The following is a 104,313-nucleotide window of genomic DNA, read 5'->3' as shown; positions in this document are numbered from 1 at the left end:
TGGTGACAGGGGCACAATCGGATGCCATGCGAGGACCAGAGAACGGACGGTCTGCCAGAGCTCCAGAGCAGTGGGTTAGAGCAGGGACTGGATGAGTCTTCCGGGCAGGAAGGAAATCCAGCAATGGGACTGGAGTGGGGGCAAGAAAGGGTGAAAAATCAGGACTCCCCGTGGGCCAGCCAGAGGAATGGAGCGGAGGTGGAGGTGCGAAGGGGTGAGCTCCAAGTGCAAAGGGTCCCTAACACCTGGCTGGGAGCTCAGGCTGTATCCCGTAGGACATGGTTCTTAATAGGGGCTTCTAGAGGGGGGAACTCTAAGTACAGTCCAGGTACTCCAGCCTCAGAATCACAGGGCACCTGTTAAAATGCAGATTCCAGGGCCATTTCAGGCCTGCTGAGTGAGGGGCAGCAGGCTCTCTAGGGGATTCTGATGCTCACTGGTGGCGGAGGCCACTGCCCTGGAAAGCTCGCACATGGCCTTGAGGAACCTGGTCATCTCAGCTTTCAGGGGTGCCCACAGAGCCCCTGACCCAGGCCGGCAGAGCCCCTCTCAAGTGGAGGGTGTTGACGTGAAAAAGGAATGTTGTTGGTGGGGTGGAGGCCACAGTGACCCTGAGGAATGGCCTAGGCCACCTCAGCAAAACCCATCTTTGTCCCCCAGATTATGGGAAGCCCCTTGTCCCGTTATGTCGGTCTACCTGGCTAACTCCTATAGCCCCTCAGACTCCCCACCTCCAGGAGGCCTCCCTGTCCCTGGCAAATGGGCAGTTGTCCTTCCTATGCACCCCAGGCCTCCTGGCCTCACCTCTATTCTAGCACTTTCCTTACTCGGCAGCCACAAATGTCGATCACCGCCTGGCTGTGTGTCAGGCAGTGTGCCAAGAGCGCTTTGGAAATTGCTCATTGAGTCCTCAATCCTAGAGGTACGTGTGGTTATTATCCCAAGGCTCAGAGATGTTAGGTCACTTCCCCAGATCACACAGCTGGAAAGGGCTGTTTCTGCCTCCCGAGCCTGTGGTGTACCTGACTGTTCTGATCCGCTGACTTTAGATGTCTGAAGAAGGGTGGGTGGGTGGATGGATGGATGGACGGACGGACAGATGTTGTGTCGCAAAGCTCAGTGCACAGGAAAGCACTATAAGGCATTTAGAGGCTTCACATTGTCTAAGTGTTGTTTATGTGTGAGACATCACACAAGACTGCATATTTACCTCCTTTAATTCTCTCAACCATGAAGCTGATTCTATTAATTATCCTCATTTTGCAGCTGAGGAAACCAAAGCTCAGAGAGCTTATTGCCCAAAGTCCCAGAGCTGGCAGATGCCAGAGCTGACTGAGGAGCCTGTGCTGATGACCACCGCACCGCACAGGGCGAGCCTGGGCCTTCCCCAGTAGCAAGCGTGCTGGTCCCCAGTGGACGTGGGGCAGATGTGCCCTGGGGCTCAGTGCAGTGACCCCTGGCTAAGGAAGCCGCAGCGATGCTGCCAGGAAGGTGACGAGCAGGGATCCCGGATTGACATCACTCTTTCCTGTGGCAGAGGAACTCTGAGAAAGGTTTGCATGTCAGCCCAGGGATTAGGAAATCCTGACGCGACTGTGTGGGCCATGTCATGCTTTTGCACAGACTGAGGGCCCAACCCTCATCTCCCTGCCTGGCTCCTGGAAACTCAAGACCCCACGGCAGGAACAGCTTAGCCCCACGTCCTGACCCCTCAGCCCCAGCCCCAGCCCATGCCCTGGAGCAGCTCATGCCTGGCAGATGGTGGGAACTGGGTCAGTGCTGGAGACATGAATGAGTAAATGGATGACCAAATGGAGAGAGAGGAGAAGGAATTCTTTGCTCTCAGAAAACACTGGGAGAATGCTCTATGGGTTGGGCCATTTGGAGCCCAGGACGGAGAAGGCTCAGGGCTCTCTCTTGCTGATGGGGCCCTCGCGGTCCTGCTGAGAGGTAAGACCAGCACCTAAATGGTGGGAATATGTTGACGGTAATAACACTGACGTCAATTGATATTGACATGATTTATCATCCAAATGGCGACCTTTGAGACCAGAAGGAATGCTATTAATAATTGCACTAACTCAGGGGCCTAAAGAGGAACCTTTCTCTCACCCTGTCCACTGGGCCCTCTCTTTGCACTGGTCTCCAGACTAAACTCTTTGCACGGATCACCTCCTTCGGTCCTCACAGCCACCTTAGGGGACAGCTGTAACTACCCCATGTTACAGATGAGGAAGGACAGGCTCAAACATGGGAAGTGTCTTGCCCAGAGAGTCACACAGCTGTATTTGAACCCAGGGAGTCAGCCCCAGAGCCCACGTGTTTAACCACCTGCCTTTGGCAATGGCTGTGGCTCTCAAAGGTCAAGGCAGAGGTGGATGGCCTGGGCTTTGGTGCCAGACAGACCCGGAATTGCATTCCCCACTCTTAGCTGCGTGGCGACAGCCAGGTCCCTGGCTTCTCTCAGTTTCTTCATCTGTAAAATGGGAGAGGGGTTATTGACTCGGATCTAGTGAGACAATAATGCAGGTGAAGTGCATGCAACAAATGTTGATGAAGCATTTACTTTGTGCTTGGCCCCAGAAACACAGCAGTAAACGTGGCAGGCATGGTCCCTCCCCTCTGGAGCTCGCAGCCAGGTAGCAGAGCCAGGAGAGGAATCAGGATGCAGGGGGAGTTGCAGGGGGAGTTGCAGGACATCCTGGGAGCACTGAAGAGAAGAATCGAGGAACAGTCTGTCTAAGCTGAGACTGGAGAACGAGGAGCTGCGGGCAGGTGCAGGGAGGAGTGGGGGATACCCCCGGAAGGAGAGACACACAAACCTGGAGGTGAGAGAGTGCACAGGACATCTAGGGATGGAGGCTGTCAAACAAACAAGACGGCCCATCAAAGGCACAAACGTGGACTGGGAAGAGAAATCATTGCCAGCTGAGAGATCAGGAAGCCTTCTTGGAGGAAGTGGCTTTGTGCTGGGCTGCAAGTAAGAGCAAGAGTTTGCCCTTTAGGCACAGGGAGCTGGGCATTCTAAGTGGTAAGGATGGTGCCAAAGGAAGTGACAGGCAGGGCTCCTGAGCAGCCAAAGACATGGTCAACAAAACGAAAAGGCAACCTACAGAATGGGAGAATATATTTGCAAATCATATATCTGACAAGGCATTAATATCCAAAATATATAAGGAAATCATATAACTTAATAGCAAAAGCCAAACAAACAAAAAACCCTTAAGACAGCATGGAGGGACCTGGAGAGGATCATTCTAAGCAAAATAAACCAGTCAGAGAAAGACAAGAATCACATGATCTCACTTATATGTGAAATCTAATGAACAAAATAAACTGATGAACAAAATACATCCGGAGACATGGAAGTAGGGAACAGACTGATGAACCTCAGAGGGAAGGGGGAAGAGGGAGGAAGAGATAAACCATATATGCACAACCAGTGGACATAGACAATAGTGTGGTGGAGGCATGGGCGGGGAGGGGAGAGGGGGTTAATAGGGAGAAAAATGGGGGACATCTGTAATACTTTCAACAATAAAGATAATTTTTTTTAAGTTTTGGAAATAGATAACGATGATGGTTGCACAACAACAACAAAATGGGCAGAGGAATGAATAGACATTTTTCCAAAGAAGCTATACAAATGGCCAACAGGTACATGAAGTGATACACAGCATCCGGGAAATACAAATGAAGACCACAAGGAGCTAGCACCGACACCTGTCAGAATGGCTGTTCTCAGAAAGACAGGATTGGCAATGATGCAGACAAAAGGGAACCCTTGTGCCCTGTTGGAGGGTTGGCAAGCCTGTGGCCCACACAGGGGTAGACTGGCCTCGGAGGGCAATGGGAGAGGCCGCAGGAGAGGTTTGAATCAGCTCAGGGTGGGCCCGAGGCCACACTAGAGAGTCTGGACTTCGTTGGGCCACGGGGAGCTATTGAAGGTGTTTGAGTGAAAGAGAGCCACGCTCATTGATTGCTCCAGGAAGATCAATAATGAAGAGGAACTGTCATGTGTGGAAGCTTCCATCTTGTCCCTTCAGAAAGGGAACAAGCACTCTGAGAATTCTGTGATTTTACAGAAGCTGTTACTTCCCTGTATTTGTAACTTTTTTAGTTCCCTGCAGTGATTACCCATGAAACCCCAAACCAGAGACTGTGGAGCTGCCCCCAAGTCTGTTAGGAGAGGGAGAGGATCCCCAAGGAAAGCCATTTGACAGGGCAGACCAAAGGGGGCCCAGAGAGAAGGGCAGGGGCTGAGCCAGTGGGAGGGGGTCACGGGAGACGTCTGGCTTCTGTGATGCCCCTGAGTCCCTGCTGGATTCTGAGAAGAGACAGTTACCTGCCCTGGGCCGGGCCCCTCATCAGGTCCTGGTCTCTGCCGTGGAAGATTGTATTCTAAGATGTAAGAATCTGTCACAGCCCAAAGAAAGCCCAGAACCCAACTCCAAGGGCAGCTCACTCCGCCTCCAGTGAATTCAGGAGCCACACCCTGAGCGGGCAGCAAGGACCACGAGCTGTCAGAGTCTTCTCCCCATGTGACTGTGGTGGCTCCGCGCCACAGCGTCCCCATCTGAACTGATCTTCCCTTGGCTGGTCTCATAGGTTTATTGTGAGAATCACGTGAGGCCACCGACAGGAACACACTCTGCACGGCGAGGGTCCAGGGCAGAGCCAAGGCAGCTAGGGGATGCTGGGTTTCCCACCAGGTGGGATGCCCTCTGTGGATGAGGGCCGGGAGCCCACCTGTGGGAGCTGATCTCGGGCAAGTTCCCCATCTGACACCTCTGAAGCCCTTCAGGCTCCACCAGGCAGAAAGTCTGCACCTGGTGCCCTTTCGTCTTTAGCTCTGGGGCTTTTTTTTTTTTTCTTTAAACAAACAGAAGAGGCTCCAGACTTTCTCTAGGAGCCAGTGCACCTCGCTGGGATTTCACTGTCATTTTCATCTCTTTTATGTTTGATTTTCTTAGCCTCCCAGAAGCTCTATGATTGTGTGTGTGTGTGTGTGTGTGTGTGTGTGTGTGTGTGTGTTTTAAAGGGAACTTTTTAGGCTCAAGTACCATTTTCAATGTTTATTCTCTTTACTCAGCAACTCTGTGTCCAGGTATTTATCCTATGGAAAAAAATACTTACATAAATGTGCAAATATAAATATATTCCACAAACAGGGGCCACTCCAGCATCATTTATAACTCTGAAACCCTAACTGTCCATTTGTAGGGGGTTGGTTAAATATTTGATGGCTCGGGCATGCTTCCAAATTATGTGCAGCTCTCACAAAGAATGAATGAACGAATATCCGTATGTACCACTGACCTGGGCGTGTGTCCATGATGCATTGTTAAGTGAAAAACAAAAAAAGTTGCAAAAAACAGTTGGTAATTTTGTTTAACATGATAATTCTATCTCTGTATACATAGCTACAAACACAAAATAAAACATTAGTATGGGTGTAAGGGGTGGGAGCACTTAGTAGAATATAACTGAATGATTAACAGTGAGAGGCAGAATTTCTGTAAGATAAATTCCTACACATAGAGATGCTGAATAAAGAAGACAAGCCCTTGCAATGTTACTGGAGTCAAAAATACAAAACACACGAAGACTTTCTCTTTCTATAGTACATATTTTGGTAGTGGATATTTTAAACGCAGGCGAATGTTACACAAGTGTTTTATAAAAGTAATTTTTGATTATTATGGCACTGAATAAAATACTAACATAAAAGAGGGCTTTTAGAGACAGTGCCCCAATTCAAAGGAGGGACATTAATGGGGGGTTGTCAGGCACCTTATGGGCTGAAGGTCAGGGCCCCAGGAGTAATAGTTCCTTTCAGTCTTTCCCTCTTTTTCCGGGAACAAGGACCCTGGCTGTGGATAGGGCGGCGGAATAACAGTGCAGTCCCAGTGGCTCATCTGTCTGGGAGGAAAATTCCAGCTCACCCGTTCCTGGGGCTGCCTGAGTGGCGAGGCTGACCTGTGGTTACCCTCTCCCCACACACCTCCCCCTCTGCACAGGGGTCTGTGAGGTCCAAGCCCTCCACCGAACTCTTTCTGGTTATTTTTACCTAGCACTCAGATAGAGCTCCTTCCCCTTATCAGCACTTTCCCATCCTTTCCCTCGGGGACACCGCGCCGGAGAGGTCTGGAGTTGGAGACAGGGGTTGGGACTCCTCAGCCTCAGAACCTTGGCTGAGTGCTTCACCTCCCTGAGCAATGATGTGGGAGTTGGCCCGGACCAGGCCCCTGTCCCGTCTCTGTCAGACCGACCAGATGACGTTGGGAAGTCGGTTCACAACCTCCCTGAGCTGGTTTCTCCTTTGTCGTAGAGAATAGTAGTGGTGCCCGGCTCACGGGGTTCATGTGAGGGTCCGGCGAGAAAGTGTGTGTCAAGCGGCAGGACAGCCTGGCACCTCGTGACGGCCCCCTAAGCTGCCAGCTGCATTTCATCATCCTCGAGCTCTTCCTAGCATCATTAGCCCCACTCACTGCTGGGGTAATGGAGACCTGCTGTGGTGATCCTGCAGCATCCGACATGGAGCAGGCCCGAGGTGGAGGGGGCCAAGGTCTCCTGCCCTCCAGATGGAGGCTTTTCCCTCGAGTGGGGATTATCCCCGTCTGGAATGTGGTTGTTTACTCTCCTTAGGGGCAGACCCCGGTATTGGCATACCTCTCCTACCACAGCCAGGAGGGAAGGGGTCATGGGGTCTGGGTGTTCTCTGGGGCCAGGACCCCGGGAGGCGGGCTTGGCCGGGCTGGGCCTGGCGTCTGGCGGGGTTTCCCTGCACGGCTCAGCTGCTCCTGAGTCAGAGCCACCCCATGTCTCCCGCCCCAGACTCCTGGTGGCTCCAGGGAGAGGCTCCAGAACAAGGTGCCCCTCCCCCAGCTCCGAGAGAGCAAGGGATGGCCATGGTCACAGTGAGGTGTGACAAACCTGGTTCCACCTCAGGTGACCTCTCCTGAAGGGCCCAGGCAGGAGGCTCAGGAAGGTCCAACCTGGGTCGAGGACCCCTGCCCCTGGCCCCTGGCCCTGGTGGCTCTAGAGTCCCTGGCCCCATGCTACTGCCAGGGCCTTCCAGGCCGGGCCGGGCAGTGGAGCCTATGGCCAGTACCGAGTCGACCAGCAGACCAGGATGCCAGGCTCACACCAGCCCCACACCCCTGAACTGCAGTTGTGAGGGGTGGGGGGCCTGCCCAGTCCGCACCCCTCTGCCCGGCCTGGCAAGACTGCCCGCAGGGCCCAGCCAGGCCCCTTTCCCTCCCCTGGCCTCGCCCTAGCCGCACTCCCCCACCTTTCTTTGTTCCTCTTTTTCCTTCTCCTTCAGACTGTCTCCTCACTTCTTCCTGCTCTCTGTCCCCTTGGGTGCTCTGTCTGCCCCCCTCCGACCTGAGACCCAGCCATTACTCACCGGGCCTGGAATCTGGGCTCAGTGGACACCTCTCGTGGGCCACAGCAGACTCAATCTGGCCCGAGTTGACGGGGAGGGCGGGGTGGGGGGCAGCTTAATAGCCAAAGCCAAAGCACATGGTGGAGGGGGGTGGGGTGGAGGGGGGTGGGGCAGGAGGAGGGGCTCGAGCTCCTGAGCCTGTGAACAGCCCGCCCACCCCAGGGCCAGGCACCTGCAGAGCCAGAGACCCTTCCGGGCTCCCAGCCTGAGAAACCGAAGTCTGGTCCAGGTCACCCAGCTACCAGCAAGGGGTGGGGGTGGGGTGGGATGTGAAAATCCCCATCTTACTGATGGAAACCAGACTTACTGCTGAAGGGACCTGTGTGGGGACCCTGTAGCTGCGGTGAGCCCCATGGGCCCCACTCCACCCCTGCCACCAACCAGGCACAGGGACCCAAACCCGCCAGAGACCACGAAGTCTGTGAGAAGCACCAGGTTTAATATTAAAATCTTTCCCTTAAAAAAAGTACACGGATAGGAAATTTGATGTCATATAAAATAGTATTTCTGTTGTATAAATGTGAGTTAATGTGAGTCCTAAAAATACTTGTAAACCTAGGTGATTACATCTTTGGTACCGTAGTGAAAACCCAGTCCCTCTCTTTAACCCAGTCGGGGCAGGGCGGTGCCAACCAGCATAGGGGCTGATGCCCAGAGAGCTGGTCTCTCCTCACCCCCTCTCCAGCCCTCCCCCTCCGGCAGTCTTGGCCACAGCCTTCCCTCGGTTAGCTCTTCGGTGCCCACTGGGCTGGGTGGCTGGCATTCAGTGAGGTGAGTGGCCCTGGCAGTGACAGAGCCACACCCCATGGCTACTGCCTCAGGGGTGGAGTAGCTGGCAGCTGAGAAGGCCACCTTTAGAGTACCCACCTCTCGCACCCCTTTCTCAGGTGCCCCATCCAAGGCTCCTTGTTGTTCCGGGCCCCCCGGGGCCCTAACTGCCATCGTCTTCGGCACAGACCTGGGCAGCAGGTGTTGGAGAAGGCGGCGCCGGGTGCTCTGATTTGCCTCTTTGCCTCCTTGGCCCAGGATAGCTGCAGAGGTCGCTGCGGGTGCTGACAGGCTCCCGCGGTCTCCCACGCCCCTGGGCGGCTGCTCAGGGCTCTCCAAGATGCTGGCTGCCACTCCGAGGCAAGGCCTGGGCACTGAGGAGGGGGCACAGTTCCTGAGTGCCTGGAGTGTGGTGTGTGGTCTGGCATCTCCCCAGACCCTAGCTGACCCCCAGGATGGAGGTTTGGGGTGTTTGGCTTTGCTTTATCCAGGCAAGTGTGCAACCCCAGGACTAGTCTACAATGTTAGTGTTAGCAGGGCACCAGAAGTCAATGAGTCCAACCTGCTCATTTTTCAACAGGGACAAAGGGCCCAGAGAGGGCAAGGGATTCCGGCAAGGTCTCTGAGGGTCTAGGGTTCACATGGTCCACAGACGGGCCCTCACGTATGGATGCTTCCCACAGGCATGTCCACACGCTCATCACAGATGCGGGTCTGTCTGGCCTGGAGACTCTGGGTGGAATAAGACTGGCAGTGATGAGGAAAAAGGCCCCAGGACTCAGAGCCAGGGAGACATGGACACGGGCGCTTTCTGTGGGGAGGTGCGCCCGGAGTGCCCGGGGCAGGGGCTGCAGGCCAGCCGTCCTGGACTTGGCTCGGCCCCTGCCTTCAGCGAAGCATGGATGGCCCCAGACCAGCTCGGGCCAGGGAGAGCAAAGACTGACGTTGGGGGGAGGAGCCAACGCTGTCCAAGGCCAGGCTCCGGCTCAGCCAGGAGCCAGGGATACCAGGGTCCCTCCCCAGCTTTTAGGTGGATAAAGGACAAGAAGAGAGCTGCAGCTCCTTGAGGGGTAGCTGGCTGAACAGAAAAAAAGTTCATATACCACCTCATGAACCTTGAGAATCTCCCCAGGGATTCCACCTTCCCCACCTGTCAGCCGGGGGAGGGGGGGGGTGGAAAATCCCAGATGGTGGGTCACCAAGTCCAACTTTCCCATCTTACAGATGGGGCAACTGAGTCTTTGGGAGAACCCTGGCTCAGTCCCATGGCCTCCCCTGCAGGTCTCTTGCCTCCTAAGCCAGCCCCAGGGGTTGGGGTGCCACATGTCAGGGGACAGCGGATGGGAGCAGCCCGGCTGATGGAGGCCCGGCAGGACAGGCCAGGAGGCGCAGGGTGCTGGGAGGTAGAGGGGAGCTTCGGGCAGGGCAGGGCGGGGGCCAGCCCCCTACAGGAAGCTGTCTTCCGCCTCAGCCAGAGGCCCGGGGCAGTTTGAATCGGGCAGCCACTCCGGCTCTGCCCCTGGCTCCACCTGGGACTCAGGCTGGGGCTCGGGCTCTGGTTCGTCTTGGGGCTCCAGGGGGCTGTCACAGGAGATGGTCGAGGAGGTGTTGACTTCATTCAGGGTAGAGCTGGAGAGACAAGGCAAGTGAGTGAGAGGCTGGGAGGGAAGCACAGTCAAACAACAACGGCATCGATCAAGAGCTTTTGTGTCCGACCTCGCGCCATGTACCTTACACACACCGGCTCATTCAATCCTTGTAAAGACCATGCGAGGCAGGCACCGCGAGGAGAGCGCAGCCCGGAGAGGTGGTCACTGCCTGCACCCCACAGGGACCTCACAGCCACGGGCTGGCTCCAAAGCCTGTTCCTCACTCCTCAGGGCCTCCATCTCCCGCACTCCTGAAACCACACTCGCTAACCTTCACGACACCCTCCAAACTGAAGTGCGTACCGTTTTCATTTTACAGAGGAGGAAACTGGAGTTCAGAGGGGGAAGCAGCTGGTCTGAGGGCACCGGTCAGGGCAGCATGCACACCCTAAGCATGCACACCCACCTGCTGGTACTTCTGCTCCGAGGGGCAGGGGAACCCCAGAAACAGGGAAGGTCAGATCAGAACAGCCTTTAGGGATCATCCAACAGTTAGATTCTGACCCAGCCCCTCGCCTCTTGTGGAAATCAGGCAACAGGTGCTCAGAAAGGAAGGGCAATTGCCCCAAAGCCATATAGCTGGGCTGCTCTCCCACCTGCATCTCCCGCCAGTCAGGGCAGCATGAACTGAACCCCTCTGCACACTGCCTGCCGGGGGCCTGGGATGTTAGCTGTTACACAGGGTGGGGAGGCCTTCGGGGCGCCTAGTGCACAGAGAGGGGAGTGCCTGGCGGGTTTTGAAGCGGAGCTGGAGTTAGAACCCAGGTGGGGCTCCTGCCCCTTCACCATGGGCTGGGTCTTGTTTTGGGGGGTGGGTCTGGCCTCATGGGGGTACCCTTCCCTCCAGCTGAGCAAGAACCCTATCTGAACATCAAGTCCAGGCAGTATCTGGGACTTCCTCCAAAGCCCTCCCAATATGCTAACTTCGCCACATCCCAAAGCAAAGGAAAGCAGGAATCTCCTTCCCAGTGTGGATTCTGGCCTGAACGCCTGTAGGCAGCTCCCAGGAGCCCCCAAGGCGTGATGCTGAGGGACAGACCACAGGCCTGGGGCTGGGCACACCAGGTGCTGGGTGCTAATTAGGTGTTTTCCTCTTCTCCTTAGGGCCAGGACAGGGCCTGGAGAGGGGAGAGCAGATGGCCTACGAGGGCCCCCTCAAAGGAAACCGCTACCTTGCAGATAAATCCCAGCCCATTCTTTCTCTCACCAACCTGCCCTTTCCCCTTGAGGGCATCAGAGGTCGAATGAGTTCAATTCTCACTTCTAGTCACTGGCAGGAATAAGTGCTCACTCTAGGCAACTTACTTTTAAGGCAAGTCTGATGCCACAGAAACACACGCACACACACACGCACACGCACGCACACCCCTTGTGCACACTGTTGCAGGCTCTGGGCCCCAGTGGCTACCTGGCAAGGCTGGGGGAACCCTCCAGTGGGCCCTCATCAGCGACCTCGGGTTTGGGGTCGGGCAGGGGGATGATATAGTCGTTGTCGCCCTCGTTGGGCTGCACAGCAGTGTAGAGGACCGAGCTGGCGTCCAGCGGCGATCGGAGGCCATGGAAGCCGGGGAAGCGGGCTTGGGACCGAAGGACAGCGGGATGGTCGCTCCTGAGAAACTCCTCATCCACCTGCTGGTACTTCTGCTCCGAGGGGCGGGGGAACCCCAGAAACAGGGAAGGTCAGATCAGAGCAGCCTTCAGGGATCATCCAACAGTTAGATTCTGACCCAGCCCCTCGCCTCTTGTGGAAATCAGGCAACAGGTGCTCAGAAAGGAAGGGCAATTGCACCAAAGCCGTATAGCTGGGCTGCTCTCCCACTGGCAGCTCCCAAGACAAGGTGAGCTTAAGGGCCACCCAGGGAGGGGGCAGTCAGTGGACCAGCACCCGAGACCCTAACACTTCAGACCTGACAGTGGTGGGCGCTCATCCTGCCTAGTGGGGCCTCAGTTTCCCTAAGTACCGAGTGGTGACAACTCCACTCCATCTCACCGGTCCCTGCGCCGTACCCGACCTGGGGTGGAGTGGCGCTAGGGATGGGCCTAGGGAAGGGACAAGTCTGTGCCAAAGGAGCTAGGCATCCCCTCCTCTAGTCCCTGCGGTGGGCAGGGAGGGTGTAAAGGCCCAGTTGCCTCCATTTTATTTTATTGTTTTTCTTTCTTGATTTTTAGAGAGAGAGAGGAAGGGAGAGGGGGAGAGAGATAGAAACATCGACGAGAGAGAATAGTGATTGGCCACCTCCTGAAGGCCTCCCACTGGGGATCTGGCCCACAACCTGGGCGTGTGCCCTGACCAGGAATCGAACCGGTGACCTCTTGGTGCACAGGTGGACACGCAGCCACTGAGCCACACCAGCCAGGCTGCCTCCATTTTCCTTGTCTGAGCCTGGATGGGCCCAAGTGGCCAGGCCCTTGGCAGTCGTCTGGCCTCGGGAAATTCAAACCTCCGAAGGAGACCCAAGATTGGGCGTGGGTGAGAAGGCGTGAGGAGGATACAGGCTCCCTTCCTCTGCTTTAAACCCACTGGCTTCCACGTGGGATTTCATCTCAAACTCTCTGTGCTGCTAAAATAAACTCACAGCTCCAGCCCATACCTTACTAGCACCAGCAGGGAAACTGAGGCCCAGAGAGGGTAAAGGGTGGTCCCCCAAATACCATCATGTCACACAGAGCCTTGCACCTGGTGTCTGACGTCTGGATCAGAACTCTGCGTTTCCCTCCCCACCCTGCCTCAACATACCTTTTTGTAACCCTCTCCCAGCAGCCTCTCGAGAAGCAGCACCAGCTGGGAGAAGGGGGGGCGGATCTCGAACTTCTCCTCCCAGCACTTCTGCATGATCTCGTAGCTGGGGAGAGGTGCAGGGGTCAGGGGTCAGGGTCTCTGACATGGTGCGGGGGAGGGGAGCTGCCCCCCAGAACAGGTGAGCGGTGAAAGGACTTGGGGAAGGAGGCGAACAGGTGTTGTTTGCCCATGATCACACCTGGATATCCCCTTGGGAAGCCCTCCCTCCAGCCCCAGGTCAGTGGTTCCATGGAGTTGACCACACCTGGGTGAGCACATGACCCGGGTCTGGCCAGGAGGAGTTTGCATCCCGCCAGCTCAGGGGCTGGTCCTGGATGGGCATGGGACCCCAGCTGAGCCCATGACAGTCAGCTCTGGGCCTTTTGCAGGAACTGTGGTGGAAGCAGCTAGGATGTAGCCACTGGGTAGTGCCAGCCTGGATATGAGGCCGGCACAGGGAAAGCAGAGCCCAGGGGGTGAAGGAGGATGGCATCCAGCTCTGTCTGGATTTCTCTGTGCATCTGAACAAATACATCTACGGCTGGCTTAAGCTGGTAACGCTGGGTATCAATCGTTTGCACTCAAAAAGTCCTCCCAAATGCCACACTCACATCTCGTCGGAGGCGTGGGCAGGCTGGGCCATGCGGTAACCCCGCTTGATGGCATTGTAAAACTGCTCGTTCATGGGCAGCTCCGGGTACGGGGTGCCCCCTGTCAGGGAGCAGACAAAAGAAGAGAGACACAGGGTGTTGAAAGAGCGGTGAGGAACCCTCACGCCAGGGCTGGGTCGAGGGGCGGTGGCCTCGGAACTGGGAATGTGAGCTTCTTCAAGGCTCTGGACACACTGCAACCCTCTCCAGAAGCAGAGAGCTGAAGAGTAACGGAGCCAAGCAGGCTTTGGGTGCTACGGTCAAAACCCCTGGACGCACAGATGGGGAGGTAAAGAGACCCAGAGAGGGCACGAGACTTGCCCAGGACACACATTAAGAAAGTGGCCAAGCTGGGACTTGGACCAGACCCCGACGCCTGTCGGCCTGTTCACAGCCGGTCCAGGCGGGAAGCGTGAGGGTCGGGGGAGATGCCGGGGCCCGCCTCTGAGGGAGGAGCGGGGAGAAGGAAGCATACCCAGGGTGAAGATCTCCCAGAGCAGGATCCCGAAGGACCACACGTCGCTCAGGGTGGTGTAGAGGCTGTTGAAGATGCTCTCGGGGGCCATCCACTTCAGCGGCAGGAAGGTCTGCGGGAGGGCGGGGCCTGAGTACGAGGAGGGGCTGAGCCCTGCTCTGTACCTGGGTGGGGGGAGGGGGCCTGGCAGTTCCCACCCCCAACTCCTCCTCACTCCCTTGTCCCTGAGGTCCTGACTGCTGGCACGCGGCTCCCATGCCTGTCCAGGGCTGGCCAGAGGGCCGGGAGGCTGAGTTTCTTTCCCCACAAGCTGGGGTCATGGTAACCCCAGGGTCTGAGGCTCCTCACAGAGCAGGCTCCCCTTCCTGACCCCTGACTGGGTTAGCAGAGGGGAGTGGGAGCCAGGGACATGCCAAGGTGCCACCCAGCTCTGATGCCTCAGACCTCTGTGGCCTGGCGTCCCTCCAGCTCTGGGGTCCACTGTCCCAGCGGAGAAAGTGGGGACACGAATGGGAGGCAGGATAGCCATATTTTAACCAAATGTTGCCTGCCACCTGTTCGTCTGTCTTAGCCTGTCACCTGGCTTCGTCCTCTGCTTTCTGCCGGCGTGGGGACAAGACATTTGGCCTGCTCCCCCTCCAAACTCCCCAGGACCCATTATAGCTCGTCCCTTGCCCCCTGTCATGACCAGAAAAATCTGAGCCCCAGCTCCCCCCACCCCACAAGCCTCCGCATCTCCGCCTGCTCCTGCCCCTTGCTCAGCTGGTGGCTCTCCCGGTCCCTGCACCGTGGCTACACAGGCAGAGCCTGTCACTGCTGGGCAGGTCAGACCACGAGGAGCCCAGTGCTGATCTCCCAGAGCCGAAGCCATGCTGGCCAGGAGGGTCAGAGGGCACGGGGTGGGGAGGCACTCACGCTGCCTTTGGAGATGTAGTTAGAGTCTCGCATGATGTCACGAGCAAGGCCAAAGTCACAGATCTTGACCAGCTTGCCCTCACAGATGAGCACATTCCTGGCTGCCAGGTCTCGGTGGACACACTGGAGGTGCGGGGGGAGGATGGGAGCTGAGGCCTTGGTGGCACTCGTGGGGAAAAGCCCTCCATGTCAAGTACTTTGGGGGAAATGCATCATACGAGGTGCCTCACAGGTGAGAGGGCCACGAGGTGAGAGGGCATTCACCATCCTCACCCACCGGAGGGGACAAAGCTACCGTGTGGAGCTACTTGGAGGACCCTGGTGGCTGGGTGCCCCACCTCCCATGACCTCCATCTGCCCACTGTGACCACACGTACATTCTTTGAGGCCAGGAACTCCATGCCATTGGCCACCTGGTAACTGAAGCCCACAAGGTCCGTGTAGCTGAGCACTGGGGACTCATTGATCAAAGTCGCCCGACAGGTCCTGTCAGGAGCTAGAGGAGAACAGAAGCTCACCCACCGCCTTGCGTTTCCCGTGGCCCACAGGACCCTGCTCTTCGGTGCCTGGAAGCTAAATGTCCAAGACAGGGGCTACTGATCCTCCCAGTCTCCCCCAAAGGAACACAATTCCCAACTATCTCATGCAAACCTCTCCTACTTTATCATTGTCCAGAAAAACTGCTAGCCTTTGCTCTGGCCACCTTTGCTCAGCCTGGCGTGCCCAGTCTCAGGGCACCGATCTGCCTGGGGCCCACTCCGAGCAGACCCCCTTCCCCGGGGCCCAGGGGGCCAGGCTCCCCCCACCCTGACTCCGTGTGGGCTGTGTGCACATCTCTAGACCTGGAAATGGGTTCCTATGGGGCTCCACACAGCAGCTTTAGGCAGGTGGCTACTCTCAACTTTTCATCTATGAAATGAGCACAAGGCCAGCGTCCTCCCAGGGTCGTTGGCCGCTGGGTGTGTGACAGGCTTTGAAAAGAATGCATCGCTGCCCAGGTCTGAGGGCCACACAGGTGAGAGGACACTGCACACCCACCGGAGGGGACGTAGTTATCGTACGAAGCCATGTAGTTGGAGGACTCGATGTCAGCGTATTTGATGTCTCCTTTCATGTCCAGCATGGGCACGTAGTCCACTGACTCATCCTTGCTCATGTCCATGTAGCCACCGTCACTCTCCCCAGGCAGGGACATGTGGCTGCGGGTGAGGGGGGCGTCACCGGAGGTCACAGGCTTCTCCTGCTCCTGCCCCTCTGCTCTCCCCCGGGCCTGCGAGACCCTGCCACTCGGGTGTTTCCTCCCTCTCTCAGTCATCCTCCTCCAGGCTGTCACTGCCACGAGCGTGTCCTCGTAGAGAGCCCTTTCAACCAAACTGTGGGGCCCTGAGGGGGGCCCTGGGCCTGCCAACATGACGTAAGACCCAGTGTGTGTCCTCAGAGAGCTCAGGGCAAGGGACAATTACACCACTCCCAGGCAAGGGTCACAAGAAGGGTGTGTACAGAGGTACCGTTCTGTGGCCTCTACAGCACCATCCAGCCACAGTGCCCATGAATGCCCAGCCCCAGCCCCGAGTGGGCAGCGCATTGCCCTAGCGCCCCTCTGCAGCGTCGGCTCCCAGAGAGCTGTGAGACCATGCACACGTCTCTATAGGCAGAAAAAAGACTGGAAGAAAAACGCATCAAAATGTTGGGGAGGGCAGGGATGAGTTACTGTCTTTTAATGCTTTTCTATAGTTACTCTTGTCTCTGCAATAAGCACACATTGCTTTTGTAATCAGAAAGAGAACTAAGACATTCTTTTTGGAAAAGAAGAAGAAAGGGGTGCGTTGACCTCAGGGCACTGGAGAGGCTGGTGTGCAGAGGGCGTGGGAGCTACAGCAAGGAGGACAGCATGAAGTCAGGCTGGGGACAGGAAAGCCCCAAGTGCTCAGTGTGGAAAGCAAGGAAGGTGTCACAACATAGGGCCCGTGTGAGGGATCCAGGGGTCACACCTGCAGAGTGCTTAGTGCCGGGCCTGGCACACTGCAGACAGCCAGTAGGTGGCAGCCGACCCCACCATTATCATCAGCCTTATTGTCATGCTCTCTGGGGTTAGCAAGCCCCAGGTCCACTCTAGCCTCCCTGGCCTCAGCTTCCTGTACTGGACCAGGAGGGAGCAAGCAGATGCTCCTCGGGCCTGCCCAACTCCCTCCGGTACCTGGGCAGGGGCAGCCCGACGGGCAGGGCGTTGCTGTAGAGCCCGTCGCTGGGCCGGCGGCGCTTGTCTGAGCAGTGCTGCAGGAAGGTGTGCTTATTGCGGTGCAGGTAGTCCACCAGGTCACCGTAGCGGCAGTACTCGGTGATGATGTAGATGGGCCCTGCGGAGCGGGGACAAGCTCAGGATCAGTCTCCGGGGAGGCCTCAGGCTTCCCATACAGTCCATGAGGCTAAGGACAGCGGCGGCGTGTGGGAGAGTCAGCTTGATACAACAGAGGCTTTGTCTCCAGGCAAACCTGGGTCATTTCCTGCCTCTGTGACCGTAAACAAGATACTTAGTTTCCCCGAGCCTTACTTTCCCCATCTGTTAAATGGGGCCAGTAATAGCCACCACAAAGGGCGGTGCCTGGTACATTGCAAGCTCACAGTGTTAGCTATTGTTGATAGGTTGTCAAACTAAAGGTTATGTTGGAGCCCAGTTGATAAAGTAAATAGTGGCAATTATTTATTAGCAGGTTACTGCTTAAATTCAAATACATTTTCTTAAAATCAATAGGTAGCAACTTAAACATGTTAATAAAAACAAAAATTATAAAACGGGCTGATGATGGCAGACATAACTCAGCCTGTGCGTGCAATGCACTTCTGTATTTTGTTTTGGTTGCACAATACTGAGAAAAATTCCAACCTCACCATAAGCAGCTATAAATGGCAATAACATTTTTTTTTGCAGCCTAACAGCCTAACTTGCGATCAGAGTTTCAAATTAACACACTTAGCCAGAAAGACCTGATTCTATGATCTGAATGAGGGAGCTCCTGGTTAGCAGGCTGGTAGCCTCCAACAGTGGGGATGTAACTCATTTCAGTGTCACGTGAGCTGTTATTTATTATGGTTAACATGTATTGTATTAAGGAAAACAAAAACAAAAAGCAGACACAGACAACAGTATGGTGACAGACAGAGGGAAGGGGGTGGGGCAGGTGGAAGAGGGGAAGGGGGGCAAGTGGTGGAGGAGAGAGACTCGACTTTGGGGGTCGAGCGCATGATGCAGTACGCAGATGTTTTAATGAGCTGTACACTTGAAACCTGTGTGGTTTTCACTAGTGTCACCCCGATAAATTCAACTAATAATGTATTGCAGAAATTGTTAAATGTCAGAGGATCCCTTGGTTTGGGAACCACTGGGACTCGTGACCTGAACAGGCCTTTGGCCTCGGTGGTGCTGTGATTGTGTGTTTTCTTAATCCCGTATCCATCTGGCTCTGTAAAGTGATGGCGCTGGACAGGATGGGCAGACACTGGACGGAGGGGGTGGAGAGGGGCCAGGCCTTGGCTACTGGCACTTCCCAGAATCCTCTGGGCAAGTGGGTTTCTACCTCCTTTGGTGCAGGCTCCCAGCAGATTGACCACGTTCAGGTGGGGCCCGAGGTGGCTCATGATCTTCAGCTCCGACATGAGGGCTTGCTTCTCGCTGCTGCGGGCCGTGGCTGAGGAAGACAGGGGGCCTCAGGCCTGGCACCGGCGCTGAGGCCCATGGAGGCCCACTGGACCCTATTCTGGCTCTGCCCCCGTCTGTGCTGTAAGACCCACATGCAGAGGGAGGGGAAAGAGAACTGGGGGGGGGTGCCAGAGGAGGGGCGGGGGAGGACGCTTCTTGCCCAGAGCAGATCCAGACGGGGCTGGCTGCAGGTGACCACTCCTTGTGCCCAGCGCTGCTCTGGGGACGCCTGGATGTGTGGCGAGGGGCAGGAGAGAGGTGGGGGTGCACAGGACTCACATTTCAGCATCTTCACCGCCACTTTCATCGTGGCCTGAGAGTGGCTCAGGCCGTGAGCTGTAGCCTCCACCACCTGCCCAAAGGCCCCGGAGCCCAGGGTACGTCCTGGGAAAAGATGATGCCTCAGCTCCTGGCCCACGGGAGAGCTGCATCCCCACCCTCTCTGAGGTCAGCCTAGACATCCTGAACCACCCTGGACTTAAGGTGTTCCTCCAATGAGGATCCTAGAATCACAGCACTTCACAGTGCATCCTGGTGTCTCATCTAAGTCCTATCTGCTTTCCGGCTCATCTTAGTACCTGCAAGCCTTCCTCCCTCCCCAGAGGGGAGTCCAGCTCCTTTGTACCCCTCAGCTTCCCAGCTAGACTAAGCACAGGCTTGGCACTCGGCCTATGCTCAATTAACACTTCCTCTCTTGTCACAAAGGGGCCCAATCTCACACAGTCATGGGATCACAGGACCTTAATGCTGGATGGTCTCTGGGGGACCATCTTGTCCCCACTGTAAAGAGGGGGAGACTGAGGGCCAGAGAAGGCAAGACATCCATTGACCCTAAGTCTCAAAGCTAGTCATGGCAAAGTTGGGACCAGACTTCAGATCATCTTTCCACCCTCCTCAAGTCCACACACTGCCACGTGAGGTCTCCTCGGACTGACCAAGCACAAGCTGGTCCCGTGGCAGCTCCCAGGTGGAGTCATAGGGCAGCTGCATCGGGTCCACGTAGATGTATTCATGGCCATCAGAGCTCACAGATTCAATCACCTTCCATCGGATCTCATAGCGGGGCTTCTGCAGGACCAAGACCAGGGAGGGGTCATCAGAGGGGACCATGAGGCACAGTAGGTCCAGTCCTTTACGGAACAGATGGAGCAGGAGAACCAGAGGTCCAGAGAGGGACAGGGACTTAGCTAAAGTCATACAGCAAGTTATGCACAGAGCCAACACCTTTATCAGTGAAGGGGAACCGATGCCAAGGGGCCCCAGCTAGGGAGTGGCTGAGGAGTAGCTGACAGCCAAGGGCCTGGCTCATCAGAATCTCTTCCCCAGCTCCTCTCAGAGCCTCAGCTGCTCCTCAGATGGGAGTAAAGGAGCAAGTGACCCAGGCAGGGCCCCTCTCCACGCCAGGTCACACACAGCAGGAATCTCAGAAAGGTGTAACCGTAGGATGTTGAGACCATGAGGTGTTGGAATCACTGGGCTGGACTCTTAGGAAGACAGGCTATGGGGCCCTGCAATCCTAATTCAGGAATCTTAAAATGTTAGAAGCATAGAATGGTGAAATCTCAGAACAGAACATGAAAATTACAGAGTGACAGGATTAGAACGCAATTCAGAGGAATCCTGGAGTCTCTGTGGGTAAGAGTTGGAAGAATCCTGCAGCCCAGGTAGTCTACCCAGCAGTCCCACACCTTGTGTCTGGGATGGGCAGGAATGATGTCTGTGCAGGACCCAGACAGGGGAACCCTGGTGGCCTAGGCCAGGCCCATGTTGGCCCAGGCTGCTGGGGATGGAGGCAGCTCAGACATCCAGCATTATTACTCTATATCATTTCACACCTGAACTCCGTGCTGGGCCTGACATGGCCAGACATGGCCAAATCCTGCAGGATTCACGGACAGCAGGGGGCAGCCACACCATACAATGGTGTGCCAGTCTGTATCCATTAGGCAAGGGTGGCGCTTACCTTCTGCCAGAGCATGATGAGGATGATGAGGGAGATGATCGTGAGGACCACCAAGGCCAGGATGGCTGAGATCACCACCACCTTGAAGGGCAGGGCTGGAGGCAGAGACAAGAGCTGGCCGTAAGCCAACAGGGCACTTGGCAGCTGCCTTCCTCATCCCACCTCTGGTACCACAAATCCCTGTCTGCCCACCCATCCCAGAACAGAAGCCCCTTCCCACTCCTCTCCACAGCCTATAATGTCAGACCCTCAGCTTCTCCCTCTGGGTCAAACCTTCAGTCTCTCCCATAAATACCCCATGTCTGTCAATAAGTACCCCCTGCTCAGATCACTATTGACCTCCCTACCCCTTCCGCCCTTGCAGGGGTCAGTGTGGACTGTCTGCCATAGCTTCAGATCAGATGCAGGCTCCTGGTGGCTAGGCTGTGGCTTACCTCTCTTCTCTATGCTTATGGACATGCACTATGCCAGTTTGCACACATGCACAGAAATTGTACATGCACTGTCTTCACACTTGTATGGGGATTGTGCACCCACATGTACAAGCATAGACATATACTCGTGGCTTTACATGTGTATCTGAGTGCATTCTTCATTACGTGGTTTACAAATCTACATTTGAAGGGTTTGCACCCATGTCCAAGGGTCAGGCATGCTCATGCACATGGCTTAGGACATACACATAGTGTACATACACTAGGCATAAGGAGATAGTGCTTGCTATTCATAGCCATGGTTTATAGACATATACTTGTGGATGTACAGGTATGCCAATACTGTGTTGTTGTGTAAGTCTGTAAGAATATACTCTGGTGGGTTTCACAAAGCTCCTGAGTGTCCACGGACACACTTTCTCTGGCTGGCTGTGGGCACACAGGCACAGGCTCGAGGGGAGTGGGGGGCCACTAAGGCAAAACAACTCACACTGTGGCACCAGGATGACCTCCTGCGTGTCATCGCCCAGCAGGTTTCGTAGCGTGCAGCGCACGGACAGTGGCTGATCCACGCGGTGCAGGCGCAACGTGCTCACCACCTCGAACTCCTGCTGCTCCGCCCAGTACGTCACGTTAGTCTCTAGCTGACTCTCCTCCATGGAATTGTTCCCCAGCAGCGTGGGCGGCAGCTCCCGCGGACACCTGCCCAGTGAGCCAGCCATCAGCTTCCAGTCTCTGCCCTCTGCAGGCGGGGAGACTGAGGCCAAAAGCAGGCAGTGCCACCAAGTTGTGGTATAAGGAGAACATGAGCATCTTAGTCTGCTACTTCCCACCTTCTGGTCCTGAGCTGGTTCTCCTGCGGTACCCATAACTGACCAGCAGGGGGCGCGCCTACTCCACAAAATCCATTTCCTTCGTTTGACCCTCAGAGTCAAGGTAAGGAAAAGGGGCAATTCAGGTCACGCAAGCCATCTCCACGAAGCCACATCTTCTAGGATATGACTCTAGCCTGGAACAATGTGCCCAGAGGAAGGGGCTGGACTACATGACCTTCAGTGGGTCCTTCCAGCCAGCTGTGGGTACCTCGAGAGACTGAGGCAGAGGTGCTGCTCACCTTTTGAGGTCACTGCAGGTAGACCAGATGAGGTGAGGCTGAGGCATGCCCCGGCCGCGGCAGCGGACCGTCTGCTCCCCATTGGCAGGATGACTCTCACTCAGCTCCAGCACACGGACAGGCACTGCAAGGAGAAGGCAAGGGGCCAGGAGGACGGAAGGTGAGAGGAGACGGTGAGAAAGACCCTCAGGGAGGAAGGACGTGGCCCAGAGTCTCCTTTGGGGGGAGGGGTGCTGCAGACTGCAGGTGAACATTAAGTACTAGGAATCGCCGTGTGAAAACTGGCGGATTCCCCTTCTGGGTACTTCAAAGGGAAAGCCCAGTAGGGTGCTAGTCTGTCTTTAACACCTCTCTGAGACTTGCTAATCTTCCCTTTTAACAAAGAAAGAGCAGGCTGCGGATCAGAGCCCCGGGAAGGCCAGAGCCTGGAGCTAGAATTAAATAGCATTGTTTTGTTGTCTTGGAGTTTATCTAGTGGTTGCTTTATATTTATGACATGTAACAGTGATTTTCCACCTCCGATCGAGAGGTTAAATTATCTTTCAAAATAAATTTTTAGAAAGTCAATTGACAAAACATGAAGTCACTATCATGTCATTCCTCTGTTCAAAACTCTGCAGTGACTCTTCATTTCAGTCACAGGAAAAGAAGAGCCCATCGTGACCTATACAATCATCACCCCCCCAACACCTTAACTACCTTGCCCCAGCTCTGAGTTCATTTCCCACCTCTCTCCCCATCACACTGTTCCAGCCACTCAGGCCTTCACTCCTGTCTTCACACTGCCTGGTCCACCCTCCCCTTACGTAGCCACTTGGCTAATGCCCTCACCTTCTTCAAGTCTTCACACAACTGTCATCTCGGGGAGGCCAACCCCATCACTGCTGTTTATGTTCTGCTCACCTTTTGAGGTCAGTTTTCACACGGCCATTCCTCGTATTGAATGTTCACCTGCAGTCTGCATCCCTGCCCCCAGAACTCTCAATCCTCCCCCAAGCCCCACCCCACAGCCTTTTCCCTTTCTTTCACGGTACTTGTTACCCTCTAACCTGCCACATGATTTGCTGGGGGTTTGCCCCTACTGTTGAATATTTGTCTTCCCCCACTAGCAGGGCCTCAAGAACCTTGAACAGGCTGCCACACTGCAGTTGCTCAATATCTATGTAATTAGTAGTGTAGCGTCAGTGGTATGTGAGAAGGAAAAGTCTCAGCCTTGGCACATGAATGCCTGAGGTTTTCTAGCCCTACAAATACCATTCTAGCCCAGTGGCCAACTTTTGCAGCTGGGGAAACTGAGGCCCAGAGAAGGGTGTGTACAGAGCCGTGGGTCAGTGTCGGAGCTCAGAGGAGAACCGTGTCTCCTGAGCGCCGGGCTCCCTCTCCTGCCCCTCCTGTGGGTGGGTGGACAGTGCAGGGAGGGAGAGGAGACGGGTGGGAGGTGAGAGGGAGGAAAGAAGGGTGGAGGGCTCCTCACCATTGATTTGCAGCTGGAAGGAGAGCTGGGCCTCAGCGTCCTCGTGGAAGGCCAGCATGGTGTAGTGACCAGCCTCGGCCACCTTCACCCGCACCAGTGTCAACTCTGACACATACCTGGGGAGCAGGCCAGGCCAGGAGACCGAGCGGTCAGAGCTGGAAGAACTCGTACAGCCCTCCCCACCCTCCTTGTACAGACCAGGCCCGGGGAGGCGGAGGGGCTTGCCAAGGTCACACAGGTCCCGTAGCAGAGCCAGGACCCACACCCACAGAATTCGTCTCCTGGATCCCACCCAGAGGCAGCTCCACTGAGCCGAGAGGGAGGGCTAGCAGGGGTGGGGGAGGGGTGAAGGGATAGCACCATTTCCCTCCTCCTCAGCATCTCTTCTTCAGAAGGGCCTGACACTGCTGTATCCTAACATAGGGCACCTCAGGTCAGCCGGCCCCTCTCCAGCCTCGGGGCTGCCCACCCATGCAGAGGTGGAATGGCCTGCCTGACACTCCTCCTCATCATCCTGCTGTTCTCTCCTCAGCTGCCCCATGGCTCCACCCATCACAAGGACAACCACACATCTAGGTGCTCATCCCAACAGTGTCTGTTTCCCCACTGGACAGGAAACTCTAGGCGGCATGGAACTGTGTGCCCTGTGGTCTGCAGCATCCCCAGGCCCTGGCACAGCACCGGGCACGGTGCCTGGCACGTAGTAGCTCTCAGGGACGATGGGCCTCGGAGTGTCGAGTAGCTGAAGACGGTGGGCTGCCTGGCGGCTGGAGGCCGTAACTTCAAGAATGGAGTGGGCAAGCGGCGCTCACCGAGTCTCGGACACGTTGCGAGTGGCTAGGGCGATCTCGCCCGCGTTGGAGTCGCCCAGCGTGCGGTTGTCCTTGAACCACATGACAGTGGGCGGCGGGTAGGCCTCGAACACCACCTGCAACGTCCGGCTCCGGTGCAGCTCCGCGAACTGTACAGCGTCCAGCTCCCGCAGCAAGCGCACGTAGCCACTCTCTGCAAGGGGCGGCGGTCAGGGGCGGGGCCACCGACGCTCGGGCCTGGGGGCGGGGCTTCTGGAGGCAGGGCCTCAGGCTTTAGGAAGTCCCGGAGCTGGGATCGAAGTTGGGGCTGAGGCTGGGGCTGGGGCTTGGCCGAACTTGGGGCTGATGCAGGTTTGCAGGCTGGGTTGAAGGTTGAGACTGGAGGTGTAGCTCTCACTGGGCCAGTATGGCGCAGGATTGGGGCTGAGATGAGTTTCAGTTTGAATTTAGGGCTGGGGCTGCCTGGGTCTGAGATACAGGCGGGGATTAGAAATTGGGTTGGGGCCTGGGTTCTGGCGAGGAGGAACGTTTAGAAGGGATTAGGGTTGGAATTTGGGTTGGCACTGCAGTTTGGTTTGGGTTTCTCCTGGAAATGGAGCTTTGGTTGGCACTGTGGCTAAGCTGGGCTGACATGTGGCTGACGGTATCTCAGGGTTGTGACAGGATGTGGGTCCAGCTCAGAGTGAGGGTTGGGGCTGAGCCCAAGGCACTTACCAACCACGGTGACATTGATGGCTTTTTCATCTTGATTGTCGTACACACTCTCAGATACATTGCAGATGTAGGTGCCTGAGTCGCCGAGCTCGGCACCGGGGATGTGTAGGGTGGAGCGAATGTGGAAGGGAATGTCAAAGTCGGTCACCGGCTCCACTAGTCGTCCACTCTGCAGGGACAGGTGCGGCAAGTCCCCCAAATCAGGAAGCATCCAAGAAGTCAGGCTGCCACTCAAGATATCCATCCCTGCCTGGCCCTTCCTCCAATCCCTTACCCAGCATTACCTCCTCACGGGGGTACGTCCAGTCAAAGTTGACCACCTCGTTCCCAGTCACAATGCACGTGATGGTGATGTTCTCCCCCTGGCGAACCACAGTCTGCACTGCATTCATCGAGACATTGATGGATGATGCTGGTGGAGAGAGACTGGCTTAGGTCTGAGGAAGTCACCACCAGCTACCAGCACTTCAGTTTGGGGATGGGGTCAGAGTCCAGAGAGGGAAGGGATGACTGGTGTGGAGGATTCACTTATTCAACAAATATTTATTTATTTAACATCCATTCTATGCCAAGTCCTATTCTAGGCACTGGGGCTTCAGCAGTAAACACGACAGAATTTCTGTCCAAGTGGAGCTGACATTCCAGAAGGAAAAACAGTCTGGAAATCAAAGTACTCTCCAGGCAATTTATTGAACATAACCATGTACCAGATACATTCCATCTTCTGTTTTATTTAATCTTTACCATAATCCCATTTCGCAGCAGAAGAAGCAGTGTGCCTTGTGCAAAGTCACTGAGGCAGAAGTGGCAGAGCTGGGATGGAAACCCAGCTGGCTCCAAAGCCTTGCCTTTGCCCGCCACTGTATCCCACCCCCTCCCCACTAATGCATCCCACTGACCCTGGGCAATTGCCTTCCTCTTTCTGAGCCTCAGTTTCCTCGTCTGTAAAATGGAGACACATGACCTGCCTTTGAAAGCTGTCATGAGAATCCCGTGGAAAATGGAACAGCACACTTTGTAAACTGGACAGGGCTATACTTCTGTGGATGGTCACACTTGCCTCTGCTGAGCATCAGGCCAGAAAGGGGACTCACCCTGGATGCTGTAGATATAGTAGGGGTCGGAATCCACCTCCTTGTCCCCGATGGTGGTTTTGCAGACATAGGTCTTGTCCTCAAAGGTCCCAAAGAAGCCACGTTGGTGGTCGTAGGGGATGGGCAGTGGATCATCCACTTTCTTCTCATGCAGGGTCACCACCAGTTGTGGATCCGTCACTCGGCATGGGATTGTGGTCTCAGTTACTTCCGTGAGAAAGATGAATAATTCCTCGGGGTAGATAGGAAGGAAGCCCATGGTGGGATCTGCCAGGGTTGGGAGGCAAAAATGAAGGTCAGGGGGAGCTGGGTTTCTGGCTTGCCCCTCAACTGCTGTATGACCTCGAGCGGGCCTCTATCCCTTTCTAGGCCTTGGTGTTCCCATTACAGAATAAGGATGCTCTCAGAAGTCCCTTCTAGCTTTAACTTTTTAAAAAAATATCCTCACCCGATGAGATTTTTCCATTTATCTGCAGATAGAGTGGGAGGAGGAGAGAGAGAGAAACATTCGATGTGAGAGAGACACACCGATCGGTTGCCTCCTGAACGACCCTAACCAGGGCTGGGGACCGAACTGCAACTGAGATACGTGCCCTTGACCAGAATCGAACCCGCGACTCATTGATCCACAGGCCAATGCTCTAACCTCTGGGCCAAACTGGCCAGGACGCCCTTCTAACTTTAACATTTGGTATGGACAGTAGCAGGGCGGGAAAGCCACCAGGTGAAGGGCAGCTAGTACCTGGAGCTTGGAGAATGAGGAAGCATATTGGAACCAGCTAAGAATGCAGAGTTCTTAGGACCCAGGAATGGGGGGGGGGGGCTGGCAGGGAGCAGATAGATATTCAGACCAAGGGGTGGGAGTGCACATACTCCCGGACTGAGCCAGGCTGGATTCCATGATTTGTCTGCATTTCTAAGCTGGCTGTTTTACCGTGTCGCTGAAGCGCTCTCTGAGCCTCCCCAGATGCCTGCAGTTGTGCAAGGGAGTGAGCACAGGGCAGGGCCTTACCTGGCACAAAGATGTAGAGCCGTTTCTGCTCACCAGCCTCCAGCTCATGGGAGTTATTATAGGTACAAAGGTATTCTCCTGTGTCTATCCCAGTGACATTGGTCAGCGTCAGGATGCTGGAGAAATTGCCGTCCTGGGTCTTGGTCATTTCTTGTGGGAGCTTTTTGGACATCCGTTTCCACACCACTGGATCTGGACCCGAGCAGGTCAGAACCACAGTGCTGGAGATATTGAGGACCAATTCTGGCCCTGGAGGTGTGATGACCAGACCTCCGGAGGCCTGTGGTCCCAGCAACAACAGCAGGGGCAGCAGCAGCGCCTGGCCTTGGGGAGAGGAGGCGTCGGATGTCAGAGCACAGGCCCTCCACACCGCTCCCCAGAACTGACACATGCACAGCCCTTGAAAAACACACCTCCCCAATCCAAACATAGACTGGAACCCATGACTCTGAGGCCTGGTGGCTCAGCGCCCGGTCCCCAGGGCCTCCTGGCCTCCTGATGTCAGTGCCTGTCGGCCCCCCGCCTTGGAGCCCTTCAGCCGGCAGCTGAAGGCTGTGGGCATGTTCTCACAAGGGGTCAGGAAATCCTCGGGAAGCAATTCCCGGCCTCCAGTTCCTGCATTAGTTCCCAGGTCGCTCTCTGAGCCTCTTCCCTACAGCTGCCATAGCTGCCCAGGTTCTGCCCAAAGCCCAGGGGTGGCCCTGCTCGGGGAGGGCGGGGCAGGGAGCTCAGAGTTGGGCAGACCGGGGCAGGAGAGACGCTGAGGCCCCTGGGAACTCAAGGGGACAGGAGTTGGGGGTTGTCAAGTGATTGGTTCCACTTGTCCTGCTGACATCCCCTGGGGAAGGATTCTATAAGCCACAGCCCCCAGCCAATCAGCCATCCTCAGGTAAGCTGTCACCTAGTCATCGATTGCCAGTGACCACTGAGTGCCTGGCCAGCTGCGTGTGCCAGGCAGGAGTGAGGGAAGGGTGTGCTGAGAGAAGCCCGGCCAGGACTCGGGAGTTCGCAGCCAGTAAGGGGTCCGGGCAGGATAGCAGTCCCAGACCGGAAGCAGACCGGCCGGACCGATGCTGTGGGCGACTCTGAGTGAGTGGGGTGGGGACAGCTGGGGAGGGGCGTGGGGTATGGAAGGCCAAGCAAAGCGTTCGAGCTGAAGGCTCGGGCAAGCGGGGTGTCCACTGAGGTTTGTGAACTGAGGGGTGGCCCCCACTGAGACCCACTGGAAAGGCGGGAAATTGAGGCTCGAAAGCATAGCAGTGCCCCTGGGATCCCAGGCTCTGGTGCTCGCGTGCGCCACCCCTACCAGCCAGGGTCCTGCTCAGTGACTCCCCGGGCCCACCCCTGCCCCCAGCCTACCTACCTCTGAGCACAGGAGCTGGCATTGCACTCAGGAGCAGCATGGTGTCCTGCAGGGTTAAACAGGGTCAGTCAGGGCCCAGGGCGGGCAGAAGCAATGCCAGGGCCCATCTTCGAATCTGGGCTCTGCAGAGCAAGCCCCGGCCCGAGCCATTCACGTCCATGGGGCCAAAGTCAAAGGCTACCCATAGCCGAGAGGGTCCCCGTGACCACAGATCCCCTCCCGCTGCACTAGGCTCTGCCTTCAGGAGCCTGGCCTTCCTTTGGCTCTGTCTCTACCTCTCTGGTGACCCTGGCTGAGCCCCCACCTCTTTGGGCCTTAGTTTCTCTGTAAGTACAGTGGGGCGGGGACTTGGCTGGATGGTGTCCAGAGGCCCGCCAGCTCTAACAGCCTGTCCTCCGGGTGACAGTTCCAATACCAGGCTCTTATCTGCCAGGACAAATATTTGGGAAAGTGTGATGAAAGGCCTGGAGGAGAAGGAGGGGGTAAGCCAGAGCCCAGAGAACTCCCACAGCTCCGCAAGCACAACAGGAAGTGGAGGTGGCTGTGGGAAGGGAAGCGGGGGAGTCAGGGCTGTGGAATGTGGGGGGAGCACCCCCACGCCTGGCCCCCTTTACTTGGTCCTGAGCAGCACAAGGAGGCCCAGGAGAGAGGGGCCAGGGGCTGGGTCCCTGGGAGGCCCCACTGCACAGCAAGCCTTGGAAGGCCCGGGGAGACCACTGAATCCAAGCCCCCAGCCCTCGTGTCCAGATGGGGAAACTGAGGCTCTGAGAGGAAAAGACGTTTGCCCAAGGTTACCCAGCAGAGCTGGTCCGAGGGAGAGACAGAGAGACCTGGACTGAGAAAGGTAGAGAGAGACAAAGACACAGACGGAGAGAGGGGACACAGTGATGGAGACGAAGAATCAGAAGCAGGGACACTCACTGGAAGACAGAATGAATTGGGCGGGTCTCGGTTCTATAACTGACTGTGGCCGCCCCATCCAAGGATCCCAAGTCACCACCAGTAGCCAGGCTTGCGAGGGTCTGCCTGCAGCCTGGACGGGAAGGAGACCAGAAGTGATGGGGGTCACGAAGCAAGAAATGTGGGCAGTGGCCACGTGACAAGGCAGCGCGGAGCCTCCTGGTGCTGTGGGTCTGCTGACTTCCCTGAGCGGCTGCCCAGCCTGGCCTACTCCTCAGGCCACACCCAGGTCCCCCCTACTGCACCCCAACCTCACCCCTGGTAGTTTCCAGTCCAAGGCCAGGGGACCTGGTCCGAGCCCCAGCAGGGCTACCTTCTGTGCCATCGCTGTATCTGTGGCCTCAGTCTCCAGGTCTCAGAATGGGATGATGCTGAGTGTACCCCTTACAGCGCTGTGTTTGTGGGGCAGAGGTAGGGATCCTGGCTTGTGGACCCTCGGTCTCAGCTCTGCCCAGCACCCCAATGAGCTCTCTGAGTGAAGCTGCTCTTCTCCTTCTCCCTAACCCTTCAGAGCAGCCTGCCTGAGGGTCCCCTCATTCCTCCCCTCTCCCCTCTCCCCTCTCCCAATCGCTCCAGACGGAAAGCCTAGCCCTTCTCCCATCCCTCCTGCCCCGGCCCCTCCAGCTGGATGCCAGGCCTCCCTCAGCGGGAGGGAGCAGCGCCATGGTGGAGCCAGCAGCCCCCACAGAGGCCCATCTGCCCCTCTGTGGGTGCCCCTCTGACTCCCCCCTTCCTGCCAGAGATCTCAGCCAAAGAAAATCATTAGCAGCCCAGGCTGGGGGAGGGGGTCATTTCAGCCTCCCGGCCCCTCCCCTCTCAGCCTCCTTGGCTGGCCACACTGTTTATTATTCTAAAGGAGGAATTTGGTCGGCTGGCCTGGACAAGGGAGGTCACTGCAAGTGGGGCTGGCCTGGCTCCGGAGGCTGGGCCGTGTGGGCTGCCCCCCCCCCCCCGGGCTAGCAGCCCCTGACCCTGGCTCCTCTCCTGCTGGCCTGGGGGTGGCTTAGAGTTTCTGAGACTCTCAGCTGAGAGGGGTCTTCTGGGCAGCAGAGGCCCAGAGACGGACAGAATCATGGCCCAGTCACACAGCAAAAAGGCAGACGAATGAGGCTGTGGGGTAAGGATAAGCTGGCCAAAGGAGCTCGGGGAAAGTGTAGCCATGGTGAGGAGAGTACAGATGTCCCAGGGATCGCAGACTGGCTTCTCTCTTTACGAAACGGGCATTTGACTCTGGTCACAAGGGGCCTCAGACCCACCGTGAGACTGAGCAAGCCCCATGCTGTCCCTGGGACTCTGTGTCTCCGTCCACACAGGGAGAGATCCGGGTGGGTCATCCCAACGAACCATCCCTGTTCTAAGGGGAAGGCTCTAGGCACTATTATTCCTGCTGGGTTGTTTGGGGTGGGGTGGGGGGCCCAGTGAGAAGAAGGGGGCTGCATTTCTGAGGCTGGAGTCATGTGAGAATAACCCATCTCATTTCATGGACTGAATTTCCTGGACCATGTGGTCACAGACTGGCTGTGTGAAGTTTGATGAGTTGTTTCCTTGTCTGGGCTTCAGTTTTTCAGCTGACGTTCCGACAAATGAACTGGTGATAGGGAAACCCAGGAGGGGGCATGGACAACGGGCCACAGGACTGGGAAGGACCAGAGTGCCTCTTGAGGCCCATGGACCTGACTTCCTGGGCCATCTCGGATGAGTCCCTACACCCCCAGCTGTCCACCCAGGGCCTCGTGGGCCTCTCTGGGCTTCCCAGAGGCTTCCAAGGCCCAGAGAGGCCCAGACGGCGGACTGGGGGGTGAGCTTTCCTGTGATGCTCCCCTTCTTCAGGGGGAGGGCTGTGCTCCAGGGAGGAGCCATCGGGGACCAGGTGAGTGTTACAGTCAGGGAACAGACATGCCCCTACCTGTCCTTCTGTCCTGCCTGGGGTGGCCCCTGAAGCAGAGAGAGGAAGGGGACCCTCAGGGAGTCCCCCCTTTGCCCGTGAAGAGAATGGTGAGTGCCAGGAAGCCCTCATGATTCCTCCTATCTTGGCCAGGTTGGGGACAGAGGTCCAAAGATGGGGTCATTACCCAGCTCCTCACAGTGAATCAGAGGGACCCCCTTGGGGGAGCAGAGTGAGGACCTCGAGTCCAGGGGAGCAAGCATGCGTGGGGAACCTTTCTCAGAGCCCCAGCCTTCGCTCCTTCCTGCACACACGAGTCTCCGCTCCTTTCCCACCGCCTTAATCTAAATAAATCCAGCCCATCTTGGCCACATCCGCCGGCAGCAGCCTCTCTCCCTCAGGGTCCTGAGGCTCCCACGACACAGCAAGCGGGGAGGGGGGCCTGCACGGCTGCCAGCGGGGGGGCCTGCACACCGCGAGCACGTGCACACACAGCACAGACTCCTGCCTACGCACTCGTTCACACACTCTCGGAAACACATCCGTGCACAGCGGACCATGTGTGTGCCGGCCCTCACGCAGGCACTCAACATGTGCACGCAACACCCACACAAAACACGCACCGTGCAGTTCCCACGGTGCCCAGCACACGTATTCACAGCACCAGCTGGCGCCTGTGTGCTCTCTCAGTGCCCACCGGAGGTGCACGCGTATGTGGCACATCACATGTGTACCCAGGACAAACAACCTGTGCACATACAACGTGAAGACAGCGCGTGTGCACACAGGACCCCAGGCTCCCCGGAACACATCCATGTGTGTGCACAGACCGGCCACAGAGCCAGCGTGTTCTGCGTTTGCTGCGCCTGGTGCTGTCCTAAGCACTTGACATGCATGGACGCGCTTGCTCCTTGGCCAACTCTGTGAGACAGAGACAATGATCATTCCTGTTTGGGTTGGGGACACTGAGGCAGGGAGCACGCAAGGAACTTGCCTGGGAACAGGGAACAGAGAGCACCGAGGCGGAGAGCTCGGCTCCACTCTGTGCACCAGGTTTGAGCTGGGGGGCGGGGCGATAGAAACAGATGGGCTTGAGGTTTATCTAGCTGAGAACTACAGCCTGTTGCTTAGATGTTGGGGGCTGAAGAGAGAGGTGTCATCGGTGAGCCCACCCCTATTTCTGGCTTGCTGTGGGTAAGTGGGGACAGCGCCGCTTTCCGAGACGAGAGTGGACTGAAGGGGCAGGATTAAGGGCTGCCACCGGCTGGTTGAGGCTGTGGAGGGGCTGTGGGCACCTGAAGGGACAGAGGGACACAGTCTGCCAGCAGGGAGCAGGCTGGGCACAAACAGCCTCAAGACGGGGATGGGAGGGAGCCCTGCTTTGAGGAGGAGGAGGGGGTGCCAGGGATGCTCTGAATAAATAAGATACCAGAAGGAGGAGGAGGCCTGGCCGTGGGGTCGTGGGGTTAGTCTTGGAATGTCAGAGCTCCGCGGTCCGCAGGGATCATTGTCTCCCCACCCCCTTGCTCGGGCCCATTGTGCAGATGAGGAAACGGCCCGAGAGAAGGACAAGAGGGTCCCCGTGCTTTGACTGGGTCAGGTGGCCAGTGGGGAGCTGAAGCTCACCTCACTGGGCAGCCCTCGCCTCATCACTGCCGCGGATGTGGGTCTGGTGGCTCAGGGCCTCGGGGTTCAGACGACAGCTGCTGCCCTCCCCACACACAGGACCCCCACCCTCTGTGCCATACACAGGCCTTTGTGTCAAGGTCACTTCTCCTGCGCTGCACCAGCCAGGAAAGGAATGAAGTGTCACAGGAGCGATCTGTTCAGATGCTGGCAGAACAGGACACACTCCAGTCTCCTGACCAGCAGGCTGGTCCTCTGTCCTCCACACCGGGAGCACTTCACAGCCTCTGGGACAAACTGCAGGGGACAGACAGATCCCCGGCTGGGAGTACGGGGATGTGGGTTCTCGTCTTTGCTCTGTCATCCACCTGTAGTACAGTCCTGCCCCTCTCTGGTCCTCAGTTTCCCCCTCTGTACAGGGGGTGGGCAGGGCTGACATGGTGTGGCTCTCAGGACCCTGCTCTGGAACGCGGCTGTACTGAGCTGGAATGCTGGGGTGGGGGTGGGGTGCTGGGGAGGGGCCCTAGCCAGGATGTCATGACTCAGCTCGGAGACGGCAGCCAGCTCCAGGCCTGGGAGTGTGTGGGGGCAAGAGGCATCTGGAGCCAGAGACTGAGTCCTCCCGCCAGCAGCTGAGAGTATGAGAGCGGCGGCAGAGGCTGGGCGTGGCAGAGAGTGTGGCCCGCGTAGCTTTGCCCTGAGTGGACTGAGAGGTAGTTGTGATGCTGCAGCGTGGGAGCCAGGCAGGAGAGCAGGGTCCATTGGGTGAGGAGACCGTTACAAGTGGGAGTTAGACTCCTGGGGAGGGACTGAGGCTCCCACCTGCGCCCCTCAATCCTATCTGTTGGGGAAGGCTTGGCACTCCACCCCTCCACCGTGAATCTCCCCACAGGCTCAGGACCACACTGAGGCCAGAGAGGGAGAGCAGCTAGGCTCAGATCACACAGGGATGCAGTTGCTCACCAGGCCTGACCCTGCCACACTGCTCCTAGACCCAGAGGACCTTCATGTTTCCACGCACCTGCGGGACGCCCCAAACAAAGTAGCAGAAATCGGTAAGCTGGGGCCTGGCACGGGCTCTAGCTGTTTTGGAAGTCATGTGAGTACAAGAACAGTGCCAGTCTCATGGACCATCATTCTGACCCCCCACTCCTGCCCCCACCAGCACAAGTATGGTAGCCTCTGGCTGCCCCACCACACCTCCTCCTGCCTGTCCCACCTCCAGCCTGTCCCCTCCCACCTCTTCTCACACCTCAACCTTCCTGAACTACCCATCTAACCACGTCCTTCCCTAGCACCTCTGTGGCTCTCCATCACCTCCGAGGCACAGTCCTCTTATTACCTCCTATTCGCACATTTGCTCCCCGTGGCTTGTTACCCACAGTCTGAAAAGATTAAGTGAAAAAATTCCAGAAATAAGCAATTCCTACGTTTTAAGCTGCGCACCGTTCTGAGTACGTGATGACATCTTGCACCGTCCCCTCCATCCCACCCAGGATGTGATCGTCCCTTCGCCCAGCGCCTCCACGCTTGCGTGCTCCCTTAGTCATCAGCAGCCGTCTCGGTTATCATCAGTCAGTTATCAGCGGAAGAGACCGCAGTCACGGAACTCGAATTACAGTACATTATAATCGATCGATTTTATTATTCCTTATTGTTGTCACTCTCTTACTGTGCCTAATTGATAAATTACTTTTCCATAGGTACGTATGTATAGGGAAAAACAGAACATCTAGGGCTCGGTACTATCTGGGGTTTCAGGCATCCACTTGAGGGCTTGGACACGCATGCCCCATGGAGAAGGGGGTACAGCTGTCAGAGGCCAGCTTCTTTGCCCAGCCTCTAAGAACCTTCACATCCTGGCCCTGCAGACAGCTCATCATGATGGAGGGAGAGGGAGGTCGCTGCCCTCCCAGCTCCCCAGGGCCCATGTGAGGCCCCCACACTCGTCACTCACTCTGTGCTCCTCTCCCCAGGAGGCCTCCCCAGAGACACAATGGAAAGAAATGACCTATTTTCTGGAAGTTCAAAATAAAATGAAACATCTGTCTGGATCGGAGCCAGGCTGATAAAGAACGAACTGATCCCCCTCAGCCTGAGCCCCCCTCCCACTGCACACCCCCTCAACCGCCAGAGTGTGAGCACTTGGGGGTAGGGGAGCCATGCAGGCCCCGCTACTTGGAACAGTTCGTGGGAAAACACTCAGTGTGTGCCTCACGGCTGCTGGTGACCCAGAGGAGGGGGCCTGGGAACCGGCCTGAGAAGGAGGTCAGTGAGGGAGGCCAGCTGCATGCCGTCCACCTGCTTGCGGAGCCAACACTTCCTGCCTCCTCAGGCGCCTCGCTGGCCTCCCTGCTCATCCCCACAGCCACCCTCCGGCCACATGGCCTGGTTCTGCCCAGGCCCAGTGGATCCCTGGGTCAGAGTCCTCTAGATCCCATCTGGGCCCCCAACACCTCTTCACAAAAGAACAAGGACGTAGAAGACCTTGACAATAACCACAAGAATAATAATAGCGATCTTCGATTTAGTTCATCTCTCCCACCGCCTAGGCCGAGCCGTTTGTGAACGATCTCAGAGCAATCCGTGAGGTCAGTGTTGCTCCTCCATTTTACAGATGAGGAAAGTGAGGCACAGAGGTTAAATAACTTGCCCAAGGTCGCAGAGCTGGCCAGCGATGAAGCCGGTGCTCAATCCTGGGCAGACTGACCCCAGAGCACACAGGGTCAATGCCCAGCTGACAGCCTCTCTAAGGCAGGAGGCAAAGATGACAAGCTCATGCCTGGCACACAGTGTGAGCTAAATATACAAGTCGGCAGCCTTGTTCTTTCACCCTCTGCTTCCTGATCTCCCCTTTCAGCCTGCGCCCCCCTTTCAGCTGGGCGAAGCTGAAGCTGGCAGACAAGGGCGGAGACAGTCATGCCATCTTTCATAGAGCCCTACAATCTTAGGGTTGGGAGGGGCCATCAATACTCCCTATTCACATCTCCCCAAAGCTCTCTGCAAACAAAGGGGTTGTCCAGCCTACACTTGTATACCTCCCTGTGACAGGGATCTCACCACCTCACCTGAGGCCCATTCCATTCTTGGCCAGTTTAGGATCCTCAGATGTTAGGCTATTTGAAAATTTTCATTACGTTGAGCACAATTTGTCTCACTGTATCCTCTACTCATTGGTCCTGCTTCTTGCCCCCAACCACCCCACCGACCCAGGACATCTTTCTTTTCACCCGTTGTCCTGATGCCCCACAATCTGAAAACAAACAGAAGCCCCTAATTTGGGACTAGGCATTCTGCTAAATGAGATGACCTGGAGTTTCTGTTTTATCTTCACAACACTTCTTTGAGGTGAGTACAATCATTGTTCCCATTTCACAGAGGAGGAAACTGATTCTCAGAGAGGTTTGGTAACTTGCCCAAGGTCACACAGCCAGTAAGTAATGGACCTGGGGTGCAAAGTCAGGCCTGTCTAACTCCAAACCTGTGTTCTTAACCGCCATGCTAGCCTGTTTGTGGCCTGCCCAGTAGCAGGTCTTTCCTAGAGAAACACTCCCACATGGGTTTACCCTAACCAGGGTTCCAGGGACAGAAGCACCCTCAGAGGTCAGAGTCCTGTTCCTCTCCTCACTGAGGTGCAGCTTGGCAAGGGGCCTTACCCTAGCTCACCCAGGAATTTGAAAGTCAAGCTACAGATGGATCTCAGAACCCTTCTGCAAAGTCACCGCAGAGCCTGAGGGCCAGCACATAGGCCTAGGAGAGGAGTCCTTCCTGGGTACGGCCGGGGCTGGCAGCGGCAGTGCCCAAACCGAGGCTCTGAGGTGGAGCGTCCAGGCAGTCGGCCTAGGTGTGTGGCCCGCTCTGCCACAGGCCTTCCATGCTCAGGGTCCAGGCCTGCCCCTGCGTGGGCCCCAGCACCCCCTACCACTGTTCGCAGAGAGCCTGGGCCTCTCTCTGCAGCTACAGTTCCAGGCCTCTGCCATCCCTCAGCCGCCCTGCCTCACACCCAACCCCCCAGAGCCTCATCTCCGGCGGTGCCATGGCAACGGAGAGCGCCAGGCCCTGGCAGCCAAAGGAGCCCCTGAGAGGGGTCCCAGGCTGAGGCTGGGGAGGGGGTGGGGGTGCGGCAGGCGCAGACAAGCAAACCTTCTGTTCCCCGGGCTGCAGCCAGCCCCGGATCAGCCCTGGGCCGGGGTGGGGGCCACAAATAGAATGAGTTCTCAGAGCCAAGTGGGCAGGGGCAGGCAGGCCTCAGGCCATTGGTACTGACCCACCAGCACACGGCTTCTCCCACCAGCCCAGAGCCCGCAATGGGTCCTGGGGAGCTAGCTATTAATTGGTGCCAATTACGGAGCATTGAGATTCCCCTCAGAGCCCTCCCAGGCAGCAGAGCCGGAGGGGAGAGAGCTCCCACATTTCACTTCCCTCTCGCTGTCTCTGTGTCTTCTCCTGCACCCGGGTCTTCCGCCATTCACCCCCAACTCTCCCATTCACTGTGACGCAGCCTCTCTGGGCCTCGGTTTTCTGATCTGTAAGTGGGGGTTCGTGGAGGCCGTGAATGAGTCAATACAATAAAAGGCTTAGAGCAGGGCCTGGCACACAGCCCTCTGCCAAGTCAGTGGTCACGATACCATTATTCTTTATTCACTCACGGGAGAGAAAGTCACTCACTCGCTCACTTGGCCTGGAGTGCAGGCCAAGACCCTGCTGGTGAGCTTGTCGGCAAAGGGGTGGACGTGATAGAGGAGATGGCAGGAAGGGCCCTCCCCAGAAGGCTCCTCAGGAAGGGGTGCTGCTATAGTTATTGGGGTGGTCAGCAGGCTCAGCTGGGGCAGGGGCAGGGATTCTCCATCTAGGGAATCAGGGATTTAGAGGCCCAGCCAGGACCAGAACCCAGGTCTAATGACACCCCACCCCCGCCCTGCTCAATCCACTGTCTGTCAACAGGCTCTTTCCTGTACCTTTGTCTTAGCCCCTTAATTTGATTTCCCACATATGAGGAAACCTACCGAACAATTTTTGGGGATGTCTCCAAGTTCCTAAGAAGGGATTAGGCTTACAGTAGGTACTCAATAGATGCTTACACAGCATGAGAGATCAAATGCCAATGGGGGTCAGCTCTGCCGGTCCTCAGGCCTGGGGCCTCAGCTGCCCCCTAATGACTCCAAACTCACTCGGGTGGGGAAATGGTGTGGGCAGGCGATGGTGACCCTTCTCCTCCACGGAGGTGATGGGACAGGCTGGTGAGGGGCAGAGCAAACAAATGGAACCCCGATGCCAGTGTGCTGTGCCTGATGCCGCCCAGGACATGGAGAGGGCACGGGGCCCAGCCAGGTCAGGGCAGCCATCCCAGCTCGAAGCCACTTAATCCAGTGCCAAGTGCCAGTCTTATTCCGTCATAACTGTGTGACCTCTGAGTTTAACTTCCCTGGGTCCCGATTTCCGGGGAAATGGCATGAGATTCCTTTTCCACTGCGGTCAGGGTGAAAGGTGACGTGAAAGGCACCGCCACGCCACGGTGGCAGGAGATGCTAACTGTCACGATGATGATCACTCCAGCGCAGGTGGAGGGTGGCCTGAGCAGACCTTCAGGTGAGGTTCTCTGATGGGTGCCGCCAGGGAAGGGCATTCCACAGGGTCCTGTGTGAGCAGTGAGGGGAGTGGGCGGTCTCAAAGCATCTGGGAGAAATGGCAGAGAGATCTGCTAGGCTAGAAGCTGGGGCTCGTCAGCAAAGAGGTCGGTGATGGGCAGGAAAGGAGGGCAGGGGTCATTTCGGGAAAGATTTGGGGTGCCAAGTTAGGATTTGGGCTTTGCCCTGGAGGCACAAGGAAACGAACTTTCAGGGCATCGATAGTGAGGGTTGGGGCTGGCTGTTGGCTGGGTAGTCATAATGGGGCAACTCCAAGCACCATGGGTGGGGGGCCTCCACGAGGGAGAGTGACAGGAGCAGGTTGGCACTTTGCGGGAGGGCATGGATTAGATGGGGACAGTGGAGGCACTGAGACCAATTTGGGGGATAAAGCCATCTCAGACCCAGCTTGAACTCCCTGGCAGGACCAGCTATGGAATTTGTGGGCCAGATGCAAAATGAAAATGCAGGGCCCCTTGTTATAAAATGATTAAGGATTTCGCCCGACCAGTGTGGATCAGTGGTTGAGCGTCGACCCAGGCACCAAGAAGTCGTTGGTTCGATTCCCGGTCAGGCCACATGCCCAGGTTGTGGGCGGATCCCCAGTGGGCGGCATGCAGGAGGCAGCCAATCGGTGTTCTCTCTCATTGATGTTTCTATCTCTCTCTCCCTCTCCCTTCCTCTCTCTCTCAAACTAATAAAGACAAATATTTTTAGAAAATGATTAAGGATTTCAAGTGCAGGGCCTTCTAAGCACAGAGGCCTCTGTGACTGCGCAGGTTGAATGCTGGTGGAATCATCCTTGCTCCCAGGACTAAAGGGGGGGCCATCTGTCCACCAGTCCTTCCATCTGTCCAGTTTGATGATCCACCTCTCTGTGCCTGCCAGGGCTCTCAGGGGCTCAGTGAACCTCCGGGGTCACTGTGCTACTCGTTTGCCCTCACTCCATTTTAAATAAAAGGAAATTATGGCCAGAATGGAGGAGACGCATGACCAAAGGCTCTATGGTTCACAAAACTACCCAGGGGGGTTCCTACCACTTGTTGAGATGCTGACGCTCCTCTTCAACCCAAACTCTGCCCTGTGGCCTCACCCCAGGGGGAGCTGGAGCCCGAGCCTGCACAGCAGAGGTGGGTGGTGAAGATACAACCCGTGGAGGGGAAGAGGTCCCGCAGGCTGGGTCCTGGGCTCAGTGCTATCGCCGACGGATCTGTATAATCCGAGGTACATCCTCCCCCTCCCTGGGCCTCGGTTTTCCACTCATACAATAAGGAAGTTGAACTGGTGACTTTCAGGAACAGTCTGACCCCCTGGCCTTGCTGCCTCCACCTCCCAAGGGACAACCCTTTCCATCACAGGGCGGAGAGGCTGGTACCTCTTGCAGATGAAAGGTTTCAGGCACCTGAGACATCAAATAGCCCTGATCTGAAGTGAGGTGAAGAGAAGGTATTAATGCAGCTCAAGCAATACACTTTGATTTTCAACCACCAGCACTAGACTGGGGGCGGGGTATCCAGAAAGCATCTGGGAAGGGGGGTGGTCCTGGGGTCTGGGCCTGAGGGTTCAGGAAGCCCTTTTGCCTGAGGGCTCTGGGCCTGAAGTTTTAGGAGGGACTTGAGGTGGATTTCCACACTGGAATCAACAAGTGTGAGTCCCACACCCCCTCTGCACCCATTCTCTCGCCTCTGGACCTCATCCTCTGTCCATCCACCATGGGCCAAAGCCTTGCTTCTTCTTGAAATCAGAGCATATGAGGTTAAAAAAGGCCAGCAGCATTGGAAAGGACCTAAAGAGTCACAGCATCCACACACACCTAACAGGCACCCCTCCTGACCCTTCTTCTCAGTATCCCAGGAAAACAGGCACACGGGCCCTCTCACTGAGACACTGAGTGCGTTAACAGGCTGCTCGTAATTATCCGAAAGTTCTTCCTGGTTACTGCAGGTAACAGTTTTCCATTAGTGGTCATCGATCCTGACCGCTTTCGGTAACGTGTAGAAAAAGGGTAAGAAAAAATCCTTTCACCATGAAGTTAAATATGCATGATCCCTGAGTACACAACAGGGCTTGTGTGGCTGCCAACCTGGGCTGGCATGGCCTGGAATCCTGGAATTGTTTTAGGCCTGGAAGGAGCTCAGAGATCATCTCATTCAGCGCTCCTTATTTTACTGATGGAAAAACAGGCCCAGAGAGGGACTGACTTACTCACAGGCACACAGGATGGGTTCCAAGGTCTGGGGACCACCTCTGGAACTCTGAGGAGCCCCCACAGCTGAGGCACGTTCTCAAAGTTTATGCGGGATCCCTAGGGGTGACCCAGGCCCCTCCCAGCCTCTCATCAGGATGCTGGAGTCAGAAACACCCAGGTGCAAGTCCTGGCCCCACAGCATCCTAGCTGTAGGACTTTGGGCAACTGATTTAACCTCTCTGGGCATTTCCTCATATGTAAAACAGAGAGAGTTTATGTCTACTCCTGGAGGTTGATGTGATGATTAAATTAGTTCAGCAAATATTTAAGCACTTACTGAAAGCTATGCCTGTTCTGAGCTCGGAGGAAGACAGCAGCGAAGCTCTCAGCAATGGGTATAAAGCACAGTGAAAGTGCTCACGAAGGGCTGGTCCCTGTTACAGCATCCTGTACACACTGCTTTCCGGCGGCAGCGCTACAAGCTCTGACCCTGGGGAGGCTCCTGAGGTACAGGTGGGGGATGGAGGACTGCAGAACACAGGGAGAATCTCCCCCATTCGAAGGGTCTACTGACCACAGGGTTCTGAACCCTGTGCAAAATATGGGGGATAGGCAGGGGATGTATTTCAGAGATGTCTGGGGACCCTCTCATTTCTTCCTCCCTCTTTACCACACTCAGTAGCCTGTCCTGAGCAAAACACCCAGAGTGCCCTCCTTCAGCCCAAAGGCGGCCGGTCTCAGAGCTGGACTGAGTCTGGAAGTGAGCCTCTAGAATACCCGAGGTGGCCGGGTCCCCTCCATGGGCATATCCCTTTGCAGATCGCAGACCAAATTCACAGCCAAGTTGTTCTGTGCCGGAGGCGGGGGAGCAGCAGCCTTCGCTCAGACAATGACATTAGGTCCAGCTCGTGAAGTGCAGGGACCATGCTCACATACTGCCCTGCTGCTCGCAGAGTTGGGGACCGACGCCAGAGAGGCAGAGCACTGGCCCAGGGTCACACAGTCAGCCAGAAGCCGAATCAGGGTTAATGCATGGTCAACTGATGCCCAAACCTGGCATTGTTTACCCGCGGTGCCCACTGCCTTCCACATGTGGACGCAGCGCAGAAAGAAGACACGAGGTCTGAGGTTGGCCACACAATGGATCTGAGTCGAGCCAGGGCGAGCGCCAGGTCTCCTGACTCTGAATCTGCGGTGCTTTCCGCTGCCCCACATCTGTGGGCAATTACAAGTCTCAGCTCTTCTTCCCGCAGAAGAGGGAGGGCTGCCGGAGCACCGCTGAAGGGAGGGTGTTGACCAGATGGCCTTCATTCAGGACCAAGCTAGGGCCAAGCAGACCTGGGAACAGGTCAGGCCTGACGCTGAACTTTCTGCGGCTGGAGGTGCTGGAGCCGGGAGAAGCTCTGTGGGTGGATGGAGACTCTCCCCTCTGACCAGGAGAGCGAGGGGGTTAAGTCATTGGATTCAGGCAGACCGTGGCCTAAATACCAACTCTACTGTGTGACCCTGTGAAAGTCACTTAGCTTCTCTAAGCCTTGGTTCCCTTGTCTGCAAAGCAGGGGGAGCAATACTGATCCCAAAGAACTGCTGTGGGGGTCACAAGGCATGTGCGACCCCCCTGGGCTCTGTGCCTGGCGGGGATCAGCACTTGGTGACAGTGACCAACAAGGTCCTCCCATCTCTGAGTGCTGTGGACTCAGGGCCCCACAGCTCGGAGGCAGGGGAGGACGGCATGACTTCAGATCTCACGAGAGGCCTCTGTGCACTTTGGGATCACAGATGCAGGCGGGGACACCCCTCCCTGTTTGACACAGAAAAACGCTGTCTGGAGGAACTGCATGATGTTCTGGAAGGGTGTCTGAGGGAAGACTTGAGAACAGAAGGTCTTCAGCCAGTCCCGCCTCCCTTTCACCAGCACATTTTCTCAGCCCCGTTGCAGGTAGGAGGAGTTTAGGGACAGAACACAAGATGGGGAAGCTCAGGGCCGGAAGGATCTCTGATGTACAAATAGAACACAGACAGGAAAAGGGCCAAGCGACAAGGCACCGGTGAGAAGGGCAAGGCGAGCACTTGGAAGACTAGAAGAACCTGGGAAGGCTGCCTGGAGGAGGTGGAGTGGGAAGGACCCTTGAAGGGAAAGTGCAGGGGATGTCCAGAGGCAAGACTGTGCAAATTTCTTCTGGGAATCCTGGGGTCTGACTGGGAGAAAAAGGAACACAAGGACCAAGTTTGGAGTGATGGGGCAGGGAGCTCACTGTCTACCAGCGCTCTGCTCCTCACTGGCTGTGTGGTGCAGAGTTGTTGCTGCTGTGAGCCTCGGTTCTCCACACGTAAGGGGGAGTAAAGTCCGTCCCTGCTTCTGGAGTGGCTGGTTAGCGGTACACAAGATCACACTCATAAAGCACTCCCCACGGTCCTGGCAGGCAGTGTGTCAGTCACTGGCAACATGGTTAGGAGCCTGGGCTTTCTACAGGCCTGGGAGAGTCACAGCAGGAACTGGGATCCGATTCATGTTTTAGGATAGAGCAGAGAAAGGGCGGAAGGAGGGAGATGACCAACCAGGAGGCCTGAGCAGCTAGCTGCCTGGGACCAGGGGGAAAAAAAGCCCAACAGCTGACCCCCCTTCTTTAAAGAAGGGCCCCCAGATCTGACCCTGGAGTCCCAGGCCCCCAACCCTCTCTGCATGAACATGGCCTGTGAAGCCCCGGCCCCTCTCCGAACTTTCCCAGCCACTGGGGGTTTGGAAGGACATCTTAGGAATCTGGAAAATTTGCAAATCCATTTAAATCCCCAGAGGTTGCCTGGCGGCTGACTGGCCTAAAGCCAGACAGATTCTTAGGGACCAGGCTTGGGCCCAGGGACAGGGCTATGCTATGGCTCTGAGGTCCTCTGTCCCCTCCTAGGTCCCCTTTCCTTGTGCCCTGCTTGCCATTTCCCAATTTCCTTCCCACTCCCCTCCCGCTCTCCCCGCCCCCAACAGGCACTGTTGAGCTTTGGAGGTCCCCAATGGGGATGGCACCCCAGAAACTCCTGGGGTTTGTTCGATGAGGACAGGGGTCAGCAGGCTTGAGGAGGCCTGGCCACCCTCCCCAGAAGCAGCCTAAGCAGGAGAGAGGAGGAAGCAGGTTCCTCCATCCCTGATGTGGCCCACAGCCTCCAGTCTCCTCCCATCTGGTTTTGTTATAAATATTTTCCATTTTTTGACTACTTGAGAAGGCACAGGCTGGGGTAAGGGGACAGGACAAGGAGTTGGGATTTCCCCTGTACACGCACTTACCTTGCTGCTGATGCCTTCTGGTGTGGTCAAGGTCCCGGGCTCTGGGCTGTCACCCCCTCCAGGAAGTCCTCCTCACTGCCCTATCTGATCACTGTTATCAGAAAGTCTTTGCTGGCCAGAAATGAGGAAGCAGCTGGATAGGAGGGCAGAAAGGATCGTTGTGGGCTCCCGGAGCCTCCGGAGAAGGGAGGGAGTGGGGGGCTGCAGGGGTGAGGAGTGGCCTCACGCCCAAAGCATCCTCGGGAAGAGCAGGGTAGCCAGGAGGGGCCGCCCTGGGTCTGGCTGTCTGTGCCGCTCCGCACAGGCTGCCGCCCGGCGGAGCTGGTCAGAGGGGCCTGGCTCTCTCCTTGCTGTCCTCCTCCTCTCCTGGTCCAAGTTGTTCACAGAGTGATCCTGGGTCCCAGACAGAATGGGCAGGACTGCGGGCTGCTGGCAGCCCCCGGAGCTCACACCACTGTGGGCTTCCCTGCTCCCCGCCCCCCCACTTTGGGGGAAAGGCTGCAGGGCGGCCTCTGATTGGCCCAGCTGGAGAAGGGGAGGGGGGGCGTGGAGCCGGGAGGGTGGACGCGTGCGTCTGTTTTCAATTTTAGTTTTTTCCCTCCTCTCTTTCTTTCTCCCAAGTTTCTTGTTTTTCTTCCTCTTTTCCCTCTGCTTGCTCCCTCCCGTCGCCTGCTCTCTCAGGATGTGAGGGGATGTTTAGAAATTCCACAGCCCACGCCAGCCGCTGAGTCACTTTTATTGAAGAGTGCCCCAGCCCCACTCGCCTGAAGCCTGTCTCGGGGGCAACCTTTCCTCGCCATGGCACCTGGGAGTGGGTTCCTCTCCTGCGCCTCAGTTTCTCCACATGTAAAGAAAGTTCTGATAACCTAATAGGGCTGATTCACCCAACATGCATTCACTGAACAAGCACGTTGGACACCTACTCGGTGCCAGGAGCTGTGCTGGGTGCTGGAGACACAGTCGTCAGGAGGTACAGTCTTGGACTCAGGGGTGCCCAGGCTGGTGGGAGAGAGACAGTGCACAGGCAGGTTCTCCGAGGGAGGGCAGGGGCTGGGAGTGCGGTTAGGGGCATCTAACTGAGGTCGAAAGGAGTCAGAGAGGGCTTCTGACAAGACGGGATTTGGAAGAGTCGGGAAGATCTTCCAAGATGATCAGTCACTTCTCAGACAAAGAAACCAGGGCCCAGGGTGAGCTGGTGCCAGGAAGGGAAAGTACTTGTCCAAGGTCGCCAGCATACTTCAGATTTCAAGACATTTCTTTCTATTATCTCAAAGCCCCCGGAGCCCCCGGAAAGGATTATTTCCCCATTTTATAGAGGAGGGAACTGAAGTCCAGAGGAGTGAAATGAGCTTCCCAAGCTCACACAGCAATGGCAGAACGGGAGCAAAATCAGGGCTGTGAGTGACACAGACTCCGGTGATCTGACCCCAGCGGGAGACACACTGCAGTGTAGACCGGGTCTCCTGCTAGGTTATCTCTTTCCCTGTCTCCTGCAGTTGCTCAACACGTATGTCCAAGTCCTCGTTATGTTCCACTTCCGTCCTCCCACTCTCCCTCCCCACCAGGGTCTCCTCCAGGACCCCGGAGGGGTCCTCATCCCCTCACTTCTCCAAACCTCCCCTCCTCAGATAAGATGTTTCTAGTTACAAATGCCTGGCCTTTACATGCCAAAGGGCATCGTTTAAAAAGGGCTTAGAGCCCTGGCCAGTTTGGCTCAGCAGTTGGAGCGTCGGCCTGCAGACCAGAGAGTCCCAGGTTCCGTTCCTGCTAGGGGCACGTACCAAAAAAAAATAAAAAGAGTTTAGAGAGTTGATTTGAGTCACCCCCGGTCCCCACTACTATATACAGGGGGAACTGAGTCCCAGAGAGGGGAAGAAAGTGTCCCAGGTCACACAAGCAGCGTCTGACTCTGTTCCTCTCTACCCCCTTCTTTTCCTGAGATTCCCTAGAGCCCTGGTCACAGGGTTGGGGGTGCTTGAGCTGGGGTTTTGTGCAAAGCACAGCAATTCACCTTGCAGTCATCTCTTGGCTTTGTCCCAGTGGAAACTGCCCAGCAGAGCATCTGGGCTGGGCCACACAGGGAGAGAGGGGTTCTCAGACTGACCCCAGGCCACGGGGTGGGGGCCAAGAGAGCCACCTGAGAGAGGAGGCCTGGCCCAGCTTTGTGGCAGCTGGGTCATGGGGGCATATGGGGCACTTTAAAGACCATAGGGTCAGCCCGCACAGGGATTTCTTGTGCCCAAAACTCCATCAGTCTTTACAGCCCCACCCCCCTGGCATTTGCCTTGGCCATTCACCTCCCAAGTCTTGGCCCATCTGCTGGGACCAGAATAGCTCAGGGCAGCAAGGAGGCACTTCAGTTCCTAGTCCCCTCAAAAGCTAGTCTGGGAGTCAGGAAACCTAGCTGTGGACTTGTTGCGTGGCCTTGGATAGGTACTTTGTTCCCTGAGCCTCAGTTTCCCCAGCTGTACATAGCAGGGAACTAACTCACTGTGCTGGTGGGCCCTTGGGATGCTCTGTCTGCAACTTCCTTAGAGTGGAACTCTGGCTAGGGAGAGGAGTCTAGTGGGCCCCAGGGCAAGGGGACAGCTGGGGGCCAGAGATGCAGCACAGAGGGGAGGGGGTGGCTGCTGGTGGTGGCTCCCCTGGGGAAGCTGGCGGCCGCCCGTTTCCGGCCAGCCCAGCCGTCCGGCTGGCCCATCTGGAATCGCTTAGCCCTATTGCCATTAACCCTTGGCAGGCACCAGGCTGTTACACCTCCTCTCAGCTGAGATGGGGCCGGGAGAGGCAGAGCCATGCGGAAGGCTGAGGACACGCTCTGAGGGCTGGACAGTTGAGGCAGAAGGGTCATGATTGACAGGGCAGGTTCCGAAGCCAGAGACAGAGCTGGGTTCGAATCCCAGCTCTGCAGTTACAAGCCGCACGATCTCAGGCAAGTCATTTAAACTCCTGAGCCTCAGTTTCCCCCTCTGGAAAATGGAGATGACTCTAGGATCGACTTGTAAGACTGCTGCAATATGTAATTTAAGGGCTTAGTGCAGTGTCTGGAAGTGTTATGATCGAAATAGTGGGTTTGCCTCATTCTGGCTGCAGCTCATCACTGTGTGCCCCTGGACTGAGCTCTCCTTCTCTGGGCCTCAGTTTCCCCTGTGCACTCTGAAGGGTGGGCAGTGGGCAGTGCATGTGGCGGTACAGCATGGACATTCTGGGGTGGTTTGCATGGCCCCCAGCACAACTGTGGACAGGAGGAGTCATGAGCAATCTCCTACCTGCCCAGATGCTGGGAGCCCGGTCCAACCTCAAACAGCACTGTCTTGGGGGACGCTGGGCTGGGGGTGGGCAGGCAGAGTGTGGTGCAGAGGGAGAGAGGAGCCTTGGGGTTCAGCACTTCCCCTCCCCACTGCATGGTGGCGCTCAAGGTGTGCGCTCAAGGTGAGCTCTGATGTCGGCAGTTCCAACTCAGCTCTGCCTCTTCCTAGCTGTGGGACCCTGGACAAATGACATGATCCGAGCTGTCCCAGCCTGGTGTTTTCAACTGTGAAGTGGAGACATGTGTGCCTACCTCACAGAGTTCGGAGGCCTGACCGAGGGATGCACAGGAGGCATTTTATGCAAGGGATAGAGAGGAGCAAGAAAGATGCACAAAAGGTGACAGATTCTCAGCTGTCTCTGGGAACGACTGTCACAGAAGTCCTCCTCAGGACGGGAGAAGTTGGGAGGGAAGCTGGGCCAAGCCCTGTTCTAGAGCTGGGATGACTGAGGCCCAGTGACCGAAAGTGACTGTGCAAGACCAGGACTGGAGACGAGGTTTTTGTCTAGACTCTCAGGCCCCTGCTCTTCCCTGAAGGAGGGAACCAAGCTGAACTGACCCCCACCCCTGGACACCCCCCAGCCCCCCATACTTGTCAGAGCCGGAAGCCACAGTTCTCAGTGGGGGGGCAAGGGGTCCGGAAGGGGAGCCTGAGTGGGAGAATTCCCAGAAGGCCGGCTCAGCACTCACTCAGGCAGGGCCAGCGGCCACCACATCTGGCTCTCCCACGCTCCCAGTGCCGTGTCCCCCCACCCCCAGGCTCCTCCTAGGCCAAGGAAGCAGCACACATGTCCCAGGCATCAGTACAGTCATCTTGGATATCAGGGCCTGAAGAGTCCTAAGAGGGAATCCATTACACAAGCATGGGAACTGGGGCTCAGAGAACAAAGGGGACTTGCCTGAAGGTAGTAGAGAGAGAAAGGGCCTGGAATGCAGGACTCCTGACCCCCAGCCCTGTGTCCATCCACCCTGTATATCCTGAGCAGGTAGGTCCTGCACCTGCAGCTGAGGTCTAACAGGGTCACAGGATGCAAGGGCTTCAAGACCCTGACTACCTCCGTCTCTCCCTAACCTCCAGCCAGCCTCAGCCCCAGGGCCCCAAGGAACAAGGGGTGTCCTTCTGTGTGTCCTACACAGGTGGTTCAAGGTCATCAGAATAGCAGGACCCTCAGAGGCCACAGATCTACCCCCAACAGACACACTGGGTCCCAGAGAAGACCAGAACCTGCTTGAAGGCACACAGCAAGTCTAGAATGGGGCTTCTGACTGACTCCCAGACCATCCTGTTCCTTGCACCATTCCTCCATGCAACCAGTTAATTGAGCACCTACTGTATGCCCTGCCCTCCTAGAGCTCATAAGCTAACACCTAGGAAACCACAAATTAATAATATATAATCGCAATGCATGACGAAAGAGAAAGAATAACGGCTGGATTGGTGGAGGTTCTTATTTAGGTAGATTAAGGCTTCCCTGGGGAAGATAAATTTCAACTGAGACCTGAAGTTAAGAGGACACTCATAATGCAGGGACAGGAACAGTGTTCTAGGTAGGGGAAACAGCATGTGCAAAAGCGTAGAGGCCAGAAAGAGCCTGGAGTGCTTGAACAGAAAGCAAAGAATGGTTGAGGCCCAGAGAGAGGAAGTGGTGAGGTATGTAGGCTAGAGAGGTAGTCAGGGGCCAGGTGTCAGGGCCTTGTGGGCCCAGAGGAGTCTGACTTTTATCCTGGGGGTCAGGAGGGGCTACGGCAGGATTTTAAACAGGAGACTAATGATCAGGTCTTCGAGGTGCACTGTGGAGGATGGGCTCATGGGGGCAGGAGGTGAGGTGGGAGAATAGTATGGACGCTGTTGTAGTCGAGCATGGGCTGACTGCTTACTTCCATCCATCTGAGAGGCTGCAGGAATGCACCTGACAGGGAGCTGGGACTTCTGACTCATCTTGTGACCTTCCTCTCCTCCCCTGGCTTCTCTATCTCCTCTGAACTGCGGGTCAGACACAGTGCTTCTTCCGATAAGGACATTTTGCGCCCCCTGCTCCCTGCGTGGCAGTGTACTAGGGGACTGGCTCCCTCCTGCAAGGCACTGTTTCCCCACAGGGAAGGGAAGGAGAATCAGCAAGACCGGGTCTTGATTGAGGTCGGGCAGCCAGTGAGCCCTCCAGTAGTACCCCGCAGTGTCAGCAGGTGGCGCCCCCAGCCTCTGGAGGGGCAGGAAGAGAAAAGGGAAGGTGCTACCAGGGGAGCAATACACCTGACAGAAGCCCCAGCACCCGCCTGAGCGCCTCGCATCTGCCCCTCTGAAGGGGAACAAAGCAGGAATTACCATCCCTGCTTCCACCTCGGAACAGCTCGGAGAGGGAGAGCTCCTGGCCCAAGGTCACCGAGTGAGGTTGAGGCTTGGCTGGGACTGGCCCTTCGGCTGCAGTCTAGGTGGGCCTAATGCTGGAACCTGGTGTCCACCAGCTACTCTGTTTGTGTTTTTTTTTAATTCCTCACCAGAGGATATTTTTTTATTTATCATTAGACAGAGTGGGAGGAAGGGAGAGAAAGAGACAGAGAGAAACATTGATGTGAGAGAGACACAGCGACTGGTTGCCTCCTGCAGGACCCGACCAGGGCCAGGGACAAACCGCAACCAAGGTACGTGCCCTTGACTGGAATCAAACCCGTGACTCATTGGTCCACAGGCCGACGCTCTAACTGCTGAGCCAAACTGGCCAGGGCCCACCAGCTACTCTTAAGCAAACCACTCCCAAGGGAAAGCTGAGCCCAGAACCTTTTCTCTACCAGGGTCATAAACCTGATTTAAAAACCAACTTATCACCAAGATCTTTATGGGCCATCCTCTCTGCACCCCACCCCAGGCGGCCCTGGTGGGGATGTGTGGGAGCAGCTCAGAGGGAGGGCTTCCAGAGGGAAGAGGGGCCCACCCGGGGAGCCAGAGGGAAGGAGAGGTCCAATAAACAGCCGCTCCCAGAGATAAGGGGCTGTCAGAGAGGAAGAGGCTGCCACAACGCGGACAGAGGGGGGTGGTGCTCCTCCACCCACACACGGTCACCGCACAGCGGCTGGACCACTGTCTGAGCAACCCAGTCCCTGGTGGTCACATGGGGGCACTGAGGCCCAGGGAGGTAAGAGCAAGTCAGGGGACAGGTACGGAAGGACGTGCGATTTCAGCCACCCAGCCTGGAACTTTTAACCCAAGTTACAGTTTCCTCAGGAAGGAGAAGCCGGGGTGTCACATCAGGGCTGGCTCAGGTCTCTGATGAGGGGTGGTCCACCTAGAAGTGGCCACAAGGGAGAGCTGAGGCTCTTTTGCATGACCAAGCCAGAGGAGGAAGAAGAACCAGGTATTTTGTTTAAGCAAAACCCCGGGATGGGGGTGGGGATGCTCACTATCCTCCCAGGCTGGCTCAACTGGAGGGGAAAGAGCTTCCACATAGGCCGCTGACTTGCCGGGTGGCCTGAGGCAGGTGACTTCACTTCTCTGAGCTCCAGGTGCTTCATCTGCAGAATAGAGATAACAATCAAATTCTACCTCCCTGAGGATGAATTGAGATCATACAGGTCCCCCCACCCCCGTCAGAAAGCAGAGCATTCCTATGAAACATTTCTTAAGCTGAAATATTATAAAGCAAAGAAGCAATAACCTTAGGACACATCTTGCTAACGGGTGCACAGAATGAATCGGGATGCCACACAGATGCTCGCAGACACAGTTCAGAGCTGTGGCAGCTGGATGCTGAGACGCTGAGCCTAGTTCTTGGGGAAGGAGCTTGGCAAGGCCACTCTCACTGCTCAGGGTGCACACACTGCCTCTGTGCTGGCTCGCTGCAAAACGGATGCTGACTGCTTCACTCTTTGCCTTCTTCCTTGAAAGCTAGAATCCTCTGTCTTTCTGTCAGCAAAAGCAGGTAATAATATAAGTTTTTCCTAAAAACAAAGTGGTGTAAAGCAAACTTGCCAAAAAGTGGGGCAATACCTGTACATGCAAACAACTTGGCATGATACCTGGCACTTAGTAAATGCTCAATAAATAGTCCTGCTATTATTATTACCCTAGAAAAGGGCCCAACTCTGCAATCTCAGAGAGATACAGTGAAGGAGCAATACACTGGGAGTCATAAGACCTAGGTCTCTTTCCAATACAACATTGACCTGCTGTGGGAACTTAGAAAAAATAAACGAAACCTTCTTTCTTTAGGCTTCTGGGCCTTTGTTTCCCTACCTGTCAAGGGAGTGGGTTGGGTCTTTGAGGGTCTTCCATGGTCAACATGCTGTGGATCTCTGATGCCCCTACTCTTCTACCCTAGGTGGATTGGAGGGTCAGCAGGGCTGGGCTGAGGACCCCTCAGGTCATCTGTCTGGGCAGAGAAAGGCCAGTGGAGCCAGGAGATCCAGCTTCAATACCCAGCCCTGCACCTGTGTGACCTTGGCCAAGTACTTGGACCTCTCTGTGCTTCCTTTCATCATCCAGCAAATGGAACCAATTTCCCCCATCCTTCCCAACACCCAGGGTTTAGGAGATAGCAGGCAGGGGAGCAGAGGGCTGGGGGGCTCCCCCTAGGGGTGTCTGTGGAGTAGGAGGTGAGTCTATCCTGGGAGAGGACAGCACTGAGGGGACGGACCATGGAGCTGCTGGGATGGGCCCCCCTAGACCGCAGGGCTCCCTGGCTCTGCACTCTCCCTGAACAGGGAAATAGACCCTGCTTTGCCCGGAAAGTCCCCCATTTCTCAGCCACCACCCAAGTCCTGGACACTGTCTTCTTCACTCCTGGAGTCCTGCCCAGCTTCCCAACTGCTCTCTGCCCCCTCGAGCCTCCTCTAGCTCTTTCTCCACACACCAGCCTCAGCCATCTTCCCGCTCGCTCTCACCCTTGATAACCACTTCCCACGCCCTTCCTCAGGCCTGGCCCCCAGGGCCTTGCTCCACTCTTCCCCAGACTCCTCTCCTGCCCCCTGTCTCAGGCTCCCATCATTGAACTACAAACTGGTCTTTCAGTTCTAGGGAACCATGTGTCCCCTCGGGCCCCAACATTGTCCCTCTGCCCACAATGCCCTTCCCTACTCCCAGGGCTTTGACTCATATGTCACCTCCTCTTGCAAGACATTCATGTCTTCTCCCTTTGGGTCAAAACTATGGATTCCTGGCCCTCACCAAGATGTAATTTTACCTTTGTTTGTGATTATTTGATTCATATCTGTATCTCCCCTTCCCTCTCCCTGGACCTAACAGTGTCAGCAAAAGGAGGAGCATTAATATCTACTTTTTAAGTGAATGAACAAATGAATACCTATACCTTTTCCCAACCTTTAAGCCTTCCATCTAGGTCTGATTTAGCATATTTTTGGAATCAGATGGCACCTTAAGGGCACTAACCTTCTCACCCCGCCCCCGCACTCCCAGGATAGGCATCCTCTCTGCAGCATCCCTGACCAGGGACTTTAATAGTCACTTACATACCTCCTGTGATGGTGAGTTCACTCTCTTTTTCATGACAACCCATTAGCTGATGGATGGCCCTTTAGAGAGCACTTGATTATGGATAGGTTGAGATCCATGTCTGTGATTGCAGCTTTCTTTCTCCCGGTCCCAGGTCTGCTCTCTGTCCCATTCCCCAAACTCAGACCTTCAAGGCTCACTCCAGGTCTTGTCTTCCTCCAGCCTGAGCAGCCCCAGTCACATCAGATCCGAAAGGTGAGCCCAGTTCTCCTTTCTCTGTACCTTTCCATTCTCTCACTGACCTCTTGCAAGACTTGACATGAACGCTGAATAAAATTTTACCAACACATCCACTTCCTGACACAGGGAAGAGGCCGTCCCTGCTGAGGCAGCCTTGTGCTCATCCATGTCAGCCACAACCCGGGCAGCCCCTCCCCCTCTCCAAGAGCAGCTTTCGTTTTGTTCATAAACTTGGGCACAACCTCTTTCCTTTCTAGGCCTCGGTGTTTCCACCTGTGCAATGGCAAGAATTCCTGAGCAGGAAGGGGCCTCCTGGGCTTCCTGTCCCCACTCTGTACCCATCAGAGCCCCAGAAGAACAAGATCCTAACCAGGGCCAGTTTCATGAGCAGGTCACCTGTGCCGTCACACCAGACCCAGTGTTTAGAAGGGCCTCATGCTTGGTTGAACACTCTGCTGTTACCATCTTGAAATGCTTAATAATTTTTGAATGCGGGATCTCACATGGGCCTTGCCAATGGCCTCCTGATCTTGTCTGCCTCGCCCCGAGATGATGCTGACCTGCCCCAGGCCAGTGTGGTGACTCAAGGGAGAGACAGGTTGAATAGATAAGAGCCTGTCTCATTCTGTCTACTTCTGGGGGCCGCATGTCCCTGCACATCTGGAGGGCCCCTGGAAATGTCAGAGCAGCTCTCCTTGGCACTGAACCTCCTGTGGGGAGACAACCCGACTTCCCCAGACTTCCTGACTCAGAGCCCTGTCCTTCGTGAATTCTTCCTCAGATCCCTCAACCTGTTTCCCCACTCCCAGTTCATTCATGGCCCCTCAAGTGTCTACCTGCCCCCTCCACCTGGGTCACTGTGAAATGTTTGCCAGTCTTTAATTGGGGGTTGGGTGCTAGATAATAGCCCGGATTGTGTGTTAATTGTGTTAGATGTGATACTGGCATATTATGTAAGAAAATGCCCACGTGCTTTAGAGATGCATGCTGAAGTGTGTGGGGTAAAATGACATGCTTGAAATTTGTTTTAAAATACTTTAGCAAAAAAAAAAAAAGGAGGGGAGGAGATGAAAGAAATCTTGATAATAGTCAAAGCTGGGTGATGGTTATATAGCAACTCACTATACAATTCTACCTTTGTGTATGTTTGAAAGCTCCTGTGAAAATAAAGGGGGTGGAGGATGGCCGGAAGACGTGAGAAGTGCCTTAGAATGCCCTACCCCACCTCCTGAGGGACTCCGACGTGCATATATGTGCATTTTCCAGTAAAAACATACACAGCTTTCATCTGAGACTCAGAAGGGTCGTGACCCCTGCCCCCCAAATATGAAGAACACTGCTCCCTTACAGACAGGAACCCTGTTTGAAGTCAGGTTGCCCCCCCCCCCCCAAGCTGGTCACTGTGGAGTGTGCCATGGGCCTGGTGTGGCTGTGTGACGCCGGCCTGGGGTCTCCATGCAGCCCCTGGATCCCTTTACTCTGCGGGGAGATAGAGGTGTTCGGCTGCTAGGCCGCCGACCTCTGGGGAGACTCCTACACCTCGTGTGCCTGGACGCTCGCCCAGGATGCGCCCTCCGAGTCCCCACCTCTCCAGGCCCCGGCCCGTCCACCTCCCGCTTGGGGTGGCAATTTGTCTCCTTTTGAACCCCCCGCCCCCGACGGGTTTCCCCCTTTGATTCGCGGCCCGGAGGCTCCCCCCGCTTTGAAATGCAAACCGGCCTCGGCTGGGGCCGCGGGCGGCCCGGGGCTATAAAAGGCCTGGGTGGGGCGGCCCGGCGGCGGGGCTGGCGAGTTCAGGTGAGCTGTTGCTCGCCGGGGCGGCCCGCAGCGGCGGCTCCAGGGCCCAGCATGCGCGGGGGGCCCTGCGGCCACCATGTACGTGGGCTATGTGCTGGACAAGGACTCTCCCGTGTACCCGGGCCCCGCCAGGCCCCCGAGTCTCGGCCTGGGCCCGCAAGCCTACGGGCCCCCGCCTCCGCCCCCAGGACCCCCGCAGTATCCCGACTTCACCGGTTACTCTCACGTGGAGCCGGCTCCTGCGCCCCCTTCGGCCTGGAGCGCGCCCTTTTCTGTGCCCAAGGACGACTGGGCCGCTGCCTATGGCCCGGGCCCCGCGGCCCCAGCTGCCAGCCCAGTCCCGCTGGCATTCGGGCCCCCTCCGGACTTTAGCCCGGTGCCCGCGCCCCCTGGGCCTGGCCCGGGCCTCCTGGCGCAGCCCCTGGGCGGCCCTGGCGCACCGTCCTCGCCCGGAGCGCAAAGGCGGACTCCCTACGAGTGGATGCGGCGCAGCGTGGCGGCCGGAGGCGGCGGTGGCAGCGGTAAGGACCTCTCCCGGGCCTTGCGCCTCCGGACGGTTCCCCGGGGCACCGGCAGGTGCTAGGGCGAGGCACCAGCCGCCCATGTCTGACCTCTGCCCTGGCTCTGCTTGGGTTCCTGGAGTGCGGCTCCCCGACCACTCTCGCTGGGGGGCTGTTCTCTCAGCTTCCCCTCTGGACCCCAGCTCGAGTAAGCGCAACCTGTCTGTCTGCCTAGATGGGGAAACTGAGCCCGGAGAAGTGAAGACCCGCGCCGTGGGGTTACGTGGCAAGGCAGAGACTAGAACGCTGTCCCAGACTTTTATCCCAGGGCTCTTTTAGGGACACGGCCCGGGTCTTCATCGGTTTCTTCCACCCCTATCCCAACCCCAAGCACAGGCTGCAAACGCGCCCCGAAGGGATGGTGCCCTGATTTTACAAGGCCGTCAGGGTACTTTCCTTTCCAGGTTTCAGTTCCCCCATTTGTACAGTGAAGAGATTGGTGGGTCATATCTTGGACTGAAAAAGAGGCCTCTTTGGTTAGATTGGCGGGTGGGGGGCTCCCTACCTTCCCATGCCAGGGCCCTTCCTGAACTCTTGACCCTGGGGGAGGGGAAAGCAGGAGCAGTTGGGAAGGTGGCTGCTGTTTGGCTCCTGAGCCTGTGAACCTCCTGCCCCCAGGCAGGCCTCTCTGATCCACCCTCTTCAAAGGCCGGGGAGGGGGCAGGACAAAGGCCCAGCTTTAATGAGGGGCGGCCTGACCTCCTTTATAGGTCCCCCCTTTGTCATGTAACAGGCTGTGCCTAGGCTCGGTAGTGACTCCTGTTGGCCGGAAAGTGAACATGATACCCCATTGTCCTGACTGTGTCGGGCCTGTCCTGACAAAGGCCACCTGGTCTGGTGGGCGGGAAGTTGGCCTGCCCACCCTTTGATGTCCAGCCCCTCCTCCCCTTCCCCCAGCTGAGAGCGATCCTGGGACTTCCCCACCTCCTCTCTCTCTTCACCCCCATGTCTCCACACACGTCCAGCTCACCCAGGGCGCAGAGGCTGAGGAGGGCTTGATCCCAAGCTACAGGTCTGGCTGTAATCAGACCACCTTCTTGGGAGTCTCAGGGACACAGAACCTCTTATCTGCCTCCAGAGGCCCTGGGCGACTGGGACTAACGGCCCAGCTCTGCCCCTTGTTTCTGTGACCTTGGCTAAATTATGACAGCTAACATTTATAGAACACTTACTAATGGACCAGACACTGGCCTAAGATCTTGCATGTGTTAACTCATGTAATTCTTACAACATTATAGTAGGTGCTGTTATTACCCTCAGTGTTCAGATGAAGAAATGATGGCATAGAGGGGTTAAATACTTGCAAAAAGCTGTACATGGTGAGGCTGGGACTTGAAACCTGGCAGATTGACCACCAAGCCTGTGGGCTGGTTCTCTAAACAGCGTCTCTTAAATCAGTCATCTTTTCTGGGGCTCAGTTTTACCATCAGTGACATGAAAGGGAAGGGTCGAGTACCTTTGTTTGAGTTATAAAAGGACCCCTTTGAAAAATGTGATGGAAAGTGCAAATCTTCTCCCTAGAAAAGAACATTGCCTTACTCGGCAGACAATTTCAGGAGTTCTAGAGGCCCCAGAACCTTTATCCATAAGCCCGGTTGAGACGCCTACATCAGGTTATATGAGAGAAGGAGTCTGGGGCCACTGGCCCTCAGGTCCTGCAGGTCTGTGTCTGTTCCCTGGAGAAGGAAGCCCACTTTTCCTGCTCCTCTATTCCAGCTGTTGCTTCCTGTTGATCAGGTGACTTTGGAGATGGATGGGGAGGTTCCCTAGAGGAGGGACTTGGAGAGAGGCCATCACTGTGTGAGGCAGAGAAAGTGGGCTAGTGGGGGTCAGAGGACTGGTAGAGCCTGGGGGTGCTTCCAGGCTATGTGATGTCAGACAAATCATCTCTTCTCTCTGGGCACAGGGACTGCGAGCCCAACTCAGGCTCTAGTCTCAAAAGGCATATGGACACTGTTGCTCCAGGCAGAAAAAGGGCCTAGGAGTAACTGCCCAGAGGGAAAGGTTCTCTCTCCGTTTACTCCCAGACAGTAGAGGGAAGGCTAAAGGAGGTGTGGGGGCTCCTGAGCAAAGTGGCTGCCTCCAGGAGTCAGGTAAGCCCGTTCTGCCAAGGAGGCAGAAGCCTTGGCCTTCTGAAGCTGGAAGCTGCCGCCCAGGGGCATCTGACTCTGACCAGTGCTCCTGAGATGTAGACAGGATTGGGTGGGGCTGCAGACCCTCCCTGAGAAAGAGGCCAAGCGTCTCCTCTATTTGGCCTCATCTTCTCCGTCTGGGCAATGGAGATACAGGGTCTCGCAGGGGTGTATCCTGTGTCAATGCTGTTGTCTCAGACGGTAGAGGGAAGTTCAGTGCATGCCACACCGCCTCCGGTTCGATTCCCTGCAAATATCACTCGCTGGTCACCAGGTCTTATGGTACCATTCTGGCCAGCCCATTTTTTTTTTCTCCCTTCTGAGCCTCTAGTATTCTACAATATCTGAACTGGACAGTTAGAGACCAGACATACAGATGGAGAACTGAAGCCCGGAGACTGGAAGGAATGTTCCAGTTTCACACAAGTAGAAGCTGGACTAGAATAGATGTTGGATGAGTCAGTTAAAATTTTTCCAAAGGTTTTTCATCAATTTTTAGAGCGAAATCTACATTTCTTCTTGAGGTCTCTGAGACTGTAGAGCATCAGCACCTGATCCCTGCCTGCCTCCCTGATCTCAGCCACTCTCCCCTCGGCCACCAAACTCCAGCCACTCCGGCCTTTTTTTCATTTATCAGATATGCCATGCCCTACTGCAGGTCTTGTGCATATGTTGTTCCCTCTCCCCAGAAACCTCCTTCTCACTTTCAGGTCTCGGCTTAATGGTCACCTCCTCAGAGATGTCCTCCATGATTTCTCAAGGAAGGTTCCCTCATACCTATGAATAATCTTTGCCATGTTTTCTTTAGAGCACTAACCCAAATTGCAATTTACTCACTTATTGGTGTGTTTGTGTGTGGTCTATTCCCCCACCCATCCACCAAGGTAAACGCCTATGAGGTCCCCATCTACTTGACCTGTCACTACATTCCAGACACCCAGCTTAGTGTATGGCATTTAGCAGGTGCTCAATATATTGTACTGAATGAATGAATAGGGCAAGGGTGAGATCTTGGCTTTGACACAGGTTTCACAACTGTCCAGGCAAGCAGCTCATGCCCATGGTTGCTTCTCTCTCCCCACTGGGACAGTGAGGTGCCATCCTCACCTGGGGAATTGGCATAGCTAAGGCTGGGACTAAGATCCCAGCTTTATTCTAAGGAGGGGGCACTGACAATAGGGGTTAGAGAGGCTCTTGCCTTCATTCCACAATCAAAATATTAAACAGTTCCAAGCGATCACTGTCACTTGACTGAGACCAGGGTAGGAAATGACTACAAGGGGTTTTGTTTTGTTTTTGCCTTCCTCTTTCGCATCAATAAATACCAGCGTTTTCATTGAAGGGATGGTAAATCATCCTTCTGTTGAAAGTTCAGCAGCTATTTCTTGTAAATAAACAGGGCGTCACAGGTTAATGGCCCAGTAGGGTGCTGAGGTCCCACACAGCTAGGGAGAGGTTCACTCAGATGATGAGACTGCTACAGCAGGGTTTAGATCTTGGTCCAACCCCTTCAGCTTTCAGATGGAGAAACTGAGGCCCATTGAGGGATGAACCCCTCTCTCCCTACCACATTCCAGGCCCTCCCCCTCGGCCCATTGCCACAGCCACCAAACTGGCCTTTCAACTTCAGCCTATCTCTCATACCCAGCTGTTTTCCAAATCATTAGCAGATCTACCTATTCAAGGCTCATCCCCTGCTCAAGAGCATTCCATGGCTCCCCACTGCCATGGAAGTGCCTCTTCATTTTATGCCATTTCATTGCTGTAAAATGCAGCCCTGTTTCTGTGGCATTCAGAGCCCTCTTGAGAACTGGCCCCCAACCCACTGTTGAAACCATTTCCCACTCGTTTGTCTAGCTACAGAGATGCTTACTTGCAACAGTTAAGATCCAGATTGTATTTCTGTTAGAAGCTGCGTTAGCAATAGGAAAGTTAATTAGGATCATTTATCTGAGCCTCAGCTTCTTCCACTGTAATATTCGGATGACTGTAGAATTGCACCTTGAAGCAATGGCACCTAGATCCCTGAGGCTGGCATAGTAGGTGCTCAGTGCATCGGTACCTGTGACCATCTCTTCTAGTCCTTGGCAGGTGCACTCGAGCACACACCTCACACACCCTGCCTCACCAGTCTGGGTCCCTCAACCTGAACTACTCTCCCTTTCCTATTCTATATGTTCACCAGTTCAAATGCTGCTCCCTCTCCAGGGCACCTCCTCTAGCAAGCCCTCCTTGGTTCCTCCTCTCCTGGCACTCTATCAGGCCCTTGTATTAACACTATTTACCACTGACTGTGTTTATCTCTATCATCTACCCTCTGTTATCCCCTCAAGGACCAGTCCTAATCAGTCTCATCCTTCTCACTATACCTTGCCCCCATAGTCGGAGTTCATGATAAAGCTGATAACTGTGGTCTTGGCTGAGTCCTTACCGTGTGCTAGGCAAGGTGGCAAGAGCTTTACACGAGTGATCTCACCTGGGCCTCATAACAACCCTAAGAGGTGTGAAGATCTATTATTAGCTTCATTGTACAGATAAAGTTAATGAGGCTCAGAGAGGGTAAGGTGGTTCGCCAAGCTCACGGAGCTGGGAAGTGGCAGCATAGGTTTCCAAGCCAGACACTACAGCCTAAGGAGCATCTGTCAAGTAAAGCAACACCCTGGACACAGGAGCCCAAGCCCCCCTTCTCCGTGCGTCCCAGCCCAGGTGGGGGAAAAGGAGGCCAGTCAGGGAAGAGCTATAAGAGGCTGGAGGGGGAGGGGGGGCACAGCAGGGGCCGGGCTGTTTAAAACTGGTTCTCAAGGCAGAAGCTGCATGTGACACCTCATCTCTCAGATGTAGCTAGGAAGGGGAATGACCCAGTTAGAAGGTGGCAGAAGGCTGTTTTTGGTTGAGTGCCCCCCCCCCCCTTGTTTTAGCAGATACTGCTACTGAGAGCTGAGGGAATCATTCCAAAGGTCCAAAACAGCTTTGTTAGCGACCATGGCTGGCTTGTCAGGAGGACATTATCTTAATGGGCTGGTCCCTGGGGTTTCTGTCCTGGGATTTGCAAACAACAATTGCACCTGGAGCCAGGTCCATCATCCTGTTAACATGCTAATCCTCTCCACGCCACACTCACCTCCTAAATTTATAAGGGAGGGGGCGTCTAGATCCCTCTGCATCCACAGAGAGGGAGCAGGTGTTAGTGAAAGCCGAGACTGATGCTCCAGGCTCAACACTTCCAGTGACTTCCCATTGCTCTTGAAATAAAATGCAAACCCCTCATCCCAGGGCTCAGCTCTGCTAGCCTCCCCAGCCTCATTAAGTGCCTCTCTCATTCATTCACGCAGGCAGGCGGGCCTGTGGGTGAGAATATTCTCTAAGTGTCTCTTCTGTCCCAAACATTTTTAGGTGCTGGGGATTCCATCCAGAACAAGGCAGACAGGGTCCCCGCAGGGAGCTGGCACTGTCTGCCCCTGACTCTGCTACCTTCTGCCTTAGGGCCTTTGTAGATGCTGTTCTCCCTTCCTAGAATATTCTTCCCCATTGGTGACATGGAAAACTCCTTCTCAACCTTTAAGTCTTGCCTTAAATGTTGCCTCCTCCAGGAGACCTTGCCCAATCTAAATAAAGTATGCCCCCCCACCCTCTGCCACTGAATCTAGGGCTCAGATCTATGCTTGCTTGCCCTCATACTAAGTAGTTTGCCATTATTTCATTTGTTTGTTTGCTTTATAATCCTTATCTGAGGATATTTTTCCATTTATCTTCAGATAGAGTGGGAAGGGGAGAGGGAGGGAGTAAGGGAGAGAGGAAGGGAGGGGGGGAGAGAGAGAGAGAGAGAGAGAGAGAGAGAGAGAGAGAGAGAGAGAGAAACATTGATGCAAAAGACACACATCGATTGCTTGCCTCCTGCACGACCCCGACCAGGATCAGGATGAACCTCATCCTAAGTACGTGTCCTTGACCAGAATCAGACCAGTGACAATTTGGGCCACAGGCCAGCGCTCTGACTACTGAACCAAACTGGCCAGGGCTTCATTTGTCTGTTTTTAATCAGTGCCACCCCCCAGTGAAAGAACGGAATGAATTTTTTAACAAGTACTGAGCATCTACCATAGTAATAATATGAACTAGCATCTGTTGAATGTTCAGCATTTTTTTCAAATGCAGGTATTTCTGACCCCAGAATAACACATTTCTGCACCAGAGTAGTGGCTTTGATCACTGTGGGAGCAGAGGAGCTGGACAGACGGAGATCCTCTGGGGGTTGAGCCGAGCAGCTGATGGATTGGATGTGAGGAGTGGGGAAATGCCACCAAGGCTTTTGGCCTGAGTGGCTGAAGGATGGGAGCTATTTACTTAGATCAGGAAGACCAGACAGCAGATTTGTGTTATATGTTCAACAGGGTCCTGCAGATACTCGCTGTGCGCCAGCCACTGTTACAAGACTGGGTGAGCAAGGTGGCATGGCGCCTGCCCGCACAGAGCATACAAGGAGCCAGGCGCCGAGGGGAGGAGAGTCGTCATGGTCACACCGCGAGCTAGACAAGGGCAGGGCTGTCCAGTAGAACTTTCTGTGTGACGAACGTGCTCTACATGTGTGCTGTCCAGTGTGCTAGCCACCAGCTGCATGTGTCTTTTGAGCACTTGAAATATGGCTAGTGTGACTAAAGACTTAAATTTTAATTCTGTTTAATTAGTTTAAATATAAATAGCCACATGTGGCTCGTAGCTGTCATGTGGGACAGTGCAGAAAAGTCCTTCTCAGGAGTTCTTAGAGTGGTGATCCACTCCAGATGGGCTTCTCAGTCTCCATTGTGGATTCTCTCCGCCTCTTCCGTCTGCAAGTCACCTTCACCGTCATCGTTGCAGCTAGCTGTCATTAATAGTTACCTTGTTACGTAGGTTGTCACATCTGAGCTCTGCCAACTATCGTGTATAAGGAGGAATTCATGCGCCCACTTTACAGATGAGTAAACCGGGATTCGAAGAGGTTCAGTGACTCGCTTGGGTTCACACCGTGGCATGTGCCCAGGCTGGGTGAGAGCCATCGGGTCTGTCTGACTCTGAAGGCTCAGCCCTCTCTGCTGCCCCCCAGAACCAGGTCAGACTGTGGGCCTCCAGGAGGAAGACAGGGCAGGGGATGATGCCAGGTGGCCTGAGAGGAGGAGGGTGCAGTGCTGACTGAGCACGGTCACGAGGAGGGAGGGTGACAGAGGGGAAGAGAAGCTCGCCTAAGGCTGCAAGGCTCCCACGTGTGGCTGGTCAGGCCATCCACCCCCCACCCGATACTAGCCTCACCCCTGCTCCAGGCCTTGAGTGAGAGACTGATAGAGCATCCTGGGACTCACAAATCAGCAGGGACCAGGACCCATGAAAGCCTCATGGCCCAAGAGAGGCATCCGTCTATCCATCATCGAACTGGCCAGGTCAGGGCTGCCACAGCGGAGGTCCCACGCCTGGCAGTACAGACGAGGAAACAGACCGGGTCTGAACATCATATGTGCAGCTGGTGGCCCAGCCAGATCGCCCCACACCCAGGCCAGCGTGTTCTTTGCCCTGCTGCTCCCCATCAGGCGGCATTCCTCCCTCTCCCTGGGGAGCCCTCCAACATCCGCTTCTGCAAATAGCTCCTTGTGTCTCCGTCTCTGTAGCTCTTTGCCCTTTACAAACTGCTTTCACATCCATTCTGTCCCCTCGGGGGAAGGAAAGCCCAGAGAAGTTCAGTCACTTGTCAACTCCTTCAGCTAAGGGTAGTCGGGCGTGGGCCAGGGCTCTGCCTCCAGCAAGGTCTGGGGACCCACCCCTGGGCCCTGGGCCTTCCTGCAGGGATCAGGGCCTCTCTAGGAGTGCCCCCACCTCGGGGCTGCTCCACACCCTACCACCTTTGCAGCCCTCTTATATATGTTATCTGGATAACATCTCACATATTTCAGTTATTTGCATGCTCAACATATTTGCAATTCTTTCCTCCTCATCAATACACTGAAAGATGCCTACCCGCCTTTCAGTGAAGTACATCTCTTTCCTTCTCTGTTCCAGTTTTGGGACTCTTTGCAGTGGGGTTCTGTGGCCACCCTGTTCCTTCTCCCTTCCTGGAGCTCCCACAGGCGCCAAAGGCCCCAGAGCCTGCATTTCCCTTTGTCCTCCCCAGACCAGCACTACGGACAGGAGTGACTTCCCATGCCTGCTGTCCCATGTCTGAAGCACTTGGCTGGAGGTCATGCCCTCCCTGCGGGTGCTGCCCAGATGGTGGACAGTGTGTGGGGGGGTGTCTGGTCCTTATGGGAGGGCTCAGAGCTGTGCAGAACTTCAGAATCTACAGGGCCCTCAAAGCTGACACCACACCTCTCTTCTGATGCACAGGGGAAACTGAGGCCCAGAGAGGAGAAAGGACTTGTTCAAGGCCACGCAGATGGCGTGGAACTGGGACCAGGACCTACTAACTCCAGCTAGTAGTTCAGAATCCCCCAGTGGGCTTGCTGAAGATGACAGGGAGGTCAGGATGTCATTGATCTGGGGCAGAGCTTGTGTGTGTCGGGGGACTTTTGATGCACAGCCAGGGCTGGACCACACAGGGAGGGCTTACAGAGGGTCCAGGGCTGGATTTACATCCTAGGCCCTGAGAGCCAGAGTCGTCATCCCTCAGGGCCACAAACTCCCAGCAGGAACAGGGCAAAGGAAGTGCTGACCCAGAGTCCACTTGATTTTCCTGGAGCCACCCACCCCACCCTGGAGGCAGAGGCTGAACTCTGTCCTTGCCTGGCCCAGGCTGGAGGGGGAGGCCCCACTGAAGGCTGTGTGGCTCCTGCCCCCTGTCCTCCAGCTGGGCAGGCTCCGTATCTAGACTCTCAGACAGGGAAATCGGTCTTAGAATTCTTTCAGCAACAATAACAAACACAATCAGAGAATCAACAAACACTGGGAGCTCGGCGTTTCCAAGTTGGAAGGGACCTTATAAATAAACAGTCTCGTCCAGCACACCACCCATCGCACAAATCATTTCCCAACATTCCCGCCATATGGCTGTCCTGCCAGTATTGGAAATGAATGAGGTCTACCCTTCCCCACACACGTAATGCGTGTTAGGCATCACCCATCCATCGCGGGTGATCACCGTACACCCCATGGTTGGAAGTTACGGAAGAACTTCCACTTTACGACAGGTGCTAGTGCTCTTTCTGAGGCTGCGCAGACCTAAGTTTAAATCCCACCTGCCAGATGTGCGGACCGCTCTGAGCCTCAGTTTCCCCATCTGTAAAACAGGGATGACAGTTGTACAACTTCATAGGTGTTGAGAGGTGTACTCAAAGTGCCTGACACGTGGACATGTTGGCCCTTATTAGAATAATAATCATCCCATTTTATAGATAAAGTAAGGCTCAGAGAAATGGGGTGACTGTCCTGGATCACCCAGCCAGTGAGAAGCTGAACTGCACAGCCCCATGTCAGGGTCACCTGAGAGCTATTCAGGTACCAAGCCCTGAGCCCTATTTCAACCCCACTGAATCTGAATTTCTGGGCTAGACTTTGTGCTTTTTAAAAACCTCCCCAGCCAGTTCTGATGCTGCTGGTCAGGCATTTGGAACCATTAGCCCGTGGCTCCCAGGGCCTCTGCCGAGCATACTTCAGGGGATGGGGAACCTGCTACCTGCACGGCAGGCTAGTGCACGTGGGTGGGCCATTCCTCAAGCCCCAAAGCCAGAGCAGAGAGAAAGCCTCTCGCTTGGGTGCGTTACCCAAGGCTCTCCCATCATGCTCGCCCCTGAAGAGCTGGGGGGCTCCCTCCCCTCCCCCTACCCATTCACGCTGGCATCCAGCCCAGAGGGTTATTTATTTGGTGGCTGGGAGCGGTGGCCCCCTTCAGACACCTGTTACAGGAGCCTGGACTTCCCTCTCAGCTCCAGCATCCCAGGGGCCTGTAAATCATTGATCCCGGGCCCTCTCCCCGCCCCGCCACTCTCACGCCCCTCCCTGCCCCTCCCTCTGGGCTCCAGAGTGGCACAGGTGCTCGTGGAAGGCGACGGGAGGGCGGCTCCGGGCATTCAGGAGTTCTGGCCCAGAGCTGTGACTGGATGGAGCCCAAGGCTCCTGACTGTCGTTAAAAATGCAAGTTCATATCTGCACATGGTAAAAATTTAAACATCCCTAAAACTCCCTCCTACTTGCGGCTTCCCAGCCTTCAGTCCCCTCTCCAGAGGCAGCTCTGTTAACGGCTTCTTGTATATTCTTTCAAAAAGAACTCTATGGGTACTTCAATACATGGCTGTGTATATTTGAGTGTATATTCCCCCATTTTAATACAAAAACAGCAACATACTATTCACAACATTCAGTGTCTTCCGTTTGGGTTTTTTTTTTACTCAACAAAATATCAGATGTTGCTCCATATTGGTCCATATGGGGCTTTACAACCTCTTTTGAATGACTGCACAAAGCTCATCTCCACGGATGGACCCTCTTTTATTTAACATGTACCCTACTTGTAGGCATGTTCCCTGTGTGTAGGCATGTACATTGTAGTTTCAAACAGCTACAGCTTTGGACTTTTCTCTGCGGCATCCATTCCTGGAGGTGAGATCCATGGGTAAGGGGTATGCACATGTTCGGTGAGGCTAGACTTCACCACGCTAGGCTCCTGTGGATGGCTGGTTCTTGGACCACACGGTGAGAGTAAACATTTTGTTCTTTGGCAGAGCCATTTTCTTAGCAACAAAACTGTGTGTTTGAGCAGTTCTATCAATAGAAGTTGGCCAGTCGGTTCCTCAGCCTACCAGCCCCTCTCCTGGGCCCAGAGAGGGAAGTGGGGACAGGGAAGATGGGGTCTGTGGGCTGGGTCTTCACTGGCAGCCTTGCTAGAACAGAGAGGACAAATTATGCAACCAGAGCCATACCGCCCATCCAGGCCCACCCCACACTCCACGCCCCACCCCTACTATGGGAAAAGCCTGGCTGGAGAGGGGGTCACCTGAGCCCGGGTTCATACCACTACCAAACAGAATAGCCCTCAGCAAGGGCCCCTTTCTAAGCCTCGATTTCCCCATCTACGAAATGGGTGTGATGGATCCCTGCTTGCTCACGAGAAAGGATGGAGTGAGCCTGAGGGGACAGGTGCCTTCATAATCACGGCTTGGAATCTCAGGCTGGGGCGTGGGTGGGCAGGGAGCCTCATCCCCGCCTCAGGCTGTGAGTCTGCTGGGCATTTTCAAGGCCGCCACCTGCGGACCCTCCAGCCACGGGCCTGCTCTCACTATGGGCTGGCCCCTCCCTTCCCAGAAGTACAAGTAGGCGGGTGGTCTGCTGTTTGGGCTTCTGCCAGTGCTTAGGGGGGTTCCATGGCGGGTTCTGCAGCCCCTAAACCTGGTAGGTGAGGAGTTGTGAATGAGGCCAGATGACATGGTCTTGGGCAAGTCCGTGACTGCCAGGGACCTCAGTGACCTTGACCACGCAGGGAGCTGGACCAGAAAGACTCACCAGATCTCTCTTATTTGGATCTCTGGCAGCTGTATAACCATCCTGAACCTCGGTCTCTTCATTTATAACATGGGAGGAGACTAAACTCCCGTGACCTTTTCTGGGTTTAGCCCAGAGAGCCCAGCGGGCTGGGGATGCGAACTCTGCTGGGCTCTGGTGGTGGTGACATTGGGCAGAATTGTTTTTGAGCTGGTGTTGGATTTTCTAGGCCAAGGAGGGGCTCCATCTGGACCAAAGCCTTAGCAGCCACTCCCTTGTCCCTTTCCTGGGCCAGGCCTGGCCGCGGGCCGAGGCTGTCCATCCTGCATCGGTCTGCGAGCTGAGGGCAGTGGGTGTGGGCACGTCCAGTGCGGTTCCGCCGCTCTGGCAGGAAACCCAAGGAAGGGAGCCCGGGAACATCTGTTGTCTCCCATTCCCCACAAAGCCATTTGGCTCTTGTGAGCCCAGTGCTCTCCTGCCAAGCTGTGTGGGCTCAGGAGGGAGAGGGGGCTAGGTCAGGGTGGGGGACTGTTAGGACAGGGGGCTGAGGCCAGAACTGTGACCCAGAGAGAGGTGAAGACTGGGCTGTTGTGGGGGCACTTGGATGAGGCAGGGGGATCTGTGGTTATTCGGAGACCCACCATGTCCTGGTGGGACACATGTGTGGGTCTGAAAGTGCTTGCGTGTGCCTCCTATTTATAGCCATGTGCTCAGCTTTTTACAAAGAAAACTCGTGTTTAGTCAGGCCCCCACACCAGCTCAAGCCAAGCATGACTCTTAATATTCTCTCCAGACAGACCTCTGATCCCAGCCCCAAAGAAGCCCTGACAGTAACCCCAGGAGGCCGGCCCTCCAGTCCAGCTCCTGGCCCCAGGCTGAGCCCCATGGAGAAGCCAAGCCCTCGCCTCCCCTCTCCTGGGTTACTGCAGGTCCCTCTGTGCTTCCCGCTTCCTCTTGCCAGTCTGTTCTCCATGCAGCATCTGGAGACATATTAAAACCTACAGCAGACCTCATGTCTCTTCTGCTCAGAACCCTGCAATGGCTCCTGTCCCAGACCGAGGAAAAGCCAGAATCCTTTCCGTGGCCCATGAGGCTATGGGCAGCCTACCCTCTCCCCTTGCTTAGGCTACAGCCATACCTCACTGTTCTCACACGTCCGATGTCAGGCATGCTCCTGCCTCAGGGCCTTTGCACTTGTTCCCTCTGCCTGGAGCCCTGACTTTTTTTAGTTTTGCACTTACTGATGTATCCCAGTGCCTGGCTTACAGCAGGAGCTCCGTAAATATCTGTGGGTTGAGCAGTCTCTGTGCCTGGGCACAGGCAGAAGGGTAGATGGCTCCAGGCAGACCAGCTCCTGTCCACTCCTGGCTCAGGGCTTGGTGTCCAGGGCTAGGGCCTCTTGAGGTAAGTTCCAGGTCCTCAAGGGTCACCAGCTGCCATATTCAACAGGAATCGAGGTGCCACACACCCCAGGACAGTTCAGCAAGCTTCCACTCTGCCTCCAGTGGCTCTTCCCTGTTCTCTTCTGCACCGGAGAAAGGAACAGCTGCCATCGTTAGTCTCAGTCTGCCCTTGTCTGCCAGGTGTCCCTCCATGGCACTGGTGTTCGTATCTGTGGTCTGAGGACCCTGAATAGGGACCACCTGGGGAACTTAATAAACATGCAGATTGCACCCCCAGGCTTTTCCTCTCACGTGGGCAGGGGTGCCCTGGAAGCTGCTGGGTTAAAGCTGGAGGAGCAGACAATCCGAGCAGGGCTCTGGTCAGGAGACCAGGACTGAAACCCCAGCTGCACAAGCAGCTTGCTGTGTAACCCTACGACATTTGCTTTCCCTCTCTGTGCCTCCCCAGATGGGCATGAAGCAGCGCTTGCCTCTCAGGGAGTCTCCAAGCCTGAGCCTGGGGGGAATGATTGCTACCCCTAGGGCTGGGGTGTACCTCCCTGCCCACTTCAGGGTCCTTCTTCAGAGGGTTGGGGGCTCTACCTGGGCCTTTTGCAGGCTTCCCCTCTCCACTCACCTCCCCTCCTGGCCCCTGTGCTTCTCAGGTAAGACCCGGACCAAGGACAAGTACCGCGTGGTCTACACTGACCACCAGCGCCTGGAGCTGGAAAAGGAGTTCCACTACAGCCGTTACATCACCATCCGGCGGAAGTCAGAGCTGGCCGCCAACCTGGGGCTCACTGAACGGCAGGTGTGCGGGTCCCTCCACCTCAGCCACAGGAGCAGCACTGGGAATCTGGCCTCCAGATTGCAAAGCAGATTAAGGAGCTCAGAGAGGTTGAGCCTCCTGACCATGGTCACACAGCTCAGCAAAAACTGAGCTCCTGCCCAATCCTCTCCTGTCCCAACAAAACCCAATATCCCTAACCCCCAATAGTGGGGTAGGGGATCTGTTTAGCTATGGGCCAAAGCTGACTCTGATCAGTGCTGTTTAAATCCAGAGGAGGGCGCAATCAAAGGCAGAACAGGGAGGCTTCCTGGAGGAGAGGTGTGAGGGTTTGACCTTGGGAGATGGAGAAGGAGGTTACAGGATCAGTTGTCGCTGGAGTAGGGGCGCATGTTCTAGAGAGGAGAATGTGTTCAGGGTCCATGAGTGGTCTGGGTGGCTGGCATGGGGGGAGGCCACAAAGGCCACATCAAAAAGTAGGAGCTCAGCTGCCCTCTCTCTCCCTCTCCCTGTCACGGGTCTCCGCACTGCCCACCTCTGATCTCCAACCACAGGTGAAGATCTGGTTCCAAAACCGGCGGGCAAAGGAGCGCAAAGTGAACAAGAAGAAGCAGCAGCAACAGCAGCAGCCCCCGCAACCCCCACAGCCACCACCGCCAGCCCATGAAGTCACCCCCACCACAGCTGGGCCGCCCCTGGGGGGCCTGTGCCCCAGCTCCGCCAGCCTCCTGGGCACCGCCTCCCCAATGCCTGTCAAGGAGGAGTATCTGCCTTAGCCCCCTGCCCAGCCTTGTGGGCCGGGGACCTGGGGACTCAGATGCTGGGAATGTGGCTTCTGTTGGAGCCCAAGAGGCCTGGTCTGAGTCCCGGCCCTGCCACTGACCTTCTAGGTCACCTTGAACAAGTCACCCACCCAGCCCCTCTGTGCCCTTGGCCTCTCTGTGCCATGAGCTCTTTGGATAAGAACATTTTCCTTTTCTAGGACTCAGGGGGATGAAAGAACCCAGGATGGGAGGTCTCAGTCCCCAGAGGGCTGGGTGAGGGAGCCAGGATAAGTCTCCAGTCCCCATCTCCTTCTCTGTAGGTTCAAGGACAGAAGGTCCCTGGAGAAAGGAAATGGGGCCGAGGGAAGATGGAATGCTTACCTGGGGGGAGGAATGTGGTCAGCTCACACTTGCCTGGTCCTGCGGCCTCACCTCCACCTGCCCCCATCCTAACACATCCCAAAACTCTCCATGCAGGGCAGAAGCCCACAGTACTGGGCCTGAGAGGCTCTGATGACTGTCCCCTCTGGGTTGCAGAGCCATATCCCCTCACTAACATTCTCAGTGGGGCCTCCCCCACCTGGAGAGGGACAGAGCCCACCCTGCCAAGTTCCACCCCACAAGGCTGTCCCTCAGGGCCCAGGACCCAGTGGGCCCTCAGAGGACTTTCTCTGGACCAAGCAGAACTCACAGCTGGGCAAGTGTTGTACATAGAGTGGAATCTCTTGGATACAGCTTTAAGAATAAATTTTTTTTTCTCTTTTTAAAGATGGTATAAAAATCATTTTACATAGCATTAAAGGAAAGTGTTAAATATAAATCATCCTCACCCTTTTCTAACAATTGCATAATCCCTTCCATCTCCATTGGCCTACAACAAGGTCACCTTTAAAATTCATTTGAACGATTAAAATGTGACATTGTTCAAGTCAGTCTACGAGACTATATAAAATTGTAAGTGCACATTGTAAGCAGAATCACAGACTCAATGTATCAGTCTTTTGAATTTTTCAAATACTTTCAGCTCAGGATTTTACAATATTCACTGGGTACCCCATGTGCCAGCATGGCCGGGCCCGGTGATTGCATAGTCCCTGCCCCCCAGAAGCTCCCAGTCTGAGCTGTGCTCTGGGCATCAGGGAGCAGAGCATTCGGGGACTCAGCTTCTTCAGGAGGGTCTGGAAGGCTTCCTGGAGGAGGTGAGGTTTGAACGAATGCCAGAGCACTAGTGGGTGCTGTCCGGCCAAGAAAGGAGAAATGATAATAAAGACTATGAGCAGTATGAACTTAATGTATACTTTTTAAAAACACCTGAGAAACGCTACTGTTCTCAACTCCCTTTCAGAGGTGGCCAGGAGTCTGCTGCCTGGAGGGCTCCTGTGCCAGCTGCCTGCCCCTCTGTTTACTGTTCTGGGAGGTGGCCCAGCCATAAAAAGTGTGTGCAGCCTGCCCTTTGCTCCCGGGACACATGACGACAATGCACAAGGTGGATCCCTCCTGCACACAAGCCCCTGGAGAGCAGTAGGCACTCTCTCCTGCCCGCGGTGATGTGGCTTCTCCGAGGGTGGGGGACATCTACAGCATGGGAACCAGGTGGTACCAGGGAGAGGATCAGGGTCCCAGGAGCAAAAGAGGGTTGGTGGAAGGGTGGCTGGCAGTGAGTGAATATAATTTTCTGATCGTCAAAAACATTTGCTGTGTGACCTGGGGTAACTGCTTCCCCTCTCTGGGCCTTGTTTTCCCATCTGTAAAGCTGGGGAGCTAATTTATCAAAAAGAAATAGTTCTGGTCAAGTAAGTTTGGAAAGTCCTACAGTCTTGTCCCTCTGGGAGAGTCACAGTGGTGCATCAGTACCCCAAAGGCTCTGACAAGTCCCACAGCAAAGAATCCCCTTGAACCTTCTTTAATCCGGCATTCCCCATGCTTCCCTACGCAGGAGCCCCCTACCAGCACCTACCTGCACCCCACTGAACACCCCGCACTCTGGAGTGGGGTGTGTTCTGTGGGCTGGAAGGCCACACTGCAGCTGCGACTCAGTGTTTAGTAGCAGATTTTGTTGTCAGATGGCCTGGGTTCCAGCCTCACTGCTTCTAAGCTGTGAGACTTCAGGCAAGTTACTTAGCTTCTCTGAGCCTCAGCCTCCTCATTTGTCAGATGGGCCCAGCACAGGGCCCAGCACGTAGTGAGTTCTGGGTTTCAGCCACCTGCTCACAGAGCTGTTGCATTCTCGTGTGACAGGCTGGCAGGCTTGACTGATGTTTTGATTACCCCACCCCCAACATTGAGGACAGATGGTGGCTGGGAAGATCTGAGGCAAGACAGGCCTGTCCCCAGCTACCAGAAGACCTTCCTGGCAGGAGGTCAGTGGCCAGGCCTGGCAGGCTGGGTGAGCTGCAGCTGCTGCCCACATGGAGGTCAGGGGTTGGGTGGGGCCCACAGGTAGCGTTGGCGATCACCTGTCAGTGGTGTGAGTGCTGTAGAAAAGGACACTTTTATCTAAACATCTTCCAAGCAGTACCACGGGCTGGCTTCTTGTGAGGTAGTGAGTTCCCCATCCACAAAGAGAGTTCCACCAGAGGCTGAGTGTTAAAAGACTCAGGAAAGGGACCCCTCATATCCTGTTAGACCCCGGTGCTAAGAGATGTTCCGACTTTCCTATCAGCTGCCTCTGCTTGGCATATAGAGATGTTCGAGCTTTCCCCCATTGGTTGGCAGGCTTTGCATTGATACTGGAGACCTGGGGTCCAGACAAAAGTCAGATCTGGCCTAGTCTGGCTCCCGAAGGCCCTGGGCCTGGTCATGGCCTCTATCAAATCAGAAACATGCCCATCAGCACCATGTTTTGCATACAATTTCCCCTCTAGACCCTTCATGCCCTGCTGAGAACCTCAGTCTCACGGAGGCCATCACTGATTGCCGAGAGATTGGGGTGGGCTGAGCAAGAGGGCCCCAGCCCAGCTCCGGGGGGGGACTCAGCTCAGTGTTGGGAGCAGTCTGTTCTCACACAGGAGGTCTCCAGCAGCCCAGGGTGTGGTGTGGGGTGTGTGTGTGTGTGTGTGTGTGTGTGTGTGTGTGTGTGTGTGTGAGACAGGTTATGATGGGGGACAAAGGACTGGGGAAACCAGCCCGGCTCTGGACGGCGAGAGGCCCCAGCTAGTGGGATACAGAGCCTGGGGGCACAGCAGGCCCAGGACAGGAGCCTTCGGAGGGCTTCCTGTCCTAGCGTGGCTGCTCCGGAGCCACTTCCTTGGAATCACACCAGATGGACTAGCAGTCTGGATCCTCATTCTTCACAGTCACCACTCACGGGTATAACAAAACACATGGTCTACAGCAATAAAGTCTGAACATTAAAGCAAATTAAAAATGTTTATTTATATGCATTTAAAAATATCTCCCTATATAATAACAGGAAGTACATTTTCATCTAACACTTTCCTGAAATTAGCACACATCTCCACTTTACTTTTGATGTGAGACCAGGAGAGAGAGAGAGAGACAGAGAAATAGAGAGAGAGAGAGAGAGGAGGGAAGGGGGAACGGGAGATAGACCGAGCAGTCCCTGGTTTGGACTCCTATGTAGCTGTTTTGCCAAGTAGTACCCTGACTCCCCTTGAGATAGGGGAGATAGGATAGCAAATGTTTAACATGCTCGGTAGCCGAACTCGTGGTCAGTTGTATGATCATAAAACTGGGGCTTCAGAGGAGAGATGGACTTATGTGGACTATCTCTTCCAATGCTGGGATTTTGTTTGTTTTATAAAGTACAGACTTTTTCAACGAAGGCCATGCTGGTGGGGAGAGGATGGCAGAAAGGTGTGATCCGAGGGCACAGCCTGGGTGGGGTCAGACTCCTAGAGTCAAGGTCTGACCCTGCCTCTACTCCACAGAGTGATTTTGCAAAGTCCTACCTCTTCTGGGCCTCAGTTTCCCCACCTGAGAGGTGTGGGCCTAGACCCATTTGCGCTCGTAGCCCAGTGACTACTGCTGATGTTCTGTGGTCACCCCATGATGTGTTTGCTTGAGGAAGGCTAAAGCCCCAGCTCTGTTCCTTCCCCTCCCCCAGGGCTGGCTCCCTCCAGGGCTGGATCCGGTGGGGGCAGGTGCTGCTGGGAGAGGCTCTGGAGCCAATGCCTTGATTCTATTCTCTGTTCCTGTGGTTCTCTGCGCCTTCCATAGAGTCTAATGAAAGCTGGGAGCCAATGGGAGGGGGTGGTTCAGCAAAGTGAGGGTTGGGGCCTGGCTGGGCCCCCTTGGAACCCTCAGGCACAGCCCATGACCCTCTTGCTTTATCCCCAAAGCCCAGACACTCAGTGCTCTGTGTGCCATTACTCCTCTGAGACAGTTTCCTCGGGTGCCAAAAGGGGATGCACAAACCTGTCTTCCCAGGCTGAGAAAGAATTAAAAATTAAATACTGATATGAGTTCATCTAACATAGACACTTCACATTCATGGCCAAGGGGCTCCTTGCTCCTGGGTCTGCAGAGCCCCTGGCCTGCCCTGTGAGGTCAGGCTTTAAGGAAGACGCAGCTGGTGGAACCTGGAGAGATGTGGGCCCAGGATGGACTAGGCCAGGCCTTTTATCCAAGCGTTTGCTTTTATTTAAACCCTTCCCACCTCCTACCAGGCTCCAGGGTGTAAGCAGCAGCCCCTACCTTCACTCTCCTCAAAGGCTTCCCTACGTTGGCTGATGGCAGGGTGACCCTATGGAATAGTGTCTGAACTGGGACACTTTTAAGAGCCAGTGTGGCTCAGTGGATTGAGTGTCATCCCATGGACTGAGAGGGCCCGGTTCGATTCTGGGTCAGGGCACATGCCTCGGTTTTGGGCTCGATCCCCAGTGGGGGGCATGCAGGAGGCACCCAACTGATGAATCTTTCTCACATCGATGTTTCTATCTCTTTCTCCCTTCCCCTCTCTCTGAAATAAAAACATTTTTTAAAAAAAGAGTGGGAAGACCACAATGTATAATGTATATGCCAGATTCATTAGCACACACTGGTTCAGTTCCACAAACCAATGCGTATAATCACTGTAGCTAATTATTTCCCATCCTTGCCACACGCCTGCTGGACCCTCACGAGACTAAGCAGCGGTTTTCAACCGGTATGCCGCAAGAATCTTTAAAACATGCAATACCTGACTATTGAGTCAGGGGCGCTGACCTCTTTCCCCTTAGGTTGTCAAATAAAAGAATGACAACAGCCAGCACAACCATAGATGTCCGGTGTAAATGAATTAAAAAATTATACCTTTTTTTTTTTTGTCCGATTGGCAAAAAATAGAATATATTTTTTTGGTGTGCCGCAGGATTTTAGTAACTCGTTGATGTATGCCAAGAGATGAAATAGGTTGAAAATCGCTACTCTAAAAGGTCAGCTGGTTGCCGGCCCGTTTGACATGTGTAATCATAACATTCCTAAGGTCTTAGTGCTAGTGGACAGGAGCCCAGGTGCTCATGATCTAAGTCACAAACCATCACAACAACACAGTGGTACTTGCTCTGCCCCTTCTCCATGCCCAAACCTCCCTGTTTCATTTTCATCCCAAGGGAAAAAGGAGTGTCCAGGACCACTACTGGCCTGGAAGGTCCACGTAGCTTGACTCTTGTCTCTGGGGTCATTCACTAGCTCTGTGACCTTGAATGAGTAACAACCTCTCCGTGCTTCAGTTTCTGCATTTGTGAAATAGGGATAACACCATCCGCCGCTCCAGGTCAGTGTTGAAGAGCTAAGACCTAGCCCAGGATCTGGCACACTTTAGGTGCTCAATAAATATTGGGTACGTATCTGACTGACGCTGTTTTTTGTTGGCAGGAGTGGGCACCCCACAATAGGTCAATAAATGTTAACTGAGCCCCTACTGTGTGCCTGGCCCCATGCTAAATGTTTTCCATGCACTTTCCCCCTGAATTCCCCACGTCCTCATAAAGGAAGTAAGATTCTTGTCCCCATTTTCCAGATGCAGAAGAGGCAGTGCAGGAAGGTTAAGCAACGTGTGCAAGGTCACACAGCCAAGAAGAGGAGGCACAGGGATGCTGGAACCCACGACCGGCTGTTGGTGTCCATGGGCACAGTCTGCCTTCCTCCTTGCCCAGCTGAGGAAGGAGAGGCCCAGAGAGGGCAGGTTTCTTGCCCAAGGTCACGCAGGAGACTGTGACTGAGGCCTCCAGACCTCCAAGGATTTCCGTCGCAGAGCCCCCCTCCTTACGCGCTTGGCCCCTCCAATCGCAGCTCTGCGCGAGGGGGCGCGCATCCCCCCACCCCACCCCTCCGCTGTCCGTCCCTCTGGGTGTCTACGCGGGCGCAGCCGAGCACCCCTCCCCAGCCTCCGGCCGTGCGCGGAGAGCGGCAGGCGTTCGCAGCGCCGGCCGGCGCCCCACACCCGCTGCCGACAGACGGCAGCGCTTCGCTCGCGTCCCCCCAGCCGGTGCGCGGGAGCAGCCGGGGCAAAGGCACAGTGCCCGCCGGCGGCACATCTCCTGTTGTCTCCCTCCCTCTCTACGCTGAAGGGAAGCCAAGCCGGGAAGCTCCAGTAACCTGCCCTCCAAGATGAAGAAGCTCCAGGGAGCTCAACTCCGAAAGGTAGGGCGCGAGGGCGGGCTGGGGGCGCACCTGAGAGAGGAGTGCGGAGGCCCGCCCCCATCAAAGCCCCGGGAGGGGAGGGCGGGGAGGGGAGGGCACCTGGACCCAGCTCAGAGCTCTGGGGGAGGCCGGGCTGAGCTGGATTGCAAGGAGGGGCGGGGTCCCGGTCTGTGCCACCCCATACCACCCTACCCCAGTCCGAGGGTCAGGGTCGGGGTGTAGTGCGTTTGGGCCTGGGGCTCATTGGGCCAGGTCCTGCGAACAGGTGTCTGCAGCCCCAAAAGGCCCAAAGCAGGGATGGCTGGGGCCAGGCACCCAACCCTCTCAAATCCCACCGCCCACTCCCCCCCACCCCCAGGGCTGATTGTGTGTGTGTGTGGGGGGGGGGGTTGAATAGCTGAGCACCAGCTTTGAGCTGGACTAATTTGGGGGGGCCTTGGCCTGGTCTTCCTCTGCACTCTAAGCTAAAGCAGCCTCTGCAGTCTCGGGGTGGGGGGGCACAGGATTTCCTGCCCAAGCTCCTGCCCCCCCCACCTGCTTCCTCCCCAGTCCTTTCTGTCTCCTTGCAGCTGTTAGTGTCCCTGCTAAGACCCCAGGCTCCCCTCAGCAGGGCAAAAGGGGATAAAGACAAGCAATGAAGAGCTCGGAGACCCGAGAGAGATGGGGGTGGGAGCTGGCATGAAAGAGGCGGCCAAATCTATGTGTTCCTGGGGCCCTGGACCCGGACCTCATTCCCTCCCCACCTTGTCCTGTGGGGTAGGACCTCCCGGCCAAGTGGCATGGACCTGGGAGGGAGAGTATTGAGACACCTTTTCTGGCTTTTGACCTAAAAGTTCCAGTCTCAGCCAGGGCACCAGGACTCTGGGCTACTATTTCTGCAGGTGCCCCTTACCCTGTAGCTTTGGGCAAGTCCATCCTCTAACCTGGACCATTGCCTGTCCATCCCCAGTGTCAGAGTACCAAAGCAGGCCCCCCGTCAGGTGGTGGTGGGTGTGAGAAAACTGCTCACAGGGGCTGGTGTTATTGACCACTCCCCTTCTCCAAGGGCCTCCCCATTTATTCAAGCTCTCTGCCCTTGGGCAGCCGCATGGAACCACCGTGATAAGTGGGTCCTTTTTATTCCTGACACGAGTGACTTCTTGGGGATATGTGTGGGTCTCTTGGGTCCTAACTTCTGCCTGGTCCTTTTCTATTCTCTTCTTCTCTTCCCTTTCCTCTCCTCCCCACAAGGACCCCTCCCCTTACTGCTACAGGGCCACACATTATGCAAATAGCCACGTTTTGTAACCCCCAACAATTCTGGGAGCTAGGTCTTATTCCCACTTTATAGACAAGGAAACCAAGGCAGAGAGGAGTGCAGCTTACTGCTTTCCTGGAGGTGGGCTGAGCAACCTAGGACCAGCAGAGCAGGGGTGGGGATGTCTAACCTCAGGGTACCCTCCCTTGGTCTGAAGAAGGGGCAGGGAGGCAGGAATGCCGGGTGTCAGCAAAGGAGCAACGCTGTTTAGCAATGAGTATTGGCCTGAGAGTCAGGGGTCTGTGTCCTGGTCTTGTTCTGCCCTTAACTTGCTGTTTGACCTTGGGCTCAGCATTCCCCTCCCTGGAACTCAGTTTCCTCATGCCGAATGTGGGTTCCAGATTCCTACTGTATCTCTCATCCTGAAGATGGTGTGAGAGCCTTGGCTTGAGCAGCCTTACCTCTCCCAGCCCCTGGCACTGCTGGTGACCTGTATCTGCAGGTCCCTAACAGAAGGGGTGCAGGTCTGCCAAACTCAGGTGTGGTCCTGCCATGACTCTGGGGGGGGGGGTGCGGGATGGAAACCTCACACCCAGGTGGAACTGTGACTTGATTCATTAAGCTTCCAGCCCTGCCCCATTGATTTGGTTGCTTTCCTCTGTCTCCTGCCTGGTTCCATCCTCTCTGTTCCGGCCTCCTGGGATTCACGTCATGATGAGGTTGAGGACTCCAGGTGGGCTTCACATTGGCTCAACTTTGAAGGACCCCTTCCCCTGCTCCTGGAGCAGAAACAGGCTTCCCTCTGTTTGGGGGAGGTGGGGGACGCAGGGCTGGCAGCATCCTGCTCTTGGAACTCTTGTCACCATGGAAACAGAGAGCTGGGACCCGCTCTGTGAACATAGAAAGGGCAGCAGCTTCTCAGGAGGGATCAGAGGAACCTCATTATCGGGCCTTCCTGCCAGCTGGCCTGGATGGGGCTGGGGAGCTCACAGGGAGACAGGCTGCCTTGCCACCCGATACCAGTGTCAGCTGACACTACCCCATCCTTCTTGGAGCTTACCTTGGAAGGAGGGGTTCCAGAGGGCTGGTGCTCACCCAGGTAGGGAGGGAGTCTTGGGGGACAGAGCATCAGGGGGAAGGGGCAGGGTTCGGATGGGCCTGAGAGCATGCCTGAGATCGCAGCTAAGGGACTGCCGGTGCATATTTGTTTCAGTCCTGGAGCCCAGCTACTTAAGAAGCAGCTTTGCCTGTTTTTCATTATTGTCACCATCACCCATGATTGTGCCCGGCTGTCCCAGTCACCACTACCCCTTGGTCCAATAGCCAGCCTCAGGCAGGATCATCCCCATGGTCGTCACTATCACTGAGAGTCAACCCAACACTCTTACCCCATTTCTGCCCCCTGAGCCTGTTGCACCAACCCTGTCACCAAGTCCAGTCCTGTGACGCTCGCACTCTTCATCTCAGTAATGCTCATGTGACGAATCCCCAGCAAAGCCTTCTCTGTCGCCACCTGCTTTGTGTATAGACACCTACTTGGTCGGGTGGCGGGAAGGGCGATTTTAGGGGAAAACAGAAACCTGATTAGTAGCTATTTCCCGAGCCCCTGAGTGTGACTCTCATCTGGTCCTCGACCACAGCAAGTGTCTCCGGTGAAGTCTCTTTGGTGAATCTTGCCTCACAAATCAGAGCTAGAAGACTATTAGGTAGAGTTGTCTAGACCTGCATTTCCCCAAGTATATCCTAGCAGGCCAGCTCCTTGAAACCCTTTTCTTAAATAGGATTGGAAAATACGATCTATTCCAGTCCCTATTTGTTCCATTAAAGGATCTGACAAGTCCTGTAGAAAAGAAACCTGTTTTACCTTGTGTTAACCCAGCTCTTCCCAAACTTCTTTGAATCAAGAATCACTTGTTCCACTGAACACCTATGAACGTCCCAAGGGATGTATGTTTTGAAACCCTGACATATCCAATCTCCCCATTGTCCAGATGGGGAAACTGAGGCTCAGAAGACTCTTTCCTAAAGTCGTACAGTGAATTGGCTCAGACCTGGGACTAGAACTGTGGTCTCCTGATGCTCAGTCCAGTGGAATCACTGTTTTCCCACAACCATTCCTCAGCGGGCAGCAGGGAGACTTTCTCTCTGAAAACCATGGACATATTTGATCATTAGCCTTTGCAGGTCCATCTTTTTCTGCCATAAGGTGAGCCTTTCAGAGGCAAGTAGGAAAGATATGACTGCCCCTTTCTCTTGACCCATTCCTGGAGTCACTTCTGGAAACTGCGCTCTGAATTGTAGGGGGTCGTCCTGGTATCTTCGGACCTCCTTCCAGGCCCAAAGCCCAAGCAGCCCGTGGACATGCTAACTCACATCCCTCGGGGCCAGGATTCCAAGCAGCTGATCCATCTCCGAGCCCCAGCCTCAAAGCAGAATGCCCAGTGGACTTCCCTACCCTCCTTAAATCACAAGAGGAGCCCTTAGGGACAACTGGCCTCCAGTACCCTCTGTACATGCATCTGTCCTCCAGTGACAAAAAGATTATGACTCTGTGAGACAGATTGGTGCTTAAGTAGCGACTTCCTGCTTGTGAACTAAAATTCACTGTCCTCTGGAGGCCTCCTTGGACATAAATCTAATCCCTCCCTCAGGGGAGCTCAGGGTCCCTCCAGGTCCTCTCCTTTCTATTCTCAGGGTTCCCAGCTCCTTCCTCTTGTCCTCATGTAACCGCTTTTCCTGAACAACCTCCAGTCTGGCCACCTGCCCTTTGGACATGCTCCAGTCTGTCTGTGTCTTTGTGAAAATATGGTGCCCAGAGTGGAGAAGCAAAACTTCAGCGCTGGTGTTTGAAGACATGGGCTTTAACACTGGGAGACCGCCACTGGCTAGCCTTGTAAAAACCTCAGGAATGCCAGGATTCCTCTTTGACCCTGTTTTCCCCACAATTAAAATGGAGCTTAGGCGAATACTTAGCTCACAGGATTGTTTTGAGAATGAAATCAGGTAATGTGAGTAAAATGTTTAAGCATAGTAAGTGCTTAATACATGGTGACTGTCGTGAAGGTCATCATCATCGTCAAAATAAGACCATCCTTCGATTTGACCTCTGTGTCATCCATACGAAGATCAAGGTGGCTTTCTTAGTGCCTGAGCAACCCTGTGGGTCTCATAAGTTTGCAGTCACCTAAAACCTCGAGGAGCTCCTGTATATGGGCCATGTTAGCCCAGATGAGAAATTGATCATCTGAATCAATAGAATGTCTTTCACGTAGCCCATTCAAGTCCATATTCTTGTATCAGTGGTCACAGTTCCAACCCGGCCTCAACTTTCTCTTTCACCCTTGTGCTCTCTCCTATTGGCAGCCTGTCTCCCCAGACCTGCTGATGACCCCCAGTGACCAGGGTGATGTAGACCTGGATGTTGACTTTGCCGAAGACCGGGGGAACTGGACAGGCAAACTGGACTTCCTGCTGTCCTGCATTGGCTACTGTGTGGGCCTGGGGAATATCTGGCGTTTCCCCTACAGAGCCTACACCAACGGAGGAGGTATGAGCCTGAGGGGCGGCCAGGTGATGGGCCAAGGCTCCGGGAGGACTGAGGTTAGAAACGGTCTTCGCTACCATTTTCTATTTGACCTTGAGCAGAATTAGTTGAAAGTGGTTTCATAGCAACCTGAGGCTAGAAAGAGGGAGCTCCCCTGCCTTATCCCTTTTCATCACCCGGGCTACTCCTCCCTTTCTCTCGTCCCCAGCAGAGATACCCACACAGTGGGCCCTAAGCCTGGGCACTTCCTGGGCTCTGAGTGATGGGCAGAGAGCTGCCTCTGCTTCCTGGTGAAAAGCTGTATCGGCCTGTCGGTGATCACTGTACTTTCAGTGTTCTCCCCACCCCCACCTCCTCCAGAACCTTGCTCTCGCAATCATTTCTGCTCGTGAATCTTCAATCTGTCTTCCTCTCCTGGTTCCTTTCACCCTGGCTGCCAACAGAGTCTCTCCCATCTTAAACAAATTCTCTGCTACCCCTGCTTCTCCATCAAGTGACTGTTCTAAGTCTTGTTAACAATAACTAGGGTTGAATACTCACCATCTGTCAGCCTGGTCTTAGTGCTCTCCATGCCTCTGATGGCCTCCTGGGTGGACACCTCTGTTCTGATGAGGAAGCCTGGGCTTGGAGAGGCCAGGTTCCTTGCCCAAGGTTGCACAGCGGCTGGCCCAACATCCCACCCCGGACTCTCTCTGCAGAGCCGGTGCACGCCCACCAGGACTCCATTTCTCCGCCCATCTCTACCAAACTCATTAAAGAAGGGCATGTTGGCAGGGTGACAGAAATCCAAATAAAACTAGATGAAGCCTGGACAGATGAACTGATACGACTGGGAGTGGAGGACTGGAGCCGGCCTCCAAAATTCCAAGGACTTCATAACATCCACAGTTCTCTCTGCCCCAACCTGCACTCCCCAGGTCCTGACTCTTTCCCTCTGAATGCTGACCTCTTGTTTTTCCTGGGACAGGCTTTCTCCTTGCAGTTGGGGCGGGCAGGGACCGTTCTGGGAGGACTTCATGCTCAGAACTGCCGTCTCTGAGGGGATCTATAGAGAATTGCAGGGAGGGTCTCTGATGGGCCTGGCTTGGAATACGCGCCCATGAGGAGGTGGGCAGGGGTTGGCTGGTGTGACTGGCAATCCCTCCAGAGCCATATGGTGGTGGGAAGTTGTCTGAAGGAGGTGGCTGCCAATATGAGAAAAAAGGGGGAAGGGATGTTGGGCACATGGGACCACAGGTGGCAGCCACGAGCATCAGAGGTGGCAAAGTGGGAAGGGGAAGGGCGGGTAGATTGGAGGGTTGATTTCTGCACTGAGGAATTTGCACTTCCTTCGGCAGCGAATTCACTCATGTATTCATTTATTTGTTCATTCACTCACTCAGTGTCTGCTCTGAGCCCAGCCCTGGTCTGGGCACTGGGGCTACAGAGGTGAGCAAATCCCCGCCCACCCCTTGGCCCTCAGTGATTGATGGTAAAAAAAGAAGACAGACCCAAGCTGCAGGAGAAGTGTTCCCTCAGGCCACAGGTGGTGTCCAGCAGTCAGAGAAGGGGAGGGGCTAGAGCTGGGCTTTAAGGGGAGCTGGCCCACTGAGACCCTGCCCACGCTCCCTCCTCCTTGCAGGTGCCTTCCTCGTGCCCTACTTCCTCATGCTGGCCATCTGTGGCATCCCCCTCTTCTTTCTCGAGCTCTCTCTGGGCCAGTTCTCCAGCCTGGGGCCCCTGGCTGTCTGGAAAATCAGCCCCCTTTTCAAAGGTGAGGCCTCCTGGTCCCTGGGGTGGTCTGGGCCTGGGGGAAGCCAGGTGGTTGTCCCCTACCCTTTAACCTCCAAAGAGGGATGGCTGCCTGGAGGAGACACAGCCTGGCCCATGGGTGGGCTTGGCCTAAGGGCAGCCCCTGTCGCCACGCCAGGTGCCGGCGCGGCCATGCTGCTCATCGTGGGCCTGGTGGCCATCTACTACAACATGATCATCGCCTACGTCCTCTTCTACCTCTTCGCCTCCCTCACCAGCGACCTGCCCTGGGAGCACTGTGGCAACTGGTGGAACACAGACCTCTGCCTTGAGCACAGAGGCTCCAAGGATGGCAACGGGGCCCTGCCCCTCAACCTCACCGGCACTGTCAGCCCCAGCGAGGAGTACTGGAGGTCTGGGAGGGCCCATGCCCCGGGGGGAGGGTCAGGGGGAGGGCAGGGATGAGCCCAAGTCCCCAAGGAGCCCAGTGTTCACCTCCAAGGTGCTCGTATTAGGTGGACTCTGGGTTCTAATCCCAGCTCTTCACCTGACCAGCTATATGATCTTGAATAACTAATGTGGCTTCTGATGCTTTATCTTTAAAGTGGGTATGGTAATAGTATTTCAGATGGTTGCCATGAGGACTGAATGAAAGAAGGCATATAAATTTTGCCATCCAGCCTGCTGGATAACAAGGGCTCAATGAATGCAAGTTGATGATGATGATGACAATGATGATCATGATGATGGTGACAACAATGATGTGATGACAATGAAAACAGTAATAGTGACCTTTTGGAGCTTCAGTTTCCGCCTCTGAAAAGGAGGATGATAATAGTCCCTACTTCATAAGATGTCATCCAGTCAGTCACTCATTCATTCATTATTTCAATCAATATTTAGTGAGCACTGACTCTATTAGGTGAAGAACATAGTAAGGACCATCTCTGTTTAGTTTCATAGGAGAGATAAGACCATAGTAGAGTAAAGGATTGTTGTGAGAACATAGCAGAGTAAGGTAATGCAGGTAAAACCCTTATTACAGACCCAGACAGACTGTGAGCCCCCATGAACGGTGGGTGTCAGGAGGTCACTACTCATCAGCCTGTCCTAAAACCCCACCTTATAGCTGAGAAAACCCAGAGGCTTGCTCAGTGCTTGGTGGAAAAGGCAGTACCGGAACCAAGTAACTCTGATTCTTTTTTTCTTTTTAGAGATCATATATTATTATTTTATTGAATTTTAGAGAGAGAGAGAACAGGAGGAGAGAGAGAGAGAGACATTGATGTGAGAGCCAAATAGCTATTGGCTGCCTCCTGCATGCCCCCTATGGAGGATCAAGCCCACAACCCGGGCATGTGCCCTGACTGGGAATCAAGCCTTTTTTTTTTTTTTTAATTTTTTTTTTTTATTATTGATTTTGGAGAGAGAGGAAGGGAGAGGGAGAGAGAGAGAGAAACGTTGATGAGAGAGAACATTGATTGGCCACCTCCTGCATGCCCCCCACTGGGGACTGGGCCCACAACCTGGGCATGTGTTCTTACCGGGAATCAAACCGGTGACCTCTTGATTCATGGGTCAATGCTCAGCCACTGAGCCACACCGGCCAGGGGAGTCACCCTGATTATTGATCCTGTTTGGAACATTCCAGGGTAGCCTGGCCCCTGGGTAGGCTGACCGGAGGACACAAAACAGATACCCCCAACCCTTCACCTGCCAAGGGCTGCTCTTAGGACTCTTCCTTCAAATGGACCCCATGTCTTGAAATATTTTGGTCTCCAACCCTACATTTCTTTTTTTCTTTTAATCCTCACCCAAAGATATTCTTCCATTTACCTCTAGACAAGGTGGGAGTGGGGAGAGAGAGAGAGAGGGAGAGAAACATCCATGAGAAAGAGACACATAGATTGGTTGCCTCCCGCACTACCCCGACCAGGGCCGGGGACCAAACCGCAACCGAGGTATGTGCTCTTGGCCAGAATCGAACCCGCAACTCTAGTCCACGGGACGACGCTCCAACCGCTGAGCCAAACCCGCCACAGCTCCAACCTACATTTTTCGTACAGTTTATCCGTTTGTCTATTTAAAGTCCATCCAAAGTGAGTGCATCTGTTGGGGAGTATGTCTGACCAGTGGGAGAGGACGAGCTTGGGTCTGCAGCTTAAAGCCAACAAATGTGATGTCGGGGTCCAGCAGCTGCCAGGGGTCTCCATGGAAACACCACGACCCACTGCATCAGTGGGGGTGCGGGCAGAAAGCAGACAGGACTCTCGCAGGCTTCAGCAATGGGAGTTCAGTGGAGGGACTCTACAGAGGGATGGGAATCCAGAGGGGTGAGGCGCCAGGGATCAGCAAGGGGGCCGCCGGAACCATCTGAGCCAAGGAGGCCAGCGGAGGGACCGGTGGGAGGGAACCAGGGAGATTTGGAGCCTGGAGCAAAGGCTGCCCTACAAGAGCTTGCTGCGGAAGAAGGCAGCCATGGCCAGGCATGATGGCGTGCGTGCATATGTATGTGTACACATGTGTGTGCACACATGTGTGTGCAAATACCCCAGCCACTCACTCCTCCCACCCTCCAGTCTCCTGCACTAGCCAAACCGAAATGGAAATCAAAGAGCAGGCAGCTGGGCGATGGGCTCTGTTGAGGCCAGCCTCCTGGGTGCAGAGCTGGTCAGAGGACAGATCGGAGTCAAATGGAGACTAGCCAGGATCGCCTTGCAGGCTGGCCACGGCTTTCCTCCATGTCAGTGGGGTGTGGCGGCGTGACCAGAGGACACTCAGACCTTCGTATCCCACAGCCGCTACGTGCTCCACATCCAAGGCAGCCGGGGCATCGGCAGTCCAGGGGGGATCCGCTGGAACCTCTGCCTCTGCCTGCTGCTCGCCTGGGTCATCGTGTTCCTCTGTATCCTCAAGGGCGTGAAGTCCTCAGGCAAGGTGAGGCCTGAGGGGCTGGGAGGGGTGAGGGCTTCCTGGAGGAGGCAGGCCGTGGACCGAATCTAACTGGGTGAGGGGAAGGGAAAGGACATGGAGTTGGGGGCAGGGGGGACTCTGCCTGAGAAAGGTAAGGATGGGCCGTGGCTAGGCTGGTTCCCTAGACTAGAAACTTGCCAAGTCAGGAACTGTTATTCAAGTTTGCACCCTTACCTAGTGACTGGCACTTTGAAGAGGCTTAGCGGGTGTTTCGGAATGCCTGGAGCGTGACTACATGAATCAGAGCTCTTTGAGATGCAGGAGACCAGAACCCAGTTGTCACACTCAATTGGAAAGTCTAGAGTGTGTGCTTCAGGCATGGCTGGGTCTAGGGGTTCAGTGGATGTTATTAGGGCTGTGGTTTTCACAGTCCCTCAGCAGTGCCTTCCTGTGGATTGGCTTCCTTCTTTGTGCGGTTGCCCCAGCAGCTCTGGCAGTACCCATCCCTGAACCAGTCACCGTGGCCAGGAGGGTGGGGTGCTGGGCTGGGTCATGTGCCCACCCCCGGAGCTGGGAATGGAGTCAGTCCCGGCTAGGAAAAGCCAGGGGACTGTTATGAAGAAGGTCAATGAGATGCTGGCAGACGAAGCCACAGACGTCCACTTTAGGTTATGAAGGGCGGGAAGGCCATAAAGCTGTTTCCGAAGGACTTGGAAACCTGCACGGTTTACTTAATCATTTATAAATCAGAACTGGTCCCTCTTCAAAGTGCTCAGAAGTGATGTCCACCTTGAAGAGAACCATTAAGAGAACGACTAGGAAGCCAGAGAAGAGAGCACTTAGAAAGAGAGGAGAGGTCATCGTGGGGCAAGCCAAGACAGTGAGGAGCCTGGGGCTCGGTGTCTGCTGAGGGGTGGCTGGAGATTGGAAACGGGCAGGGACAGGGCAGAGGGGAGTCTGGGAATGTCCAGTGTCTGATGATCATACTGGCTGATGACCCTGTGGGGTGGGTTTGCCAGGGGGAGTGGACATGTAGGGCAGGAGGCTCTTCTGACCTCCAGGGCAGGGGTGACGGTGGCCTGGACTGGGCCACCGGGAGCTGGAGAGGGTGGATGCATTTGGGACAGCCTTGGGAAGCAGTGACAGGACTCTGCTGATGGGATCAGTGTGTGGAGGGAGTGGGAGAGGGGAAAAAGCATCATAGCTTGATGCTGGGGGTAAGAGGGGGATTCTAGAAGAGGAGCAGGGTAGAGGATGTCACCCTGTTTTCTGTCCCCACGTATCGCTCTCAGGTGGTGTATTTCACAGCCACGTTCCCCTACCTCATCCTGATCATGCTGCTGATCCGAGGAATCACCCTGCCCGGGGCCTGGAGGGGCATCCAGTTCTATCTCACCCCCCAGTTCCACTACCTGTTGTCTTCCAAGGTGAGGCCCTCAGGGCTGGGGTGCAGAGGGAGGGTCAGGCCTGGGCTGGGAAGTGGAAAGAGAGATTCCTGGTGGGCAGGGAATAGGAATTCCCACCATGGTGAGCCTCAGGCACCAGGCACTGTTCCGGGCACTGTCTTTTTCATTTATTGTTCATGGCAATCCTGTGAAGTAGACATTATTCTCCCATTTCACAGATGATAAAACTGAGGCCCAACAGAGTTAATGATCAGTTTACGGTCACACAGCTAGGGAGGGGCAGAGCTGGGATTCTAACCCAGATCTGTCTGACTCCAAACCCCAAGGAGAGCATTAGTAATAATAATAGTCACAACAATGGTACTGATGACTATCATTTCATATTTATTGCCAAATGACTGTGCCTAATCCCACTCTTAGCATTTTGCATATATACAATCATTTAATCCTCACCACCACCCTATTCCCATCCCCTCATTGCAGAGGATCCTGAGGCCCAGAGAGGTGATGTGGTTTGTCCAGGCTATACAGCTAGAGGGGTAGAGCTGGGGTCCAAATCCAGCTCCTTCTGACTCCAGCAAGGGAGGGTAGGGGTTACATGGGCTTGTTGTCCATATGAATTTACTGAAACATTACATGAGGAACTACTTCCTTCAGAACGAGACCAAGCTTGGAGACTACCTTCTAGATCTTGGTTGGGGAAACTGAGGCCCAGAGAGGCACAGTGTAAATGATGCAACTGGGTTTGCTCCCAGCCCATGTCACTTGTGAGACAGGCCCTTCCCCACGCCGTCCCTGGACCTCTTGTCTGGCTCTCTCTCCACCTCCTTCTACCTGTGTCCTTGGCCCTCTGACACCATGGTATGCCAGCTGCTTCTCTTTGTCCTTCATCCTCATCCTTCCTGCCACAGGTGTGGATCGAAGCTGCCCTCCAGATCTTCTACTCCCTGGGTGTGGGCTTCGGGGGTCTGCTCACCTTCGCCTCCTACAACACATTTCACCAGAACATCTATCGGTCAGTGCAGCCTCCTGGACCCCAGGGTGAGAGCTGGGAGGAGAGGGGCTAGCTGGGGAGGGCCTCGTGGGTGAGGCTCACCTGGTCTGTGCCTGGACTTCTCCCTGCAGAGACACCTTCATTGTCACTCTGGGCAATGCCATCACCAGCATCCTGGCTGGCTTCGCTATCTTCTCCGTGCTGGGCTACATGTCTCAGGAGCTGGGTGTGCCTGTGGACCAAGTTGCCAAAGCAGGTGGGCGAGGGTCTGTATCGGATTCAGCTGGGGCCGGGAGACTGAGCCTATGTGTGGACCAGCAAGGCTGTGGGTGGGTATGTTGAGTGTGTGTGTACACGTGCATGCATGTGCACACAAATGAACACGTCTTAGCTGGTCTCTGGGTGGCTATGCGCGAGTGAGTGTGCATTAACCCGTGTCTGGAGATAATGAACTTCTGTATGAGATTGTCTTATGTCTTGTCACCTCTTAGAGACTCGAGTTGCTTGTCCAGATGAGTCATATCCTGTATTGAGATGTCCGTGTGCAAGAGAGTCTGTGGTGTGAGTGATCCTGTGGATCAGTGCCTCGTGCCAATGGACGTGTTCAAGCATGAGTGCTAGTGGGACTGTTTGTGCAAATGGTTGTGTGCATAAGTGTATTCAAATGAGGTGTTGTATTTGGGCCTCGTGTTTATTCATGAGCTCATTCATTCATTGCTTCGATCAATTTGTGTTCATTGAGCACTGACAGAGTGCTGGCATGGGTCCTAGGGGTAAGAAAGTCCCAGGAGTGTGCAGTGAGTGGATATCTTTGGGTTTGCCCAAGAGGGTGTAAGCGGCCATGTGTGTTTGAGTATGTATGTGGGGGCCTGCTGTGTGCCCCAGGTGGCTGACCCCGTGTGCCCTTGGCCCAGGCCCTGGCCTGGCCTTTATCGTCTATCCACAGGCCATGACCATGCTGCCTCTGTCACCCTTCTGGTCCTTCCTCTTCTTCTTCATGCTGCTGACTCTTGGTTTGGACAGTCAGGTGAGCCTTGTCCAAAGGGTGCCTCTTGGCGTGTGTGCTGTGTGTATCTGTGTGTGCATGTGCATGAGATGTATGCCTGTATGTGTGTGTCTATGTGTAAGGTGTCTGGAGTGTGATATAGGCGTGTGTCTGTGTGGTGTGTATCTGTATCTGTGTGACTATGTGTGTGTGGTGGAGGCAGAACTCCGACCCTCCTCCCCTCCTCCACAGTTTGCCTTTCTAGAAACCATTGTGACAGCTGTGACGGATGAGTTCCCGTACTACCTGCGACCCAAGAAGGTCGTGTTCTCAGGGCTCATCTGCGTGGCCATGTACCTGCTGGGGCTGGTCCTCACCACTGACGTGAGTGGCTTTGCAGGGAGGTGGCTGGTGGACGAGGCTGGGGGGACACGTGAAGTAATGTCTGTGGCCAGGCTGTGCACTCCCCGAACCACCCATTTCTTTGACCCCTTTGGGAGGAACCTAGACCACCCCAGACCCTCTCTCCCAAGAGACAGGTTGGCCTGTGACCCAGAGTCCTGGCTTTGGAATCTGAAAGACCTGGGTTCGAGCTTCGCTCCTGCACTGGCTGAGTGAGCTCAGGACAAGTGGCTCATTTTCCCATCGATTAAATGGGGTCTGCCTCTAGGGTGCAGAGACTCAGATAAACTGATGTGTGTAAAGGGCTTGGCCGGTGGACGTGCCACAGGGTCATCAGCTTGCTCTCCCACCAGCCAGGCTGCTTCCTGCCTGGAGAAGGGGCTGCAGCAGGGAACCAGGCCGCAGGGAGGGGCCCCAGAGCTGTGACTTGTATTCCAGGGGGGCATGTACTGGCTGGTCCTTCTAGACGATTACAGCGCCAGCTTCGGACTAATGGTGGTGGTGATCACCACGTGCCTCGCTGTCACCCGGGTGTATGGTGAGAGGGGCCGGGGAGGGGCGGACTTGAGGCTCCCCACAGTGGGAGATGGGGGTCTACCCTGGAGTTGCCCAGCAATCCTGGTCCCAAGACCCAGGATTTCTGGTGGGGGCCGTTGGGGTGGAGGAGGGGCTGTGGGTGCCTGTGGGCCTGTGGGTGGGGCCTGTGGGCTGGGCCATCCTCCTCTCCTCCCCTGTGCAGGCATCCAGAGGTTCTGCCGGGACATCCACATGATGCTGGGCTTCAAGCCGGGCATCTACTTCAGGGCCTGCTGGCTGTTCCTCACCCCAGCCACACTCCTGGTAACTGGGGTGGGAGGGAGGGCTGCTGGCTGGGGCCCAGAGCTGAGGGCAGGGCCTCGCTGGGCATTCAGCCCTGGCCCAGAGTAGACCTATCAGGCCTGAGAGGTGGGCTGGGCACCAGGATCAGATCTACTCCCCTCCCCATGGTGCCTCAGCTTCTGTATCTGTGCTGGGCCTTGTCCTCAGCTTGGTTGGCAAAATGAATACGGCCTTCTCAGGCCTCTGGGCCTTAGGTGTGGGGCATTGAGGCTTTACTTTCTCAGCTTTGGGGTTGGGTTGGAGGTGGTCAGGGATAGAGCATCTCAGAAATTAAGGTACTTCAGGGCTGGGCTGGCTCAGACCTGGGTGTTGGGTGAGCTTAGAGCGGAGCTAACTCAGGCCTTGCCAAGGCTCCAAAACAGAGATGGACTGTCTCAGGTTCTACTGCTACTTAGGACTGGGCTATCTCAGACACTGGGTGTCTCTGGGCTGGGCTATCTCAGGCCTTGGGATGGCCCTGGGCTGGACTTTCTCAGGCCTTAAGGTAGCTCAAACCTGGGCTATCCTAAGCCCTGGGGCCAGCCCAAGGCCCACTGTGATGCTGGGAGCCCCCTACCTGCAGGCCCTGCTGGTGTATAGCATCATCAAGTACCAGCCCTCAGAGTACGGTAGCTACCGCTTCCCAGCCTGGGCGGAGCTGCTGGGCATCCTGATGGGCCTGCTGTCCTGCCTGCTGATCCCAGCCGGCATGCTGGTGGCTGTACTTCGAGAGGAGGGCTCGCTCTGGGAGGTGAGTCAGCCCTACCCCTGCCTACCCCTAGCCTTCCCGACCTGTGGCCTGGCCCTGGGCCCACCTGCTAAAACACAAAACCTTTGCACCAACACCTTATCCAGGGCCTCGCAGGCTTCTTTTAACCAGGCTTCTTAAGAGCAGTGTTTCTAGCCAGTAGCCTGAGCTATGAATCAGTTCAAACCTATTTGGGCTGAGACAGGCTTGGTGGGCCTGCCCTGTGGCCCCTCATGTCACACGGGGCCTATGGGAGGGCTCAATCCAAAGATCTCCAACGGCCAATGCCTGCTTGTCCTGGACAGAGGACAAGGGACTTGCTCAAGGTCCCACAGTGAGTCAGGCAGGGGTCAGGACTTGAAGCCTGGTCACCAGCCCAGAGCTTCTATGGAACTCAGGGTCAGAAGGGGCCCCAGAGGGCAGGCTGTCGTCCTCCTGTGTCCAGGAGCCCTGCTGTGGCCCACAGGTGACCGGGGAATGGGCTGATGGTGTGAGCCCTCCTTGTGGCCAGGGCTTTGTGGAGAGACCCGCAGGGATCTGCAAGCCTCAGAGGAGGGAAGTGGTGACCCTTTGTAGGCCCATGAGCTTGCTGTGATGCTGTGTGATCATGGAGAGATCCCGCCCCTCTCTGAGCCTCAGGGTGCCTTCTTTATACTGCACCCTTCACCTCTGAGCCATGGGTGTGGAGTCCTCTCGTGGCAAGAGGCTGTCACAGTGAGCAGAGCCGAATGAGCCTGCCAGCCCCACAGAGAGCCTGGGGACCCACCTTCTACCCCACATCCCATCAGAGGTATGCTGGGTCCCACTAGTAAGTGAGAGCTCGTTGTTACATATTCAGGAATGTTAGCCACTTGTCAAACCACTGATACCTTGAGAAGGACATGATGGGAATATTTGCATCACTGAAACTGGCTACAAATCAGGCCTCCTTCTCCCTCCGCCCTCCTCCCCAGCCTGCTTACCACACTACTGCCCCCACTCCCCGTAGAGCCCACTGCCCCTCAGCTGTCCCTCGCCCCACCTTCATGTCTCTACCTGGAGAGAGGCTCAGAGCCCTTCCCTGGAAGAAATGGGTTGTGGCCACACCGCCCATACCACAGGGCGTCCTGGAGTCCAGCCACGGCTCTGCCTCCGACTGCTGTGTGGCTGGGGGCAAACCCCTTGCCTTCTCTGAACCTCAGGAGCCCCACCTGTGCTACTACAGGAAACGTGTCTCCTTGCCTGAGAGCCAGGGTGTCTGAAAAGGGAAGGAGGAAGAGAGGGTGCTCAGAGGGAGGGCTCCAGTCCCCCTGGGGCTTAGGGGTCCCAAGCCTTGCTCTGCCTCCCGACTGCCCCACTACCCCAGCTGCTCACAGCTGGTTGGAGGGGCATGTCGTTGGGGGTGGTAAGCACTGCAGAGGAGTCCTTGTCCAGCTCCAGAGTGACACCCTCAGAGACCAGGCTTCCAGCACCAACCGAGACCTGACTAAATTGACAAGGTGATCGGTACAGAAACCTAAGGAGAGAGCAGTCCAGGCAGAAAGGCCATTAGTGCAAAGGCCCTGAGGCAGGAGGGTCTGGCACGTTGGAGGACAGCAAGGAGGTTAGTGGATCAGAGAGGGTGGAGGGAGAGTGGCAGGAGCTGAGGTCAAGGAGGTAAACAGGGGTCAGGACAAGGAGGCCATGGGAGGCACTTAGGATTTCATTTCAAGTGAGATGACAAGCCATTGGCAGGTTTCTGAGCAGAAGGGCAACATGCTCTTCATAGATTTTTTTTTTTTTATCCTCAATCAAGGACATTTTTCCATTTTTGTTCAGATAGAGTGGGAGGGAGAGAGAGGAAAAGAGATAGAGAGAGAGAAACATCGACATGAAAGGGACACATCAGCCCTGGCCGGTTTGGCTCAGCGGTTAGAGCGTCGGCCTGCGGTCCCAAGAGACCCGGGTTCGGTTCCCGCTAAGGGCATGTACCTCGGTTGCAGTTTGTCCCCGGCCCTGGTTGGTTGTGCGGGTGGCAGCCACTTGATGTGTCCCTTTCACATCGATGTTTCTCTCTCTCTCTCTCTTCCTCTCTCTCCCTCCCACTCTATCTGAACAAAAAATGGAAAAATGTCCTCAGGAGAGGATTAAAAAAAAAAAAAAAAAAAAAAAAAGAAAGGGACACATCAAGTGGCTGCCTTCCACACGACCCAACCAGGGCTGGGGATGAATTGCAACCAGGGTACATGCCCTTGACCAGAATTGAACCCATGACTCATTGGTCCGCAGGCCAATGCTCTAACCACTGAGCAAAACAGCCAGGGCACTCTCTTCCTAGATTTTAATAAGTATCACCATGCTTTGAGCATGGAGCCATGCTAGGCCTGGGCTAAGGGCATTGCACTTCTCTCCCGTGAATCTGCACCCCATGGGCTCCACTTAATGTTGGCTGTCTTTCCTCCTCGGAGGGTCTGGGCCCTTCTGTCAGGGCAGAGGGCTTAGGAAATGTGGTTTGAGGGAGAAGGAACCCTAGAATGTCCAGGTTTAGTCATCATCTTAGTCAGCTTCCTCCTTCCATGGAAACTGGGGCTGGGAGAGGGAAAGGTCAGACGTCAGAAGTCAGAATGCGGCCCAATGTCAGATACTCGGAAGTTCAGCGGTAATTCCCGCCTGTTTTCCCAGTTCCCTCTTTTCCCAGAGCTGCCAGTTGCTTAGCACTCAGCGTTTAGGGAAGGGACCCAGCATGGGCTCTGTACTGGCTGCCACGCAGTCATCAGCACGGCCACCATTCCCCGGGCCTTCCCCTCTTCCCAGCACCCTGCACGACAACCTAACTGGGCATCATGAGGAAACCGAGGTTAAATTCTGTGCCCAAAGCCCACCCAGCCTATGAGTGGCAGAGCAGGGGTCTCGTCCAGGCATGTGACAGTCCCCGGGGTTGTTGCGAGGACCAAGCCAGGTGATGTGGGCAGGTCTGCAGGTGCCGGGCCCCAGGAAGCACTGCTTGAGCGCTGGCTGTTTCCACCGCTGTCTTTGCTCTGCTGCAGAGGCTCCAGCAGGCCAGCCGGCCGGCCATGGACTGGGGCCCATCACTGGAGGAGAACCGGACAGGCATGTACGTGGCCACGCTGGCCGGTAGCCAGTCGCCCAAGCCGCTGATGGTGCACATGCGCAAGTACGGGGGTATCACCAGCTTCGAGAACACTGCCATCGAGGTGGACCGAGAGATTGCCGAGGAGGAGGAGGAGTCTATGATGTGAGGCAGGAAGCAGGTGGACCGGAGGTCCTGCCCCAGTGCAAAGGCAGCCGTGCCCTCTGGGGTTCTGGGAGGCCTGAGGCTGTGGGAGGTTGCCATGGTGATGCCAATCCTCAATGCAAGTCCTTCTTTGTGGTCTCTGCCTCTCCTGAAACCTCTGTGTACCCCCTACACACACACACGCACAAACACACGCACACATTCAAAACTGAAAATGATCCAGTCCAGCCCTCATTTCACAGATGGAGGAGGACTTGCCTGAGGTCTCATGGCAGAGGGGACCGAACCCCAGGCCTCCTGACCAGCAAGCTCCCTTTCTCATGTGGCAGCTGACACCCCCCCCCCATCAGTGTTCAGGCCCCAAGCCCCTCCCTTTTCTCAGGAAGCCTGACCCCACCTTTCAACAGTCAGAATCTGGAGCAGGGCAGGGGCACTCAGGGTGTCTCAGGCCCAGCAGGCCCTGGGCATTGAGGGTTAGCAAGTCAAGTGGGGAAAGGTCCCTCTGGGTTCCTGTGCACAGGCCAGGTTTCCTGAAGGAGGTGGGGCCGGAGGGCTCTGGGGGATGGGTGAGTTTGGAAAGAGGAAGAGGAGGGCAGGGTGGGGAAGGCCTCTGGGCAAGAGGCTGACCCAGCCGGGTGTGGAGATCAGAATGCAGCTTCTACCTCCTCCCCTGGGGCCAGGAGGGGGCTGACTGCCTGGGGCAGACACCAAGGACTAGGAGCAGAAAGAGTGGGGGCAGGTTACAACAGGGTTCAAGGGGAATGAAAACTACTGGGGAGGGGGAGCCAGGGATGTGGGTGGGTCAGTGTGCAGGGCGGGCTAGAGGGGACAGGGTGGAGATGAGAGGCCTGTGGAGGACAGGCAAGAGGGGCTGGTGGCCTGAGCAAGGGTGGTGGGTGTGGGAGGAGGGAAAGAAGGGGGACCCTGCACCTCCCTCGTGTAGGGAGCCCCAGGCATGACTAGGACAGAGGGGAGAGATGACTGATATGCACAAGCTTTGGAGATGAGAACAAGGGTCATCGTCGAGACGATGGGCCCTTCTCTTCCCTCCCTCCTTGTCCTGGTGGTCCCCACTATGTCCTCCAGCTCCAGGCACTGCTGGGAAACTGGCCTTGACTGTGGATGACCAGGGCAGCTAGGAACTCGGAGATGGTCCACTCATGGCTGACGGGTCTTGATGCTGCCCACTCTGTTCAAGGGACCCTGGGCCCGGGGCATGAGGGCGGAGACAGAGAGCAGAAGGCAGCTGACACCCCAGGCCTGGGGCCAGAAGCCTTGGTATCTTCAGTCCCCAGGCGCGGGAGGGGCTGCCCTGGGGTCCTGTCCCTGAGAGATGAGGGTGTGTGCACATGCCTGAGCAGGTCTCCTGCGCGTGGTGGTCTCCCCACCGGGGGCACGGCGCCCACGTGCAGCGGTGCCAGCCTCTGCGCCCGTCTCTCTTGGTGTCTCCCATCCCATCCGTGTTCTGTTGGTTAATTGTTAATAAAACCCAACGAGGTCATCCTCCTCACCGTCTCTTTCCTGCTGAGAGCCAGGAGGTGGGCAGCACAGGGCTTTCCAGCTCCCATTGGACGGAGACAGAAACAGGCTCAGCGCCTCCTGCCATGGCTCCCCTGGCTTCTGACACTTCACTTCTCTATGGCAGTGGTGGGTGGTGGGGCTGAGGAAGGGTGAAGACGAGACAGGCCCCTAACGACCACTAAGACCCCCTTTATACATACAGACACGTCGAGGCCCCCCGAGGGGAAGAGACTTGGTCGGGGTTACTAGGAGGAGGCAGGCCCGCAGAGCTGGGGGCAAACTGGGCATGCCAGCCTTCCCCTCCGTCCCCAGCTGTCCCCGCCTTCTCTGCAGGTGAAGCGGGAGCTGGAAGACCAGGGTTGGGAGGAGCCCAGAGTTTCCCAGGCTGGAAGAATTTCCTGGTTCTCCCCTCCCCCTCCTGGCAGGACCTTGCCATATAAAAGAGCCCCAGAGCCTTTCAAATGCGAGGCCCATGTGTTTGCAAAGGCTTTGATTGGGGGTGGAAAGGAAGGGCCGCATATTTTGGATATTAATAAATTTCCCCTAACAAAGGGCCAGGCCCCCATCCCATCCCTCTTTGTTTGGGGTTTTAAGTCGGGGGAGAGAGATGGGTTTGCTAATTTGCAGAGGATGTAAGAATGGACCTTGCAATTCAGGGTGCTTCTTCCCACACCCGGGGTGGACTCCATCCAGCCCGGCTAACAGAGTCCGGCGCCAGCCCCGAGAGTGACCCGGTCCTCGTGCCTCTGGCCCTGGCTCTCCCTGCTAGCTCTAGGCCACACTCCAGGCCACTGAGGCCGCCACGGCCCTGCATGTACGCCTCACACAGATGCATTCGGGCAGTCAGGAATGGAGGGTCCTGAAGTCCAGGCTTCTCCCTGGATTCGGAGTCTGCGATTGGAGGGGCCAAGGAGTCTGGACCCCTAGCTTCACCTCCCCGCCTCACCTCCCTGCCTTGCTTGCTCCTATCCACCGCCCTGAGGCTGGGCCTGCGGTTCCTGGCCGGCCCTCCTTGGCCCAGCCTTTCAGGCTGTCCTGCGTTTCCCATCTCCGCTGCTCCCAGCCGGCCTGTCCTGCCTCACCACCCTCCCCTCCCTCTGCCGCCCTGCACCAGCTCCCAGCTGCTAACATTTCGTGGGCCCCTGGCTCAAACAGAGCCCAGCCAGGTCCCACCTGCAGTGGGAGCTGACGAGGGACCAGGGGCCCTAGCTCGAGGGCTCCCTGACAGCACGGAGGCACCGAAAGGAAGCACAGCCCTTCTGGAGTGGAAGCCCAGCCAAGAATCCTAGACCGTCCCAGCAGGTGACAAAACCCAGGTCTGCAGGACCAGGCGGGGAGCCCGGGGGAGCAAGGCTGTAGGTGTGAGCAGGAGAATGAGTGGCACCTGTTAGTGAGTGTCCGAGAGACAAGAAGGAGTGGTGGGGACTGTGGTAAACTAGTGAAGGACACATGCCTCTGTTAAGAGGGAGGTTACCCTCAGAAGTGTGGGCCCAGGTTACAAGATATCTAGACTTTTTAAAAACTCCTCAGCCGAGGATACTTTTCCATTTATCTTCAGATAGAGTGGGAGGGGGAGAGAGAGAGAAACATGACATGAGAGGGACACATCGATTGGCTGCCTCCCGCACAACCCTGACCAGGGCCCAGGATGAACTGCAACTGGGGCGCATGCCCTTGACTGAAATCGAACCCGCGACTCTTTGGTCCGAGGGCTGACTCTAACTGCTGAGCCAACTGGCCAGGGTGACATTTTCCAGTTTTAAACATAAGCAATTGATTCGAAAGACGTAAACTGGCATAGCTCAGGTCGGGCCTCCTGTCGGCCTCTCTGCAGCCTCGGGAGATTAGCAACCAGAGGGGGCCTTGCCCCAGGTCTGCCCACCGAACTCAGTGCTCCGCCCTTCTCAGCTAACCTCTGTCCCCAGTCCCTTGACCTTGAGAGGCTGGTGGGGTGCCAGGGGAGGCAGCATCTGTGCCCGGCTAGGTGTGGTGGAGGGTGCCCTGGGGCCCTTCATTCCTGTTCAGGGACTCATCAGAGGTGTCCTCTTAGGCAGCACTGAGATGGGGCGCTGGACCATCTGCAGTCACTTCCAACCTATGATCTGAGAGCCAACATGGAGGGGCAGGGGAGTCAGGGGGGAGGGGCACCTTATCATTAGGGCCAGCCATATTCCCAAGGTCAAGTGAGGGTCAACAGACAAAACCAGGGGTCACAAGGGTTAGTGTTTGATCCTCGCAGTCTTTGCCCTCTGTGTCCCCCTCCACCGCCCCAGCCAAGTTCACCCTTACATGGTTCCTGAGCAGGCCCAGGCTCCTGACCCAGGGTCTTCCCCACCCACGCCTGGGAATCCCGCCCATTCTCTTCGGTCTTGATTCCATATGCCCTCCATCCCCACCAGGTGTGGACTCCCAGAGTCTGGAGGGGGCGCGGCTCAGCCTCGTCTGGTGAGCCCGACAGCTCCCCTGCAGGGCACTTGAACTGACCTAACCCATGTTATTTCCTGGCAGTTAAGACTCATCACACTTGGGGACCCCAGGAGGCGTGGGGGGCGGGGAACGCAGACTGCTGTGCCACACAGACCCGAGTTCACTCTGAGCTGAGCCCTCCCTGCCTGTGTCCTTGGGGACCCACAGCACCAGTTCAGGGCCCTGCACAGAGCCATGTCGCACTGAAAGCAGTTTGTTGGAGGCTCTGGGGACAGCCAGCAAAGAGTTAAGCCGGTCCCAGCCCCTCCGAATTCCACGTGACCCCAGGTTGCTGAGCCTTCAGGGCTGCGGTGGACGCTCTTCTCCAGACTCATTTTTTGCTGGTGGCTCATGGAAAGTTTGGCTCCTCGAGCTCCAGGCCACTCCCTCTGGGGCTGAGGCCTGGCTGACGCTGGTCCTGCCCTGGAAGGGCGTCCAGGGCCGCCTGCCCTCCCTAGCATCCTTGGCCGGCGCCTCTGCTCTTCCCCGCCTGACCTTCTCCCCCAGGACAGAGCAGCAGCCTGCCCCGCTGGCCACACGGAGGCCTCCTCCCAGCAACCCCATCCAGGATCACTTTTCGTTTGGGGGAGAGGAAGCCTTTTCCCACTCAAGTCCACAGTGTCTGCGAGCTGCGTCCCTTTGAGAATTGTGGCGAGTAGGCGGCAAGGCCGACTCGGACATCGCTGGTCAGACCCCCTCTCACCTCCACAGCTCGAGGCTGTGCCATCCGAGCGAATCTGCTACTTCACTTCTCTGGACTCAGTGTCTCAGGTGCAAAATGGAGGAGATAGCTTTCCCCCAGCAGGGGGTCAGATGAGATTATATAGATGGTCGATGTATATTTTAAAAAAGCCATCAGAGTGCTTAGAGCAAAGCGTGGCATGTAGAAAACCCTCATGAGCCTGCTGTCCCTTGTACAGGTAAAGAAACTGAGGCCCAGCTCCTGCCCCCAGCAAACCAGGGAGAAGGAGGGTGGGGGTGTGCTTGGAGCCAGAGGTGGCCAAGGAGGCCCGGGGCTTGCCGGCACCTTCGGGTTCCGTGGCAAGGTGCCTTGGAAGCCGAGCCTCAGTATGTCCATCTGTGAAATGAATGGGCTGGACAGAAACGTGCCCACAAAGGTGCCTGGCGGAAGAGCCGGGGGCTGATGGGAGCCACCTGCCCAATTCAGTCTTCCACTGGAGACCACACCGTGGATCGGGGGTTGGCTCCTCTTGCCGGATGGAGTTAATGATTAGGCGCCTGTGGTTTCTGCAGGGAGCCTCGCTGCCCTGTCAAACTGGTAGGAGGTGGGAGATGCTGGTGGGAGGGGGACAGCAATAAAACCCTGGGCCCCACTTTGACCTTGACTGTGCTGACCCAAGGTCAGGGTCTCAGCTATGGGGCTTTGGGGTGGCCGGGGAGCCAGAGGCAGGGGAGGGGCCGATGGTCAATATTGACCTAGCTGAGTCAGGAGAGCGGGATGGGGAAGCGGGAGGCTGGGCGAGGCTTGCTGATAACTGGTCCGTCAGCGGCAGGGTGATGGTGGGAACTGAGGAAGGGGTGCTCAGTGCACAATTCCCAAACTGGGTGCTTACTGGAACTACAGCTGCCTGGAGCCCTGCCCAGGCACAGTGTATCCTACTCTCTGAGGGTAAGGCCCAAAGCATCTGTATTTTTAGCAAACCCCCTGGGTGACTCTGGCAGCCAGCCCAGTTCCCATATTTGGGGGCCACAGGTTCAACCCCATTGTAGTAATAATGAGGAAACTGAGACCCAGAGAAAAAAAGTAACTCACCCAAGGTCACAGGGGGAGTAGGAAGGTTGATGATAATTCCCCCCTTTCTCTTGAGGGGAAGGAATAGTCCGGATAGCTCCATCCACCTCAGCTGTGGCCCGGGCCCAGGAAGGGATGGCGGGGCCAGCTGCCCGGAGGGAAGCAGCCTCGGAGACCTTGGCAGGCCAGGTGGAGAAGGGAGGGTGGGGCGCATCCAGGAGGAAGGACGAGGAGAGGGGGCCATTCCCACAGGACCGGACCTGCCCAGCCTTGCCCTGTGCAAACACTGCCAGCACCTGCTGGAGGATGTGTCCTAGAAGATTTACTATGTTCCAGACTAGGGAAGGCTGTCTCCAGTGCTGCGAACCCACCGTGCTCTGGAATGGCATGCCCTCGGCACATGGACTGGGTACACTCGTCCCTTGGACATCTCTGGCCCTCCTCAGGCTCCTCCCGGCCCCTGCTCCCTGACCCCTCAGTCTTTGCCTCCACTTTTCCCCTACACGTCAACCTGTCCGGCAGCTGCCCAAGCCTCCCAGACCCCCTGGCTGCTGCCACTCTCTTCCTGCTCCTTCTGGTTCCTGCACACTTTGCACCTCCAGGTCCAGCCCCCATCCCTGCCTGCCCTGGTCAGGTTCTGGTTCTCCGCATGGCTCTTGCTCACTAGGGTGGCGTCGGGGATTCCTAGGACAGGAGCCCAGCCAGCTGCAGCTTGGAGCTCAGAGTGGCTAAGATTCAGAATCTCACTTCCCTCCCTCCCATCCTGGGTCATCTTGGGCTGGTTCCTTCACCATCTGCACCACAGGCTCCTCGTTCATGGAGTGAAAAGTCGTGCCCAGGAGAGGGGTGACAGCACACATGAAGGAGGTAGGGTGTGCCGATTGCAGAGGTGAGTGCAATGCTCAAGCCCCCACGGCATCCAGTCCTCCTTCGTTCCAGCAGCAGATACCTGCCAGGGATCCACGCCATGCAAGAGTGACGACACCTGCTGCGTGTGGCCAGAGTGTGGACAAGAGGCTGTCGCAACTTCAAGAAGCGCCTAGGTTTGCAGATGCTTGCTAGGGTGACTTCAAAGCAGAGGGTAATGTGAGGTGGGGAGAGGGGTCGCGGAAGCATGGAAGGACCTAGCCCAGTGAGAGTTGGGAGAAAGGAGCAGACTTCTTGGAGAAGACACCAGAGCTGTGCCCTGAGCTGAGCAGGAGAATGAGGGGTAGCCAGCCCCCTACAGTGGTTTTTAGAGCAAATGGGCGGTGAGGAGGTGGAGACTGTGGGTCTAGACAGCTGAGACATGAGGCAATAGCTGGAAGAGACAGAGTGTCAAAGACAGAGGGCTCCTAAGGATCCCAGTCACTATTTGCTGACTGTCCAGAGACAGGAAACACAGACCAGGGCACTGGCGATCCTGCAGGAAATAGGTCTGCCCTGGAGCCCTGGCTCTGTCTTGCAGGAAGCCTCTTTGCCTGAGTCTCATTGTCTTCATCTTCAGAATAGGGCTGTTGTGGCGGGGACAAGAGGTGTGTGAAAGGTCTGTGAGCTAGCAAAGGTCATGCTCCATCAGCTAATAATAGTGTCCTAATTAAGTGCAGTTGGTACTGTTCGAGAGTTAAAGGCTACCTCTTGCCCGGCCAGTGTGGCTCAGTGGCTGATACACCGAGAAGTCCCCGGTTTGATTCTCCGGTGCTGCTAGGTGCAAGAGACAGCCAGTCGATGATTTGATGTTTCTCTCATCGATGTTTCTGCTCTCCCCTCCTCTCTCTCTCTAAAATCAATAAAAAACAAAAAAAAACAAACCCATATTTTTTTTTTTTTTTTTCCTCACCCGAGGACATTTTTCCATTTTTTGTACAGACAGAGTGGGAGGGAGAGAGAGGGAAACATGGATGTGAAAGGGACACATCGAGTGGCTGCCACCCGCACGACCAACCAGGGCTGGGGACAAACTGCAACCAAGGTACATGCCCTTAGCGGGAACCGAACCCGGGTCTCTCCGGACCACAGGCCGATACTCTAACTGCTGAGCCAAACCAGCCAGGGCCAAACCCATATTTTTTAAAAGGATACTTCAACTGGAAGTGCCCACAGCATAGTAGCCCCTCAGGCTCAGGACATTCTGTAACCTACTCCTGTGCTTCCACCTGCTGGCAAGTGTCTGCAATGGCACCCCCAAGCCTCAAGCCCTTCCTCCTCCCCAGGCGGGAGATCCAGGGCTCCGGAAGGCGGAGCTGGGCGGGTCTGGCACTAAGATTTGCAGGCTCCAGGGCAAGAGTTCAGATGGAAGCCCCCAGGTCCCTATGAAATCGGCCTTGGCCTCTGCTCTCACTGGGAAGTTCCTCACGTGTGTGCTAGAGGCACAAGCCCCATGACACCCCCCCACCCCACCCCCAGCAGCATTGAGGATAAACAGTACAAAAATCCTGGAGCCCCAGGACAACGGGAGCATGGTCCAGAGGGCACTGCGGGCTCCAGAAGGCACATTCCCCCGGCCCCATGGAATCCAGGCCTCTTCGGGAACACGGTTTAGAGCGACCAACGCATCTGGTTTGCCCTACACTTGGCACTGGAAGTCCTGTGCCAGCAAACCGGGATGGCGGGTCACCCTGTTGTGGTCCGAGGGCGGCCAAAGCCTCGGAGCTTGGGCTCAGAGAACCAAACTGGCCTCTGATGGGCCTCTAATGGGCCAGTGGAACCTCTCAAGTCATCCCCATCTCCAGCCCCAAGGCCCCCGCCCTGCACACCCAGTCCACAGATAGTTTGTGGGTAAAAAGACCCTTCCTTCTCCAAACCAATCTCCAGGGGCTCTGAGGTCGGGGGCTTGTCTGTGAGGTTGCGCTGAGGGAAAAGAATGGGTGGGGACGGATTCTGGAGCAACCTCTTCGTTATACAAGGAACTGAAGCCCGGAGAAAAGGAGTCCTGCCCCAGCCCCCTGAGGGAGACTTTGTGGAAACCCCTTCGCATTTGTTAAGGGCCCCCCAAGTGCCTGAGAACCCGGGCATAATGGAGCATGTGGTCCAGGCCCAACCCCACAGTGATTGGCTCAGCCTTGAGCCTGTGATCAACTAGGTCCAATCAGAATGATTGCAACTAGGGAGACCTAGAACAGGAAACAATCTCCCAGTGTGAGCTTGACCCAGACAGGGAGACAGCACAGAAGTTTGTAGCTATTTATTGCACTGAAAACACCAAGAATAAAACAGACGCCCCTCCTCTCCCCCCTCCCTCCCCAATAGCAGAAATTTTGAGCAGTGGTCATTCAAGTTCACAGCCACATATTTTTAAAAACAGAAAAGAAAAAAGGAAGAACTAAAACAAAACCCCAAACAAATAGTTACAAAGAAACCAGCACGGGGAGTCTGGCAAACACATCCCCCGAGAGGGTCTTCCCTTGAAGGGAGACAGGAGGCCATGGTCAGGGTTAGCGCCACGGTGGGCATGAACCCGGGAGAATACTTTCCTATAAACGTGTTTGCATGCTGGAACCTAGGTCTTGTGTTAGGTCTGGATTTTTTGCATCTACAGGATGTTTGGAAGGAGCACAGGGTTGACTGTCTGGGTGGGGGCGGGGCTCTGGGCTGCTCTGTCTGCCCCTTTCCCGCCTCCTGCCTCAGGATCACACCGTGCCCCGCGATCCACACTGACTGGCTGTCCACCCGCAGGCGTGGCCTTCACAGTGGGGCCATCCCAGCCTGGGGTAGGGACCTGCATCCACTTCCCTGGTGCTTAGAGAGGGACACGGTGGGCAGGAAGTGTGTCAGCGAATGAAAGGCAGGACATTGGTGTCTCCCAGCTCAGTTTCCTTGGGTGGGAAACCGAGGACCAGAGCAGGGGAAGGACTTGCCCAGTGTCACACAGCAAGTCTGGTCAGAGCTGGGAATGGAATCTTAATAACCCCCAAACCACGGCTCTTGTCCCCACAGTCCACTGCTGATGAGCAGTTGACAGGCACCCAAGAGGAGAATGAGGGGGCAGGTGGGAAGGGGACTTGGCCAGGCTCAGAATGGAACAGGAGTCCAGCCAGTGACCTAACCCTGTCCCTTCTACCACCTCATTTGATTCTCCCATCAGCCCTACAACATAGGCTGGGCAGGAATATGTAGCCCCTTTAGCGGGTGGGGAAACCAAGGCTGAAGAAAGGACCAGACTTGGCCTTGGCAGTTGCGGCACCCCCTGGTGAAGGAC

The 104,313-nt window shown here is 55.7% G+C and overlaps 3 protein-coding genes across 3 annotated transcripts; 2 read left to right on the top strand and 1 right to left on the bottom strand.

Annotated features, from left to right (window-relative positions):
* Positions 1-7,887: 7,887 nt before the first annotated feature.
* On the bottom strand, positions 7,888-44,398 carry PDGFRB (platelet derived growth factor receptor beta). The gene is made up of 23 exons (XM_036240116.1): positions 43,927-44,398; positions 28,364-28,409; positions 27,001-27,324; positions 25,989-26,255; positions 25,179-25,306; positions 24,895-25,063; positions 24,181-24,373; positions 23,369-23,484; positions 21,895-22,018; positions 21,271-21,482; positions 20,347-20,441; positions 19,319-19,451; positions 18,663-18,767; positions 18,262-18,372; positions 16,884-17,043; positions 15,725-15,885; positions 15,064-15,182; positions 14,687-14,809; positions 13,772-13,883; positions 13,258-13,357; positions 12,605-12,710; positions 11,276-11,508; positions 7,888-9,847 (listed from the first exon to the last, which is right to left on the bottom strand). The coding sequence occupies exons 2-23, from the start codon at positions 28,401-28,403 to the stop codon at positions 9,664-9,666; spliced, it is 3,315 nt and encodes a 1,104-aa protein (XP_036096009.1). The 5' UTR covers positions 28,404-28,409; positions 43,927-44,398; the 3' UTR covers positions 7,888-9,663.
* A 10,298-nt stretch (positions 44,399-54,696) lies between these two features.
* Positions 54,697-69,854, top strand: CDX1 (caudal type homeobox 1). Its single transcript, XM_036241816.1, has 3 exons — positions 54,697-55,237; positions 68,894-69,039; positions 69,570-69,854. Exons 1-3 carry the CDS (start codon positions 54,793-54,795, stop codon positions 69,789-69,791), a joined length of 813 nt encoding a protein of 270 aa, XP_036097709.1. The 5' UTR covers positions 54,697-54,792; the 3' UTR covers positions 69,792-69,854.
* A 6,102-nt stretch (positions 69,855-75,956) lies between these two features.
* Positions 75,957-94,432, top strand: SLC6A7 (solute carrier family 6 member 7). The gene is made up of 14 exons (XM_036240744.1): positions 75,957-76,364; positions 80,965-81,148; positions 82,767-82,898; positions 83,055-83,289; positions 85,675-85,813; positions 87,082-87,216; positions 88,107-88,210; positions 88,321-88,445; positions 89,104-89,216; positions 89,427-89,558; positions 90,015-90,114; positions 90,316-90,416; positions 91,018-91,185; positions 94,188-94,432. Exons 1-14 carry the CDS (start codon positions 76,332-76,334, stop codon positions 94,398-94,400), a joined length of 1,914 nt encoding a protein of 637 aa, XP_036096637.1. The 5' UTR covers positions 75,957-76,331; the 3' UTR covers positions 94,401-94,432.
* The last annotated feature ends 9,881 nt before the right edge of the window (positions 94,433-104,313 follow it).

Source organism: Molossus molossus, unplaced genomic scaffold (assembly GCF_014108415.1).
Source record: "Molossus molossus isolate mMolMol1 unplaced genomic scaffold, mMolMol1.p scaffold_m16_p_4, whole genome shotgun sequence".
Classification (NCBI taxonomy): Eukaryota; Metazoa; Chordata; class Mammalia; order Chiroptera; family Molossidae; genus Molossus; species Molossus molossus.
This window is presented reverse-complemented; position numbering and strand designations above follow the sequence as displayed.

Bases quoted from the DNA above. Each gene is read 5' to 3' on its own strand.
- PDGFRB (XM_036240116.1), bottom strand. From the start codon at position 28,403: ATGCTGCTCCTGAGTGCAATGCCAGCTCCTGTGCTCAGAG. The intron at 25,064-25,178 runs GTAATGCTGGGT...CTGTCCCTGCAG, and splicing joins GGACGTACCCCCGTGAGGAG to AGTGGACGACTAGTGGAGCC. The intron at 13,358-13,771 runs GTATGCTTCCTT...GCTCCCTGACAG, and splicing joins CTGGGAGATCTTCACCCTGG to GGGGCACCCCGTACCCGGAG.
- CDX1 (XM_036241816.1), top strand. From the start codon at position 54,793: ATGTACGTGGGCTATGTGCTGGACAAGGACTCTCCCGTGTACCCGGGC. The intron at 55,238-68,893 runs GTAAGGACCTCT...TGTGCTTCTCAG, and splicing joins CGGAGGCGGCGGTGGCAGCG to GTAAGACCCGGACCAAGGAC. The intron at 69,040-69,569 runs GTGTGCGGGTCC...CTCCAACCACAG, and splicing joins TGGGGCTCACTGAACGGCAG to GTGAAGATCTGGTTCCAAAA.
- SLC6A7 (XM_036240744.1), top strand. From the start codon at position 76,332: ATGAAGAAGCTCCAGGGAGCTCAACTCCGAAAG. The intron at 82,899-83,054 runs GTGAGGCCTCCT...TCGCCACGCCAG, and splicing joins AATCAGCCCCCTTTTCAAAG to GTGCCGGCGCGGCCATGCTG. The intron at 89,559-90,014 runs GTGAGTGGCTTT...CTTGTATTCCAG, and splicing joins GGCTGGTCCTCACCACTGAC to GGGGGCATGTACTGGCTGGT.